Source organism: Chiloscyllium punctatum, chromosome 6 (genome assembly GCF_047496795.1).
Source record: "Chiloscyllium punctatum isolate Juve2018m chromosome 6, sChiPun1.3, whole genome shotgun sequence".
Taxonomy (NCBI): Eukaryota; Metazoa; Chordata; class Chondrichthyes; order Orectolobiformes; family Hemiscylliidae; genus Chiloscyllium; species Chiloscyllium punctatum.
In genome coordinates this window covers 22,083,695-22,227,873 of record NC_092744.1, presented here as the reverse complement: position 1 = coordinate 22,227,873, position 144,179 = coordinate 22,083,695, and the positions used below count along the sequence as shown (strand labels likewise).

The window sequence follows — 144,179 nt, the reverse complement described above, 5'->3', positions numbered from 1 at the left end:
TGCTGGAAAGGTTATCCAATAGGCAGTGATTGTCCGGGTTTTTGAATCCCTGCCTGGCCTCTCTCCGCACTATCCCAGCAATCTCTTACAGCCCCACAATCCACGGAGATCTTGGGAATTCTCCAATCCTGGTCTCTTGCACATCTCTCCTTTTTTTATCTCTCCAACATTGGTGGCCATGCTTTCAACTGCCTGGACTCTAATTCTTTTCTTGAACCTCTCTGACCTCGTCCCCTCTCTCTTCCCCTTTAAGACACCATTTAAGCTCTACCTCTTTGGCCAAGCTTTTAACGTATGGTCTGAATATCACCTTATCCAGTTCCCTGTAAAATATTGTTTGATAATTGATCCTGTGACACATGTTTCATTCCATTTTTGCCCTACTACTGTAAAAGTTGAATCATAGAATCCCTATAGTGTGGAGGCAGGCCATTTGTCCCATTGCGTCCAGACTAACCCTCTGAAAAGCATGCCATCTAGATCTATCTCCTCTACCCTTTACCTATAACCCTACATCTTCCATGGCTAACCCACCTAGTTTGCACATCCCTGCACACTATGGGCAATTTAGCATTGCCAATTGACCCAACCTGCACATCTTGGACAATGGGAGGAAATTAGAGCACCAGGAGGAAACCCATGCAGACACAGGGAGAATGTACAAACTCCACACAAACAGTCACTTGAGAGTGGATTCGAACCCAGGTCCTTGGTGCTGTAAGGCAGCAGTGCTAAAATATGATGATAAAGTATGTTCTCAATGCCTCCACCAAGACTGGATGTCAGACAATTGGGTTGGCTAGTCTGAGGGTGGTGGAAGGTTTGGGAAAATGATTGAGTCAAACATCATCAATATAGCTGGGGAAGTTGTGTGCAGATAATATGGCATTGTCTGGATGTGCAAGAGATCTGCTCCAAGGACAGGTCCTCCCAGGACATGGGAAGAGAGGAATGGGAAATGAAAGAAATAAAGAGTTTCATTTCTATGGAGTTTTTCACATCTTCATGACATCCCAAAGCCAGAAGTGAACTCCCAGTTTAGAGAAGCCACTGCTGGACAATCTGGAGGATATATTCACAGGCCAGAGCAAACCTAGTAAAGGCTGTCCCAATGAATGGTGTGATAGATGAGAGGAGTTTGGAACAGAACAATGTAGTCATTTCTGATGAATGTGACTGAGACATTTTGCAAGTTGAGTATTGTGTGCAGTTTTGGTTTCTTTACATCAGGAAGGATATACTTTCCATCGAGGGTTTGCAGTGGAGGCAAACCAGATTCATACCTCAGGTAACAGCACTGCCCCCTGAGGAGAAATTGAGGACATCACACCTGTGTTCTCAAGACTTTCAAAGAATGAGCAGTCATTTTATTAAAATGTTCAAAATTCTTAAAGGACTCAACAGGGTAGATGTAGGAAGGATGCTTCCCTCCATTTGGGGCTTCAGAACTGGAGACATGATCTCAGAAATAAGAGGACAGGCCCCTCAGGACTGAAATGAGGAGGAATTCACTCAGAGGGTGATCAATCCTTGGAATTCTCTATACCAGAGACCAAGGGAAACTCAGTCATTGAGTGTGTTTATGATAGAGATTGATAGATTTCTGATTATGGATGAAATCAGGGATCTGGGATAATTCTGGCATCAATGATTAGCCTTGATCTAGATTGGTTGAGTAAGCATAGAACATAGAACATAGAAATGTACAGCACAGAACAGGCCCTTCAGCCTACGGTGTTGTGCTGAGGATTATTCCTAATCTGAAATAAAGTAACCTAACCTACGCACCCCTCAATTCACTGCTATCCATGTGTATGTCCAGCAGTCGCTTAAATGTCCCCAATGACTCTGCTTCCACCACCACCACTGGCAATGCATTCCATGCATTCACAACTCTCTGTGTAAAGAACCTACCTCTGACGTCTCCTCTATACCCTTCTCCTAATATCTTAAAACTATGACCCCTCATGCCAGTCAATCCTGCCCTGGGGTAAAGGCTATTGACTCTATCCATGCCTCCCAATACCTCGATCAGGTCACCTCTCTTCCTCCTTCTCTCCAGAGAGAAAAGTCCAAGCTTAGTCAACCTCTCTTCATAAGACATGCCCTCCAGTCCAGGTAGCATCCTGGTAAACCTTCTTTGCACCCTCTCCAAAGCCTCTGTATCTTTCCTATAGTAGGGCGACCAGAACTGGACAGAATATTCCAAGTATGGTCTCACCAGAGTCTTGAGAGCTGCAGCAAAACCTCGCGGCTTTTAAACTCGATCCCCCTGTTAATGAAAGCCAAAACAGTGTATACTTTCTTAACAACCCTATCCACTTGGGTGGCAACTTTGAGGGATCTATGCATTTGAACACTAAGAACCTTCTGTTCCTCCATACTACCAAGATTCTTGTCTTTAATCCTATATTCAGCTTTCAAGTTTAACCTTCCAAAATGTATCACTTCACATTTATCCAGGTTGAACTCCATCTGCCATTTCTCAGCCCAGCTCTGCATCCTGTCTGTGTCGCGCTGCAGCCTGCAATAGTCCTCAATACTATCAACGGCACCTCCAACCTTTGTGTCATGGCAAATTTACTAACCCACCCCTCAACCTCCTCATCGAAGTCATTTTGAAAAACTACAAAGAGCAGAGGCCCAAGAACAGAGCCCTGCAGGACCCCACTCAACACTGACCTCCAGGCAGAATACTTTCCATCTACAACCACTCTCTGCCTTCTGTCAGCCAACCAATTCTGAATCCAGATTGCCAAATCTCCCTGTGAGACAGTTGTGACCACTGTCACCAAAGTGTTCTCCCACCGTGAGATCTGATACCTGTCCTGGTTCATTGTCAAGCACCAAATCCTAAATGGCCTCTCCCCTTGTTGGCCTGTTCTACATATTGAGTAAGGAAACCCTCCTGAACACACCTGACAAAAATTGCTCCATCCAAACTGGCTCCATTAGTGGGTGGCATGGCGGCACTGCTACCTCACAGCGCCAGAGACCCGGGTTCAATTCCCGCCTCAGGCGACTGACTGTGTGGAGTTTGCACGTTCTCCCCGTGTCTGCGTGGGTTTCCTCCGGGTGCTCCGGTTTCCTCCCACAATCCAAAGACGTGTAGGTCAGGTGAATTGGCCATGCTAAATTGCCCATAGTGTTAGGTAAGGGGTAAATGTAGGGGTATGGGTGGGTTACACTTTGGCGGTTCGTGTGGACTTGTTGGGCCGAAGGGCCTGTTTCCACACTGTAATGTAATCTAATCTAAACCATCTGCAGTAAGGAGGTTTCAGTCAATAGGAAAGGTGAAGTCACCCATAACAACCACCATGCTACATCTGCATTTTTCCAAAATCTGCAGACCTATGATTTCTTCACTCTCCCTACTGCTATTATGGGGTCTGTAGAAAACCCCCAATGACATGGCTGCTTCCTTGCTGCTCCTAACTTCTACCCATACTGACTCATAGACAAACCTTTCTCAACAACCTTTGCCTCTGTAGCTGTGAAGCACTCTCTGATTAGCAATGCTACGCCCCCTCCTCTTTTTCCACCCTCCCTGTTCTTTTTAAACGTTCTAAACCCTGGAACATCCAGCAACCATTCCTGCCCCTGTGAAACCCACATCTCCTTATGGCCACAACATCGTATCCCCAAGTACTGATGCATGCTCTAAGTTCATCACTCTTAACTCGGACACTCCTTGTGTGAAAGCAAACACACTTTAACTGATCCCTTTGTTCCATCACATGAAAAACCTTCCCAATAGATTCACTCCATCCTGTCACTTCCCCATATCTAACTACCCCCCTCTCAGATATGTAGCTCTGATTCCCACCCCACCCCCAGCCAAACTAGTTTAAACCCTCCTGAATCACACAAACAAATCTCCCACCCAGGACATTTGTGCCCCTCCAATTCAGGTCCAACCCGTCCTTCATGTACAGGTCCCACCTTCCCCAGAAGGCATCCCAATGGTCTAGGTATCTGAAGCCCTCCGTCCTGCACCAGCCTCGCAGCCACGTGTTAAGCTGCGCTCGCTGCCTGTTCCTCATCTCACTATCTCGTGGCCCCGGTAGCAAACCTGAGATCACCACTCCACTCGTCCTGCTCTTCAACTTCCAACCTAGCTCTCTGTTGTCACTTTTCAGATCCTCAATCCCTTTCCTGGCTATATCATTGGTGCCAATATGTACCACGATTTCTGACTGCTCACCCTCACCCTTCAGAATCTTGTAAACCCGATCAGCAACATCCCAGACCCTGGCACCAGGGAGGCAACATACCTTCCGGGAGTCCCGTTCCTGACCACAAAATCTCCTGTCAATCCATCTAACTATTGAGTCCCCTACCACTAGCGCTTTTCTATTCTCCCCCCCTCCCTTCTGAGCCTCAGTGCCAGGCTCAGTGCCAGAGACATGACAACTAAGGCTTTCCCCTTGAAGGCCATCACCACCAGCAGTATCCAAAATGGTATACTTATTGCTGAGGGGAACGGCCACAGGGGATTCCTGCTCTATCTGTTGTTTCCCTTTCCTCCCCCTGACTGTAACCCAGCTGTCCTTATCCTGTATCTGAGGAGTGACCACCTCCCTGTGCATCCTCTCAATTTCTTCCTCAGTATCCCAGATGATCCGCAGTTCATGCAGCTCCAGCTCCAGTTCCCTAACTTGGTTGACGAGGAGCTGGAGTTGGGTGCACTTCCCGCAGATGTGGTCGGCAGAGACATGTGTCATGTCTCTCACCTGCTATATTCTGCAGGAGGAACATGCATCTGCCTTATCAGCTATACCCCACTAATCTGAAAGCCCACACAGGAGTAAACAAGGAAGACTAAACAAGAAAGGAAAGAAAATGAGAAAACCTGAAATCTTACCGAGTTTTACAGACCCTGAGTAAGGTTAGAGGAGGTGGGTGGGAGGGAGGGAGGCCCTACAGTTTTGGCTTTCGGGTTTAGGTCTCCCCAACTTAAAAACTTCCCGACAGCCCTCGTTTCTCTCCACCCTCTCTCCTTGCCATTCTGTTCAAGCTTGGGGGACTCAAAGACCTATTCTGTCTCCTACCCTCCTTTGAGAAAGAAAACATTTCAGTCTGAACCAATTTGAGCGCATCCACTTTGGAGATAAAAGAGGGGCATTCTGAATTCATTGCTTAGATGAGAGAGTGACTAGGGACTCTTGTGGTGCAGTTTTAGTGCCTCTACCTCTAAGCTAGAAGGTTTAGGTTCAAGTCTCACCTGCTCCAGAGAAGCATCATCATATGGTTAAACATATCTGTGATTGTGACCGACAAGAGCAACAATTGTTGTCTCTCCTAAATTGCTTGAGAAATATAAAACTTTTGACCACAAAATGACAACTGGCACTAGATTAATTGTTTATTTTATCTCTGAGATTGATTGAATTTCCTTAACCAAGTGTATTAAAGGATATGGGGCAATTGTATATATATCGAATTAGCTTACAAATCAACCATGCTTTCGATGAAAGGCAGAACAGGTTTGAGGAGTGAAATGGCCTCCTCTTGTTCCAATGTACTTAATTTCACAGGATGTGGTTTGTGACGTTGGTCCTGCTAATAAAAGACATAGTGCCAACTGATAGGACCTTCAGTGAGGTTATTACACCGACCATACCAGAAGAGAGTAGAAGGGAGAAGACGATGAGGAAGGCAGAGAGGAGACCAGTGCAAGAGACTCCGGGGGGAGTACCTGTCAGGAACAGGTTGTATCTTTTGGAAACAGTAGAGGCAGATGACACTGCCAGTCTGTGAGGCGGTCAGATACGCCAATCAAAGGTTGGTGTGGAGGCAGAGCCGAGGAGTCAGACATCACACGGAGCCGTGGGAATAGGGGACTCCATAGTGAGAGGAACTGAACGGGGTTTCTGTGGCAACAGGCGGGATTTGAGGATGGCGTGTTGCCTTCCTGGTGCCAGGATTAAGGACATCGCAGATAGAGTGCAAGAAATCCTCAAGGCGAAGGTGAAGAGCCAGAGGTGGTGGTACAAATGATGTCGGGAAGAAGAGGAGGGACATTCTACAGCGGGACTTCGAAGAACTAGGAAGAAAACTGAAAAGCAGGACGTCTAGGGTGGTTATCTCCAGTTTGCTTCCAGTTCCTCAAGCTGGAGAGGCCAGGAACAAGGAGATAATGGACTTGAATGTGTGGCTGGAGAACTGGTGCAGGAAGCAAGGATTTAAAATTCTTGGATCACTGGGGTATGTTTTGCAGTAAGGTTAAATTATACAAGAGGGTCGGGTTGCACCTTAATAGGTGGGGGACCAGAATTCTGGCAGATAGGTTTGCCACTGCAACACAGCTGCGTTTAAACTAAATAGCGGGGGGAGGGGACAAACTGGAAGTTTAAGAAGGAAATTGAAGGGAAAGTTAGAACAAGAGAAGTCAAGAAAGACAACAGTATCAATGGAGCAGAAAACTCAAAAAGGGATCATGCTGTAAGGTTGAGTGAAATAGGGATTGATAGGAAGGGTGAGGGCAGTAACAAATTAAGAATATTATATATGAATGCACGAAGCATTAGAAATAAGATGGATGAGCTTGAGGCTCATTTAGAAATTGGCAGTTACGATGTTGTGGGTATAATGGAGCCGTGGCTTCAAATGGACAGGGCCTGGGAAATGAATATTCAAGGCTATACGTGCAATCGTAAGGACAGACTGATGGGCAGAGGGGGTGGGGTGGCCATGTTGGTAAGGAATGATATTCAGTCCCTTACACGGGAGGACCTAGAATCAGGGGATGTAGAGTTAGTATGGATAGAGCTGAGAAATTCTAAGGGTAGAAAGACCCTCATGGGAGTTATCTACAGGCCCCCAACCAGTAGTCTGGATGTAGGGTGTAAATTGAATAAGGAGCTGAAATTGGCCATTCACAAAGATATTACTACAGTTGTTATGGGGGATTTCAACATGCAGGTAGACTGGGAGAATCAGGAAGGTACTAGACCCCAAGAAAGAGACTTTGTGGAGTGCCTCTGAGATGGATTCTTAGAACAGCTGGTGCTGGAGCCTACCAGGGAGAAGGCAATTCTGGATCTGGGGTTGTGCAATGAACCGGATTTGATCAGGGACCTCGAAGTGAAGGAGCCATTAGGAGGTAGTGACCATAACACAATAAGCTTTAATCTGCAGTTTGAAAGGGAGAGGGTACAATCGGAAGTGACAATATTTCAGTTGAATAAAGGGAACTATGGAGCTATGAGGGAGGAGCTCGCCAAAGTTCATTGGTGCAATACCCTAGCAGGGATGGCAGTGGAGCAACAATGGCAGGTATTTCTGGGTATAATGCAGAAGATGCAGGAGCAGTTCATTCTAAAAAGGAAGAAAGATCCTAAGAGGAGGCAGGGGTGGCCATGGCTGACAAGGAAAGTTAAGAAACATATAAAGTCAAAAGAGAAAAAGTATAACATAGCAAAGATAAGTGGGAAAACGGAGGACTGGGAAGCTTTTAAAGAACAACAGAGGATTACTAAGAAGGAAATACACAGAGAAAAAATGAGGTACGAAGGTAAACTGGCCAAAAATATAAAGGAGAATAGTAAAAGCTTTTTTTAGGTATGTGAAAGGAAAAAAAATGGTTAAGACTAAAATTGGGCCCTTGAAGACAAAAACGGGTGAATATATTACAGGGAACAAAGAAATGGCAGAAGAGCTGAATTGGTACTTTAGATCTGTCTTCACCGGGGAAGACACAAGCAATCTCCCAGAGGTAACAGTGGCTGAAGGACCTGAACTGAAGGGAATTTATATTTGCCAGGAATTGGTGTTGGAGAGACTGTTAGGTCTGAAGGTTGATAAGTCCCCGGCGCCTGATGGTCTACATCCCAGGGAACTGAAGGAGGTGGCTTGGGAAATCGTGGATGCGTTGGTATTCATTTTCCAATGTTCTATCGATTCAGGATCAATTCCTGCAGATTGGAGGGTGGCTAATATTGTCCCACTTTTTAAGAAAGGAGGGAGAGAGAATGCAGGGAATTATAGACCAATTAGTCTGACCTCAGTGGTGAGAAAGATGCTGGAGTCTATTATAAAGGATGAAATTACGACACATCTGGATAGCAGTAACAGGATAGGTCAGAGTCAGCATGGATTTATGAAGGGGAATTCATGCTTGACTAATCTTCTGGAATTTTTTGAGGATGTAACTCTGAAGATGGACAAGGGAGATCCAGTGAATGTAGTGTACCTGGACTTTCAGAAAGCCTTTGATAAAGTCCCACATAGGAGGTTAGTGAGCAAAGTTAGGGCACATGATACTGGGGGCAAAATACTGACTTGGATTGAAAGTTGGTTGGCTGACAGGAAACTAAGAGTGATAAACGGCTCCCTTTCGGAATGGCAGGCGGTGACCAGTGGTATACCGCAGGGATCAGTGCTGGGACCGCTGCTTTTTACAATATACATTAATGATATAGATGATGGTATTAAAAGTAATATTAGCAAATTTGCCGATGATCCAAAGCTGGGTGACAGGGTGAAATGTGAGGAGGATGTTAGGAGATTACAGGGTAACCTGGACAGGCTAGGTGAGGGCACAGATGCATGGCAGATGCAGTTAAATGTGGATAAATGTGTGCTTTTCCACTTTGGTGGCAAGAACAGGAAGGCAGATTACTATCTAAATGGAGTCAAATTAGGTAAAGGGGCAGTACAATGAGATCTAGGTGTTCTTGTACATCAGTCAATGAAAGCAGGCATGCAGGTACAGCAGGCAGTGAAGAAAGCTAATAGCATGCTGGCCTTCATAACAAGAGGAATTGAGTATAGAAGCAAAGAGGTTCTTCTGCAGCTGTACAGGGCCCTGGTGAGACTGCACCTGGAATATTGTGTGCAGTTCTGGTCTCCAAATTTGAGGAAAGATATTCTGGCTATTGAGGGAGTGCAGCGTAGGTTCACAAGGTCAATTCCCGGAATGGCGGGACTATCTTACGTTGAAAGATTGGAGTGACTGGGCTTGTATACACTTGAGTTTAGAAGACTGAGAGGGGATCTGATTGAGACGTATAAGATTATTAAAGGATTGGACACTCTGGAGGCAGGAAGCATGTTTCCGCTGATGGGTGAGTCCTGAACCAGAGGACACAGCTTAAAAATAAGGGGTAGGCCATTTAGGACAGAAATGAGGAGAAACTTCTTCACCCAGAGAGTGGTGGCTGTGTGGAATGCTCTGCCCCAGAGGGCAGTGGAGGCCCAGTCTCTGGATTCATTTAAGAAAGAGTTGGATAGAGCTCTCAAGGATAGTGGAATCAAGGGTTATGGAGATAAGGCAGGAACAGGATACTGATTGAGGATGATCAGCCGTGATCATAATGAATGGTGGTGCTGGCTCGAAGGGCAGAATAGCCTATTCCTGCACCTATTGTCTATTGATCCTGAATGGGTTATCAGCATAATTCCTCACACACCCCAGTGCCAGTGTGATGCCAGGTATATGGGCTGTAAGTCCCAAAGACTGATGGATTGTATCAAACATATTCCTTCAGCTTTGTTTACATCAAGCAAAGTAGTGGCCATGCCCAACCAGCCTGCACTTGCAAAATGTACAACACAGTGTCCAACATTAATGTGATTCAACAAATTGGGCAACTCCTACAGAATGATCCTGTGTGCACAAGGGATTAAACTGACATCCAACTTAGTTTGGTTTGCAGTCTGATCACTGGTGTGAACTGGAAGCTACATATGTTAATGTACAGAGACCTGTTATTTGCAGACAGAAACAACATACACACTGCACGTGTTTCAGATGAAAACAGTGACAGTCATTTACTGGTTCACCTTTCTGTACAATTGACCAAAGTCAAACCATCTTGTTTAAAATTGAAATTAAACTTGGAGGTTAACTGCCGGTCTTCATTAATGGGTGCCTCATCCATGGTAACACTTCTAACCAATCAGAGCTCATTTACCAAACATACAGTACCAATGTTGGTTTTCCCTTATTTGAGTAGACATTTCCCTGAAAAAAGCAAGTAAAAATGTTTGAACAAACATGTTTTTTGTTCAGCAATGCTCAAGTTCTGCACGATTTAATGACAACTTGTTATGCCCATTCTTTAAGAAGGGTTGAAGCATAAATGGGTCACCTTTACAGGGCACACTTCAATTACATGGACTAAAAGGTGCAGCACCATAACAAAGTGCACTCAGGGAAATGAGGAATAGTGTATTATGATGTATATCACAGGACTTGCTCTCCTCATGGTCACTCCAGTGGAGGAAGAGAAAGGTGGGTGTGGGGTAGGACAGCTACAAAGGGCAATACTACAACACAGATGAGCAGCAACCCCTTGTTGGAAGAGGCTGAAGAGGAGAGGCCTTTACCACCTGGAAAAAACAACTTCATCATGAAATCCTTCTCATGAATCGAACACCTAACAATTGTGATAAAATGCCTGTCACCATAGTACCCTTTTCCCAAGCCAACAATCACTGATTTACAAAAATAAACAAGTGGCACATTCCTGATATGTTGTCCAAGGCTCGTGTTCACCTGGCCATAAGACCAATGCGTAAACTAACATTTAACTGAAGGAGGATTGCATAGCTCCCAACGGAAATCCATTTGTCCTGTTGGACCCAGTTACATTGCAGATTTGTTCACGGTACTACACAATGGACCAAATGGCCTCTTCCTATGCCTCAGCATTTCTCAATTTCTGTGGGAATTATTTAGAGATCCCACTCAGTTTGTCATCTCTAGTTTGATATATTTCTGGAGATTTCATTACATGTCCTTTCTGCTCCAAATTCTCCAAGTGACAAAATGGTATTTCTCCTCCCACCCCAGCCCCACTCTTAGTGCCTTGATAACTCAAAAATGAAAAGTGCTCAAACAAAGTGGGAGAAAAACCGAGTGTTTATTGAGTGTCTTGATGATTATACCCTCCTGGTTCATTTGCCACACTGTCCTTGAGCTTAAATTCAAACTCTTGTAAACTCCAGAACAATCCTGGATTGTTGGTACGTTACACACTTTTTGCAAAAACTAAATGTATCGTCCTCCAGTATAATATCAATCCAGTTCATATTTTCTAACAGATACTGGAACTTTAATCCAGTCCAGGTTTTGTACCCACACAATCCAGATTGATTAAGTAAAAGGTCTTCCTATGTTGCAGTTGGAGATTGTGACAATTACCTTACCTCTGTGAGCTCTGCTTACCAGTCTTTCTGTCAAAGGAAACAGTTATTATTAAGACCCTTCATGAATTGGGCCAGCGCTATTAAATCTCCAGTTAATTATCTCTGGATCAAAAGGAGCAGGAATAGATCATTCAGCCCATCGAGACTGGTCCACCATTCAATATCATCATGATTGGTCTTCAGTTTAAACTCCACTTTTCTGCCCACTCTTCTGGATTCCCCGGAGGTAAAAAATATCCATCTCAACCTTAATGATCACTCACTGATAAGCATTCACTGCCCTCTGGATTGGAGAATTCCATCGATTTACAAGCTTCTAAAATGAAGAAGAAATTTCTCCTCATCAGAGTCAAAGTCAGTTCCTAAATCCCCAAAGCCAGTGCACAAAGCACAAGTCAATAGTGTAATGGAATATTCCCCACTTCCCTGGATAGGTACATCTCTAACAACACTCAAGAAGCTTGACCCCATCCAGGATTGCTAGAATGGCACCACATCCACCACCTTCAACATTCATGCCCATCATCATTGATACACAGTGGCAGCTGTATGTACCATGTATAAAACACACTGCAGAAATTCATCAAGGGTCCTTCCAAGAAGGACAAGGACATCACCACATACAAATTCCTCCACACCCCTCCCTCAGCCACTCACCATCCTGACTTGGAAATATATCAGCATTCCTGGTGTATGACTGAGTCAACCTCCCACCCTACCAGACTACAGGTGTACCTACACCACATGGGCAGCAATCATTCAAAAAGGCAGCTCACCACCATCCTCTCAAGATGCATTAGGGATAGGTAATAAATGGTGACCCAGCAAAAAACATGAACCCCCTTATCCTGAGACTGCTCGAGGTTCCTCAAAGGAACCGATCTCTCATGTAAACGTTGGTTTTATTCCTTGATTTTGAATTGTTCTGATGAATGCAAGATGAAAATCTTTGACAAAGTGTGGCTTTTCTCGATAATGCACTGTTCCTTATATGAAGTCTCACCAACGCATTGAACAATGATAACCTCCTGTCCCCATTATCCAGCTCCTGACGGCCAGAGCTCAGCACCCAGAACCTGACCACCCACTCTTTTGGGTGATCCACTTCCCTCACTGGCCCTGCTAGCTGCTCCTCCAATCAGAGCTTGCCTATCTCTTGCATTTGTTGCTGATAGGCTCAATAGTGAGCCTATCAGCAACAAGCACCGGAGAGAACCAGTCTGAGACTGGAGGAACACCTCCTATTTCCTTCTATTTCTGGTAGTACTGTTTCTCTGGTGATTTGGGGACACAGGAGTGGATTTGTCCCCCCCCCCCCCCCGCGTAGCTTGACCACTGGTTTCACACATTACAACATTACAGTTCAAAAACACTTCCTCAGCTGAATTAGCCCTCCGGAATGTCGTGCAATCAGAAAAAAAAGGTGCTATGGAAATATAAGCTCTTTTTTTTCTTTCTAGTCTGCCTGGAGTGTTTTTTTCTTCTGAAACTGTGTCTCTCTTTCCGACATTTGGCACAGTCAGTTGGTCCAGATTCAACACTCAACTTTCTTCCTGGCCTAAACCTGACAGAACAAGATCAGTCACTTGTTATAGAAAGAGCCTGATTTAATCCTCCTTTCATAAGTGGCATATATTCACAGCTGCTTCTTTCAGTTTGTGCGCTGTTATTTGCACATCTGTTTTTGAATCTGTTTGTCGGCTTTGGTGAATGTTTCCGGGATTAACACGAATGAGTCAATGGATGTTCCGTTAATAAAAATGACCATCCTCGTGCTGACTGAGAGAGTTTGAGCATTGCCTGGTTTCACAATGGGCTGTTTCACGGTGGAAAGTTTAAACATCAGTTACGTTGGAATAAGGGGAGACCATTCCGTCCCTTGAACCTTTTCTCTCAATGTATTAGATCATGAAAGAACAGTAATTTAACGACTTACTTCCTTGGTTCTGTCTCCAACAGAACCCATTGGCTCACAAAAATCATCTCCCAATCTCAGTTGCCCATTTCATACCACTCCAGCCTCAATAGATTTTTCAGGGAGAGAGTACCAGATTCCCACATCCTTTTATGTGAAGAGGTATCTCCTGACGTCAGCCCCTGACGTCGATTCCCCTGCTCCTGGGATGCTGCCTGACCTGCTGTGCTTTTCCAGCAACACACTCTCAACTCTGATCTCCAGCATCTGCAGACCTCACTGTCTCCAATCTTGAAGTTATGTTCCTTTGTTCTAGATTTTGACATCAGAGAAAATTATTTATCTCAATCAATTTGATCAACCCCTGAATCAACCTGTTCAAAAATGTGATTACACACCTCAGGACTTGAATCCAGACCTCCTGGGCCACCACCAATACGTTGCTTATTTCTTGTTCTCATTTCAGTGTTTAGTGATTGAGAGAATATAAAGCCTAAATTACACAAACTGTTCTCTTACGTTAACCTTTCCAGCCCTGATATTATTCTGGTTCCCACGTTGTGCAAAGTTAACCAATGTGAACTGGAGCAGCAGTTGGCATTATTGGTCTGGCTTGTAGTGGGTGATGCTTTCGGCTCTTCATCCTGCCCATTATTGTGCATGATGGATGATGTGAATGTGTTTAGCTTCAGGTGTGTGAAGTACTGAACCTAACCTTTTTTTTTAACATTTGTTCATGGGATTTGGGCATCACTGGCTAGGCCAGCATCCATTACCCATCATTAATTCATTCTCTTTCAGATTGTGGGGATGAGCTGTTTTCTTCGGCTCCAGTCCATACGGACACCCACAATGTCAATAGGGAGGAAGTTCCAGGATTTTGAGCCAGTGGCAGTGAAGGAATAGCGGTAAATTTCGGAGTCAGGATGGTTAGTGGCTCGGAGGGGATCTTCCAGTTGGTGGTGCTACCCTTGTCCTTCTGCATGCAGGTTTAGAAGGTGCTTTTGAGGAGTTTTGGTGAATTTCTGCAGCGTACCTTGTAGATGGTGCAGTCTGCTGAGACTGAGTGTCAATGTTGGAGTGAGCGATGTTGATAGGGTGCTAGTCGAGTGGGATGCTTTGTTCTGGGTGGTGTCAAGCTTCTTGAATGATGTTGAAGCTGCACTCATCCAGGAAAATGGGAAGTATTCCATTACACTCCTGACTTTGCTTTGTGGACAGGCTTTGGGGAATCAGCAGGTGAGTTACTCGCTGCAGGATTCCTAAACTCTGACTCGCTCTTGTAGCTACAGTATTTATATTATGTTCTTAACATTCAAATTAAAATGTGGACCAAAGTTTCAAAACAAAAAATACTTGAAGCACAGATCAGATATGACTGACTGAACTATGAGATGGGCTGAAGGGCCTCCTGTTGTTCCTAATACCAGGATGGTTGGATACCATCAAGCTGTGTTCCTTTAAGGGGACAGCATTCCAGGAAGAACAATTCAGAAATGCTGTTAATCGATGAAACTTCAATCATTCTTTGGCTTAAACAGGATCAAACCTTTAGAGTGATGGCGCAAAGTTCTGCTCCCCATCTCCTAACTCACAGCACGTGTCAGTCACCCATCACTCAGGTGCCCACTCACCTCAATTTGCTTCTGATCCTCCAATATCTCAATGTTAACATTCTGCTTCATGTGTTCAGACTGTTCCATGGCCTCACTCCTTCCTGTCTGTATAACCTGCCCCAGTCCCACAGCCATCCAGAAACGTTATGTTTTTCCAATTCCTGATTTTCTCAGTTTTCATCACCATCCACAATCGCCCTCACTAAACCAACTGAGCCCTGTTGCCCACCTTATAGCCTACCTCATTGACTGAGAACATTGGTACCTACCCTAATTTCTCCAAGAGTTGGAATCAGATGCATTTGATAATACCACTGTGAAGCATTTTAAGATATTTTATCATGCTGAAGTATTTAGGCAAGTACAAAGCTATCACTCCTTGTATTGCCTCAACTATTTAAATTAGGGGTGACCTTATCGGGGTTTATAAAATCATGAGGATCATGAATAGAGTAAATTAGACATGGTCTTTTTCCCCGTGTGGGGGAGCCCAAAACTAGAGGGCATTGGTTTAAGATGGAAGGGGAAAGATTTAAAGGGGACATAAGGGGAAACATTTTCACACAGAGGGTGATGGGTGTATGGAATAAGCTGCCAGAGGAAGTGGTGGAGGCTGGTACAATTACAACATTTAAAAGGCATCTGCAAGGGTATATGAATAGGAAGGGTTTGAAGGTGTATGGGTCAAATGCTGGCAAATGGGACTAGATTAATTTAGGATATCGGGTTGGCATTGAGGAGTTGGTCCAAGGGGTCAATTTCCATGCTGCACATCTTTATGACTGTATGTTGGCTCACAGTGTAGTGCTGAGGAAGAGCTACACTGCCAGAAATGAGTATACAGTTAAAAATCACACAACACCAGGTTATAGTCCAACAGGTTTAATTGGAAGCACACTAGCTTTCGGAGCGACGCTCCTTCGTCAGGTGATTGCCTGATCGCTCCGAAAGCTAGTGCGCTTCCAATTAAACCTGCTGGACTATAACCTGGTGTTGTGTGATTTTTAACTTTGTGCACCCCAGTCCGACACCAGCATCTCTGAATCAGAAATGAATATGAAATTAAAATATAGAAACAATGTCAGAGATTGGCACCAAGTTAAAATGCTCATTTGGAGAGCTGGAGTAGACACTTCTAACACTGGACATGATTTAGAGGAGCCAGTGTTGGACTGGTGAGGACAAAGTTAAAAATCACACAACATCAGGTTATAGTCCAACAAGTTTATTTGGAAACACTAGCTTTCGGAGCACTGCTCCTTCATTAGGTGATTGTGGAGTGTAAGATGGTAAGGTCTTATGATTGGATACTCCACAACCACCTGATGAAGGAGCGTCGCTCCTAAAGCTAGTGCTTCCAAATAAACCTGTTGGACTATAACCTGGTGTTGTGTGATTTTTAACTCTAATACTGGAACAATTCTATAATTTGGGGACTTTCTCACAGACGACAGCAACCACACTCAATATTTTGAAGGGGAACTGCCATGGGATGTCCTAAAAGAAATGGTGTGGGAGTATATTTTTCTGACAGAGATAAAGGGGACTGACTGGGGATCCCAGTTACCAGTGAGTTCCCCTTTACCTTACACGTGTTCAGGTCATCACAGAGGCGATTGGATTAATGAGGTTTCTTGGACTTGTTCCTGGCTTTAAGCCATGGGGCCAGTCTGAGAGGAGGGGAGGGTGGGTGAGCCAGAACAATAAATATCAGTCACAGTGCGAGAGAAGTGGTGGGCGAGGGAGGGTGATGGATAAATTTGTTCATAAACCCAGCATCGACTGAAAGGAGACCCATCCCCTTTCTCTGGACGTTAGCCAAAGCCTGAAAGAAAGAGACCACTAGAGAGAAAGAGAGAAGGGGTTGGCTGAAAACTGAGTAACAGAGCGAGTGTGTGAAAACTAACATGAAAGCATAAACAGAGGGAGAGGTCGGAAGAATAGATGCACAGATCAGGTGAAATTAGTTGCCACGATATGAGAAACAGTACTTTCTCTTCCTTTTTTCTAACCACACACTGCAAGCTTTTTTGACTGGGATGGGGTTGGGGAATGGGGGGAGAGGGTGGGAGGTTTCCGTGACAACGGGGTCATTGGGCTGGAGTGGTCTGTAAAGCCTGGCATGGTCCTGGACCGGCTGTGGATGGAGAGCCGACAGCCAGTCCGTGCGGAGCTCACCCAGTGCCGCCAGGCTCAGGCAGCTGCCGGGTTTGGCCTCTGCTCCCCTCCCCTCTCCCCTCCCTTCCCCTCTCCCATCCCCCTCCCCTCTCCCCTCCCTTCCCCTCTCCCATCCCCCTCCCCTCCCAACCCCCCCTCCCAACCCTCTCCCAACCCCCGATTGCTGAGAGCGGCCGGGGGGAATCAAAGAAGCCACATTAATTTCTGTAGCGCCTATCGCGTCCCTCGTTAAGAGTCACTTTTGAAGCCCACTGCCGGAATCAGAGCACAGACACGGGGTGGGGAAAGTGGGCCATTCGGCCCGACGTGTCTCGTCCCGCCCCTCTCAGTCAGCTGTGGAGGACTCAGTGCCATTCTCCTGCCGCACTCCATAACATTAAGATAAAATTATCTGATGACTTAAGGAAATTGGGGCAGCCACCTGGTTCATACCAAGTGCCCACAGCTGGCAATGAAGAGCTCACCAGCAATGTTTGGAGGGAGTTGGTTCGCTTAGTTGACCGGACAGCTGGTTTGTAATGTAGAGTGATGCCAACAGTGCGGGTTCAATTCCCTCACCAGCTGAGGTTAACGTGAAGGACCCTCCTCAACATCGTCCCTCATCTGAGGCAGGGTGACCCTCAGGTTAAACTCACTATCAATCGTCTCTCCCTAATGGGTTGATAAGACTATGGTGGCTTTTTTTTTCCAAGCCCTGCTGGTCGATGGCGATATGTTGGCTTATTCCCAATAAATGCACAAAACATCTGCGGCTCTTTTCCAAAAGGTAGACGTGGGGCCAATTGGATCTACCTCATAGAGAAGACGGAGGATGGAGATGGGGTGGGAGGGCTCACTTTAACACATAGTCCTGAAGGGGTGCGTTTTCACTGCACTCCATCAGAACTGCATTGGCAGCACTCATTCTGAGACAAGGAGGAGGTACAACAAAAAAAACCGAATGGTAAAGTTACCACAGCCTTACCATACCACAGGGCTGCTGTCTGATTAGAGAGAGAGAGAGAGAGATAGCTGGTTCAACATGAGGGTCCACGTCCCTCAGCGGTGTGCGAATTGAACCCATATTGTTAGTATCACTGTGCACTGTAAACCAGATGACCGGGGAGGGGGTGTTGAGACCAGGCTCTCGAGTGGGTTTCTGTCAGAACTACTTTCCATTCAGCCACTGAGCTCAGAGCGCTAACCTCCATGGGTCCCATTATCAAAGTTGGTGAACGTGGCATCAATCACGGCTCCACAGTACAGCCCAGGCTGGTCCTGGCAATGCAGAAAGCCGTGGTCTTAGTTCCCTGCCCCCACCCCCCATCCAACCCCAGTGGTGTGATGTGTGATTGCTGCAACTGAATGGGAATCAGTTACAATAGTGTGTGTGTGAGAGAGAGAGAGAGGAAACAAAAATAACAGGGAAAAAGAAAGCTGGAAACACAACCTGTAAATGCAATGTGTCATTTTTATCAGCAGTATCAAGCAGGATAATACTCATCATATTCCAGCAGCCTCCTCAGGAATTCTCTTAGATTTATCCTTTAAAACAACATGGAGAAGATTGAAAGAGGTGCAATTTTCCTCAATGTTATCCAGCTGTTCTAACATAGACAGGTATAGCACAGAAAAAGGCCCTTTGGCCCATCGGGTCTGTGTTAGCAAAACAAAAGACACAACGATTCTAATTCCATTTTCCAGTATTGGTAGATAAGTGTCTAAACACCAGGACACCTACTTGGTTCTTTGCACATAACTTCCACTTAGCTATCTCTCTCAAGCAGCAAGTACATTCCCCACTGCATTGGGACGGCCTAGGGCCATCATCATCATGGGCAGTCCCTCGCAGACAAGGATAACTCTCTTCCTCTCTCAGGGTAAGCCTGTAGGTGGCTGTAAAGACCAATGTGACATCTGCACTCTCCGTTACACTTGGGGTCAGAAGGTAGTCAGGGGAAGGGTTGGGTTAGCGATGGTGGGGCAGCATGCCCCTTACACTGTTTTCTCCTGGCTTCTGCTTTTTCCCAACTGCACACCTTGAGGTGCCCAACACCTTCCTGGAAATTCTTCCTCCACTTTGGACGATCTTGGGCCAGGTGTCACTGGGAATGCTGCACTTCACCAATGCTTCCTCTGTCCACCTGGGGCTCACCTGCCATTTTGAAGCTGGGAGTAGAGCACCTGCTTGAGGAGTCTCATGTCCATCATGGGGACAATGTGCCCAAGTCCTCGTAGCCGATCAAGGACGGATGACAATCCAAAGTGAGTTCTCACTGCGCAAGGAACTGTAGGGTCAGAGGTTTGTGCTGGCAAATATTCCTTGATATTGAAGAAACTTAACAAAATGCCTTGACTGATTTCCCAGTGAACAAACTGTGGGAGGGGAACATTTCCCCCTGAACAGAGCCCAGCTATAAGCTTAGTTTGTAGAAAAGGGAATCTTGTCAGGTTTTTGCAACTGGACCCCCCTCGAAGCCATTGAAAATTCCTCAGGTTCAAACAAAACTATTTGAAGACATGGAGACAAGGGGCGGGATGTGGATATGGAGACAGTGGAAGTTGCACAAATAGCGTTTTTTTTAATTATTTCATCACCAACTAACACTGGTAGAATAGCACAAAGGGATAGAACACAGCAGGACAGTCTCTGAACCCTGACATTTGCAGTTTACGATTTAAGAACACAATCATTCTAAATTCCTCTTGCGACGTATTAACACAAGAAGTTGAAATAACATACGAGAAAAAAGAGGCATACATTTATATAGCACCTTTCACAACCTTAGGATGCCCCAACATGCTTTACTGCCAACAAATTAATCCTGAAATGGAGTCACTATTGTCAGAAATGCAGTCGCATCCAGTGTGCAGCATGCTCCCACTAATTGCAATACAATGCTGTTATATTCTTCCCTTTGACATAAGCATGTAAAGTATGCAAAACATTGTTGAACCAAAAATGTGGGCTCTTGGGGAGGCTAGGAATGTCACATGGGATCACTATGAAGGGTGCTTCAAAACTGAATATAAGTCATGGGACAAATACATAAAATTCTTGTGAGACAGGAGCAATTAACATCAGTTTAAGATATAGCCTCTGAAGGGTACATGTACCTCATATCACAAGATGTATAGCCAGATAATCCATTTTGGAGAGATTAATTAAATATTGGGCTAGGAAGAACTTTCCTGCTATTCTCCAAGTAGCGATTGTGAGATCCTCACACTCACCTGAGCGGACAGACTGAGCCTCAGTTTAACAACACATCCAAGCCAACTTTCCGTCACTGTGTTAACCTTGACTGTGTGCACAAGTTGCTGGAGCAGGACACAACCTCATAAATGTTTGGCTCAGATCATCAAATCCCTACACTGGAAACAGGTCCTTCGGCCCAGCAAGTCCACGCTGACTGTCCAAAGAGTATCCCCCCCAGACCCATTCCCCTATTACTCTACATTAACCCCTGACTAATGCACCTAACCTACACATCCCTGAACACTATAGCCAATTTAGCATGGCCAATTCACGTAACCTGCACATTTTTTTTGGATTGTGGAAGGAAACTGGAGCACCCGGAGGAAACCCACGCAGACACGGGGAGAATGTGCAAACTCCATACAGACAGTCGCCTGAGGTGGGAATTGAACCCGGGTCTCTGGCGCTGTGAGGCAGTAGTGCTAACCACTGTGCCACTGTGCCGCCCACACAATTAACATCACTCGGAGAAAAGGATGGGGGTCGGATCTTGACTGATCATGAAATACAGCAGATATGGCATGTTCTCGCCCTCCCTTAACATCCCACCAAGCACAGGGAAGATAAGGCACTGCAAGGGGGTGTTCATGATAATACCACTGGATCAGTAACCCAGAGGCCTGAGCTATTGCTGTGCGGACATGGTTTCAAATCCCATCATGGTAGAATTTAAAACTTTGATTCCTAAACCTGGAACTGAGAGTTAGCAACCATCGATTGCTGTCAAACCCCATCTGGAAATCTGCCATCATGATGGCTAGCACGAGGGGCCATAGCTTTAAATTAAGGGGTGATAAATATAAGACAAATGTCAGAGGTAGTTTCTTTACTCAGAGAGTAGCAGGGGCGTGGAACCCACTGCCTGCAACTGTAGTAGACTCGCCAGCTTTAAGGAAATTTAATTGGTCATTGGATAAACCTATGGATGGAAATGGAAGAGTGTAGGATAGATGGGCTTCAGATTGGTCCCACAGGTTTGGTGCAACATTGAGGGCCGAAGGGCCTGTACTGCGCTGTTATTAGATTAGGTTAGATTACCTACAGTGTGGAAACAGGCCCTTCTACCCAACCAGTCCACACCGACCCTCCAATTATGTTCTCAGATCTATGTTCTATACCTCATACTGTGGCTCCAGACTCCTAAAGTGCCCTCTGAAATCCTCCCAGCTGGACAGTTAAGGATGGGAAGGAAATGCAGGCCCTGCCAGTGACACCCAAATCCCATGAAGTAATTGATTTGAACAAGACTGGGCCTCCATTGGTTTCCAGTCTACTGTTGGTAACACATGGTTGGCGCCCTCGTGCCATTCAACCTCTCAGTGTGGCAGCATAAACCCATCATAATCAATCTGTCACTGTCTGAGGGACCATCTTTTCCAGGATAACGTTATACCCAGGGAAGATGCTGACATAACTGCAGCCACTCGATCAGTAATTCAGAGTAATGATCTGAGGATGATTTGTGATTACTTGTCTTTGTCCAGTTTGGCCAACATCTGACTCCAGACCCACAGCAACATGATTCACTCTTAATTGCTCTCTGTCCTCTGCCCTTTGGGCAGTATGGCGGCTCAGTGGTTAGCACTGCTGCCTCGCAGTGCCAGGGACCCGGGTCCAATTCACGCCTCAGGTGACTATTTGCACATTGTCCCTATGTCTGTGTGGGTTTCCTCCAGGTGCTCCAGTTTCCTCCCACAATCCAAAAGATGTGCAGGTCAGGTGAATAGGCCATGCTAAATTGCCCATAGTGTTAGATGCCTTTGTCAGGGATAAATATAGGGAATGGGTCTGGGTGGGTTACACTTTGGAGGGTTGTTAGGCTGAAAGGCCTGTTTCCACACTGTAGGGAATCTTAAAAAAAAAGCCATGCAAGCAGTTCAGTATGGACTAGGGATGGACAGCAAATGCTAGTCTTGCCCCCATGCCCTGAAAGAACAAAGGGAAAAAGAGTGCATCCTCTGCCCTGTCCAGTGTTAAAGATCCAAAAGCATTTTGGATTGAAAGGTAGGGGAGTTTTCCCAGTGCCTTTCAGTGGCCAACTGTCCTCCCACCGTGAATAGAAATAGGGAAAGTTAATAAGGATCAAATTTCGTCCTCATTGCTGATTGTGGGATCTTTACCTGATTAGAGTCACGCTGCTCATTGTGGGATCTTGCTGTGCATCGAGTTTCCCATATTACAATAGTGAGCACACTCAAAAAGCACTTCATTGACTGTTGGTCATGAAAAAATCATTGATAGGAAAGTCTTTGTTTCTTTCCTTAACTGGCTGCTTCAATTTGTTGGCAGCACTTTTGTTGTTTGGTTGAGGGACCATTGTCATTTAGAATCCCCTGGGGCCTGCACTGGGGACTTGGCAGTGCCCGTTAACATCCAGGGGCCTGTGGAATCTTGCTGTGCGTGCACATGGTCCGCTGTGCATCCCAACCCAACGGTAGTGCCTACACGTCAGTGGCAAACGTGTTGTATTGACTGTGAAGCACTTTGCACTGTCCGAGAGCCATGAAAGACGTTAAATAAATGGGAGTCCTTTCTTCCTGTAGTAACTGTGACATTTGTTATCAAGGGTCAATGATTGTGTGACAGGGATATTCAGTAAAACTGTCGACGGGAGATTAATGTCCTTGGGTTAAAACAAAACCATGAGCAGGCTGTGTCTTCAGCTCCCTGGACCCACTAATTAGGACTGGATCTTGTCATTGAGCCCATTATTAAAGCTGAATGACCCTCCCTCAAACAGAGAGAATCGTATTTAATGCTAATTACATGGATATTACATTAGGTAAAGCTCCCAATCATTGAAAATTCCTTCATCTCTTGAAGAGGCACGTAGGCTGTCTCCAATGGTGACTGTTACCTACACACCATTGAACTGAAACAGGCACCTGAACAACAACTAGCCTGCATTTATGTGGCACAATTAGAATCATCATGTCATCCCCAAAGCTCCGCACAGGGACACTGTTATCAAGTAAAGTTTGTCTCCAAGCCTTTGAAGGGGGTGTTAGCACAGCAAGAGCAATGCTTGGTTGGAAGGGTAGGTTTAAAGTAACATCAGAAGGATTAAAGCGATATAGAGATTTCTACTTCAGAGAGCTCGGGGTGGGGTGATGGCAGGTTTGGGGGGGGTGGGGGTGCAGGTTGATTAGTGGCAGTGATTATAATCAGGATGCTCAGGGACCAGGGTGACATGAACCCAGACATTGCGGGTGTACAGCCAAGGAGATTATAGAAGTACAGAGGGTCAGCGTGATGGAGAGGTTGTTACAGAGTTACAGAGTCATACAGTGTGGAAACAGGCCCCTCAGACCGACTCAACCGTACCAACCAGGTTTCCTAAACTCAACCAGTCCCATTTACCTGCATTTCGCCCATATCCCTTTAAACGTTTCTTAACCATGCACCTATCCAAATATCTTTTAAATGTTATAATTGTACCCACCTCTGCCACTTCCTCTGGCAGCTCATTCCATTAATGTGCTACCTTATGTGTAAAAAAGTTGCCCCTCAGGTCCCATTTAAATCTTTGTCCTCTTAACTTAAGCCTGTGCTTTCTAGTTTTGAACTCCCCTATCCTGTGGAAAAGATGTTGGCTATTCACCTTATCTATGCCCTCATGATTTTATGAACCTCGATAAAGTCACCCCTCAGCCTCCAGGCAAAAAAATCCCAGGCTGTCCAACCTCTTCTTATAACTCAAACCTTCCAGTCTCAGTAACGCCCTTATGAAACATTTTTTTACACCCTTTCCAGTTTAGTAACCTCCTTCCTACAGTAGAGCAACCAGAATTGTACTCAGTACTCCAAATGTGACTGTACAGCTGTAATATGACATCCCAACGCCTACACTCAGTACTCTGACTGATGAAAGCAAATGTGCCAAACACCTTCTTCACCACACTGTCTACATGTGACACTACTTTCAAGGAACTACATACCTGCACCCTCTCTGTTTGATAACACTCCCCAGGGCTCTACCATTAATTGTATAAGTCCTGCCTTTTACCAAGATGCAACACCTCACATTTATCTAAATTAAACTGCCATTTTAAACCACTAAAACATCTAGCCCACTGGCCCAGTTGATCAAAACCTCATTGTATTCTCCCATTGTACCCTGTTGATCGTTATTGCAAAGCAAATGGAATATAAAAGTTGGGAGGTTTTGCTGTTGTGGTTGGTGAGATCACATCCGAAATGCAGTGTTTCATTTAACTGACACCGGGGATGGCTGGGACTTGGTCATGTGGTGAAGAAAGGTTGGACAGGCCTTAATCCATTGGAGGATATGAGACATCATATTATTGAAATACGTAGGATCCTGAGAGGACTTGACAAATTAGATTCAGAAAAGATGGTTCCTCTTGTGGAAGAGACTTGTACTTGGGGACACAATTTAAAAATAAAGAGATGTAGAATAGGAACATAGAACAATACAGCATAGAACAGGCCTTTCAGCCCTTGATGTTGCGCCGACCTGTGAACTATTCTCAGCTCATCCTTCTACACTATCCTACACCTTGAGACGGAGGTGAGGTGAATTTCTATTCTGAGGGTTGTGAATCTTTGGAAACCTCTTTGGCAGAAGCGGGGATGGGGGGGTGTCATTGAATACATTTAAGGCAGAGGTAGACTGTCAAGAATCTATCTGGGGATCGGCAAGAATGTGGAATTAAGGCCATGATCTTGTTCAATGGCCGAGCCGGCTGGAGGGACTGAATGGCTTTCTCCTGCTGCAGGGATCATCTGAAATGAAGGGGGGTGGTGTGGAGATGAGAGTGTGGCACTGGAAAAGCTCAGCAGGTCAGGCAGCATCCGAGGAGCGGGAGAGTCGACGTTTTGGGCATAAGCCCTTCATCAGGATCAGAAGTGGAGTTTAATACAAATTAACACATGGTTGACCGAAGTTTGGGATGAGCTTTATGTTGCTGCAATAGAAAGATTTTCGGTCAGAAAGTAATCCAAAGGATTTGGAGAAAGGAATGAGAGTGGAGTTGAGGATTAGTCAGTGTATTGAGTATAGGAGTTGGGAGGTCATATTGTGGCTGTAGAGGACATTAGTTAGGCCACTTTTGGAATATTGCACTCTGTTCTGCTCTCCCTGCTCTAGCAAAGATGTTGTGAAACTTGGAAGGGCTCACAAAGATTTTCAAGCATGTTGCCAGGGTTGGAGGGTTTCAGCTATAGGGAGAGGTGGAATAGTCTGGGGCTGCTTTTCCTGGAGCATCAGAGGCTGAGGGGTGACCTCATTGCAATTTATAAAATCATGAGGGGCATGGATAGGATAAATAGACTAAGTCTTTCCCCCTGGGGTGGGGGAGTTCAAAACTAGAGGGCACAGGTTTAACGTGAGAGGGGAAAGATATAAAAGTGACCTGAGGGGCAACCTTTTCATGCAGAGAGTGGTGTGTGGGGGAATGAACTGCCAGAGGAAGTGGTGGAGGCTGGTACAATTGCAACATTTATAAGGCATTCGGATGGGTATATGAATAGGAAGGGTTTGAAGGGATATGTGCCGAGTGCTGGCAGGTGGGACTAGATTGGTTTGGGATATCTGGTTGGCATGGACAGGTTGGACCGAAGGGTCTGTTTCCATGCTGTACATCTCTATGACTCTATCAGAGCAGGCATGATCTTGTTGTATGAGGGAGCTGACCCGATGGGCTGAATGGCCTGCTTCTGCTCTTATGACTATGAAGAGTGGAAGATGGGAGGCCAATTAGGAGTGCAGTGTAATAACAGAGGATTCACTCCCATCTCACATGATACAGTCAGTGTGTGTCTCAGTGTCAGCCCCTACACATGTACGGTATGCGGTGGTGAAAAGGGAACAATTCATTCATGCTGTGTGTCTCAATCAGCAGCAGACAGAGAGAGGATTTTGATGCCATTAGTCCAGTCTGGATTGCAGATCACAGGGAAACAAGTTCATTTCACATTCAGTCCACTGGATATTTGTTAATCTGTTAGTGGAATCAAACTTTACAGGTAATTGCACAAATTCCAAAACTCTGTGAAAAGCTTCTACTGTTTTGAGACTTCTTTGAGGTTCGTCGCTAGTTGCCTGGTTGAAAAAGGCAATATCCCCATCAAGCCCGTAAATCCAGTTGGGAGAAATAGTTGAGACAAGGATTGCATTTTGCCAAATGAATGTTCTGAAGGTGCCTCTGCACAATCCTGAATTTTTCATTGTGTTCACAACCAATGGTAAACAGCTTGCCGAAATATACAAAAAGTGTTCTGTAACCACATTCTAGGCATGGGGGTGAATGTGCCAGAGAGGAGGTGCATGGGGAAGCACAAGATTCTAGATCAATACCACCACCTAGTGGGCACAAATCAAACTGACATTCAAGGAGGTCAGACCATTGATTGTGAAATCTTGCAACACAGAAGCAGCTTATCCCACCCATTATGCTCCTTTTTAAATTAATTATTCAATTAGTCTCAAAATACCAGACACTTGTGCATATAACAGAAACAAGGAAAGGTCCACAGCACAGGAGTAGGACATTCAGCCTATCATTTCTATGCTGGATGAGAAAGCATTATCCAGCCTAATCCGATCTCTGATCCAGGCTTGCACTGAAGGAGAGTTGTCATCATTTTACATGGGGTTATTGAACCAAGTCCATATCTATGCTGTCAAACTGACATTACCAATCCCATTATGACTATTCCAAAGAAGGAATGTTCTCCTCAATATATTTAACCCTCATTCAAACTCACTAATACAGGTTCTCCTGTCACCATCTCATTGGCAGCTATTGGACCTTGCTGTCTACAATTCAGCTCCTGCAGTTCCTGAATTACAAAATTATGGACTTCAAAGAATCTTCAATGTTGGAAAGATGTTGTGAAACTTGAAAGGGTTCAGAAAAGATTTACAAGGATGTTGCCAGGATTGGAGGAATTGAGCTACAGGGAGAGGTTGAATAGGCTAGGGCTGTTTTCCCTGGAGCATCGGAGACTGAAGGGTGACCTTATAGAGGTTTATAAAATCATGAGGGGTATGGATAGGGTTGGGAAGTCCAGAACTAGAGGGCATAGGTTTAGGGTGAGAGGGGAAAGTATAAAAGAGACCTAAAGGGCAACGTTTTCATGCAGAGGGTGGTATGTGTATGGAATGAGCTGCAAGAGGAAGTGATGGAGGTTGGTACAATTGCAACATTTAAAAGACATCTGGATGGGTATATGAATAGAAAGGGTTTGGAGGGATTTGGGCCTGGTGCTGGCAGGTGAGACTAGATTGGGTTGGGATATCTGGTCGGCATGGACCGAAGGGTCTGATACCCTGCTGTAACTCTAAAACACTTTGGAGCCTCTTATTGTGAATGGTACTGCAATAATGCAATCCTTTCCATTTTAAGGAGCCTCCCTCTTAAGGTGAAGTGAATTTTTTTCTCTCAGAGGTTAGTAAATCTGGAATTCTTTACCAGAGAGAGCTAACAAGACTGAGTCATTAAGAATACTGAAGCCTGAGATAGACCATTTTTAATTGGTAAATGGATCAAAGGTTATGGGGAAATGGTAATAAGCGAAGGATTGTCAGATCAGCCTTGATCCCATTGAATAATGAAGCAGACCTGATAGGAGCTGAAGTAGGCTATTCAGCCCATCTCTTATGATCTAATTCAATTTCCTTTTTAAAAGTTACCATTGGATTTGCTTCCGATAGCTTTTCACAGCAATGTACTCAGAACAATCAAACTTAGTGTAATTTTTAAAAAAGTGTTTCTCCTCAGTAAAAACCAAAAAAACTGCAGAGGCTGGAAATCAGTAACAAAAACAGAATTACTGAAAAAACGGGTTCTGATGAAGGCTCACTGGATCCGAAATGCTGACTTGATTTCTTCCCACGGTTGCTCCCAGACCTGCTGAGCTTTTCTAGTAATCTCTGTTTTTGTCCCTCCTCAGTCCTCATCTCACCTATCAAACTAACTCCCCCCCACTCCCACCCACTCTCCCTGTTCACTGGTGTGTGTGGGTCCAGCTGAACAGAAGGTCACATCAGCCAAGTCACAGCGAGAGTTAATAAGAAAGCTGTGAAGAATATGCAATACACAGAGTGAAGGACACAGTCGAGGATGTGACCAATCTGCAGCCACTCGTCCTCCAGCTCCCGCTCTTGGTCATGTCGTTCCAGGCCCTGTTTGATTTCCTCCACTCCCTCAGCGATCCTATTCAGCAATGCCTGAAGAGCATCAATCTCCTCTGACAAGGAACTCCTCATTTCACAATCTGCAGGGAGAAAGGATTCAGTTGGGTCAAGGCGCTGTACATGCTCCTAACGCTGGGAACAATGTTATGGCAAATGTGTACGTCAGAAGTGGGAAGGGTTTGAAAGGGCTAAGGTGTCAGCTTGGAGAGTAAGGCTTTCTTAAATTTCCTTTACCTCACAATTGATGGCTGTGCGAGTTTTGAGCTCGAGAATTCCATCTTTTAACCTCTGTGCCTCTCTCTCCTGCCTTAAGACATTCAGTAAACTAAATTAATAAACTAAACATTTGTTCACCTTGACCTTACAGGGTCACACAGTACAGAAGAGGGTCTTCAGCTTGGTGAGTCTGTACTGACTAAAACTACTCTAAAGCTACACTTGTTCCATTTTCCAATATTTGTCCCCTTGAATGTTATGACATTTCATGTGCTCATCCAAGTACTCTTTGCCACCTCAAACAGTGCACTCCAGCCTTATGCCACCCCCGAGTGAAAAAAATCCTCTTCAAGTCCTCTCTAAAGCTCCTGTCTTTCACTTTAAAATTATGCTCCCTTGTCATTGATCCATCAGCTAAGGAGAACAGTTGCTATCTCCCCACCCTATCCATGCCCTTGTTGCTCCTTGTATAGTTCTGTGCCAAATCCTGTTGATTAAAATTTCCCCCTAAAGTCCTTAGGACATGTTATAATGTTAAAGTTGCTATAAAAATGTAAATTGTTGTTCTTGCTGCAATAATCTTATTTCTATAAACACATTTCAGAAGAAATATCACTCTGCTTTTCCCTTCATTTTCTCCTGAGTGCCTGTTATGTTTCAGGACTTTGTGGGAAGCATGGCCAGGTGATGTGAAATGATAAGCTTTTTGACGCGGGAAGGCACCCCAGTTGGGACTGATGCCACTCCTGCACTCTCCAGCAGGGGTCAGCAAGAGGAAGTAGGAACGCTGGTTGGCTCCAGCCTGGCGCTGGTGAGGGTTCAGGAAAATTTGGCTTTGCAAGCTGGCCAATAAATGGCTGATGCCAATGATAAACTGAAAGTGACAGAAACAGCTAAATGATGAGGCTAGTTTGTCTAGACTGCAAGTGTACTCTCTTAAATTTTAGATTAATGGGTGATATATTGCTGAAGTTTAAGATGATTCAAAGAGATGTTAGTGAGCGTAAAGAGAAACTACATCCTCTGGCAATGGGATGGAGGAATTGGAGAATTCAAAAGAAGAGGGCAGATCCTTCAACCTCAAGCCAGGCCATTCAGGGGCAATTTGTGCAGCTATGCTTCCTGTCTCGAAGATATGGACTGCTCCACTGAAACACTGTTAAGGTTGAGAATGAAAAAAATTTAAGAACTGAGATTGATAGACTTGTGTTAGTCGAGATTACAGAGGGTCACGGAACCCTTTGTTATTGGGATTTTTTAAAAAAAAACTCAACCTAGTCAATCTTATTGAATAGGGGAGCAAGCTAGAAGGGTCAATAGTCTTCCCTACCATAGAAAATAACAGGTGCAGTAGGCCATTCAGCCCTTTGAACCTGCTCAGCCATCCAGTATGATCATGGCTGCTTCTATGTACCAATGCTCTAATTTCAATGTATCTAACCCTCTACTGTACCTGTCTTGGGAGTTTTTGGTAGACACAGTGTCGAGGAAACTTTACTTTCAGCTTAAAAGAGTAGAGGGGGCTTTACTCCACACCTAACCCTGTGCTGTCCTTGCCCTGGGAGCGTTGGTTGGGACAGTGCAGGATAGATTGGCAACTTGCATTTGAGAATAACACTGTACACAATGGATTTTTTTTTTGTGATGGGCAGCTTACTAGCAACGTCAATTGGATGTCCAATTTTGGGAGGGGCAATTTGAAAACTCAGGGGGCATAGAATCCCTACAGTGCGGAAAGAGGCTACTTGGCCCATTATGTCTGCACTGACCCTCCAAAGAGCATCCCACTCAGAAGCACCACATCCCTCATAACTCCATGTTTACCATAACTAATCCACCTAGAATATCCCTGGACACTACAGGATAATTTAGCATGGCCAATCCACTTAACCTGCATATCTTTGGACTGTGGGAGGAAACCCACTCAGACGGGGTGTGTGGTGGGGGGGTGGTGGGGGGGGGGGGGGGGGGGGGGGGGGGGGATGTGGGGGAAGAATGTGTAAACTCCACACAGACAGTCACCCAAGGTTGGAATTGAACCCAGGTTCTTGGCATTGTAAGGTAGCAGTGCCAACTACAGAACCACCGTGCCATCCCTAGTCTCTGGAGTGAAGGTTTCCATTTGCATCCTGAATACCCCCGAACCCAGGTGAACTGGCAAAGAGCCTGAGAAAAGAGTGATGTTACCTTGGACTGTGATTTTGGTGGCCAGTGGGACACGGGAAATCTGATGGTAAACAGGTGGCTTCCCTCTCCGCCAGAACAGTTTCGCCCCATAGTTCAAAACGATGGTTCGCATCCAAGCTGGGATTGGCTTCCTCTGTTTCGCATTCTGGTGGATGATGTTTATAATGATGATAGTCTCAAACAAGCTGCTGACCATGAAGGTCAGAGACACCAGGAAGAAAATGGCTGCCAGGAGATCAGCAAAAGCAATAGTGTCAGACTGGCATGGGGAGCATTCCTACTGCTGCCTTCAATCATTTGGACAAAACAGGCATTCAGCAGAGAGTCTGCATGTTGCCAAACACTATCCGATGTGTTTGCCATCATAGCTTCTTGCAAATCAATTATGACAAGTTACATTCGTCGCTAAATAAAATGAGGAAAATACACTGCATTCAGGCCAGTGATCCCAATATTCACATTCTCAAAGCATGTAAACGCTTATAGATTTTCTTGTGCATTTGATCATTAAACAGTAAAAGAATACACAGAAATTCCAAGTGCACTTTAGTCACAATGTTTGTTTTACTTCCTTGGTTACTAAACGGTAGCAGATCTTTGTTCAAAAAATATGGACCCGCTGAAATATTGTGTCGTTTTATAAACAAACACACAAAGTGCTGGAGAAACCCAACAAATGGGCAGCATCTGTGGAGAGAGAAACAGATGTTAACAGTTAGAGTCCGTTATGACCTCTTTTCAGAGAAATAGGAGTTAACATTTCGAGCCCAATATGACCACTTTTCAGAGAAACAGGTTCTGAAGAAGAGTCATATTGGAATTGAAACCTTAACTCTGTTTTTCTCTCCACAGGTGCTGGCTGAGCTGCTGAGTTTCTCCAGCATTTGGTTCAGATATTCAGCATCCACAGTATTTTTCTTTTATTTATTATGTGGTTGTGTGTTTTGCACGAATATAAGGCTTACTACTGATACCTGGTGGTGCACTCAGAAATACAGCTGCACAAGCAGTTACACAAACCTCACATTGAAAGTGCAGGATACGCATGCGTGCACACACAGACACACACACACACACACACACACACACACAGACACAAACACACGTTTAGAAGTTCAACAATGTAACTGACCGTCCCTAGTCAGCAGTTTGTGTGCACAGTGGATAATGATGTACTATGTTGTACTATGGCAACAAAGAGTATTACAGCCCTTTTATTCATTCATGAGTCATGGGCATCATTGGCAAGATTAATGTTTGTTGCCCAACACATGCCCATGAGAGCAGTTGTGAGTCAACCACATTGCTGTGGATCTGGAGTCACACATAGGCCAGACCAGGTAAAGGTGACCAATTTCTTTCCCAGAAGGGCATAAATTGATGATAGTTTCATCTACTTCAAGTTCAGATCAAAACACAAACTCTACCAGCTTTCCTGGTGGGGCCTGAACTCACGTCCAAGTGATGAGTCTGGGCCTCTTGATATTTAGCCCATTGACATTACCACTGTGCCAGCTGGGAACATATTACGAGTAAGCACAATGGAACTCCAAGTCTTACCTATCAATGGAGTGTGGGATGAGTTACTGGGTAGCAAGTCCTTCACAATGATGAGGAAAACTGAATAGCCTAACATGAGGGTCATCTTAAAGGAGGCTCGGTCAAAACTATGAGCAGGCAGATAAAAGCTCACAATGTCCGTCAGCATGAGGAAGGCACTCGGGATGAGTATGTTCACAATGTAAAACATTGGCCTTCGCTTCATTGTCACCTGCATGATGAGAGACGATGGATTGTGAGGGCTTGGTCCAGTCACTGAACTAGAGCAACAGCTGAAAGCCAGAAATGAACGTTAACAAATACACAAGAATAACATCACATTCGGAATTCCTTGTTTCAGAATCACAAAGTAGTTTAATCATGTTGACATGGCGAAGGTTATCTTAATTTGTGAGAAATACCAGAAAGAGGGGCCAGAAATAAAAGACAGTTGCTGATAAATTAAGTAAGGAATTCAGGAGAAACACCTCTACACAGAGAGTGATGAGAATGAGGAACTCTCTACCACCAGGACTGGTTGAGACAAATAGAATAGGTGCATTTAAGGTGAAACTAGAGAAACATACTACAGAGGGGAAAGAAGAGAAGCAATTAAGTGATGGACTGAAATGAAGTTTGGTTGAAGGAGAATCTAATGAAGTAGAAATGAGAGCAAAGAGGAGTTGGGCCAAATGGTCTGTTTTTGGAGATTATCCATAACAGTAGTTAGTATTCAATGGTATGCACTTGCATGCCTCCCAATAAAGATTGCAAAAAAGAATTAATTACCAAGATAGGAATTTTCAGCTCATGGAGAGAGAGGCTGGCATTGTTCTCCTTCAGGCAGGACTGGTTGGGGGAGATATCACAGAGGAGTTTAAAAATATAAAATTTGGTCAAGTAAATGAGGAGAAACTGTTTCCACTGGCAGGTGGACGGTGGTTGAACCAAAGACCCTGGCTAAGTAAATGGGAACTGATCATTTGTACAAACCAGGAATATTGCTGACAAAAGACACTTTGTCAAAGCTTTTCAACTTGCAATCATCGGGTCAATTTGCAGAAAGTGCCAATGCAAATAGAAAGTCATACTTTGAGAAACCATGATTTTGCTTATGCATTCTCCATGGCAATGTATCCACCAATCAGAGTTCACTTGCCAACCAATCAGAACTGTCCTCTCATACGGTATAAATATTGGTTCTCCCCTTTAAGAAGATATTCTTGTGAATTGTCTGATGAGTTCAAGATGTAACGCTTCAACAAAATATGTCTTTTCAGCAGTAATTGGGAAGAGAGTGAGGGGCAGATGAGGAGAGATTGTGTGGGTACACCTTTGGAAGGAATTGACTGGCTGGAAGGAAGAAGACTCAATGGCAACGTTCACACAGGAATTGGTAAGAAGAGCAGTGTGAATAGGATTAACTGGATAGCCCTTTCAAAGGGCCACTACTGAAATGATGAGCTGAATGACTTCCTTCTGCAGGGTCCCATTGAAGAACACCAGCCCCAAACTCCTTGTGGCAGCATGGTAGCTCAGTGGTAAGCACTGCAGCCTCACAGCGCCAGGGACCCAGGTTAGATTTGCACCTCAGACGACTCTCTGTATTGAGTTTGCACATTCTCCCCGTGTCTGCATGGGTTTCCACTGGATGCTCCCGTTTCCTCCCACAATCCAAAGATGTGCACGTCAGGTGAATTGGCCATGCTAATTTGCCCATTGCGTTAGGTGCAATAGTCAGGGGTAAATATAGGGTCTGGGTGGGTTACTCTACGGAGGGTCAGTGTGGACTTGTTGGGCTGAAGGGCCTGTTTTCACACTTTAGGGAATCTAAACAACTCCAATTTTGACGGAGATCAGGCCAATCATGGACATGAACGTCGATTACTCATTACCATCTCAAATTGAGCTACGTGAGGCGAGGAGACAAACATGGTACTTACTTCCATGGATATAAAATCATAGCTTCCCCAGTCCTCCAGAACACTCTTCTCAGAAGCTGTGATCTGGAGGAGTTCCCACTCTCCTTTGCTTGCAAAAACTTTCTTGGATTTGGACGTTATCTCCTCAGAAGTCTCTTTGATGTGCAGTTTCATATCTTTGTCTACAAAGAAAGAGGTTTGGTTAGGAGACAGAAAGAATTACATTTGTGTCATTACTTTCACAGGGTTATAAAGAAAGGCTAGATAGGCTGAGACTTTTTTCACTGGAACATAGGAGGTTGAGATGTGATCTTATAGTAGTTTATACAATAGTGAGGGGTATAGATAGAGTTAAAGGCAGTGTCTTTTCCTTGGGACAGGGGATTTCAAGACTAGGGGACGAATGTTTAAGGTGAGAGGAGAGAGATTTTAAAAAAGACATGAGAGGCATTTTTTTTTATATCCGGAGGGAGATTCGTGTGTAGAATGAACTTCCTGAGGAAGTGGTGGATGTGGGTACACTTACAACTTTTAAAAGACGTTTGGATAAGTACATGGAGAGGAAAGGTTTGGAGGGATATGGGCCAGAAGCAGGCAGGTGGGACCAGTTAGTTTGGGATTGTGTTTGGAATGGTCTGTTTCACTGCTGTATGACTATGACTCTGTCAGGACAGGCTAAAGCACTTTACAGTCAATTATTTAATTTTGAAAACTGGACACTGCAGTGAAAACAGAAACATGTAGCCAATTTGAACATTGCAAACTCTCACAAACAACAAACCAGTTATATGATGCCAGAAAACCCATTGTGTATCAAACATTCCAGGAAACGTACAGCAAAGGGTTATACACAGAGTAAATCTCCCTGAATATTGTCCTTATCAAACACTCACAGCGTGGGTGTAGCATGGACTTAGGTGCTTTAAGCAAAGTTTACTGCAAGATGTGAAATGTGAGAGCAGGAAGTTCAATGGAGGGTGAGCAACTGGTGATTTTTCCATCTATTCTCTTTCAGTTCATTCATTGATTTGTAGGAAGGTGCAATGAGGGCCTGTCTTCCAATTGTTAAAAATTTGAAAACTGTTATCTTTTTAAAAAGCAGCTATATTTGTATTTAACTGAAAAACAGTAGAAATAAGAGGTCAGGGTCAACATTAAAAAAGTAATCCAAAATAAAATAAGGTTAACGGAAGGGAAGTAAACTGGTAGCGCAGCTTGATTGAGTGGAATGTGTGGCCGATAACATGTGGGAAGTCACACATCTTACCAGTGCCTCAGAAGACCACATGTGCAGGAAATGCTGCCAGCTGTAGAAACCTGTGCTGTACATTTCAGAGCTGGAGTGGTGGCTACAGTCTCTGTGCCACGTCTGTGAACCTGAGAGTTCTATGAGAAACACATCCAGAGAAGTGTGGCAGATTGACTTTAATTTGCATAAATGCGAGGCATTGCATTTTGGTCAAACAAATAAGAACAGGACTTATACAATTAAAAGAAGGGCATTGGGTAATGTTGTAGCACAGATAGACCTAAGTATTCAGGTATATCATTCTTTTAAGTTTGCATCACATATAGATAGGGTGGTTGAGAAGGCACTTAGCACACTTGTATTCATTGCTTAGACCTTTGAGTACAGAAGTTGGAATGTTATGTTGAGATTGTACAAGATGTGGGTGAGGCCTCTTCTGGATTACTGTGCTCAGTTCTGGTCGCTCTGTTGTAGAAAGGCTATTATCAAGCTGGAGTGGATTCAGAAGAGATTTACCAGAATGTTGCTGGGAATGGACAGTTTGAGTTATAAGGTGAGGCTGGATAGGCTAGGCCTTTTTTCACTGGAGCGTAGGAAGCTGAGAGGCGATCTTATAGAGGTTTATAAAATCATCAGGACCATAGATTAGGTGAATAGCAGATGTCTTTTCCATAGGGTGGGGGATTTCATGACTAGGGGGCATATTGTTAAAGTGAGAAGAGAAAGATTTTAAAAAGACATGAGGGGAAACTTTTTTTATACAGTGAGTGGAATGAACTTCCAGAGAAAGTGAGGGATACGGGCACAGTTGCAATGTTTAAAAGAGATTTGGATAAGTACATGAATAAGAAATGTTTGGAGGTACATAAATGCAGGCGGGTGGCACTGGTTTAGTTTGGGATTATGATCGGCATAGACTGTTTGCACCATAGGGGCTGTTTCTGTGCTCTGTGACTCCATGACTGTAAGTGGTCACACCACGGCAAAAGGGCCTTGAGGCAGAAAGAGAATGGACACCACCAGACAGTGCCAGAGAAATGAGCAGGCAATACAGGTGTCCCCTCAGCGCTCACTCAAATCAGCTTACTACCTTGGAAGTTTATGAGGGCACTGGTTCCTCAAGGGGGTGCAATCAGAGACAGTTTTGTAGCTCCAAAGTACCTTGAAGAACACAAAAAAGGAAGTGCAAGAGTGAAAAGGATTCATTAGTTGGGAGGTGTTCCTATGGCCACAGATGTGATTTTACAGTGGTCTCCCTGGTAACAGAATTAAGGATGTCATAGAATAGCTGAAGGACATTCTATAGTGGAGGGTGAACAGCTTGATGTCATGGCCCACGTTGGTACCAATGACTTTGGACTGGCAGAGGATGTGATCTTGGCAATCAAAATTTAGGGAGCTGGGGAAAAAGTTAGCCATAAAAAGTAGTAATCTCTGGATAGCTCCCAGTGTCACTTACAGTTGAGCACAGAAATACAGGTTAACGCAGATGAATGTATGACTGAAAAGATGGTGCGGGGGGTAGGCCTTTAAATTCCTGGGACTGGCTCTGTACAAGCCGGACAGGTTGCATCTGAATGGAGCTGGGACTGAGTTCCTAGCAGCGTGTTTTATGAGTGCTGTTAGAAGGACTTTAAACTAACTTGGCAGAGGTGTGCAAACCAACAGAGAATATTCAAGAAAAATGTCAGGACCTGCAAAATACCTGGAGAGACAGACAACAACAGCATCGAGAATAGTAACTTAATAGATGAAGTCAGGGTAAGGGAGAAAGTAATGAAGTCTAACTCAGGGTTACTGTGTATGTATGTGAAATCACAGAGTACAGTTAACAAGATTGGGGATTACAGGTGTGGATTGCAATGTGGAAATATCATGTCGTGGCAAATGGCTCGAGGAAGGGTAGAAGTGGGTATGAAATATTCTTGGATATGAAGTGTTCAAAAAAGATAGAAAAGGAAGGAAAGAGGAAGGGGTGGTGGCATTTGTTTGGAAGAGCATTACCGGAGAAAGAGGGGGTAACAGAGGATTCAAAGATACAATCAATTTAGCTGGAGTGAAGGAACAAAAAGTGTGCAGTTGCATTGCATAGGCACTACAAAAATATAGGCCCGAATTCTGAGGAGAACAGTGGTGCAGGCTAGAATTCCATAGTCTCAGGTTAATGATTTGGGAGAGTAGATTCAACCCCACCATGGCAGATGGTGAAATTTGAATTCTTTAAAAATCTGGAATTAAAATCTTGCCGAATGGTGACCAGAGAACAATTTGGTTCACAAATGTCCTTTAGAGAAGGAAATCTGCCATCCTTACCTGGTCTGAAAGTGACTCCAACCTCACAACAATGAGGTTGACTCTAATGACGTTCTGAAATGACAGAAGCAAGCCATTGAAGGAGCAATAAATGGTGGCCCAGATGGCAATGCCCACATCCCATGAAAGAATTAAACAAAAGCAAATTGAGGGAAGGAGGCAAAAGAACAAAACTGCTGGGAATTTACAGAGAAATGCCAACATCACCAAGTGATCCAAATCAAGACTGGATACTGGTGGTGTCAGGCTACTGGTCACAAGATTGGCCAAGGGGATCAAATGTCAATGGCAGGGTGGGGGCTGATCTATAAGTCAGTGATTGTTGGTAAGGTTTAAGGTGATGATGGAGAATGGTTATGATCAATCTAGAATAGGAATAAAATCAATTGGCAGATAATCAATTTTGAGTTAGAACTAAACTGGGCTGGATAGACTGTAAAGTAAGATTAATGGTAGAATCTATAACTGAATCATGCCGAAGAGGAGATAGTTCAGGTACAGTCAAGGTACATTCCTTCAAACGGGGAAAGGTCAAACAAACAAATCTAGAGCTCCCAGAATGCCCAAACAGATAGGAATCAAGAAGAAATAAAATTTATGCTTCTGGTGTAAGGTGGAAAATGCAAATGAGAAGCAAAAGATGTACAGAAGGTTCAGAGAGGTGGTGAAAAACCATATTAGAGAAGCAAAGAGGAATTGTGAGAAAAGACTGGCTGCCAACATAAGGGGCAATTCACAAAGTCTTCTAGAGAATGTAAAAAGAGTGGTAAAAGGAGGAGTAGGGCTGAATGAAGATCAAAATGAGGATTTACAGCTGGAGGCAGGTATTAATTGAATACCTTGCAACATCTTTTTTAAATAAATGGATAATGCCAAAGATTAGATTACTTACAGTGTGGAAACAGGCCCTTCAGCCCAACAAGTCCACACCGCCCCGCCAAAGCGTAACCCACCCATACCCCTACATCTACCCCTTACCTAACACTATGGGCAATTTAGCATGGCCAATTCACCTGACCTGCACATCTTTGTGACTGTGGGAGGAAACCGGAACACCCGGAGGAAACCCACGCAGACACGGGGAGAACGTGCAAACTCCACACAGTCAGTCGCCTGAGGCGGGAATTGAACCCGGGTCTCTGGCGCTGTGAGGCAGCAGTGCTAACCACTGTGCCACCGTGCCGCCCACGTGGTGGCAGAGGAAGAAACTGTGTCACCAGAAATACTCAAAATTGATAAGAAAGCAGCATTGGATAGACTGATGGTAATTAAAGCTGACAAGGCACTGTCAAGACGAGACACATCCAAGGATATAGAATGAAGAGACAGTGGAAATTTCAGGGGTACAGACCAGTTATGAGGATAGATTGGAGAGCATGAAACTGTTCTCTTTGGAGAGAAGGCTAAGAGCAGATCTGATTGAAATCACAACGAGGCTGAATAAAGTAGATAGGGAGAAACTGTTCCCACTTTTCAAAGTAAGAAGAAGGAGCGGGCATAGATTTAAAGCGATTTGCAAAACCGGCACAAATAATATGAGAAAGAAATCTTTCCACGCAGTGAGTGGTTTGGATCTAGTGTGTTGGAAGCAGGTACAATTGAACCGTTCAAGAGGGCATGACAGTTATTGAAAGGGAAACAATGTACAAGGGAATGGAGAAAAGGGAGCAGTATGCTACTGAGTCATGACTCTCATTTGGAGAGCTAGTGCAGTCATGATGGACTGAATGGTCTCTTTCTGTACCATAACATCTCTATGATTTAGTGTAAAGCTCCACCTATACCTTGCCAATAATAGATCTCAAAGTCAGTATGAAATTAATAGCAACAATTCCAGAAACATAGCTATTATCCTTCCCACACACTAACCACCTCAGATACCAGTTCTGAATTCATTCAGTCTTCCAATCCTGAACAAGAGCTGAGATTGCCCACACAATCCATTATGTTTTCACTAGAATATTGCCTGCCGGGTTTGTACACTTCCTCCAACTTCTTGCTGTTGCCTTTAAATTACATTTCTCACATTAAATTGTGTCTGTGTTACTACACAACTCAGAATTACTCTGATTAGTCATTACCAGAAAAGGTGATGGATGAAACGGTAAGTGGACATTTCTGAACGTCGAATGGAAAGTACAAGATATTGAGATTACACGAACTGACGATCCTCAGCGGTTTCCCATAGATGACCAACCCTGTGTGATGTACATACAGATATGGGGTCTCAGCAGATTTATCTTCATCTACCCTGTTTCAAACACAAACAAATTCGACATGTTAATAACTCCCTTTTCCTTGGTACTATCAGTTTTATTTTAATAAACGACATCAGGCAGGTAGAAAATGGAGCTTCTCTTTCTAATCTTGGAGTAGAGGGTTTGGTGTTTGTCGTGGCTCAGTGAGTTATACCTTCTTGACCTTAAAGTAGAAGGTCAGATTTCGAACGCCACCCTGTGGACTTGAACACACAGTCCAGACTGATGTTCAGGTGGTGCTGTCTTTCAGAACAAACCATGAGTGAAAGTCATTTTAGTCTGGATGGAATGTTTGTTCCCCCCGATCTGACTTCCCATTAGGCGGGTTTGGTTAAACGCCTGTAGTGTGAATATGCCAGAATGTGACAGTGTCCATGTGTTTGTGAAAGCATGTATGCACATGTACAGGAATGTAAGTGGTTAGGCCTATATGTACATTCCCATTTGAGTGGGGAGATGACATGGTTAGTCTGTGTGTGCGTGTGTGCATATGTTTCTGTAGTGGGCTGAATTATAAATGATTCTGGAGAAAATTGGGAAAGCTGGGGAAGCAGGGACCACATCGAAGGGAACAAAGATCGTCCCACATTCATTTAACAGCCATTTGGTCTTACAGTAGAATAAAGGGGGAATTCCACTCCAGAGGGACACAAGAACATAGACAAAGTGATAGACCATTTGGCCCATTGAACCTGCTCCACAATTTAACAAGATTATTGCTGATCCTTTAGATAAATGCCATTTTCCCTTATTATCCTCATATCCCTCGATACCTTGAATATCTGGATGTCTATCAATCTTGGTCTCAAACATGTTCAAGGCTGAGCTTCTACAGACCTCTGGGTAGAGAGTTTCAAAGTTTCTCAGTCCACCCCTTATTCTGCAACTAGGACCCTCCGTTCTAGACACCGCCATCCTTCCTTCCTTATCTGCAAGAATTTTAATATTTGAATGAGATTATCCAGTGTCCTTAATCTCTCCTAACAGGAGGATTCTACCATCTCACAGAGTCAAATTGTGTAATCACAGGGGGCACTAATTAAAGCCTAGCAGCGCTCAATGTCCTGTACCAACAGTGACCATTGCTGGTACTGCATTCCAGTCACAAGACAATCTTCGAAGGATCATAGCTTTGTAAATGCTACATCATCATGAGAGGGGTGTATAATGTGATGGGGATGGTGGCAGACATTTAGAGACCATGAGCAAAGCACTTGGGGTATCCTTCCACAGAATCCAAAATCCAAATTAAGGATGGCCTGTCCGTGCCCATCACCAGACTGTGAAGGGAAATCTGTTGGGCTGGCTGCCTTTTGTGCGTTATTACTGCTTAGGCTTCAATCAGCCCAATAGTGAGTAGGCCACTGCAGCTGGGAGAGACATGAATGCGTAGGCAGTGAGCAGACCACCAAATGGATTTAACAAAGACCTGTCTTTAGACCCATCAGTGAGGGAGTATTAAATCTAAACCAGTGTGTGCTCTCACACAGACGATGTATATAAATGTTTTTGCGTGTTATGACCACAGCTGATTGAACTACTGGAAATATTACTTCCCAGAATGAAATCCAGTTTAATAGATCATATTTTTTGTTTTAGTTAATGTGGTGGTCATTCACAAAAATAGTCACATGAGGCTGAAGAGCTTCCTTAACAGAACAGACATTAATTATACAAAAGATAGAAACAAAATGAACTTGCTACCTAAATATAGAAGAGTTAGATAATTCTTAAAATCACACAATGAAACTAAGTTCCATCCTGTTTTTCAACACTATATATTACAAGGATTCAAAACTGGAGAAACTGATCCTCTATATCAGATCATTAAATTCGACTTCTTTCCTTTGTTCTCTGAAGTCTTCTTACATAAATACTTACACTGAGAACTTAGATTTTCATAGGTTCTAATAGCCTGCAGCTTTCTAACCAAACACTCCTGGATTGGAAGGTAGACAAAGCATACTTTTCCACTGAGGTAATTGTACTTTCCTCGAACTGTCCTATAATTCTTTCTGGAAAGAGATTGTACTTGCTTCTACTGCAATCAAGTCTCCTCTGAGTTGCCCTAAACAATTTTAGTTTGTTTCATAAACTAAAAATCAATCCTGAACCAAAACTAAACTAATGGCATTCAGTGTTTCCTCACCTGTCATAAACCAGCACAGTAAAAACAATTTTGCTTTAACATTCCAAGCATCCTTGCTGTCTGACACCTACTGGATTAAGCCACTGTTCTGGAGGGACTATGTGACTGAATGACTGTTTGTTTAAAACTTCAGAAAAATAAAACCTTATAAAGCTCTATTTTAAAATCAAAACTTTTAAACATATATAAATCAGATACATATTATCACAGCATATTGATGTGACTACAGTGGTAGCAACCTATACGCTACATTCACTGAAAATTGTGTGAAAGTTTCTGACAAGTGAACAATTCTGAGAAGATAAATCTTCAGAGTAAGGCACTGAGCAAACACCTTGTGCTGAGACTCAGCATGTGCATCCTGGTTGAGAAATTTCAACCTGACAAGAAGGTAATGCACTCAAGACTACTCACATCTCAAGGATGAGGACATCAGGAAGCCAGAGCTTCTCCTTAGGCAGAGCGACCAAGTCTTTCCCGCTGAAGTCTGATGGGTCCCACACCAGGAAGTCATGAAACCACCTCTGCAAGGCAAGATATACATCTTTGTACAAACTTTAATAGGGGGAGAGCAGCCTTAGAACAAACCCTCCATCCATCCAACAGCCTCCTCATCTCCCTACACCCTTCCCACATGCTGCTGTCTGGTACTGCCCTGCCCTACCCATCACAGCCAGTTCCACCACCACTACCCCTACCCCGCTGATAATTCTCAGCATTTATTGACTCTATCATTTACCTGTTCCATCCAGAGATATGTTGTTAGAATTTCTTGCTTCTCATCCTTGAAGAGAAAAGCAAAATGAGTGGCATGAAAATCTAGCATCTGAAAAGTTTTGACAAAGCATAAGAGCATGAGTGTGGAGTTTCTCCATACCAGACCCAATATCGCGTGGAGTTGGATGGTGAGGTTGATTTCCAATGGCTGAGTGAAGTTCTTCACGGGGCGAATTGCTGTATTTTCAAAGACATCAGCAAATGTCTTTATGAACCGGGCTCCATCTGAGTCAGAGAGACTGAGCAGGGAAAAGTTACCTGTGAATGAAAAGAAGTTATAGAGTCACAGAAAAGGCCCTTTGGCCCATCAGGTTGGTGCTGGTCAGAAACAACCACCTAACTATTCCAATCGCATTTGTCAGCACTTGGTCAATAGCCTTGTATGCCTTGGCATCCAACAGTACATCTAAATTATTTTTAAATATTACAAGGATTTCCACCTTTACCACCCTTACAGGCTGTGAGTTCCAGATTTCTTCCTTATTAATGTAGATATAAAAAATTTATTCACACTGTCTCTAAATCTCCTGCCCTTTACTTAAAATCCATGACCCTTGGTCATTGATCCCTCCACCAAGGGGAAATGTTCCTTCCATCTCAATAATATTCACCTTCAGTCTACTCTACTCCAAACAAAAAACAACCCCCGTCTATCCAATCTCTCTTTATGACTAAGAATCTCTAGCCCAGGCAACATTTATGGCTAACTAAATTCACCAAGCAAACAATCAGTCTGTTAGCGAACTAGTCAAATATTTATAATGCAATAAATATCTATATAAGCATACACTTTGGGTGCTATGTGCAAGTCTGAGAAGTCATATATTTAAGTGGATGTATTTAACTGTAATAAACATCCAAATATCTGACCCAGTAAAAGCCTGACTCTTGGTTACAGATATTACTTGGGCTAATATATAAAAACCATGAAATACGTAGTGTTGTCAGCAAGTGATTACATCCTGGTGGCAGAGCAAATGTGCTAGAAAATGGTATGAGAAACTGAGGGTGTGGGAAAATGACAAGTCAGGATTGAAGGGACAGTTGTGAAAAATATTATTTTCCTTATAGTCACCCACCACTTATGTATTCAGAGTAAATTTCTTCTTTGCAAACACGCATGAAGACTACAGAGCTGTAGAGAAGCAGGAAACATTTGTAAGCACTTTTCCTTTCAAAGAAAAGAGGAATCAACAGCTGTACCATTCTTTTTCAATACTGGGGCTATTAGAGATAGATGAAAAGATGGTTTCAAAGAACTAATGCAATTCCGAGCAAAATGCAAAAGAAAAATACTTAGAAATAAAACAGTTTTCAACATTAAAAAAGGCTACTCTGTACTAGGGGATCAGTTAGTTCCACATTTGGACTCCTCTGATTCCACATGAAAATATGAAAGGGAATATGATGTCACCATCCTTCTTTTAGCATGAATGCCATCAACAGGCACCAGCCTGCAACTTCCACAAAGTGAAAGAATGAAAACAATTACTTTTCAAGCTACAACAAAGAGAGAGGCAAGAAAACAGTAGACAAGCCAACGGAGAAGGAAGAAGGTTTCATGCTGCAATACAACTTTTCACTTGCAATTTTTAAACACCAAAATGCAAAACAGAAAGGATGGAAGGTGAAGATCTGAGCATGGAATGACATTCAAACAACATTCTGTCCAAACTCCAGTTGCTTATGGAGAATGAATGAAACTTCACGTTGCAGACCAATACTTTGCGAACAAAGAGAGACAGCCTGTCAAACCTCTTATTGCCTTGAGAAACAAAAGGGGTGTAAAGAATTAAAATCCTCTGGTATTTTGAGTGATGCCCACAACAATCCAGACAAAATTTTCCATGTAATAGAAGATAAACTTAAGTTCATAGGTTTGAATTTGTGTCATACTGGCAACACCCAGAGGAAAATATTGTCTCTTTTGGAGACTGGCATCAATCGCAATGTATGATCAATAAAGCTAACCTCAGCAGAAAGACTAATGGAACAGTTATTATCTCTGTCTTACTGCTGGACAAAAATTACACCATTGGTGTGTTGCTAAATATGGTGCAAATTTGAAGCAGTTGTAACAGGTAAGCAACATTTACACAGTCTTGATTCTATAATGACTATTGGAACTGTCAACAGAGTAAACAAAACATCCAGGTCTTATACAATGTGAATGGTCTCATCCACAAAACAGTGCCCAGCACATTGCAACATATGTCAACTACTTTTTACAAGAGGTATTCAGATAAAATGTGCAAGAAGTGTTCAAAGAAATCCAAAACGCTCCACAGTTCTCCACAGTAGCACATGAAGAATAGTCAAACAAAATGCATTGCAAACTCCTACTATGGGATGCAAACCGTTTGATAAAGTCCAAGCGATAACTGAAATGTTACTGTTTCTAGGCTTCTGTCAGACAGGACCATGGTCAGTTTAACACCACATGAACACTGCTAGAAAAGCTGAAGCATTTATCTGTATCTTGGTGATAGATGTCAACCTTGACACTGGTGCAAATGCAAATACTGTCCTTTAACCAAATCTTGCATGCAATGAAATGTAGTACAGTTGGATTAAAGGTTTATATTGGGTCTGACATCCCATGCAATGGCATTCTAAGTCCTAAACATCAATACAATGTCTTAGGATGGATGCCTGAGCCTTTTCTATATCATTGCTGTACCAGTATGCACACATTTACATGACATTTTGATCACAAGTTAACCAATATATAAATTCCAACACCAAGATTCCAGACGATAACATCAAGTCGATCCATGATCTGATGGGTCTCTTCCCAGACCAGTTTGATTTTACAGATAATTTTAATGACATTGCAGTATTAATATAAAAGATGATCTACTCTTAGCAAATAAGGCAGGACAAGTGACTGAGGTGTCAGTGGGAGAGCACTTTTGGGGCCAACGACCGTAATTCTATTAGTTTTAAAATAGTGACAGAAAAGGATACACAGGATCTGAAAGTTAAAGTTCTAATTTGGAGGAAGGGCAATTTTGACAGTATTAGGCAAGAACTTTCAAACATTATGATTTGGAGATGCCGGTGTTGGACTGGGGTGTACAAAGTTAAAAATCACACAACACCAGGTTATAGTCCAACAGCTTTCGATTGCTGCTCCTTCACCTGAGGAGCAGTGCTCTGAAAGCTAGTGCTTCCAATTAAAACTGTTGGACTATAACCTGGTGTTGTGTAATTTTTAATTTTCAAACGTTGATTGGGTGCAGATATTCGTAAGTAAAGGGATGGCTGGAAAATGGGAAGCCTTCACAAATAAGATAACCAGAGTCCAGAGGCAGTGTCTTCCTGTTAGGGTGAAAGGCAAGCCTGGTAGGTGTAGGGAATGCTGGATGACTAGAAAAATTGAGATTTTAGTCAAGAAAAAGAAGGAAGCATATGTCAGGTATCGACTGCAGGGATTGAGTGAATCCTTAGAAGAGTATAAAGGCAGTGAGAGTATACTTAAGAAAAAAACCAAGATGGCATGAGATAGCTTTGGCAAATGTGGTTAAGGAGAATCTAATGGGATCTTATAGAGACAGTAAAGACAAAAGGGTAACTAGGGAGAGAACAGGGCCCGTCAAAGATCATCAAGGCAGCCGATGTGTGGAACCGCAAGAGAAGGGAGAGATACTAAACAATTTTGCATCAGTGTTTACTGTGGAGAAGGACATGGAAGATACAGAATGTGGGGAAGTAGATGGTGACATCTTGAAAAATGTCCATATTACAGACGAGGAGATGTTGGATGTCTTAAAACACATAAACATGGATAAATCCCCAGGACCTGATCGGGGTGTACTCTAGAACTCTGTGGGAAGCTAAGGATGTGATCGCTGGGCCCCTTGCTGAGATATTTGTATCATCAATAGTCACAGGTGAGGTACTGAAAGACTGGTAGTCAGCTAATGTGGTGCCAGTATTTAAGAAAGGTGGTAAGCACAAGCCAGGGAACTGTAAGCCGGTGAGCCTGACATTGGTACTGGGCAAGTTGTTGGAGGGAATCCTGATGGACAGGATTTACATGTATTTGGAAAAGCAAGGACTGGTTAGGGATAGTTAACATAGCTTTGTGCATGGGAAGTCATATCTCACAAACTTGATTGAGTTTTTTGAAGAAGTAACAAAAAGCATTGATGAGGGCAGTGTGGTGGATGTGATCTACATGGACTTCAGTAAGGCGTTCGACAAGGTTCCTCATGGTCGACTGGTTAGCAAGGTTAGATCACATGGAATACAGGGAGATGGAGCCATTTGGTTACAAAACTGGCTCAAAGGTAGAAGACAGAGGGTTGTGGTGGAAGGTTGTTTTTCGGTGCTGGGTCCACTGCTTTTCATCATTAATGATTTGGATGTGAATGTAGGAGGTATAGTTAGTAAGTTTGCAGATGACACCAAAAGTGGAGGTGTAGCGGACAGCGAAGAAGGTTACCTCAGAGTACAATGGGATCTTGGTCAGATGGGTCAATAGGCCGAGGAGTGGCAGATGGAGTTTAATTTACATAAATGTGAGGTGCTGCCTTTTTGAAAGGTAAAACAGAACCGGACTTATGTACTTAAAGGCAAGGTCCGAGGGAATGTATTTTCCAAGCAACATATGTTCCAAGCTTGATGCCAATAATATTGGTTTGTAGTTTACGTGGGAACTAAAAACTTTTAGGAACACATTTCATGAATGCTGTTTTCTTAGAACAGCATTTGGATTATCCGTAAGACACAATATACTCCAGCAACATAAGTTGTCTCAGTGCATGCAGTTTTAGATTTTGGATTACATTACAATGTGGAAACAGGCCCTTCGGCCCAACAAGTCCACACCAACCCACCCATACCCCTTACCTAACACTACAAGCATTTTAGCATGGCCAATTCACCTGGCCTGCACATCTTTGGACTGTGGGAGGAAACTGGAGCACCCGGAGGAAACCCACGCAGACACGGGGAGAACGTGCAAACTCCACAGTCAGTCGCCTGAGGCGGGAATTGAACCCGGATCTCCGGCGCTGTGAGGCAGCAGTGCTAACCACTGTGCCACCGTGCCACCCACAGTTCTGAAGAAAATAAGACATGATCATGGCATAAACCTTCACAGTACATGAAGACAGAAAGAAAATAATATTTCATTTTCAGCAGCAGAAAATATCAAATCAACATGAACTATATTAACTTTATTTGAATAAACCTACCCTTCAAATAATTTCAGACCAATCTCTATCAAAAATGGATGTACAAAAGATGCAAACACCACAAAACAAAAAGGTAGCTCGTAAAGGTATTGCCAATTCTTTCAATTTTGTTCCCTGTATACCTGTATTCTAGTTTTGTGACCAAAATTTCTCCACCTTGAGATTTGCCTTGCAAAGATATAAGTCCAACAGGAAAATCAAATATTTTTAAATTCCTCAAAAAATGCTTAATCTTATAGCGAGTATATTCTTCAGTACTATGATCCCTGTATGGTGGTACGTGTATGGAATGAGCTGCCAGAGGAAGTGGTGGAGGCTGGTACAATTGCAACATTTAAGAGGCATTTGGGTGGGTATATGAATAGGAAGGGTTTGGAGGGATATGGGCCGGGTGCTGACAGGTGGGACTAGATTGGGTTGGGATATCTGGTCGGCATGGGCGGGTTGGACCGAAGGGTCTGTTTCCATGCTGTACATCTCTATGACTCTATGACTCTATGACCTTGTTGGATCTAGCTGCATCCCAAAAAGGCTTCTGAGTGTGTCTATTCCAACATGACTAGTCTGTTAAATTCCATTCTAAAGTCCTTATGTCAGGTCAGGCAAACTATTCCAACACAGAAGGGATACTCTCATTTTAGTTTTCCAAATGCAAGTGTCCTACCCCTCTCTATTCACAGCATCTTATTGTTCGCACTGACCACTAACCATTGGAAATGATTTGTCACAACTTCTCACAAGCACACCTCCAATACCACAACAATGCAAAGATCCAAGGATATGATGTAGAAGTACAATTTAAATCAACCTCTCTGATGACTATTCCCAATGCACTTAGCACATTTCCATATCCAAATAAGAATAAAGGTACACTTCTAAACTTTGAAGTGGATATTATTGAACCCAAGTTGGAGCCAGTCTCCTCTTTGATCTCATTCATTTTGGTCATAGTCACACAGGGTAGGCAAGGACCAGAGGATGGCCTGAAACATTCGACAGGTTCCTGAGCTGGTACATTCTTTATGATCATTCAGAGATAAGCTGGGACTCTCTAGGAATGTAACAAATGATTATTCCACAATATCTATATTAAGGTGTGCTTGACCATATACACATCAGTCACATTACACCGAAAAACCCAAGGGATTGGCACATAAATCTACCTATTGGCCCGCATCAAAAAATGACATCAGAAAATTCATTAAATCATGTGAAAACAGCCCCAGTCTGTTCAGCCTCTCCCTATAGCTCAAATTCTCCAACCCTGGCAACATCCTTGTAAATCTTTTCTGAACCCCTTCAAGTTTCACAACATCTTTCCGATAGGAAGGAGAACAAAATTGCACACAATATTCCAACAGTAGCCTAACCAATGTCCTGTACAGCTGTAACATGACCTCCCAACTCCTGTACTCAATACTCTGACCAATAAAGGAAAGCATACCAAATGCCTTCTTCACTATTCTATCTACCTGCAACTCCACTTTTAAGGAGCTATGAACCTGCACTACAAGGTCTCTTTGTTCAGCAACACTCCCTAGGACCTTACCATTAAGTGTATAAGACCTACTAAGATTTGCTTTCCCAAAATGCAGCACCTCGCATTTATCTGAATTAAACTCCATCTGCCACTTCTCAGCCCATTGGCCCATCTGGTCAAGATCCTGTTGTAATCTGAGGTAACCATCTTTGCTGTCCACTACACCTCCAGTTTTGATGTCATCTGCAAACTTACTAACTGTACCTCTTATGCTCGCATCCAAATCATTTATGTAAATGACAAAAAGCAGTGGACCCAGCACCGATCCTTGTGGCACTCCACTGGTCACAGGCCTCCAGTCTGAAAAACAACCCTCCACCATCACCCTCTGTCCTCTACCTTTGAGCCAGCTCTGTATCCAAATGGCTAGTTTTCCCTGTATTCCATGAGATCTAATCTTGCTAATCAGTCTCCCATAGGGAATCTTGTCGAACGCCTTACTGAAGCCCATTTAGATCACATCTACCACTCTGCCCTCATCAAGCTTCTTTGTTACTTCTTCAAAAAACTCAATCAAGTTCGTGTGACATGATTTCCCACACACAAAGCCATGTTGACTATCCCTAATCAGTCCTTGTCTTTCCAAATACATGTACATCCTGTCCCTCAGGATTCCCTCCAACAGCTTTCCCACCACCGACATCAGGCTCACTGGTCTATAGTTCCCTGGCTTGTCCTTACCACCCTTCCTAAACAGTGGCACCACATTAGCCAACCTCCAGTCTTCCAGCACCTCACCTGTGACTATTGATGATACAAATATCTCAGCAAGGGGCCCATCAATCACTTCCCTAGCTTCCTACAGAGTTCTAGGGTAAACCTAATCAGGTCCTGGGGATTATTCCATCTTTATGCATTTCAAGACATCCAGCACTTCCTCCTTTGTAATATGGACATTTTTCAAGGTGTCACCATCTATTCCCCTACATTTTTTATCTTCCATATCCTTTTCCATAGTAAATACTGGTGCAAAATACTCATTTAGTATCTACCCCATTTCCTGCTGACCAACTTTCTCAATGTCCCTTGAGAAGCTAGTGGTGAATGGTTATCTTAAACCATTGGAATCCTTGTGTGGGGATGGAGGGATAATGGTGTGGCTGATAGACACACTGTATCATTAGGCTGAAAGTAATTATCAGCTTCTTTAAAGTCTGATCAAATATTAATACAAAGAGACACATGAACTTTAACATGAAGCAAATTTATATGGTTAATCTACTTAGTACCTATTAAAGACATATGCAAATCTATTAGCTTAAACTGCAGAACATAAACACATACATATATACAAAACTTATGCACATACACGCACACACACACACACAAAAACAAGTGAGTCTCAGATTGCCCACTATCCTCTGGGGACTGAGTGCAAGCGTGGCACTCAGAGCTCTTTCTCAGATTCCACGGCATCAGTCTTATGAACCCCAGCTTGATGATGTGAAGTCCAATGAGCTGGACAAAGTTCCTGATACTAATACTCTTCTGAATCTAAGGTTATGTGCTAAATCCTCTTTTTGTAATAACTTCAATACTTTTCCAGCCCTCAAAAATAGGTGGAAAAAAAGTCCAGGCGGCCCCATACAGACCACACAAGCAGATAGTTCCCACTGTTCTGCAAGGTCGGCCAGTTTTCCACCAGTTAAAACACCTGTTTTTGCATTAGGCCTGTTTTTCATGCCCTTTTCCACTTAACTTCAACTGCTTGTTGCTATGTCCAATTAATCTTTAATGGTCTGGTCTGAATATATCATTTTTAAGCTGAACACCACACACATCCACTGTGCTGTCAGCAAGGAAGATCCAGGAATTTGACCTAGTGACAGTAAGGCAGAAACAGTATTGTTCTAAGTCCAAATGTTGTGTGACTTGGAAGGGAATTTGCAGGTGGTGCTGTTCCCATGTATCTCAGCAAGGTGGGTGGCACAGTAGCTCACTGGTGAGCACTGTTGCCTCATAGCACCAGGACCTGGGTTCAATTCCTGTCTCAAGTGACTGTCTGTATGGAACTTGCACATTCTCCCCGTGTCTGCGTGGGTTTCCTTCAGGTGCTCCGATTTCCTCCCACAGTCCAAAGATGTGCAGGTCAGGCGAATTGGCCATGCTAAATTGCCCGTAGTGTTAGCTGCATTAGTCAGAGGAAAATGGGTCAGTGTGGGTTACTCTTTGGAGGGTTGGTGTGGACCTGTTTGGCTGAAGGGCCTGTTTCCACACTGTAGGAAATCTAATCTAATCTCCTGCCCTTGGGTTTTAAAATGTCAGAGATTTAGAAGGGTCTACTGCAGTGCATTTTGTAGATGGTATACTCTGCTATTGATGGAGGGAGTGAATGTTAAAGATGATGAATGTGGTGCCAATCAAGTAGGGCTGCTTTTGTTCTGTTTGGTATCAAGCTCCATGAGTATTATCAGTGCTGCATTCATCCAGGCAAATAGGGAACTTTCTATCACATTCCTGACTTGTGTTTTGCAGATGGAGGACAGACATTGGGTAGACAGGTGGTCTGTTGTCACTGCAGAATTCTCAGTTTATGACCTAGCCTTGTAACTACAGTATTTATATGACTGGTGCAGTTCAGTTCCTTGTCTATGGCAATCTCCAGATGCTGATAGTGGGGTATTCAATGATGTGATACAATTTAACATCAAACAGCGATGATTAGATTCTCTCATGTTGGAGATGAGATTGACACTTATATGGTGTGACTGTCACTTACCGCTTAATAGTCCATATTGTCCAGGTCTTGCTGGAAATGGCTTAATCTGCTTCAATATTTGAGGGATCATGAATGGTGCTGAATAGTCTACAACCATCATCAAACACCTCACTTCTGACTTTAAGGAAGGTTATTGATGTGTCTTTTCAAAAATAAAATCCAGGAATCTACAGGTTACTTCAAATAACTTTTCCACAATCCTTCAAAATTCAAATCTTCATTAAAATATTAAATCTTAAGACTTCATAACAGACTACACGACAAACCATTGTTGATTGTAAAGCATTTTGGAATGATATGAGGTTAGGAATAGTGCTATAGAAATGCAGGTGTTTTGTTCTCTCGCACAGGTTTAGTGATTCAGAAACCTAGAAGCAGTTGTGATTTTCCTCCTATGTTTGTGAAATTATTAGTTTGATAGAGCAATCATCTTCACCAACATTGGATTACAGCACTAGCCCTGGATCAATTCAGGCTAATATTACTTCCACATTCTTACTCCATTAGCTTGTATTAAATCCAAATTCATCTCTCTCCATAGCATGAATAAATCCCACAATAATCCTGCTGTCCCACTCTCTCACTATACCCTTACACCAAACCCAAACTCCCATAACCCATCTGAATTCCAAACTAACCCATTGCCCTGCTCATTCCCTATCGCCTTTTATCAATCCAAAATTAATCTTACTGCCCCATTCTCTCCCCATATCTAATCCCACTATCTTGCTGTCGCTATAAACTTTCTCTTTCTAAATGGTTAAAACAATTAATCTCTGATTCCAATCCGAAGAGGAAATTGTCTTTCCTTATTTAGACCACTGAAATCCCTTCATTTTATTTTGTAAATTTCATTTTAGCCTTTCCTGTGCCAGCCAGAAACATTTTGTTTTTCACAAGACTTGGGTTCTTACCCTGAAACAGACAAATGAGCCACATGGAGAGCAAGAAAGGGCTCCGATGAATCCTGAAGATGTCGAGAGCCATTCGTTCAAGCTGTGTCAACAATTCAAAGTCACAATTTATAGCGCCACCCTTGACATTGCCATAGTTACTGGACCATCCCTGTCCAATTAACTGCTCGATCTTTAACTCTTACATTCCTATTTTTCTGGTGAGAGAATTCCTGTGTTTCTCTTCAGTCTTGATTGCAATGTTACAAGTGGTATCATTAGTAATTTGTTGCAGAGATTGGAAATGTGTAATGGAAACATTGGGTAGTACAGTTCGATCTTTTATGGGTGTTTTCTTTGGTTCAGTTTGATATTAGTTTGTATGTTTAAATTAGAGCTTTCAGAATCATTTGTGACTTCAAGTGAATTCAACATGACACTGCAATGTGGTACTAAGGTAGTGCTGCATTGTCAGTGATGCTGTCCTTTGGGTAAATCTATAAATCAAGGCTCATATCTGCCCTCTCAGGTGGCTGTCACTACTTGAGAGTGAGCAGGGGAATCCTTCTCAGTATAATGTTTAGTTCTCATTTGCCATCTGCTTATTTATCTCATTACTTCTGATAGGAGCTTCCGGTGTGGTAATTTCCTAATTTAATACAATGACTCAATCACATCTTCAAACAAAGTTCTGTTTATCGTTACCTCAGTCCTCCTTGATGCACCTTGTATCTTTATCAATCAGTGACTTACACCCAATCACAAAAATAATTAATTAACTGTGCTGTTGAGTGAGAAGCAGTTCTAGACTCAGCTCTTTGAGCATCAGTGAGCGCTCCTTTTCATTATATATACTCCCACCAATACCTTCTAGGGATATGCTTTTCAAGGGTTCGCATGGGCTCGTGTGCATGAGGATGGTCATTATCTACTCTAATTATACTGTCTTATGTCTTGCATTTAACACATCTTCAAACTAAGTTCTGCTCAAATTACCTCAGTCCTCATTGATGCATTTTGTGTCTTTATCAATCAGTGTCTTACACCTAGTATTCGGTCTCATCATCAAATCCCATTTGCTGTCTGTAATTAGCTTACTTCATCTGGGGACTTATACAGACAGGGTGAAAAGAGCTTCATCCCCAACCCGTGCCTGAGTAGGGGGAAGGAGAAACTCAGGTCAAACCTCAGTCCACATGGACATCCAGTGTCTCTCCCTCATGTCTGCAACCCAGCAAGACAATGGATCTTCATTATCCTGGACAGAAATGTAATGGGACATGAATCAGCCGTGCTCTGTAAAGGACAGAAATTTGTTCTAGATTGCAACCCATCCAAGGAAGACCCTTTCTAGCATAGTAGGGAGGAAGCCTCAAACCATCTGAGGTGTTCAATCTGGGCACTGCACCTCAGAAAAGATGTACAGAAACTGAACCTGGTGTAGCAAAGTTTCACCAGAATTATACAGGTGTATAAATAAAAAGTTATGAGGACAGATTGTATAAAGGGTCATTGTATTGCACATAATTTGGAAGATTATAGGGTGATCTAAGTGAAGTGTTCAAGATTTTTACCTAGATTATTAGGGTGGATCAAGAGAAGTTATGAGAAAATTCGAGCTAGTTCATTCAGAGATGATGACAGAAAGCACTCATGTAGAAAACAATCAGAAAGTATCTCTGCAAATGTTGTTCCGAATAGCGGTTAATTGAAAATTTCAAACCTGAGATAGTTTGTGTTAGACAAGCTTTTTCAGTCATATGGAACCATGCCAGATAAACGGTGTTAATGTACTAAACAGCCGTGACTGAATTAAGTGTGAAACATGCTTTAGAGTCTGACTAGACTTCCACAGTTGCCAAATTCCATATCAGTGCAGGTGTAAGTCATGGTACATGAACTGCAATTTATCATTTGAGCTATTGAGTGTTTAAGTATGGGCCAATGTTAGATAAAACTCTTCACATTGTACTGTGTGTGTTTGCTCCTTTGTAGACACAGCTGGTCACATGCAGCTTATCTAGACTTGATAATAATAACATGAAATGATAGCCATATTTTCTGTGATAGTCCAGCAGAGCACTTTGGGATTCTTTAGAATGTTAAAGACGTGACATAACACAAAGTGTTTTGTTGTAGAAAATTGAAATAATGATTTATTTTGTGGCAGCGTTTTACTCCATAAATCCATGATGCACCTCATCATGAGGAGCACATAGAGACAATTGGTATTTTTTACCATTATTTTCCGCTGTGGAATTATTTCAAAGACCAGCAGGGATGTTCTTCTGGATGCAATGTGTCCCATGCCCAACAAGCATAATCCCTGAAAACTGATTATCTGGTGGATTCTTGCTGTGTACAAATTGGCTGCTGTGTTTTCCTACATTGCAACATTGGTTACACTTGCTTCATTAGCTGTAAAGCAATTCAGGGTGTTCAAAGATGAGAGTCATAGAGATGTACAGCATGGAAACAGACCCTTCGGTCCAACCCGTCCATGCCGACCAGATATCCCAACCCAATCTAGTCCCACCTGCCAGCAGCCGGCCCATATCCCTTCAAACCCGTCCTATTCATATACCCATCCAAATGCCTTTTAAATGTTGCAATTGTACCAGCTTCCAGTACTTCCTCTGGCAGCTCATTCTATACACCTACCACCCTCTGTGTGAAAAAGTTGCTCCTTAGGTCTCTTTTATATCTTTTCCCCCCTCACCCTAAACCCTCTCATTCTGGACTCCCCCACACCAGGGAAAATACGTTGCCTATTTATCCTATCCATGCCCCTCATGATTTTGTACACCTCTGTAAGGTCACCCCTCAACTTCCAACGGTCTGGGGAAAACAACCCCAGCCTGTTCAGCCTCTCCCGATAACTCAAATCCTCCAACCCTGGCAATATCCACAAGGATCGATGCTGGGTCCATTAATTTTCGTCATTTACATAAATGATTTGGATGTGAGCATAAGAGGTACAGTTAGTAAGTTTGTATACTTTCTCTGGATTCGCATTATCTCATTCCTGAAGGCTTCCCATTTTTCAGCTGTCCCTTTACCCGCGAACATCTGTCCCCAATCAGCTTTTGAGAGTTGCTTTCAAAACGGAAGTCTTCTTTATCTCAGGCTTTCACATCTTCTCCTTAACAATGGAAAAACTTTTTTCCATGGCACTGCAACTCAGTCACTGCTCCTTAAGTCACTCCTTTGATAAAAAATATTAAAACTAGGAGCAAAATCAGGCCATTTGGCCCTTTCAGCCTGGTCTGCAAATCAGCAATTTGGAAGTGTTGCATTTGGTTCCCACATTCGTGTTATTTATGTATAGTATAAATATCCAGTGCCCAATCACTGATCCTTGTATTACCCCACTAGTCACTGCCTGCCACTCAGAAAAAGACCCATTTATTCCCACTCTCTGATCCCTGTCTGTCAGCCAATTCTTGATATACATTAACATATTAACCTCTATCCGATATGCTGTAATTTTGCCCATGAACCTTTTATGCGGAACTTTATCGAAAAGCATTCTGAAAATCCAAATGCGTCACATCCACCGATTTCCTCTTATCAGTTGTACTAGTTACATCCTCAGAAAAATCCAGTAACTTTGTTAAGCCTGATTTGCCTTTCATAAAATCTATGCTGGCTTTGTCCAATGTGTTCGTACTTTGCAAATGTTCTGTTATGAAGTCTTTTATAATACACGTTGGCATTTACTGCGATCTTGTTCAGTTAACTGTGATTCTAAATTCTGGTCTAAATAGTGAGAATACATTTGCAAGCTGCCAATCTGTAGGACGTACTCCAGAGTCTATAGCATTCTGGCAAGCAACACCAATGCATCCAGTACTCGGAGGGCCACTTCCGTCCTCTGGGATGTAGATTATCAGGCCTTTGTGATACATCATCCTTTAACCCCATTAACTTCCCCATTTTCTTACTGGTGCTGATTTCTTTAATTCCACCCTCTCACTAGAGACTTGGTTCCCTAACATTTCTGGAAGTTTATTTATGCCCTTTTTTTGTGATGAGACAACCAGAGTCTGTGTTTAATTCATATTTCATTTCTTTGTTCACCATTAAAATTTTCCCTGGCTTCTGGACTGTAAGAGAACTTCATTTGTCCTTCCTAACCTTTTTCTGTTCACATACTTATATAAGTCTTTATGGTCAGTTTCTATGTCCCCTGCAATTCTACTCACATGCTCCATTCTCCCCCTTCTGATCAAACGTTTTTTTCTCTTTCACTGAATCCTAAAATGGTCCCAGATCTCAAACGAGCTGCTTTATTTCCAGCAATTTTGATATGTCTCCACTTTGGATCTAATACTATCCCTAGTTTATTTTGTAAATGATGGGTGACCCCCGTTCCTTGGTCAGTTTTGTGGCAGGTAAAAAAGAACAATTAGAGTCATAGAGTTATAGAGATGTACAGCATGGAAACAGACCCTTCGGTCCAACCCCGTTCATGCCGACCAGATATCCTAACCCAATCTAGTCCCACCTGACAGCACCCGGCCCATATCCCTCCAAACCCTTCCTATTCGTATACCCATCCAAATGCCTCTTAAATGTTGCAATTGTACCAGCCTCCACCACTTCCTCTGGCAGCTCATTCCATACACATACCACCCTCTGCATGATTGTTGAAATTCATGTACATGTTCTTTACACATGACCATCTATGACTCTATCCCCTGTCCACTATGAACCCCTTTCATAAAGTTCCCTATTCCATCTTTACTCATATCCTCTTATTTCCCTTTATGTAGATTCAGAACCCTGGTTTCAGATTCAACTATTTCACTTTTCTGGTGTTACGGTCACTCATTCCCCAGGGAACCTGCACAATGAAATTGTTAATTAATCCTTTCTCATTGCACAGTATCCAGTCTTGAATAATTCCTCCTCTGGTTGGTTCCTCAATGTATTAGTCAAAAACACAAGATAGTTTTTATATTGTAGAAAAGGCAGGGAAAGAGGAGCAACTGGAACAGATGGTAAAAGTATCCCAAGCAAAAGACAAAGTGCTATTGGTAGTAAAGACGGTTAAGAGTAGGTGCTGATGGTAGGTTTTGTTAGCAGACAGTGGTTCAACTCTGAAAATTCATGCAACCAAGACAGTGGTGGGGTTGGAGGGTGTAGAGGTTGAAGAGTTCATAGTCTGAAATTATTGAACTCAATGTTGAGTCCTGAAGGTTGTCATGCCTCAGTGGAAAAATAAGGTTCTGTTCCTCCAGATTGTGTTGGGCTTTACTAGAAGACTGCAAAATGCCTCAGACAGGGACTCTTCCAGTTTTACCAAAAGGTGATTATCCTCTTGACACTAGACCATGTGTACCCTGGAAAATCATAGAGCTAGAACATATCAGTGGTAGCACATAGAACCCAAATGTATCCCTTCATTACTTGCCAAATTTTTAATGATGTTGCCCTCACACTTTAGGATGCCTGCTTTGTTTAAGGTGCAATGCAAAGGCAAGTTGCTTTTGGTTTTGGTTTTTCACAGATTGCTGGAGATCTGTTAGCTCAGGTACAGATGGTTAGTTTGTGATCCAGAATAGTGTCAATGAGGGTTCAGTCCCCAGACCAGGTATGGTAGTTCATGATGGCCTAGCCTCCTTACTTGCCTTATACCTGTAGAGTGATGCCCCTCAAGCAATATGTCGCTAACATATCTCTTGAATAGAGAGAGAGATCTGTTGCCTTCTGTTAACTGTAATTAGTTATTATTACATTATCCCTCTAATCAATAATAAATGTCCATTTTCTGAGGTGAATTCTTCCCAGTCACAGTCACTTTCCTGTTTTTCTCTAAAGCAGCTGAGAAATCTTTATGTTTCTCTTTATGTTTCATACTCTTTCTGTTTCAGTGGTCATACATGCTTTTCAGTTCTGGTGAACGAATGAAGTTCAAAAATGTTTAGTTTCTCTGTTATCTCCACGTTTTTCAACCTGCAATAGTATTAGGGTTAGGGCTAACCTTAACGCTAACCCTGTCACAACCTCTACCATCTAGAAGAACAAGGGCAGTAGATACAAGGCAATATCACCATCTGCAAGTTCTGCTCCAAGCTGTTCACGATCCTGACATGGAACCATATCATTGTTCCTTCTTTGGGGGAGGTGAGAGCTTTGTAGTATAATCGCTGGACTGTTAAGCCAGAGACCCAGGTAATATTCTGAGCACCTGGGTACGATTCCCACCATGACAGCTTGAATTCAATAATGATGACCATGAATCCATAATCAATTGTCTGAAAAACTCATCTGGTTCACAAATGTCCTTTAAGGAAGGAAACTGTCATCCTTACCTGTTCTGGCTGACATGTGACTCTGAAGGGCGTATGCCCAAAGCATTGACTCTCCTACTCTTTAGATGCTGCCTGACCTGCTGTGCTTTTCCAGCAGCACACTTTTCAACTCGAGACGTACAGTAATGTGGCTGACTCTGAAATGCCCTCTGGGCAAATAAGGATGGGTGATAAATGCTGGCCTAGCCAGTGATGCCCTCATCCCATGAGCAAATTAAAATGTGTAACTGGGTCAAAATCCTGGAACTGACTCTCTAATGGCACTGTGAATATCTGTACAACCGACAGACTCCAGTGATTCAAGGACTGGTTCACCACCATCTTTTCCATGGGAATTAGAGACGGGCAATAAATGCTGAGAGACAGAGACAAGGGTGTGACACTTCTGACAATGTGTGAGGTTACTGGTGCAGTGGGGAGGAGATAGGACTTGAAGATATATTCAACAATCTTAATCATTCATATGAGATCACTGAACCTTTTCAACACTGTAGTGAGGTCTCTGGGGCCAGACATCTGCTCCCATTCCTTTCACCATGTGTATTGTCTTGGGGTGTTTCCTGGCTCAGGGTGAACATCTGCCCCTTCTCTTCTCCTTCTGCTGCATTGGAGCCTTCAACATCATCACATAGAAGATGGGAGGCCTCTGGCCTACTTCTCCATTCTGAGGAACACTTTCACAGCTAGTTCCATCCCCTGCTGTTGCCAAATTGCACTTTCCCTTTAAGAGTTGTTATCTGGCTTTAAGAAACATAGGCTAATGTAAATACATCTTGAACTACCAGCAGTCATAGTGATGATAATGTAACACAAAGTTTGCACACTGCTGTAGTACCCATTTAAATGGGTACGATTATGTTCTCTCTATAGTTTTTCAGTGAAGACCACACCAGATCATCCATTAAAGTTCATATCTTTTCGACTTCCTGATAATTGTGCTAGAGAATTGACAATATATACAGTATCCCATAGCACTACAGAAAGGCCGAAGATACCTCTTTAAATTGAATCTTGGGAATGGAGAGGGAGAATAATGCAACTGAACAGTGCACAATCCCTCTGACGGATTAGTTTACATTCAATCTGATTCTTAATCAAAATCCATCAAGCTTAGTATTTGTCACAATTTAATTTCCTTTATGTGTTGACACAGGAAATTTAAAAAGTTGACATGTGGACTCCTTTTTTTAAATAAATTCACCCATGTGATGTACTTTCCCTAGCAAGATTAATATTTATTGCCCATCCCTAACTGTTCTTGAAAATGTGGTGATGTGTTGTCTTCTTGAACTGTTGCAGGCTATGGGGTGCTGGTACACCCACAGTAGTGTATCTTCCTCATTCCTCAATATTTTTCTAAGTTTTGAATCACCTGCAGTTTCTGCAATTATGCCCTTTGTCATCATCATAAAGTCATCAAGATGTACAGCATGGAAACAGACCCTTCGATCCAACCTGTCCATGCCAACCAAATGTCCCAACCCAATCTAGTGCCACATGTCAGCACCTGGCCCATATCCCTCTAAGCCCTTCCTATTCATATACCCATCCAGATGTCTCTTAAATGTTGCAATTGTACCAGCCTCCACCACTTCCTCTGGCAGCTCATTCCACACATGCACCACCCGCTGCGTGAAGATGTTGCCCCTTTGGTCTCTTTTATATCTTTATCCTCTCATCTTAAACCCATGCCCTCTAGTTCTGAACTCCCCCAACCCCAGGGAAAATACCTTGTCTATTTATCCTATCCATGACCCTCATAATTTTATAAACCTCTATAAGGTCACCACTCAGCGTCCGACACTCCAGGGAAAAAAGCCCTAGCCTATTAAACCTCTCCCTGTAGCTCAAATCCTCCAACCCCGGCAACATCCTTGTAAGTCTTTTCTGAACCCTTTCAAGTTTCACAACATCCTTCCGATAGGAAGGAGACCAGAATTGCATGCAGTCTTGAGGTCAGCAGTCGAAATACCATTGTTGATCACCATTACTCTTTTGCTGTATCCCTTACACAATGTAACATCCACGTAGCAACTGGTTCACTAATCTTGTGGGTTTCGATGTTGTTGAGCAATGAACAGTTCACTGAACAGTTTTTTCAGCGTGTAAACAAAGTGGTCAACATAAGCGGATTTTAAGTTACTACGGCAATGCAGTCCTGTTTGATGTGTACCTAACCCGCAGCTGCAATAATTAATTTGGAAAAGGTACCATATGTTCCAGTATAAGTCTAAGACCCTGTTGAGGTTGTTTCATATCTGATTGAATGTAAACTAATCCGTCAGAGGGATTGTGAACTGTTCAGTTGCATTATTCTCCCTCTCCATTCCCAAGATTCAATTTAAAGAGATATCTTCGGCCTTTCTGTGGTGCGATACATTTGAAAAAAATTGCATTGTTTTAACAATTGCTTCACAGCCAAGAAAGTACTTTTGTAGTGTAGTCATTGCTGTAATATTATAATCTGGTAACAAATTTTGTAGCCAGCACGTTCCCACAAACAGCAGTGTGATAATAACTGGGCGTACAGTATTGTTTGAAGTCGGAATAATGGGAACTGGATATTTATTCGATACGGTGCTATGGAATAGAAACATAGAAAACAGGTACAGGAGTAGGCCATTCAGCCCTTACAGCCTGCACCAAATTTTATAGTTCCTTTTCAAACAGCAGCAATCAGTTTCAATGTTTCATCTGAACGACTGTACATCTAACAGAGTATCACTCCCTCAGTAAAAAAAAACGCTAATAATCGTATCATCTTTTTACATCCACCGTATTCAAATAGTTGTTCAGCCAAATAAAAAAGTTTAAAAGTGCAGTCACTATTGTAATATAGGAAGTGCAGCAGCCCAATCTTCACACAGCAAGTTCCAACAGTCAACATTTTTATAGTGAGCAGATCGGTTTATGTGATGTTGACTGAGGGACAAATATTGAATTTGACACTGGGTACAACTGCCCTGTTCTTCTTAACAATAGTGCAATGGGATCTTTTGCAAGCATCTCAGAAGGCAGGTGGAACATTGGTTTAATGTCTCAGTGCCTCTGTTAGCGCAGTATTTCTTCAGTATTGCTTTGGAACTGCTTCACGTCCAGGTTTTAGAATGGGACCTGAATCAAGAATCTTGACTTTATATTTTGGAAAGGTGCAGAAGTAACAGGGTTGTTGTCATGGGTGACTTTAACTTCCCTAATATTGATTGGAACCTCCTTAATCCAAATAGTTTGGATGGAGCAGTTTTTGTCAGGTGTGTCCAGGAAGGATTCCTGACTCAATATGTATACTGACTGACTAGAGGGGAGGCCATATTGGATTTGGTGCTTGGCAAAAAACCAGGCCAGGTTTCAGATCTCTGAGTGGGAGAGCATTTCGGTGATAGCAATCACAACTCCCTCACCTTTACTATTGTCATGGAGAGGAATAGGAGCAGACAGTATGGGAAAGTATTTAATTGGGAGAGGGGGAATTCCAGTGTTATTAGCAGAAACTCGGGTGACTAAATTGGGAACATATGTTCTCAGGGAAATGGACGATGGAAATGTGGAGATTGTTTAGGGAGCACTTGCTAATAGTGTTGGATTGGTTTGTCCCACTGAGGCAAGGAAGGGATCATAGTGTGAAGGAACCTTGGGTAACAAGGGCTGTGAAACCTCTAGAAAAAGGAAGTTTACGTAAGGTTGAGGAAGCAAGGATCATACAGGGCTCTGGAGGCTTACAAGGTAGCCAGGTAGGAACTGAAGAGCGGACTTAGGACAGCTAGATGGGGGCATGAAAAAGCTTTCATGGGTGGGATTAAGGAAAACTCCACTTATGTGAGGAACAAGAGGATGGCCAGATTGAGGGTAGGGCCAATCAGGGATAGTGGGGGGATCTTGCACCAGGAGTTGGAGGAGATAGGGAGGTCCTTAATGGATACTTTGCTTCAGTATTCACTAGTAAGAGGGACCTTGTCATTGGTGAGGACAGCATGAAACAGGCTGATATGCTCAAATAGGTTGATGTTAGGGAGGAGGACGTGCTGAAAATTTTAAAAACATGAGGATAGATGAGTCCCCTGGACCAGATAGGATATGCCTAAGGAATGGGAAGTGAGGAAAGAGATTGCTGCGCCTTTGGCAATGATCTTTGTGTCCCCACTGTCCACTGGAGTAGTACCAGATGATTGAAGGGTGTTATTCCCTGTTCAGGAAAGGGAATAGTAAAAATCCTGGGAATTACAGACCCGTCAGTCTTACATCAGTGGTGGGCAAATTATTGAGAAAATTCTGAGAGACAGGATTTATGATTGCTTGGAAAGCCATAGTTTTATTATAGATATTTAGCATGGCTTTGTGAGGGGCAGATCACACCTCACAAACCCTATTGAATTCTTTGAAGATGAGACAAAACACATTGATGAAGATAAAGCAGTGGATGTAGCGTACATGGATTTTAGCAAGGCGTTCCCCATGGTAGGCTCATTCTGAAAGTAAGGAGGTATGGATACAGGGAAATTTGGTTGTCTGGATACAGAATTGGCTGGCACATAGAAGACAGAGGGTGATAGTAGATGGAAAGTATTCAGCTCTGAGCTTGGTGACAGGGATCGGTTCTGGGACCTCCAGTCTTTGTGATTTTTCTAAATGATTTGGATGGGGAAGTGGAAGGATGGGTTAGTAAGTTTGCTGATGACACGAAGGTTGGTGGAGTTGTGGATAGTGTGGAGGGCTTTTGTAGGTTGCAACAGGACAGTGACAGGATGCAGAACTGAGCTGATAAGTGGCAGATGGAGTTCAACCTGGAAAAGTGTGAAGTGATTCATTTGGAAGGTTGAAATTGAATGTAGAATACAGGGGTAAAGGCAGGATTCTTGGCAGTGTGGAGGAATAGAGGGATCTTGGGGTCTATGTCCATAGGTCCCTCAAAGTTGTTGCCCAAGTTGGCAGGAGAAAGTGAGGACTGCAGATGCTGAAGATCAGAGTCAAAAGTGTGGCGCTGGAAAAGCACAGCAGGTCAGGCAGCATCCAAGGAGCAGGAGAGTCAATGTTTTGGGCATAAGCTCTTCATCAGGAATAAGGTTGTATGGTGTTTTGGCTTGTATTAGCAAAGTGATTGAGTTTAAGATCCATGAGGTTGTGCTGCATCTCTCTTGAGCACTGATTAGACCGCAGTTGGAATATTGTGTTCAGTTCTGGTCGCCTTATTATAGGAAGGATGTGAAAGCTTTAGAGAGGGTGCAGACTAGATTTACCGGGATTTTGCCTGGACTGGAGGGCATGTCTTATGCAGAAAGTTTGAGTGAACTAAGGCTTTCCTCACTGGAGCAAAGAAGAGTGAGAGGTGACTTGATAGAGATTAGATTGCATTACAGTGTGGAAACAGGCCCTTCGGCCCAACAAGGTCCACACCAACCCGCCGAAGCACAACCACACATTCTCCTACATTTACCCCTTTACCTAACACTACGGGCAATTTAGCATGGCCAATTCACCTGACCTGCAAATCTTTGGACTGTGGGAGAAAACCAGAGCACCCGGAGGAAACCCACGCAGACACGGGGAGAATGTGCAAACTCCACACAGTCAGTTGCCTGAGTTGGGAATTGAACCCGGGTCTCTGGCACTGTGAGGCAGCAGTGCTAACCACTGTGTCACCGTGCCGCCCACTAATGTACAAGATGATGAGAGGCATATATAGAGTGGATAGTCAGAGACTTTTTCCCAGGATAGAAATGGCTATCACAAGGGGGCAAAATTTTCAGGTGATTGAAGGAAGGTTTTGGGAGATGTCAGAGATTGGTTCTTTACACAGAGAGTGGAGGGTGTATGGAATGCACTGCCAGTGGTGGTAGTAGAGTCAGATACAATAGGGACATTTAAGCGACTCTTGGATAGGCACACGGATGATAGTAAGATTAAGAGTATGTAAGTTGGTTTGATCTTAGAGTAGGATAATATGTCGGCACAACATCAAAGGCCTGTACTGTGATGTACTATTCTATGTTCTACTCAACTGAATCCAGTTCTCCACAGACTTTCTTTCAGTTCCGATAGGCTGAAGATTTTACAAACTCTAATAAACCTGGAGATTTTTACTAACAAAACTTCCACAAACTGACAATTTCAACAAAAAACTAGGGAACATTTCTTCTAAGTTCAACCTTCTTGGCCATCCTTTTTTTTTCTGTACGTCATAAAAGTTAAACCTTGTAAACACATCATCAGTTTACCTCCCAGGCAATTGGTTGAATTGTTTAACTTAAGTCACATGCATTCTTGGAAATTATAGAGTCATACAACGTGGAAGCAGACCCTTCGGTTCAACCGGTCTATGCCGACCATCATGTCAAACTAAACTAGTCCCACTTGCCTGCACTTGATCCTCTGAACATTTCTTATCCAAATGTCTTTTAAATGTTGTAACTGTACCCACATCCACCACTTTCAATGGAAGTTCATTCTACACATGAACTGCTCTCTGTGTAAAAACGTTGTCCCTCACGTCATTTCTAAATCTTTCTCTTCTCACCTTAAAAATATGCTCCCTGGTTTTGAAATTCCCCAGCCTAGAGAAAATTCACTTTACCTATATCCCTCATGATTTTAAAAACCTCTGTAAGGTCACCCCTTAACCTCCTAAGCTCGAGTGAAAAAAGCCCCATGCTATCCAACCTCTCCCTATAACTCAAATCTTTTTTCCCTACAACATTCTTGTAAATCTCTTCTGAATGCTCTCTGGCTTGATAATATCCTACCTATAACAAGGTGATCAGAACTGGACACATTATTCCAGAAGAGGCTTCACCTGTACAATCTCAACATGACTTCCCAGCTCAAAAGTCTGAGCAATGATGGTAAGTGTACTAAACAACTTCTTAACCACCCTGTATACATGTGATGCAAACTTCAATAAATTATATACCTGATCTCCTAGGTCTCTGCTCTACAACACTCGCCAATGCCCTACTTTTAATTGTACAAGTCCTCCCTTGTTTGTTTTACCAAACTGCAAATTTCTCCAAATTAAAGATATTAAAAATAAGATGGGTGCAGTCACTCTATAACAGTATTATACTAACAGCCAGCAAGACATTGAAGAATAAATATGTAGGAAGATTATGGAAAGATGCAATAAAAAGAATTGTCATAACTCTTGACTTTAACTTCCTCAATATTGACTGGGACTCCCTTAGAGCAAGAGGCTTAGATGGGACTGAATTTGTTAAGTGTACCCAAGAGGGTTTCTTGAAACAGGGTGTGGATAGTCCAATTATAGGAGGGCCATAGTGGATCTTGTACTGGCTTATAAGCCTGGACAGGTAACTGACCTTACAGTGGGAGAGCATTTTGGAAACAATGATTACAACTTCTTAACTTTTAAGATAGCTATGAATAAGGATAAGTCAGGGTCTTGTGACAAGGTACTAAATTGGGGGAGGTCAAATAACATGAGTATTAGGCAGGAGCTAGGGAGTGTTAATTGGGAGGAGCTGTTATCCACAAGTCCACATTTGACATGTGGGAATTGTTTAAAGACCTGCTAAAGAGAGTTCAGCACCCGTATGTTCCAATAAGGAAGAAGGACAAGGATGGCAAGGTAAGGGAGCCTTGGATAATGAGGGAGGTTGTGAATTTGGTTAAAAGGAAAAAAGAAGCATATGTAAGCCTTAAGAAGCTACAATCAGACAAGGTCCATGAGGAATATCAAGAAAGCAGGAAAGAACTCAAGTAGGTAATTAGGAGAGCAAGAAAGGGCCACAAAATGACTTTGGCAGGTAGGGTTAAAGAGAATCCCAAGACATTCTATACAGACATCAAAAGCAAGAGGATAACTAGGGAGAAGGTCAGACTACTCAAGGATAAAGGAGGGAACTTGTGCTTGGAGGCAGAGGATGTGGGAGAGATCCTAAATCAGTACTTTGCACCAGTATTCACCCAGAATAAGGATATGGTGAATAGTGGGAACTTTGTAGAGCTTGCTAATATGCTATGACATTTTGAGATTAAGAAAGAAGTGGTGTTGTATCCCTTGAAGAGCATTAAGGTGGATAAGTTCCCAGGGTCCAAATGTATCTAACCCAAGTTATTGAGAGAAGCAAGAGAGAAGATTGCTGAGGCTTTGACCAAGATTTTGTTATCCTCAGTTACCATTGGAGAGTTCCGGAGGACTGGCGAGTAGCTAATGTTGTTCATCTGTTCAAGAAGGGAAATAGGGACAATCCAGGAAACTATAGACTGGTGAGTCTCACATCATTGGTTGAGAAGTCAATGAGAGAATTCTTAGGAATAGGATTTACACACATTTGGAAAAGCATGGCCTAATGAGGTATAGTCAGCATGGCTTTGTCCATGGAGGGTCATGTCTTACTAACTTGATTGAATTTTTGAGGAGGTGACAAACGTGATTGATGAGGGTAGATCAGTAGCTGTTGTCTACATGAATGTTAGTAAGACTTTTGGCAAGGTCTCTCATGGTAGGAATATCCAGAAGATTAAGATGCATGGGATCCATGGTGACTTGGCCAAGTGGATTCAGAATTGGCTTGCCCATAGAAGGCAAAGGATAGTGGTGGAAGAGTGTTTTTCAGGCTGGAGGACCGTGACTGGTGGTGTTCTGCAGGGATCCATTTTGGTACCACTGTTGTCTGTGACATATATAAATGACTCGGATGAAAATGTGGATGGGTAGGTTAGCAAGTTTGCAGATGATACAAAGATCAGTCGAGTTGTGAATAGTGTAGAATGTTGTCAAAGGATACAGCAGGATATAGATCAGTCACAGATATGAGCAGAGATGTGGCAGATGGAGTTTAATCCGTGTAAGTGAGACGTGCTGCACTTTAGGAAATGAAAAAGTTAGAGAAAGAATACAGTTAATGGCGGGGCCCTCAACATAAGAATCTTGGGGTTCAAGTCCATAGCTCCCTGAAAGTGACCACGCAAGTCAATAGGGTGTATAGAAGGCATGTGGCATGCTTGCCTTTATGATTACTTCACCCAGAGAGTGGTGGCTGTGTGGAATGCTCTGCCCCAGAGGGCAGTGGAGGCCCAGTCTCTGGATTCTTTTAAGAAAGAATTGGATAGAGCTCTTAAAGATAGTGGAGTCAAGGGGTATGGAGATAAGGCTGGAACAGGATACTAATTAGGAATGATCAGCCATGATCATATTGAATGGCGGTGCAGGCTCGAAGGGCAGAATGGCCTACTCCTGCATCTATTGTCTATTGTCTATTAGATTCCCTACAGTGTGGAAACAGGCCCTTTGGCCCAACAAGTCCACACCCACCCTCCGAAGAGCAACCTATCCAGACCCATTCCCCTACATTTAACCTGTCTAATGCACCTAATACTGTGGGCAATTTAGCATGGCCAATTCACCTAACCTGCACATCTTTGGACTGTGGGAGGAAACCAGAGCACCTGGAGGAAACCCACGCAGACACAGGGAGAATGTGCAAACTCCACACAGTCAGTTACCCGAGACTGGAATCAAACCCAGGTCCCTGGCACTGTGAGGCTGCAGTGCTAACCACTGAGCCACCATACCGCCCTTAGTCGGGGAATTAAGTACAACGGTCAGGAGGTCATGTTGCAGCTTTATAAGACTTTGATGAGGCCACACTTAGAGTATTGCATTCAATTCTGATTGCCACATTATAGGAAGGATGCGGAGGCTTTGGAAAAGGTGCAAAAGAGGTTTACCACGATGTTCCCTGGATGAGAGAGTAAAGCAATAAGGAGAGGCTAAAAAAAACTCAAGTTGTTTTCTCTGGAGTGGCAGAGGTTGATGGGACACATAGAGTCATAGAGTCATAGAGATGTACAGCATGGAAACAGACCCTTCGATCGAACTTGTCCATGCAAACCAGATACCCCAACTCAATCTAGTCCCACCTGCCAGCACCCGGCCCATATCCCTCCAAACCCTTCCTATTCGTATACCCATCCAGGTGTCTTTTATATGTTGCAATTGTACCAGCCTCCACCACTTCCTCCAGCAGCTCATTCCATACAGGTACCACCCTCTGCGTGAAAGAGCTGCCCCTTAGGTTTCTTTTGTACCTTTCCCCTCTCACCCTAAACCTATGCCCTCTAGTTCTGGATTCTCCCACCCCAGGGAAGAGACTTTGTCTATTTATTCTATCCATGCCCCTCATAATTTTATAAACGTCTATAAGATCACCCCTCAGCCTCCAACGCTCCAGGGAAAACAACCCCAGCCCTCCAACCCTGGCAACATCCTTATAAATCTTTTCTGAACCCTTTCATGTTTCACAACATCTTTCCGATAGGATAGAGACCAGAATTGCACGCAATATTCCAACAGTGGTCTAACCAATGTCCTATACAGCTGCAACATGACCTCCCATTTCCTGTACTCAATACTATGACCAATAAAGGAAAGCATACCAAACGCCTTTTTCACTATCCTATCTACCTGCGACTCTACTTTCAAGGAGCTATGAACCTGCACTCCAAAGTCTCTTTGTTTGGCAACACTCCCTAGGACCTTACCATTAAGTGTATACGTCCTGTTAAGATTTGCTTTCACAAAATGCAGCACCTCACATTTATCTAAAATAAACTCCATCTGTCACTTCTCAATCCATTGGCTCATCTGATCAAGGTCCCATGTAATCTGAGGTAACCTCCTTCACTGTTCACTACACCTCCAATTTTAGTGTCATCTGCAAACTTACTAACTATACCTCTTATGCTCACATCCAAATCATTTATATAAGTGATGAAAGTAATAGATCCTTGTGGCACTCCACTGGTCACAGGCCTCCATTCCAAAAAACAACCTTCCACCACTACCCTCTGTCTTCTACCTTTGAGCCAGTTCTGTATCCAAATGGCTAGTTCTCCCAGTATTTCATGAGATAAAACCTTGCTAATCAGTCTCCCATGGGGAACCTTGTCGAACGCCTTTCTGAAGTCCATATAATCACATCTACCTCTCTGCCCTCATCAATCCTCTTTGTTACTTCCTCAAAAAAACTCAATCAATTTTGTGAGACATGATTTCCCACGCACAAAGCCGTGTTGACTATCCCTAACCAGTCCTTGCCTTTCCAAATACATGTAAATCCTGTCCCTCAGGATTCCCTCCAACAACTTGCCCACCATCGATGTCTGGCTCACTGGTCGATAGTTCCCTGGCTTGTCCCTACCACCTTTCTTAAACAGTGGCTGATCGAAGTCTATAAAATGATGAAATGCGTAGAGTTGAAATGTCTAAAATATGGGACATGCATTCATGTAAGAGGGGCAAGTTCAAAGGAGATGTGAGGTGCAAGTTTATTACACCAAGGGTGGTAGGATTCTGGAACATAGTGCCAAGGGTGGTAGTGGAGACAGATATGATGGGGGTGTTTAAGAGATTTTTAGGTAAGCAGATGAACATGCAAGAAATGAAGGGATAGAGAAAGGCATGCAGAAGGGATTAGTTAAATTTGGCATCATAATTGGTACAACATCATGGGCTTAAGGGCCTGTTCCTGCTATGCTGTACTGTTCTATGTGCTGTGTTCTAAACCCCATCTGCCGCTCCTCAGCCCATTGCCCAAATTGATGAAGATCTCTTTGTAATTTTAGAAAACCTTCCTCACTGTCGACTATACCACTAATTTACGTTATGTCCAAAATGGATTTTCTGACCTTTTTTAAAAAAGTGTTTCCTCCACAGATGGAAAAACTAAAATTTCTGCTGTCCAACTCCACTTTAAAATCCAAATTCACAAAGAATAACCACATACTGCAAATCTAATCACAAGCCGCTCATCACCATCTTTTCAAGAACAATTAGTGTTGAGGAGAAAATTGTCATTTTGATGAAGGGTCACTGGACCCAAAATGCTGACTCTGCTTTCTCCCCACAGATGCTGCCAGACCTATTGAGTTTCTCCAACAATTTCTGTTTTTGCTTCAGATATCCAACATCCATGTTTTTTTGTTCTTTGATTTTGAGTGACAAAATGCTGGTCTAGTCAGCAATGCCAAATTCCTGTGAATTGATTTAAAGAAAAGTAATATCAGTGCAGGAGAAACAAATGTTTTATAGAATATATATATATATATCCATCTTTGGCTGTGGCAAATTTCCGTCCTCACACCATATGCAATGCTTAGCATTGTTAGAAGGGATCAGGATTATCACAGGACATTCAAAAAGTTTGACTTAATTAAATTATGATATAATTTACTTCATTATTCAGTCAGTATGCAAACGTCCTGCTGGTTTATTTACTAATTTGTTTTGCTCAGAGAAGGTTGGATTCTGTGAGGATACATACAGAGTTACCTGTATGCAAATTCTTACATGTTCGTGCCCTTCCCTCTCTCATGCCAGCCAAACAAGATCCCTAACATCTCCAAATTTCTCCAATTCTGACCATTACTCCCCTCCCCCCCCAACCATTCCGACTGCATCTTTAGCAACCTTGACCCCAAATGCTGAAAATCCTTCCATAAATGTTAAAAATCATACAATACCAGGTCATAGTCCAACAGATTTAATTGGAAGCACTAGCTTTCGGAGCACTGCTCCTTCATCAGGTGGTTGCGGAGGATACAATGGTAAGACACAGAATTTATAGCAAAAGTTTACAGTGCGATATAACTGAAATTATACAGTGAAAAATACCTTGATTGTTTGTTAAGTCTCTTATCTGTTAGAATGACCATGTAAGTTTCACTTCTTTCATATGTAAATCATAAAACATGTTTTAAAAAGTTACATTCTCAGATTAACTTTAACAATTGGTGTCAGCCCAGATAATATGTTGAAGGTGTTAAGCCCCCTGTGTGCTGTTGTCTATGCCATAATGTTTAGACTGATTCTAATCTAAAAAATGCAGTTTTTGAACAAAGTACAATGTAACTCTGCAAGTACAAATTCACCCCACAAACGTATATGTGTATGGGTGCTTGTGGGTTGTTGTGTTTGTGTGTGTGTGTGTGTGTCTGGGGTGGGGGGGTTTCTGAGTGTCTGTGAGAGATTAGATTACATACAGTGTGGAAACAGGCCCTTCGGCCCAACAAGTCCACACCGACCTGCCGAAGCGTAACTCACCCAGACCCATTCCCCTACATTTACCCCTTAACCTAACACTACGGGCAATTTAGCATGGCCAATTCACCTAACCTGCACATTTTGGATTGTGGGAGGAAACCGGAGCACCCGGAGGAAACCCACGCAGACACGGGGAGAATGTGCAACTCCACACAGACAGCTAACTTAGGCTGGAATTGAACCTGAGTGCCTGGCGTTGTGAGGCAACATGGCTGGATTAGTGGTGCTGGAAGAGCACAGCAGTTCAGGCAGCATCCAACGAACAGCGAAATCGACGTTTCGGGCAAAAGCCCTTCATCAGGAATAAAGGCAGTGAGCCTGAAGCATGGAGAGATAAGCTAGAGGAGGGTGGGGGTGGGGAGAGAGTAGCATAGAGTACAATGGGTGAGTGGGGGAGGAGAGGAAGGTGATAGGTCAAGGAGGAGAGGGTGGAGTGGATAGGTGGAAAAGAAGATAGGCAGGTCGGACAAGTCAAGGAGACAGTAACTGAGCTGGAAGTTTGAAACTAGGATGAGGTGGGGGAAGGGGAAATGAGGAAACTGTTGAAGTCCACATTGATGCCCTGGGGTTGAAGGGTTCCGAGGCGGAAGATGAGGTGTTCTTCCTCCAGGCGTCTGGTGGTGAGGGAGCGGAGGTGAAGGAGGCCCAGGACCTCCATGTCCTCGGCAGAGTGGGAGGGGGAGTTGAAATGTTGGGCCACGGGGCGGTTTGGTTAATTGGTGCGGGTGTCTCGGAGATATTCCCTAAAGTGCTCTGCTAGGAGGCGCCCAGTCTCCCCAATGTAGAGGAGACCACATCGGGAGCAACGGATACAATAAATGATATTAGTGGATGTGCAGGTAAAACTTTGATGGATGTGGAAGGCTCCTTTAGGGCCTTGGATAGAGGCGAGGGAGGAGGTGTGGGTACAGGTTTTACAGTTCCTGCGGTGGCAGGGGAAAGTGCCAGAATGGGAGGGTGGGTCGTTGGGGGGTGTGGACCTGACCAGGTAGTCGCGGAGGGAACGGTCTTTGCGGAAGGCGGAAATGGGTGGGGAGGGAAATATATCCCTGGTGGTGGGGTCTTTTTGGAGGTGGCGGAAATGTCGGCGGATCATTTGGTTGATGCGAAGGTTTGTAGGGTGGAAGGTGAGCACCAGGGGTGTTCTGTCCTTGTTACGGTTGGAAGGGTGGGGTTTGAGGGCAGAGGTGCGGGATGTGGACGAGATGCGTTGGAGGGCATCTTTAACCACGTGGGAAGGGAAATTGCGGTCTCTAAAGAAGGAGGCTATCTGGTGTGTTCTGTGGTGGAACTGGTCCTCCTGGGAGCAGATACGGCGGAGGAGGAGAAATTGGGAATACGGGATGGCATTTTTGCAAGAGATAGGGTGGGAATAGGTGTAATCCAGGTAGCTATGGGAGTCGGTGGGTTTGTAAAAAATGTCAGTGTCAAGTCGGTCGTCACTAATGGAGATGGAGAGGTTCAGGAAGGGGAGCGAGGTGTCAGAGATGGTCCAGGTAAATTTAAGGTCAGGGTGGAATGTGTTGGTGAAGTTGATAAATTGCTCAACCTCCTCACGGGAGCACGAGGTGGTGCCAATGCAGTCATCAATGTAGCGGAGGAAGAGGTGGGGAGTGGTGCCGGTGTAATTACGGAAGATCAACTGTTCTACATAGCCAACAAAGAGACAGGCATAGCTAGGGCCCATACGTGTGCCCATGGCTACGCCTTTGGTCTGGAGGAAGTGGGAGGATTCAAAGGTGAAATTGTTAAGGGTGAGGACCAGTTCGGCCAAACGAATGAGAGTTGTCAGTGGAAGGGTACTGTTGGGGACATCTGGAGAGGAAAAAACGGAGGGCTTGGAGGCCCTGGTCATGGCGGATGGAGGTGTAGAGGGATTGGATATCCATGGTGAAGATGAGGCGTTGGGTCCGGGGAAACGGAAGTCTTGGAGGAGGTGGAGGGCGTGGGTGGTGTCTCGAACGTATGTGGGGAGCTTCTGGACTAGGGGGGAATAGGACAGTGTTGAGGTAGGTAGAGATGAGTTCAGTGGGGCAGGAGCATGCTGAGACAATGGGTCGGCCAGGGTGGTCAGGCTTGTGGATCTTGGGAAGGAGGTAGAACCGGGCAGTGCGGGGTTCCCGGACTATGAGGTTGGAAGCTGTGGGTGGGAGATCTCCTGAGGTGATGAGGTTCTGTATGGTCTGGGAGATGATGGTTTGGTGATGGGGGGTGGGGTCATGGTCGAGGGGGCAGTAGGAAGAGGTGTCCTCGAGTTGGCGTTTGGCTTCAGCGGTGTAGAGGTCAGTGCGCCAGACTACCACTGCGCCCCATTTATCCGCTGGCTTAATGGTGAGGTTGGGATTGGAGCAGAGGGATTGGAGGGCTGCGCGTTGTGAGGGTGAGAGGTTGGAGTGGGGGAGGGAGGTAGACAGGTTGAGGCGGTTAATGTCCCGGCGGCAGTTGGAAATGAAGAGGTCGAGGGCAGGTAATTGGCCAGCGCGGGGTGTCCAGGTGGATGCAGTGTGTTGGAGGTGGGCGAAGGGGTCCTCGGAAGGTGGGCAGGAGTCCTGATTCAGAAAGTAAGCTCGGAGGCGGAGGCGGAGGAAGAATTGTTTGACATCACGGCGTGTATTAAATTCATTGATGCGTGGATGGAGGGGGATGAAGGTGAGTCCTTTGCTGAGGACTGATCGTTCGTCCTCAGTGAGGGGGGAGGTCTGGGGGGATGGTGAAAACTCGGCAGGGCTGGGAGCTGGGATCTGGTGCGGGTGTGGAGCTGGCAGTGGGGTCGGAGCCAGTACCTGGAGTGGGTGTGATGGTGGGGGGAATGGGGGTGGAGGCATGAGCAGGGGTAATGTTCCCCTCGGGGTTCTGGGGTGTGGGGATAGTGACAGTGGGGTCTGTGGGGGGCATGTCAGCAAAATGCAGGTGGGTGGCGCTGGTGGGGGCGGAAGTGGTGGTGATCATGGCAGTAGGGGTGGCGGAAGTCACTGAGCGTGTGGCATCAGCGATGATGTGAGGGCCGGAAGTGGCTGTGGGAGTGGCCATGATGGGGCGGAAGTGACATCATCACTCAGCGTGGGGGTGGTAGCTGCGTCAGCCGCATGGCTAATGGCGTTTCCGAGACCAAGGGAAGCTTCTGGAATGTTTGAGGAGCGCTGGTTATGGAGGTGGGTGGATAAAAGCTTGTTGTACTTACAGTTTTTGATGTTTGAGATGGAATTGAAATACTGTTTGTTGAGAGTATGAATTCTCCTGAGGATGTAGTACAGAGTGGTCCTTTGCAATTCTGAGAGAGTGTGGCCCTCAGCTGAGGCAGGGATGACTGTAGAGAGGTCGCCTCCGCCTCCGAGCTTACTTTCACAATCAGGACTCCTGCCCACCTTCCGAGGACCCCTTCGCCCACCTCCAACACACTGCATCCACCTGGACACATCGCGCTGGCCAATTACCTGCCCTCGACCTCTTCATTTCCAACTGCCGCCGGGACATTAACCGCCTCAACCTGTCAACCCCCCTCCCCCACTCCAACCTCTCACCCTCACAATGCGCAGCCCTCCAATCCCTCTGCTCCAATCCCAACCTCACCATTAAGCCAGCGGATAAAGGGGGCGCAGTGGTAGTCTGGCACACTGACCTCTACACCGCTGAAGCCAAACGCCAACTCGAGGACACCTCTTCCGACTGCCCCCTCGACCATGACCCCACCCCCCATCACCAAACCATCATCTCCCAGACCATACAGAACCTCATCACCTCAGGAGATCTCCCACCCACAGCTTCCAACCTCATAGTCCGGGAACCCCGCACTGCCCGGTTCTACCTCCTTCCCAAGATCCACAAGCCTGACCACCCTGGCCAACCCATTGTCTCAGCATGCTCCTGCCCCACTGAACTCATCTCTACCTACCTCGACACTGTCCTATCCCCCCTAGTCCAGAAACTCCCCACATACGTTCGAGACACCACCCACGCCCTCCACCTCCTCCAAGACTTCCGTTTCCCCGGCCCCCAACGCCTCATCTTCACCATGGATATCCAATCCCTCTACACCTCCATCCGCCATGACCAGGGCCTCCAAGCCCTCCGTTTTTTCCTCTCCAGATGTCCCCAACAGTACCCTTCCACTGACACTCTCATTCGTTTGGCCGAACAGGTCCTCACCCTGAACAATTTCACCTTTGAATTCTCCCACTTCCTCCAGACCAAAGGCGTAGCCATGGGCACACGTATGGGCCCCAGCCATGCCTGTCTCTTTGTTGGCTATGTAGAACAGTTGATCTTCCGTAATTACACCGGCACCACTCCCCACCTCTTCCTCCGCTACATTGATGACTGCATTGGCGCCACCTCGTGCTCCCGCGAGGAGGTTGAGCAATTCATCAACTTTACCAACACATTCCACCCTGACCTTAAATTTACCTGGACCATCTCTGACACCTCGCTCCCCTTCCTGAACCTCTCCATCTCCATTAGTGACGACCGACTTGACACTGACATTTTTTACAAACCCACCGACTCCCACAGCTACCTGGATTACACCTCTTCCCACCCTATCTCTTGCAAAAATGCCATCCCGCATTCCCAATTTCTCCTCCTCCGCCGTATCTGCTCCCAGGAGGACCAGTTCCACCATAGAACACACCAGATGGCCTCCTTCTTTAGAGACCGCAATTTCCCTTCCCACGTGGTTAAAGATGCCCTCCAACGCATCTCGTCCACATCCCGCACCTCTGCCCTCAAACCCCACCCTTCCAACCGTAACAAGGACAGAACGCCCCTGGTGCTCACCTTCCACCCTACAAACCTTCGCATCAACCAAATGATCCGCCGACATTTCCGCCACCTCCAAAAAGACCCCACCACCAGGGATATATTTCCCTCCCCACCCATTTCCGCCTTCCGCAAAGACCGTTCCCTCCGCGACTACCTGGTCAGGTCCACACCCCCCAACGACCCACCCTCCCATTCTGGCACTTTCCCCTGCTACCGCAGGAACTGTAAAACCTGCGTCCACACCTCCTCCCTCATCTCTATCCAAGGCCCTAAAGGAGCCTTCCACATCCATCAAAGTTTTACCTGCACATCCACTAATATCATTTATTGTATCCGTTGCTCCCGATGTGGTCTCCTCTACATTGGGGAGACTGGGCGCCTCCTAGCAGAGCGCTTTAGGGAACATCTCCGAGACACCCGCACCAATTAACCAAACCGCCCCGTGGCCCAACATTTCAACTCCCCCTCCCACTCTGCCGAGGACATGGAGGTCCTGGGCCTCCTTCACCGCCGCTCCCTCACCACCAGACGCCTGGAGGAAGAACACCTCATCTTCCGCCTTGGAACACTTCAATCCCAGGGCATCAATGTGGACTTCAACAGCTTCCTCATTTCCCCTTCCCCCACCTCATCCTAGTTTCAAACTTCCAGCTCAGCACTTTCTCCTTGACTTGTCCGGACTTGTCGAACCTGCCTATCTCCTTTTCCACCTATCCAGTCCACCCTCTCCTCCTTGACCTATCACCTTCATCTCCTCCCCCACTCACCCATTGTACTCTATGCTACTGTCTCCCCACCCCCACCCTCCTCTAGCTTATCTCTCCATGCTTCAGGCTCACTGCCTTTATTCCTGATGAAGGGCTTTTGCCCGAAATGTCGATTTCGCTGCTCGTTGGATGCTGCCTGAACTGCTGTGCTCTTCCAGCACCACTAATCCAGTATTTGCTTTCCAGCATCTGCAGTCATTGTTTTTACCCCGTTGTGAGGCAGCAATGCTAACTACTGAGCCACCATGCCGCCCAAACAGAGAGAGAGTGTATATGTGTCTGTGTGTGTGTCTGTGAGTGTAAAGGGGTCTAAATCTGTGAGAAGGTGCATGTGTGAGTGTGGGAGTGTGTGTGTCTGCAGGAGTGTGTGTGTGTGTGCGTGCGTGTGTGCCTAGGGTAGGGGGGTTGCGAGTGTCTGTGAGAGAGAGTGTATATGTGTGTGTGAGTGTAAAGGGGTCTACGTCTGCGAGAGGGTGCATGCGTGACTGTGTGAGTGTGGACGTGGGGACACCTCCCACCATGTACATGGTAGGTACTCATGCAATTCAGCCAATGTTGTCTATCTCATACACTGCAAGCAAGGACGCCCTGAGGCACGGTACATTGGTGAAACCGAGCAGAGGCTACGGCAACGGATGAATGGGCACCGCCCAATAATAAACAGACAGGAGTGTTCCCTCCCAGTTGGAGAATACTTCAACGGTCCAGGACATTAGACCTCAGCTCTTCAGGTGACCATCCTCCAAGGCGGACTTCGAGACAGGCAGCAGCGAAAAGTGGCCGAGCAGAGGCTGATAGCTAAGTTCAGTATCCATAGGGAGGGCCTCAACCGGGACCTTGGGTTCATGTCACATTACAGGTGATCACCATTGCACTATACACATACATACAGACACTCCTACACACACTCACACACACTCCTACAGACACACACACTCACACATGCACCCTCTCATGGACTTAGAGCCCTTTACACTCACACATACACATATATACACTCTCTCTCTCACAGACAATCACAACTCTCCACACCAGGCACACACACGCAAACACACATGCCACATGTCTCAGATGCAAGGGAAAGTCAAAGTTGCATGATGGATACACAGCACAATGTTTATCGGCACCTTTAAGATAGGTAAAAACAATGACTGCAGATGCTGGAAACCAGATTCTGGATTAGTGGTGCTGGAAGAGCACAGCAGTTCAGGCAGCATCCGAGGAGCTTCGAAATCGACGTTTCGGGCAAAAGCCAGGAATACAGGCAGAGAGCCTGAAGCGTGGGGAGATAAGTGAGAGGAGGGTGGGGGTGGGGAGAAAGTAGCATAGAGTACAATAGGTGAGTGGGGGAGGGGATGAAGGTGATAGGTCGAGGGTGGGGGGAGGGTGGAGTGGATAGGTGGAAAAGAAGATAGGCAGGTAGGACAAGTCATGGAGACAGTGCTGAGCTGGAAGTTTGGAACGAGGGTGAGGTGGGGGAAGGGGAAATGAGGAAACTGTTGAAGTCCACATTGATGCCCTGGGGTTGAAGTGTTCCGAGGTGGAAGATGAAGTGTTCTTCCTCCAGGCGTCTGGTGGTGAGGGAGCAGCGGTGAAGGAGGCCCAGGACCTCCATGTCCTCGGCAGAGTGGGAGGGGGAGCTGAAATGTTGGGCCACGGGGCGGTGTGGTTGATTGGGGCGGGTGTCCCGGAGATGTTCCCTAAAGCGCTCTGCTGGGAGGTGTCCAGTCTCCCCAATGTAGAGGAGACCGCATCGGGAGCAACGGATACAATAAATGATAATAGTGGATGTGCAGGTGAAACTTTGATGGATGTGGAAGTCTCCTTTAGGGCCTTGGATGGAGGTAAGGGTGGAGGTGTGGGCACAGGTTTTGCAGTTCCAGTGGTGGCAGGGGAAAGTGACAGGATGTGGGGGTGAGTTGTAGTGGCGCGTAGCCTTTATTCCTGATGAAGGGCTTTTGCCCGAAACGTCGATTTTAAGGCACTTTTAAGATGTTGACCGATCTGCCCTGTACATCCAGCATTTTATCTTTTTTTCACAGATTTTTTTTAACATTCGACTCTGACCCTGTCACTGTAGGGAGCTTGACACGTTTTGAAGTAGAACGTGAAAGCGTGGTTTGCTCCCTTTGGCGATCCGTCACCTTCCCTTTACAAAGATGGCGTCAGTGCGCCGGGCCGTTTGAGCACACGGGCAGGACGGGGGGGCCCACAGTACCAAGATGGCAGGAGCGCGCTGAGCCAATGGGAGAGAGGGGCAAGACCGGAGACTCCACCCTCTTCAAAATGGCGGCGAAGCAGAGAGCGGGTCGGAGAGCGGCTCCTGGTCCGGGCCGCGGGGCTGAGGGGGAGGCCGAGCCGGTGCTGCCGCTCCAAGCGGTGCTGGTGGCAGACAGCTTCAATCGGAGGTTCTTCCCCATCACCAAGGACCTGCCCCGGGTGAGTGAGGAGTTGGAGGGGGCTCCAGCACGGGGCTGGCGATCAGAGGCTGAGGAGGAGTATTTCCCCCCCCCCCAAACATTAACATGTGGCTGCGGGTCTCACTACCTCTTTAATGGCCCACTCCCTACACCTCCTCCCAGTACACAGTAATAACATGGTTCACATTAGACAAGCGTTGTATTCCAGATTTCGCTTTTTTAAAAAAAAAAATCAGATTCCACCATCTACCGTGGTGGGGTTTGAACCCACATCCCCAGAACATTGGAATGGGTTTCTGAATTACCAACCCAAGTGACATCTTCACTATGTCACTGCCTCCCCAATTGCTTTCACCTTACAGCCCTCTTTCTTGCCTGTCAGTTCTTTTCCTGCCCCTACCTCACTGCCCATTCCTTTGCTGCCTCCAATTTTCCTATCTCTTTGTCCTTGATCACCGCCCCAGCCTTTGCAAAGTGAACCCAATTTTGATCTGACATGGAATCTCCATGGGTTAGGCAGCACCTTCCACCTCGGAACACTTCAACCCCAGGGCATCAGTGTGGACTTCGGCAGTTTCCTCATCTCCTCTTCCCCCCCCTTGTTCCGGACTTCCGGCTCAGCACTGTCCCCATGACTTGTCCTACCTGCCTCTCTTCTTTTCCACCTGCTCTGCCCTCCTCCCTGACCTGTCATCTTCATCCCCTCCCCCACTCACCTGTTGTACTCTATGCTACTTTCTCCCCAATCCCACCCTCCTCTAGCTTAACTCTCCACGCTTTAGGCTCTCTGCCTTTATTCCTGATGAGGGGCTTTTGCTCGGGATGTCAATTTTGCTGCTTCTCGGATGCTGCCTGAACTGCTGTGCTCTTCCAGCACCACTAATCCAGAATCTGGTTTTCAGCATCTGCAGTCATTGTTTTTACCCTGTTTTTACCTAGCATTATCATTAAGTCGATAGGGATGGAGGACAGAACAGCAGTTGGCCTGGTGTCTGGAGAATCAGCCAGAACTTTCCTCTTCAGTGATTTCTGATGAAAATCCAAGTTTGCAAACATAGCTTGAAGAAAGACCATAAGACCATAAGACCATAAGACATAGGAGTGGAAGTAAGGCCATTCGGCCCATCGAGTCCACTCCGCCATTCAATCATGGCTGATGCGCATTTCAGCTCCACTTGCCAGCATTCTCCCCGTAGCCCTTAATTCCTCTAGACAACAAGAACCTATCAATCTTGGCCTTGAAGACATTTAGCGTCCCGGCTTCCACTGCACTCCGTGGCAATGAATTCCACAGGCCCACCACTCTCTGGCTGAAGAAATGTCTCCGCATTTCCGTTCTGAAATGACCCCCTCTAATTCTAAGGCTGTGTCCACGGGTCCTAGTCTCCTCGCCTAACAGAAACAATTTTCTAGCATCCACCTTTTCAAAGCCATGTATTATTTTGTACGTCTCTATTAGATCTCCCCTTAATCTTCTAAACTCCAACGAATACAATCCCAGTATCCTCAGCCGTTCCTCATATGCTAGACCTGTCATTCCAGGGATCATCCGTGTGAATCTCCGCTGGACACGTTCCAGTGCCAGTATGTCCTTCCTGAGGTGTGGGGACCAAAACTGGACACAGTACTCCAAATGGGGCCTAACCAGAGCTTTATAAAGTCTTAGTAGTACATCTCTGCTTTTATATTCCAACCCTCTTGAGATAAGAGACAACATTGCATTCGCTTTCTTAATCACAGACTCAACCTGCATGTTTACCTTTAGAGAATCCTCGACTAGCACTCCCAGATCCCTTTGTGCTTTGGCTTTATTAAGTTTCTCACCATTTAGAAAGTAGTCCATTCCTATATTCTTTTTGCCAAAGTGCAAGACCTCGCACTTGCTCACGTTAAATTCCATCAGCCATTTCCTGGACCACTCTCCCAACCTGTCTAGATCCTTCTGTAGCCTCCCCACTTCCTCAGTACTACCTGCCTGTCTACCTAACTTTGTATCATCGGCAAACTTCGCTAGAATGCCCCCGGTTCCCTCATCCAAATCATTAATATATAATGCGAACAGCTGTGGCCCCAGCACCGAACCCTGCGGGACACCGCTCGTCACCGGCTGCCATTCTGAAAAAGAACCTTTTATCCCAACTCTCTGCCTTCTGTTAGATAGCCAATCCTCAATCCATCCCAGCAGCTCACCTCGAACACCATGGGCCCTCACCTTGCTCAGCAGTCTCCCGTGTGGCACCTTATCAAAGGCCTTTTGAAAGTCCAGATAGACCACATCCACTGGGTTCCCCTGGTCTAACCTACTTGTTACCTCTCCAAAAAATTCCAACAGGTTTGTCAGGCATGACCTCCCTTTACTAAATCCATGTTGACTTGTTCTAATCAGACTCTGCTCTTCCAAGAATTTAGAAACCTCATCCTTAATGATGGATTCTAGAATTTTACCAACAACCGAGGTTAAGCTGATTGGCCTATAATTTTCCATCTTTTGCCTTGATCCTTTCTTGAACAAGGGGGTTACTACAGCCATCTTCCAATCGTCCGGGACCTTTCCTGACTCCAGTGACTCTTGAAAGATCTCAACCAATGCCTCTGCTATTTCCTCAGCAACCTCTCTCAGAACTCTAGGGTGTATCCCATCGGGGCCAGGAGATTTATCAATTTTAAGACTTTTTAACTTTTCTAGCACTATCTCTTTCGTAATGGCAACCATACTCAACTCAGCCCCGTGACACCCTTTAATTTTTGGGATATTACTCCTGTCTTCCACTGTGAAAACTGACGCAAAGTACTTGTTAAGTTCTCCTGCTATTTCCTTATCTCCCATCACTAGGCTCCCTGCATCAGTTTGAAGTGGCCCAATGTCTACTTTTGCCTGTCGTTTGTTTCTTATGTACTGAAAGAAACTTTTACTATTATTTCTAATATTACTGGCTAGCCTACCTTCATATTTGATCCTCTCATTTCTTATTACACTCTTTGTTATCCTCTGTTTGCTTTTGTATCCTTCCCAATCTTCTGATTTCCCACTGTTCTTAGCCACTTTATAGGATCTCTCTTTTTCTTTAATACATTTCCTGACTTCCTTTGTCAGCCAAGGTTGTCTAATCCCTCCCCGGTTAATCTTTCTTTTCTTGGGAATGAACCTCTGTACAGTGTCCTCAATTATACCTACAAACTCCTGCCATTTTTGCTCTAGTGTCTTCCCGGTTAGCCTCTGCTTCCAGTCTATTTTAGTCAGTTCCTCTCTCATGCCCTCATAATTACCTTTATTCAACTGTAACACCATTACATCAGATTTCGCCTTCTCCCTTTCAAACTCCAGACTGAACTCTACCATATTATGGTCGCTACTTCCTAAGGGTTCCCTTACTTTAAGATCTTTTATAGAGTCTGGTTCATTGCAAAGCACTAGGTCCAGAATAGCCTGCTCTCTTGTGGGCTCCATGACTAGCTGTTCCAAAAAGCCATCCTGTAAGCATTCCATGAATTCCCTTTCTTTAGATCCACTAGCAACATTATTTACCCAGTCCACCTGCATATTGAAGTCACCCATGATCAATGTAACCTTGCCTTTCTGACATGCCTTCTCTATTTCCCGGTACATGTTGCGTCCCTGGTCCTGACCACTGTTAGGAGGTCTGTACACAACTCCAATTATGGTTTTTTTGCCTTTGTGGTTCCTCAATTCCACCCACACAGACTCCACATCATCCGACGCTATGTCATTCAATACCATAGATTTAATTTTGTTCTTAACTAACAAGGCAACTCCACCCCCTCTGCCCACCTCTCTGTCTTTTCGATAAGTCGAAAAACCATGGAGGTTTAACTGCCAGTCCTGACCCCCCTGTAACCAAGTCTCTGTGATGCCTACTACATCATAATCATTCACTATTATCTGTGCCATTAATTCATCGGCTTTGTTATGAATGCTACGAGCATTCAGGTAAAGTGCCTTAATGCTAACTTCCTTATTAGAGATGTTGTAAGTCATATGTCCTAAGTTATCCTTGCTTTTTTCTGCATTCTCAGTCTGCCTCAATTTTAAATCCGCCTGGAAACATGCTATCCTGCTGCTTATCTTTCCATTTACCTCCATACTCCCTGTTGCTTTCACTTTCCCTTCCCCCCAACTCAGAAGTTTAAAGTCCTACTGACCACCCTATTTATCCTCTTCGCCAGAACATTGGTACCTGATCGGTTCAGGTGGAGACTGTCCCAACGGTACAGATCCCCCCTGTTCCAAAACTGATGCCAGTGCCCCATGAAGTGGAATCCCTCTTTCCCACACCAATCCCTTAGCCACGTGTTTACTTGCCTAATTTTCTTGTCCCTATGCCAATTGGCACGTGGCTCGGGCAGTAATCCGGAGATTATGACCCTTGAGGACCTGTGCTTCAATTTCCTGCCTAGTGCTTCGTAATGCCCAAACAGGTCCTCCACCCTAGACTTGCCTATGTTGTTGGTACCAACGTGGACCACAACAACTGGATCCTCCCCCTCCCGCTCCAATATCCTTTCAAGCCGGTCAGAGATGTCTCGCACCCTGGCACCGGGCAGGCAACACACCATGCGAGACTCCCGATCCGGCTTGCAAAGGATACTATCTGTCCCCCTAATTATAGAATCCCCTATAACCACTACCTGTCTATTAGCTCCCCCCTCTTGAATGGCCTTCTGCACCATGGTGCCTTGGTCAGTTGGCTCATCCTGTCCAGAGCCCTTTTCCTCATCCGAACAGGGAGCAAGAATCTCGTACCTGTTGGACAAGGTCAAGGGCTGAGGCTCCTCCACTCCTGAACTCTGGGTCCCCCTACCTGCCTCACTTACAGTCACACTCTTTTGTGCCTGATCACTAGCTGAGTGGGAATTAATTAATCTCCCAGGTGTGACTGCCTCCTGAAACAAAGCGTCCAGGTAACTCTCCCCCTCCCGGATATGCCGCAGTGTTTGAAGCTCAGATTCCAGATCATCAACTCTGATCCGGAGTTCTTCCAGCAACCAACACTTGCTGCAGATGTGGTCACTGCCGTTCACAATGGGATCAGCCAGCTCCCACATCATACAGCAACAGCACATCACCTGCCCAGCCATACCAAGAAAGCTTGGTATGTAATGGCCATGTAGCTGAATAGTCTGTCAAGACTTCCAATTTAGGGTTATATGTGGAATTTGCTGCCTTGAATGAGTTATTGAAAGATGATGCTAGACTCTTTCCCTTGTCTTTAAAAAAGGGGAGTGTGTTTGGTAAAAATGAAAGGCCAACAGCAGATTATCAAGTTAGGAAAGCTTGAATATATAGCCTGGCACGCAACAGCTGCTTGAATTTCTGATGGCTTTTCCTGTTTCTTTGACAGATAAGTGTTTCCATAAAAGAGAACACCAGTTTACAGTCTAAGTTAATGTTATCTTGAGTTACATTAGACCAAGTCCCATTTTGCACAACAATTTACAAAAACTGTAAATGTAGTTGGTGTTGGAGGGATGATGGAAGCATTGTCTTTCTGTTGTGCTTTCCTTGTTTTGAAGACACTTGACTCTCTCTTAAATCTTAGAAATTTTTGATGAGATATTTAGTAATATTCAAGATGAATGATCCAAGTGAGAAAAAAAGACTTTGCCTGTGGCTAAATAAGAAAATTAAGGATGACACTATCAAATAGAAAGAAACACCATCCAAATCTGTAAAACATAGAAGTAAGATAGATTGTTTAACAGACTGTAATCCATGACTAAAAAGATAATGAAGAGACAGAAAGCAGAGCATGCAAGAAAGCTAGCTAGTGATATAAAAATAGTAATAAGAGTTTCTAGACGTATTTGAACAGGAAATTAGCAATGAAAGGTAGCATTTATCCTTGAGAGAGTGTCTGGGGAATTGATAATGGAAAACAGAGATGGCAGGTGTTTTGTGTCTGTCTTTTTGGTAGAAGATTTGAAATGCTTTCCCAAATATAATTTAAAGTCCATAAATTATAGACAGGATTGAATTAATCACAATCACCATGACTAGTGTTATGAAGTTGAAGACATGTATTTTACCTTTTAGAGAGAATGCTGTTCTGAACTAAGAGCTTACAAGCATCTGGGTTTATGACTAATTGGCAGTCCAAGAGTGAAAATTGAAAATATGTAACATTTGGCTGTGAAATGAATACCTGAGTTTTTGTTGCTGTTTTGACAGCAATTCAAATTTAACCAATCGGTTAAAATTATGCCTCATGATATTAAAACCCAACCAAGTTTGAATTTATTGTATAGCCAATATCAAACTAATGAGACGATCCAATGTTGAAGGGGGTTATAAAATGTGGACCTTTTGAAAATTGGTCAGCGAGCAATTGCCATCAAGACAGGAATGCCTGGAGATCTAACCTCTTGCTTTCCAAGAAATGAGGAAACGGTCTCTATTAAAGGTACCTTTTTTGTATGAAACATACTCGCAGTAAAAGGGAAGATGATGGCCCAGGGAATTCAGCAGCCGGAAGAGTGAAATCACAAAAGACAACAGTGGCTGTGTGGTTTTAAAATTAAGTTATGGAATTTTAATAAGTGTCTTATTGGAATAGCATATTGTTATAGAGTTGGAGGCAGATAGTAAGCAGTTAAGAGAAAGGTGGGCTTAGAGTTGTGAATAGTTGTTTACTGTTAGAGTTAAAAAATAAATTAATGTTATTTTCTTTAAATAGTGGAATTTGGGATTTTGTTGTCACTCATATTTTAACAGAGGTGAGCTTGTCTGGGTGTTAGGGTTTAAGTAACAGAAGGGTTCATCTCTGTGTCATAATACAAGGGAAAAGGTGAGAGGAAAACTAGGACAAGATGTCCTACATCCTCTGATCTTGAAATCATTGACTGTACTGATAATGGATGCATTGGTTATAATCTTCCAAAATTCTTCAGATTATGGAAGCGTTCTAGTGGATTGGGAAAAAGAAGGAAATTCAGGAAAGGATGCAGAATGAGCTGAAAGCATGAAACTCTAGATCAATTAAATGATTACCCATGTCAAAGGGTAGTGCTCAAATCCATTATTATAGCAGGATCACTGTGTGATCAAACAGTACCAACATGGCTTTGTGAAAAGGAAATAATGTTTAATTAATTTATTAAGAGTTTTTGACGGTTCATAGTGGATGGACAGGAACCTGTAGATGTGGTATACTTGGGTTTCCGGAAAGCATTTCATTAGGGCATTGTGTCTTTTTCATTTGTGATTTTTAAGATGTGGTCTGAAGTAAAAAGTGCTGTTTTAACCTCAGTGTTTGAAAGGATGGCTGCAGTTTTGAAAAGCAAGTAAGCTAACATGCATGCCAAGCATAACAAACAACTGTTTGAACAAGCAGTAAATGAAGTTTGATTTGCAGACGATTTGGAGCCGAGGGTCTGTACTGAAGCACTTTGCTGGCTACAGGAAGTTGATTGGTCTATAGACTAGTGACTAATTAACAACAGCTGTGATCTTTTTCCCTACCAACAATTCTAATTGGTTCTCTGGTAACTGAACAGCTTGGAGCAAGTTAGAGGTTACAGAGTTCTTACCCAGCTTGGAAGCAGTCCTCTGTTTCCTGCAGTCAAAGCTCACTGTAAACCTGCAGCAAACCAGTTTATCTTTCCTGCAATAATTGTTGTAAGCAGTGACTTTTAACTGATGAGTCACAACTATTTTTTAAGTGACTGGCCATCTTGTGTCTATCATTAACTCGTGGAAGTAAATGAAGGAGGACGACTGAAGCAACCTATTGGTCAGCAGAGAATTTGTGACTATCATTTTAACAACTATAACTGGGGAAAAAAACTCTAGAATTATAGAGTCATATCCTTCGCTCCAACAAGTCCATGCAGACCATAATCCCAAACTAAACTAGTCTCACGTGCTGCTTGATCCATAACCGTCCAGACATTCCTTATTCATGGACTTATTTAAATGTTGTAACTGTACCCACATCCACCACTTTCTCTGGAAGTTCATTCCACATATGAACCACTCTATGTAAAAAAAACAAATTGCCCCTTGAGTCTTTTTTTTAAATCTTTCTCCCCTCACCTTAAAAATATTCTATCGAGTCTTGAAATCTCCCACCCTAGGAAAAAGACACCTGCCATTCACCTTATCTATACCCCGCATGATTTTATAAACCTCGATAAGGTTACCCCCAATGTCTAATGCCAGAGTGAAAAAGTCCCAGCCTATCCAGCCTCTCCTTCTAACTCAAACTGTCTAGTCCTAGCAACATCATGGTAACCCTTTTCTGAACTCTCTCAAGCTTAATAATATCCTTCCTTGTAAAAAGAGATCAGAACTGGACACTTAGCTTCAGAGGAGGCCTCACCAACGTCATGTACTGCTTTAACATAATGTTCCAACTTCTATACTCAAAGGTCTGAGCAATGAAAGGAAGCACGCCAAATGCCACCCTTTCTGAATATGATTTAAACTTTAAAGAATTATGTACCCAAAACCCTAGGGCTCTCTCTACTATAACACTACCAAAGGACCTACTTTTAATTGTGTAAATTTTGTTTTACCAAAATGCAATATCTCTCATTTTATCCAAATGACACTCCACCTGTCACTCTTAAACCCATTGACCCAATTAATCAAGATCACTTTGTAATTTTAGATGACCACCTTCACTTTCCACTATACCACCAATCTTGGTGTCATCCACAACTTACTGAAGTGAGTGTGTGTTTGTGTGTGTGCGCGCGCATATGCATGTAGGAGTGTATAAAAGATATTAGAGTTTTAAATAATAGAGTTATACTTACCTGAAGTCCAAGTCTAATTAATAGTGATTCTTGTTCAGTACAGAACCTTCGTTTCTGCTTTCTGTCAACCAGGATCTGAAAGTCAGACAAATTGGGGAGCTTTCGGTACTTGATAAAATCTTTAACTTTTATGATTCGTCCAGAAGTAGTGAGGCTCCATTTCCAGCATGCCAGTGAGTTCTAGCAGTTTAAGAGCTGCATCAAAGGTAACTGCACAAGCTAAAGCCACGTTGTACAGGGGAACCTGGGGAAGGTTTACTGCAAATTTCAGAACATTGGTGAGACCATATCTGAAAAAAAACACGTTTGGTTTTGGTCTCCCTATTTAAAACAAATATCTTATTAATTCACAGCAGTTCCGAGAGCGTTCACTCAATTTAATTGTTCAAATTAGAAGTGGGAACAAGAATGAAAGATTTTAAAATGGTTTGCACAAGAATAATCATAATGTCTGAGGGTGGGTCCTCTACTTTTGTCATTTACATAAATGATTTGGATGCGAGCATAAGAGGTACAGTTAGTAAGTTTGCAGATGACACCAAAATTGGAGGTGTAGTGGACAGCAAAGAGAGTTACCTCAGATTACAACAGGATCTGGACCAGATGGGCCAATGGGCTAAGGAGCAGCAGATGGAGTTTAATTCAGATAACTGTGAGGTACTGCATTTTGGGAAAGTAAATCTTAGCAGGACTTATACACTTAATGGTAAGGTCCTAGGGAGTGTTGCTGAACAAAGAGACCTTGGAGTGCAGGTTCATAGCTCCTTGAAAGTGGAGTCGCAGGTAGATAGGATAGTGAAGAAGGCATTTGGTATGCTTTCCTTTATTGGTCAGAGTATTGAGTACAGGAGTTGGGAGGTCATGTTGCACTGTACAGGACATTGGTTAGGCCACTGTTGGAATATTGTGTGCAATTGTGGTCTCCTTCCTATCGGAAAGATGTTGTGAAACTTGAAAGGGTTCAGAAAAGATTTACAAGGACGTTGCCAGGTTGGAGGATTTGAGCTATAGAGACAGGCTGAACAGGCTGGGGCTGTTTTCCCTGGAGCGTCGGAGGCCAAGGGATGACCTTATAGAGGTTTACAAATTCATGAGGGGCATGAATAGGATAAGTAGACAAAGTCTTTTCCCTGGGATAGGGGAGTCCAGAACTAGAGGGCATAGGTTTAGGGTGAGAGGGGAAAGATATAAAAGGGACCTAAGGGGCAATTTTTTCACGCAGAGTATGGTACGTGTATGGAATGAGCTGCCAGAGGATGTGGTGGAGGCTGGTACAATTGCAACACTTAAAAGGCGTTTGGATGGGTATGTGAATAGGAAGGGTTTGGAGGGATATGGGCTGGGTGCTGGCAGGTGAGACTAGATTGGGTTGGGATATCTGTTCGGTGTGGGCAGGTTGGACGGAAGGGTCTGTTTCCATGCTGTACATCTCTATGACTCTATGTATGGGAAAAATCAGGAGATTGGCTCTCAGTAATTATGTTTATATGGCCAAATGAACTCTTCCTGCACCATAAAATGTCTGTGATCTCCCTCCTGGGATGAAATGTTTGTCCTATGAAGATGTGTTGAACAGTTGGGGTATATATGTATTGGTATTTAGAAGAATGAGAAAGAATCTTCTTGAATTGTACAGAATCTTGAAGGAATTGGATAGGCTGGATGGCAAGAGGACATTTTCTACAGTTGGAGAGAATAAAATTGAGACAGAGTTTAAGAAGAAGAGGTATCCCTTTTAACACCGATGAGAATTTGTTTTCTCTCTCAGGTTTGTTAGACAGTGAAACCATGAATTGCAATGATTCAAGAAGACTATCACCTCAAGAGCAACTAGGTACAGGCATCTGATGACACTCATTTCCCATGAGTAAATTAAAAAATGTTGTCCACAGGGTGCTGTCACCAGCCCCTCAGGAAATGGAGCCACTTTATCTGTAACCTGTTTCATGAAGGGCAGATCTTGTGTTCAGCTGTGTAGGTCTTTTGGAAAGGAGGATAGAATGAACCTGTCAATGGTAATCTGTTAGACTGAAGCATTGCATCTTAAGGGGCTTTGATACAGTGGATGCAGGGTCAGCTGCAATGTTCACAAATATAAAATAAAATTGTCTTATGTTTTGCTGCAGGCCTTGATCCCTCTTGCGAACGTGGCGATGATTGACTACAGCCTGGAGTTCCTTACAGCGACAGGTGTCCAGGAAACCTACATCTTCTGCTGTTGGATGGCCCAGAAAATCAAGGAACACATTCAGTAATGAAAACTTATAAAATTTGCAAATGGAACTTGTGCCATAAACTATGGCACACAGAAAACTAAACATCTGTAACCATTAGAGACCAGAATCTCACAGCACTTGTCTTTGAAAGAGCTATCCAATTGGTCCATAGCACTGCAAAGTTTTCCTTTTTATCCCATTTGAAAGTTTAATTGAATCTATTTCCAATCTTTTAAAGTAGTTTGTTCCAGGTTATAACTCACTGAATAAAACATTCTCCTCCTCCTCCCTCTCATTTACACACTGACTCTATCACCAATGATAACAGAATAAAATAAAACAAAGAACTGCAGATGTCGGAAATCTGAAACAAAAATAAAGTGCTGGAGAAACTCAGCAGATCTGGCAGCATCCGTAAGAGAGAGAAAGAGTTAATGCTTCGAGTCTCATGACTCATCTGTGATCTCATTAATTCATCACCTCAAATTGCTCCTGTATCCAGTGACAAATCTACATCTATCTTATTACACATTAGTCAGCTAGATGCTTGCAATGTGGAAATTCTCCAGTATCTTGGAGGTGCATTCAGGAAGATTCCAGAAATAGTAATAGAATACAGCAGCTGATAATGCTTTTCTAGAGTCAAGGGTGTGGTGCTGGAAAAGCACAGCAGGTCAGGCAGCATCCGAGGAGCAGAAGGATCGACATTTCTGGCATAAGCCCTTCATCAGGCTTTTCCAGCATCAAACTTTTTACTCTGATCTCCAGCATCTGCAGTCCTCACTTTCTCCAATGTTTTTCTCGAGGTTGATTGAGAAATAAGTATTGCGAGTTGTCTATTCTTCCCTCATAGGAGCTTTCCTATCTACCTGAGAGAGAAGATGGCACCTCTGAGAGTGCAGCATTCTCATATTGAAATGGAGTGTCAGCCTGAATCATACACTCTGATTTCTCCAGTGCGATTTGAATCCACAAACTTGAGAGGTGAATATGCCAGCTGAATCAAAGTTGACATTTGGTAAACTAGATGCACTGTCCTTTTCAGTGCTCTACATTATCAACACATGCCTGCTCCAAGATTTCTCACTCGTCCTTTTATTGTGGTCTCTCTTTAGTAATTCATTGACTGTGAAATATTTTGCTATTCCTTAAGGACAAGATAGTCTCTCTCTCTAGTGGTTTTTCTTTAAAAGACACTTTGTTGTAAGTAACAAAATAGAGATTTGATTTTATCAAAGTGTCCAGATATAAATAATGCTGTTGTGTTGCCTGGATCCATGTGCTGTGTGAAGGCTGAGTGGAATATGTAAGGATACAGAAAATGCAGGTAACATTTTGGAGCCAGCAACTCCTCTGTAGAACAATAATGAGTCTCTGCCAGCATGCATATTTGATTGAAACTAACTGCAGTCCTCAGCAACATTTCCTGTAATTTTCTTGCAGAGGTTACAGGCAATTTGCTTGGCCAGTTAATTTTTTTTCTGCGTGGCCTTGCATGGTAACTTTACAGGGGCAGTATTCTGTTACAAATGTGGAATGTTGGAATTTAGAATGGGAATGTGTAGAAATAAGTATGGTTTCCTTAACTTTAAAAAAGCAATTGAGTTACATCTACAAGATCTAATCCAAACCTCCTCCTGCATGTGCATGGCCTGCACATGATGTTTAGGTTGTTGCATAGTTGCAGAGTTTATAGGTAGCCTTGGTCATCTAGTGACATGAGACTTGATGCAGTGGGGTCTTTGGATTAGATCTTGCAGATGTAGCTCATCTCCGTTTTTAAGTTGTGTAAAACAAACCTTCCTTATAACCTTATTTCGAATTTCGTATTCAACTGATAAATGGCAAAGTTAATTTTGGCATACTGCATTTCCACTCTCCTGCCAGCAGACATGAAACCATTGGGCAAAAGGTGACTAAGGTGTGACATCTTTCAGAAAGGTAGAAATGTGGATATGGTAACTAATCAAAGAAAAGAGATGATCAGTAATTGTCGGCAGATGAAAAAAATTAACTAAACTAAATCAATGGAGGTAGTCTTAAAATGTTGGAATAAAGATAAATTCTCCACCTTTTTAATGGTCTGTTATGTATTCTTCCTCAGGAAATCGAAATGGAGTTGTTCCACATCACCAAACACCATCCACGTCATGAGCTCTGAGTCCTACCGATCATTAGGAGATGTCTTGAGGGATGTGGATGCAAAGTCACTACTTCGCTCAGACTTCATATTAATTTATGGAGATATTGTGTCAAATATCAATGTGTCTAAAGCATTGGAGGAACATAAGTGAGTGAAGTCTTTGGTATAGGTCTTGTTTCTTGGAATAATTAGGCTGTAGTCAACCAGTTATACTTGCCGGTAAAAACAATGACTGCAGATGCTGGAAACCAGATTCTGGATTATGGTGCTGGAAGAGCACAGCAGTTCAAGGAGCTTCGAAATCGAGTTTCGGGCAGAGAGGGCTTTTGCCCGAAACGTCGATTTCGAAGCTCCTTGGATGCTGCCTGAGCTGCTATGCTCTTCCAGCATCACTAATCCAGTTATACTTGCCATTGACTGTCTCTGGATTAATCTATTTCAGATGCATTATTTTTCTAATTACTTCTACATTGGTTTCTTCACTTTGCTCATTGTACAAAATACCTCCAATCTCCCCATTTGTGAACACACTAGTTAGGAGGAGATGGATGCCACTTGAACCCTTGAGCCTCTTCCACCATGTAGTAAGATCGTAGCTGAACTGAATACTCCAAACTGCTGCCAACTCCTAGACCTTCCATCCCTTTGCTTATCAAGAACCTGTTTATCTCTGCTTTAAAAATATTTATAAACTCTATTTTTACTGCCTTTTCAAGAAGAGAACTCCAAAGACTTATGACCCTCTGAGATAAGGCTTTTCTTCATCTCTGTCTTAAATTGGTCACCCATTATTTTGAAACAATGATCCATAGTTCTAGATAGTCACAGGTGAGGTGCCAGAGGACTGGAGGTTGGCAAACATGGTGCCACTGTTTAAGAAGGACGGTAAAGACAAGCCAGGAAACCGGTGAGCAGAGAATTTGTGACTATCATTTTAACAACTATAACTGGAAAAAAAACTCTAGAATTATAGAGTCATATCCTTCGCTCCAACAAGTCCATGCAGACCATAATCCCAAACTAAACTAGTCTCACGTGCCTGCTGCTTGATCCATAACCGTCCAGACATTCCTTATTCATGGACTTATCCAAATGTTGTAACTGTATCCACATCCACCACTTTCTCTGGAGTTTAATTCAGATAAATGTGAGGTACTGCATTTTGGGAAAGCAAATCTTAGCAGGACTTATACACTTAATGGTAAGGTCCTAGGGAGTGTTGCTGAACAAAGAGACCTTGGAGTGCAGGTTCATAGCTCCTTGAAAATAGAGTTGCAGGTAGATAGGATAGTGAAGAAGGCGTTTGGTCAGAGTATTGAGTACAGGAGTTGGGAGGTCATGTTGCGGCTGTACAGATTAGGCCACTGTTGGAATATTGTGTGCAATTCTGGTTTCCTTCCTATCGGAAAGATGTTGTGAAACTTGAAAGCGTTCAGAAAAGATTTACAAGGATGTTGCCAGGGTTGGAGGATTTGAGCTATAGAGACAGGCTGAACAGGCTGGGGCTGTTTTCCCTGGAGCGTCGGAGGCTGAGGGGGGACCTTATAGAGGTTTACAAAATTATGAGGATCATGGATATGATAAATAGACAAAGTCTTTTCCCTGGGGTCGGGGAGTCCAGAACTAGAGGGCATAGGTTTAGGGTGAGAGTGGAAAGATATAAAAGAGACCTAAGGGGCAACATATTTCATGCAGAGGGTGGTACGTGTATGGAATGAGCTGCCAGAGGATGTGGTGGAGGCTGGTACAATTGCAACATTTAAGAGACATTTGGATGGGTATATGAATAGGAAGGGTTTGGAGGGATATGGGGCAGGCGCTGGCAGGTGGGACTAGATTGGGTTGGGATATTGGGTCGGCATGGACAGGTTGGACCGAAGGGTCTGTTTCCATGCTGTACATCTTTATGATTCTGTCATGGAGGGCAATAATGTTTCCACATCCATTGTATAAAGGCCCCTTAAGATGTTAAGTTTCAGTCAAATTGATTATCACTGCTGGGTTCATTCTATCCTCCTTTCCAAAGGCCATTGTGTATTTCAAGGGAACCAGACCTACAGAACAGCATAGTAAAAGTGGTCACAAATTTCTGTTATCAGTATAATCAGAAAATCCAACACTGAGGCGCACAGGAGATATTAGAACTTTTGACCAAAAGCAGATTTTGACAAAAAAGTGAAATAAAGAGGTGAGGAAAGAGTCCCAGAACTAAGGACAAGGTGAAGAAAGAAGATGGATGCTTACTGTTTTAAAATGTTGACCCTGAAGCTGCATGTAAGCAGCATGTAGCTTCAGGGTCAACCTTTGATTGACTAACCCTAGATTGAAATTACCCAACACAGAAGGAGGCCATTTAGCTCATTGTGCCAAAGTCAGCTTTTTGAACGAACTATATTTGCAACTTTCTGGCAGCATTCACAGGGTAAATGGGGAAACAGAAATATGAGCTGACTTTCCTTTGTAGCTGTCCATCTCTAGCAGGTCTAACTGCCAGTAGTTATTAAGACATCTTGAATATTGGGAAAGAGTAGGGACCAAGGGAGGATCCTGTGTGTAAAGCCTCAGGATATTGGAAGGGTGTTGAATGAATACTTCTGTTCGGTCTCCTCTCTTGGAAAGGAATATGTAAGTACAGAACTTAGGAAAAGGGAGTGTGAGGACTTGCAGTTTGTCATAGGAAATGGGGATGTATTGGATGCTTTGTCGGGCTTGAAAACAGACAGATCTCCTGGATCAGATGAATTGCATTCCACGCTACTGTGGGAGATGAGGCAGGAAATTGCAGGGATTCTGACACAAATCTTGAATTCCTCTCTGGGCACGGGCATAGTGCCAGAGGACTGGAGGATGGCTAATGTGGATCCATTTTTTTTTAAGAGGGGTGCTAGAGATAAACAGAAAATTACAGACCGGTGAATCTCATGTCAATGGTGGGGAAACTATTGGAGAAAATTTTGAAGGAACAAATTAATACCCAATTGGAAAGGCATGAGTTAATTAGGGATAGTCAGCATGGCCTTGTCCCTGGCTCTTCCTTGTTGTAAGCACAGGAAAGAAATAGTGCAGACAGAGTGCCTAATAAAGGTGTTAGAATTATTTGAAATTGTGATCAAGTATGTGGATCAGGGAAGTTCACTTTATTTCATTTATGTGGATTTGAACCAAACTTTTGACAAGGTCCCACATGGGAGACTGGGAAAGTTGTAGTACATGGAATTGACGGACACTTGGCGAGGTGGATCAAAAACTGGCTTAGTATTGGACACAAAAGGGTACTGGTAGAAGGCTATTTGAGTGATCCGAGGCCAGTGTACCACAAGGATCAGTATTGGGACCTTTATTGTTTGTTATGTACATAAATGATATCGATGAAATGTGTGGGAAATGTTAAGCAAATTTGCAGGTGACATCAAGATTGGTAGAGTGGTTAATAGCAAAGAATATAGTTGTAGGTTAGAGGAAGATGTAGATACGTTGGTGAGATGGGCAGATGCTATTGAGTGTCAGTGGATAATGATCAGATTCTCTCTTATTGGCTATGGTAATTACCTGGCACTTAAGTGGCATGAAATCTGCATGCCACTTGTCAGCCCAAGCCTGGATATTGTCCAGGCCTTGCCACATTTGTGATGGATTATTTCATTTTCTGAGGAGTCATGAAATAGTGCTAAACATTCCACAATCATCAGTGAATCTCCCCATCTCTGACCTTATGAAGGGAAGGCCATTGATGAGTCAGCTATAGATGGCTGGGCCTAGGACATTACCCTGTTGAGCTCAGAGTCATTACTTCTGCAGTGATGTCCTGGAGCTAAGATGACAGGCTGCAAAAAGTCTTCCTTTTGTGCTAAATCTGACTCTAAAGTAGCAGAGCGCTTTCTCTTTGATTCCCATTAATTCAAATTTTGCTAGAGTTCCTTGATGCCATACTTGATCAAATGTGGTCTAGATGTCAAAAACAGTCATTGTCACCTCCGCTCTTGTTGAATTCAAAGTTCTTACTCTGGGGAGAAGACACAAACAATTATTACACAATAGACATCTCGCAGTGTCAGCCTTTCTTAGTTACAATGCCCCCTTCAAAGGGCTAACCTTACGTTGGCACAGCTTGTGTATCTGTAACACCAGTGTCGGCAAAGTTCCCCATCTGTCTGATACTTTAACATTGTCAAAGAAAGCAGGAGATTCATGTTAGATTTTTGTTTTGTGAAAAGAGCTGAGGAATGCAAATTAATTAAAATATAAATGTCTAAAATATAAATAATGTATCTTCCCTCATAATTGAATGCAATATTTAATTCAATAGAACATTTCAAGTAATTCATGTAACACCTTGTGCTCATTGATGAGAAGTTTCTACTCGTAGGTTGTGTTGTCTGACATAGATCTCTCTCCCTGGCTCTTCCTTGTTGTAAGCACAGGAAAGAAATAGTGCAGACAGAGTGAGTACGCCCTTAGATTTTTGAACAAAAAATACCAGGGCAGACTTTTTCTAGAGTCTGAAGTTTAGAATGAAAGAGAGTAGTTAGAGCATACTTTGTTGTAATTCAGTAAAAACCCCACTGAAAGATAGGGGCACTCTTGTGGTGTTTTCCAATATTCAGAAGTTGGTGAGGCAAGGTATTGTTACAGCTTGGGGTTGCATTTCCAGCCCCCCATATACAGTATAGGCACACTATATTCATGTACAGTGAGACCATTTGTCCAGTTGTGTATATAGCTCTTTGGAAGAACTCTCCAATTTCAATGCACACGCTAACAGTTTTCCCGTAAGCTGCAAGTCCTCATCAAATATATGCCATCTAGCCTTCAGAATGTTTCTATGGTACCTTGTTCTGCCACATTTTCAGATATTAGAAATTTTTGTCATTTACCCTCATTTTTTGCCAATTACTTCAAATCTTTGCCAGCTGCCAGAGGAAGGAGTGGAGGCTGGTACAATTACAAGAACTAGATATATGAATAGAAAGGGTTTAGAGGGATATGGGCCAATTGCTAGCAAATGGAACTAGATTTGTACAGGATGTCTGGTCAGCATGAACGAGTCGGAGCGAAGGGTCTCTTTCTGTGCAGTATATCTCTATGACTCTAAGACTGTAGCTGTTTAGGGAGCCACTTGTAATCAGGAACAGTTTCTCCCTGAAGTGTTCTGTTAAAATAACACAACTTTAATTCCTCTCCCTCCACCTCTTTTTGCTCTCTGAGAGCCATTTCAACCATTCCGCAGAATTGAAAGTTCTTTGTTCAAGATATCCTGGTGAACCTCTTTTACATCATCTCCGAGACTTTGACATTTTTTCTAAACTACAGTGCACAGAGTTGTATACAGAACTCCAAGTGAGATCTAACGATGGTTTTGAAATGGTTTTGCATAGCTTCTTTGATGTTTTATGTAGTTTTCCATTTTATAAAGCTAAATATTCCATGTCCTTAGTTGAAAATGTTATCAACTTGCTCGTCACCATCAAAGGTTTGTGGTTATGCAGCCTCAGATCCATCTGCTCATGCACTCCCCTCAAAATAGTATGATTCAGATTATACTATCTGTCCATCTTGATCCTCCCAAAGTGCACATCGAGCCCATTGCTTTGTATCTGCTACCTGTTTGCCTATTTCACTAGTCTGTTCCTTCCTGAACTGTTTACTACTAATTATTACATTAACCCCAAACTTTGAAAGTGCAGTGCCTATAACAAGTCCAGATCACATGTATAACAAAGACAATGCTACAAATGCAGCAGTTGACCATACTACTCATCGAGCCTACTCCACCATTCAGTATGATCATCACTGATCTTGGGCTTCAGCTGTATTTTCCTGCCCACTCCCATATCTTGTGCCTGATGGATACTTCCTTCCAGCCAGAAATAGCTTCTTAACATTCCTACTATCTGCCACCTTTTACAAACGTACAAATTAGGAGCAAGGTTAGGCCATTTGGTTTCTCAAGCAAGTGCGGCTTTCAATAAGATCTTGGCTGATCTGTTTATGCTTTGCATTCCACATTCCCATCTACCTCCGATAACGTTTGGTTACCTTGCCTAACGAGAATCCACCTTAAAAATGTTCAGTTGTCCCACTTGGTTCTGAGGCAGAGTGTGCCAAAGCCATTCAATGCCTTTGAGAGAAAATTCTCCTCATCTCTGTCCTAAAAGGGCAGTCCCTAATTTTTAAACAGCTTCCTTTAGTTCTGGACTTACCTGCAAGATCTTTTCCCTATTCACCTGATCCAAACCATACAAGAGCTGAGACACTTAAATCAGGTTATCCATCACTCTTCTAAACTTGAGTGGAAACAAGCTGAGCCTGTCCAATCTCTCCTCATTCCAGCTATCAACCGAGTAAATCTTTGAACTGCCTCCAATGCCTTAGTCTTTCCTTTAAATAAGGAGACTGAAACTGCATTGGTCTCATCAATGCACCGTATAAGTGAAGTATTACATTTCACGTTCAATTTTTCTAGTAATAAAATACTAATTTCTTGCTGCTCCTGAATGCTAATGTTTTGTGATTCATGCACTCGAATATCGGGATCCCTCTGCACCTCAAAATTCTGCAGTTCTATTCAAGTAGTTCTATCTTTTTATTCTTCCTGCCAAAATGAAGTAAGTCTACATTTTCCCACATTATGCTTCATCTGCTAGATTTTTGACCACTCACTTATTCTTCATCTGCAATCTTCTTAGAACCACGTCCTATTTTCTTTTAAGTATTTGAATACTAAATTGTCACTAATCCTTTAATCTCATGCTTCCAATTCCAAGTAAATCTGATACGTGTTGGTTTATAAAGTGTTCTGTTGTAGTCCATACATATGTAACATCTACGGTACTACCTTCCTCAACCGTCCCATTTCCACACTCATGATTAGATATTGGGAATGTCCTGAATCTGAATCACAGATAAGCATCTACATGTCTGAGACAACAAGAACAAAAAGCAGACCCAGATTTATTCACATATCTGCTCAGTTTGATAACTTAACCTCATGGAAGTGGAATCCACTAAAACTTCAGACCATTCTTGCAGCTCTTTATGACTCACTACTGCTTGTATTGTGTCCCCTTGTGTCTGGTTTTATGCAGGGCACGGCGAAAGCTGGAGAAGAATGTATCTGTTATGACAATGATTTTCAAAGAGTCATCGCCGGGGCACAGGACAAGGTGTCAAGAGGATGACATCATTGCAGTCATGGACAGCAAAACAAGCCGTGTGCTGCACTATCAGAAAGCCCATAATCTGAAGAAATTCCGATTTCCCATGGTACGTATCATTGAATAACCCAGCAATTAATCCCCTTTTGCTGAAATACTTCCTCATAGACCTTGTCCTAACAGTTGTTGCAAATGTAATTTGCCAAAACCACAAGGTCTCACTGCATGGAAGACTAACAACGTGGGACATGTGCAACTTGTTTTGATTCCTTCCTCACAATCAGGAAAACATGAGCAGCTGATGGTATCTTCAGGCAGTTTCAATTAGATATTCAAATTGTTAACAGTGGGCAGGCTGTGGAATGATTCAGGTGTATGGCAGTTGGTCGATGCAGTTTGAGAACCTGACACTGCCTGAAATCAATTGAGTTTTAAATTGCTAAACACTTAACTGAAATGCACAAATGCTGAGCTCAGTTAATGTATTTAAATGGTAGTTTTGTAATTGAAGTCTGCATTAACGTCAAACAGATGCGTGCCTCTAAAATACTGAGGCATAGGCCTATCGCTGTAAGGCAGGGGGTACAGGCCTTGATTAACTTACCTTTTTGCTACATCACTGAAGGACTGGGTATGCGTCTGAAAGTGTATAAATAACATGGACGTTATAAATATTGGGACTAAATTTCTTTGACCTTGGAATAGGTCTGAAGGGCTTTTGTTGTCTCTGCATTTTTTTTGGTCTATGATAGATCCATTTCACAGTGTTTTACAGCTTCCAAACTGCGGCCGCAACTAGTTGTACCCCAGCTGACCTTTTATGTAAAAGGTAGAAGCTGTGCCAGAGACATACAGAGCCCTGGCTGAAACACATCTGGAACATTGTGTTCAGTTCTGGGTGTCACATTTTAGGAAGAATGGACTGGCTTTGGAGGGGTTGCAGTGTAGCTTTACCAGAATGATGCATGGACACCAAGGGTTAAGTTATTTCTAATCCTTTGGAATTGAAAAGTTTGGGTGTGATTTGGCACCAAGTTTTCAAAGTACTAGACAGTTCAGGAATAGGGAATATAGCTTTAAAAATTAGAGCCAGACCTTTCCAGTGTGAATGTAGGAGACACTGCAATATGAAAAGGGTGCCAGTAGTTTGGAGCTGTTGATCACTAGTGGTAATTTGCAAATAAATCCAATTATTAATTGTAAATTTGCGATTGGTAATTTCTTGTAAACCAGCGGTATTAAGGGACATACAACAAAGCCAAATATTTTGAATATGGGTCACAGACCAGCCAGTTTCTCATTGAATTGTATAACATGCTAGAAGGATTGTATTATCCTGTTTGTTTGTTCAGTGACAGACCTACAACCTTCCCCACTGCTGTACTCCAATCCAATGAGTTCATTCTCTACGTGTCTGTGTTTGGAGGGACTGAATCAATAGATAAAATATTATGGAATTTACATGTTGAGGTGGTGGGGGGGCTCATATGCAGAATTTGGATGTGGAGATCAATCATTCTTGCACATTTCTAAAGATGTTAACTTACAATGGAAAGAACTAGCTGTTGAGTTCATTAATGGAATCCTGATGTGTGTGCTTAGTGAGTGAATTTTTTTGCTGAGGGAGCAAATTCATTACGTTTATCCTAATAATTGTTCTGCCTGTCTACCATCACACTTTCCTAAAGCTTTATTCACAAATTACTGTAATTTTCCATCTGACTGTTGCAGCTTTTCATTTTGGCATTCAGTCAAGTTATTATCTTTGACACAAGGTGTGTATGGGAGGACGCAATGTGGCGAGAGGGAGGTCACTGAAAGTTTAAAGCAAACTTTAATTTTCATCCACCTTTAAGTTTTGTCACTAATAGCTCAGAGTTTATCCACTAATGAGGCAGCCATTCTCAAGAACAGTCTGTGTAGGCCACTTGGCTTCTAATGTGAGAGGAAGATTTCATTCAATGCTGTTTGTATCTTGTTTTCTCCAGCACGTGTTCCACAGCAGCACGGATGAGATTGAAATCCGCCATGATCTTCTGGACTGTCATATAAGCATCTGTTCACCACAGGTCAGTGAAGATGTGTCCTGATTATTTCACAGGAAAGGGCTTGGGATGATCAGTATCTCCACTGCAGTAGCGATGGAACTTGTGCAATATGTGTGCAAAGCTAATTAAAGTAGAAATAAGGATTTCCATTTATATTATTTAGTATTTCCAGGACACAAACAGATCATTTGGCCCATCTGGTCTTTGTCTGTGTTTATACTCCACAAAAGCCTCCTCATGCCCTACTCCATCACACCCTATCTGAATGTCTTTCTATTTGTTTTGCCCTCAAGTATTCATCCAGCTTGTTCTTTAAATGTATCTGTACAATTCACCCAAAAGACAGCGTTTGGTAAGGATTCTACATTCTAACCATTCTCTGTATCAAGTAGATTCTCCTGAATTCCACATTAGATTTATTAGTAACTATCATTGTTTGTGGACTCTCGCTTTGGAATTCCTCACAAGTGGACAGATCTTCTTGGCTTCTCCCCTATCAATCCCATTCTCCATTAGTTCATCCCCCAACCTTCGCTTTCCTGGAGAAAACTCCTTCCTGGTAGGTAGGGCTTCTTAGTTCTGGTAAATTGAGCATGTGATCAGTCATTTTTGTAAAATAGGGAACAACCAAACCTTACACACCTGCGTTTAGATGCATAGAGACACTTAAATCTTTTTTAATCTTCTATTTGTATGCAAGGCAAGCTAAAATATTCACTTGCTGTGGAGAAGGGTGCCTGCAATTTAAAATGTTGCAGATTAGAAACCAAGGTGAATAGTGGAGAATCTGGCAATTCCAGCATTTTTCACTTCAATCAGGTCCATAAAGTCAGGAAGTGATAAGATCAGTGTTTGTTTGAAAGCTTGCTTCAGTCCTGAAGGCGATTGCTAATACGGCCACTATTTTCTACCTCTCCTAACTGTTGAAGGGATTCCCTTGAATTTCCAAAAGGCCGTGTTTATATTTCAGCGTTTTTGTAGTCTCTAATATTGAGTTTACTTCCCAGGTTGCAGAGCTGTTCACTGATAACTTTGACTACCAAACCAGGGATGACTTTGTTCGTGGGATACTTGTTAATGAAGAGGTGAGTCTTCAATATGATACTTGGCTGTATTTAAAATTTAGTAGTAGGTAGTGGATTTACAGTCATGTAAATCCAGCTTCAGTCTCTCTGTTCGCTCCTCCTTTGGCAGGTTTTAGATATCGTTCCATTAGATAACATTCTGCAGTTATCTTGGTTCTCTTCCCTCCCTCTTCATGTGTGTAGATTGATGCTTGACTATGTTATAGGTTGTTATACTAGCCAAGACTCTGGCAAAACATGGTGTCGATAACAAGTTGGAATAAGGCATCACAGGAGTGATAGTACTGTAGGATGGTGAAGCAACCCAGCAATGTGGAAAGTTTTCCAACTAGGTCCTGACTACAAAAAGTAGGCCAATTCCAATCCCATTGATTATCAGGTCATTAGTCTACTCTCAATTGCCAGCAAAGTGATGGAAGGTGTCATTGACAGTACTGTCAAAGTGCACTTGCGTCTAACCTGAATACCAATGCTTTGTTTGGGTTGATGCAGGGTCACTTGGCTTTTGATCTCATTATAGTCAAGGTAAGAGCTGTACTTCAGAGTTGAGATGAAAATAACTGACTTGACATCAAGGTAGCTTTTAGCAGAGTTTGGCATCTATAAGACTTAACAAAACTGAAATCAATGGGCATGATGAAGTAGGTGGTGTGGACGTTGGGGAGGACAGGGTCAATTTTCCAGTCGTTGGACTCCTATCTGGCACCAAGGAAGATGTTTGAGGTGCCAGATCATTTCGGTCCTAGAACATCTCTGCAGGAGTTCCTCAAGATATTGCCCTCAGCCCAACCATCTTCAGCTGCTTTGTCAATGACGTTCCCTCCGTCATAAGGTCAGAATTGGGTATATATTTGGTTATGATTGCACAATGTTCAGTGCTATTTGAAATTCCACAGCCAATAGAGCAGTCTGTTCCTCCATGTAACATTCAGGCTTGACAAGTAACATGCTATAGAAATGGCAAGCAGTGACCATCTCAAATGAGAGGATCTAACCATCTCTCCTTGATGTTCAACAGCATTACCATCCCTAAATGAGTCACTATTAACATCCTGGGAATTTACCATTGATTAAAAACTGAACTGGACTAGCCATGCAAATACTCTGGCTATAAGAGTCTCACAGAGGTTGGGAATTCTGTGGCAAATATCTCACGTACCATATTCCCAAAGCATGTTCACCATTACCTGCAAGACACAAGTTTGGAGTATGAAGAATGCCTTCCAGTTGCCGACATGAGTGTGGACTCAGCAACACAGGAAGTTAGACACCACATAGGACAAAGCAATTAACTTATTAGGCACATCACCCTACACTTGAACAATTCACCTTCTTTTACCACCGACACTCTGGTATTTTTGAAAGTACTTCCCAAAAGGTGACCTTTACTAGAAAAGCAAAGGGAGCAGATCCATGGGAGCACCACCATCTGCAAATTCTCAATCAAGTTATACACCATACTGACTTAGAACTGTATCACTGACCTATCAGTATCACCAAATTAAAATTCTGTACTCCATCCTTAACAGTACTTTGGGAATATCTACACAGCATGGTCTGCAATATGATGTGGAGATGCCAGTGTTGAACTGGGGTGGATTAAGTCTGAAGACTTATGGCACCAGGTTATAGTCCAGCAGGTTTATTTAAAATCACAAGCTTTCAGTGCGCTATTCTGTGCCTGTGCGTTTTCCTCCACTTCACCTGATGGAGGGAAGATCATTGACAAAGCAACTAAAGATGGTTGGACTGAGGGCAATATCTCAGGCGTTGTGAGATTCCTGACTTTGGCCTACAACAACTCAAGATGGTGATTCACCACTCTCTTCCACAGGAAATTGATATGATCAATTATTCACTGGCTATACCAGTGATGCTCATTAGATAAGCAACCAACTGAAGACCAGTTGGTCCACCATGCCTACACTTTGCATTATATACTAAATATGTACTAAACTTTATCTTCCATGTTGTCTGCCTGTTTTTCCAGTCTATGTCTTCCAGAAATGTCATCATTTAGAAGACTTCCAAGTTTCATAATATCTGCAGACTTTAAAATGATGCTGTCTAGTAGACCCAATTCATTAATATGATTAATGTCCATGAAAATACATTTTTATAAATACAATTATGCTAATACTGACTCTTGTGGACCATTAGTGTGTGCTTCTCCCAGCCCTGCTAATAGCAGGAGTCACAGGAAATAATATATTTACTTAGCAAAGAAAGTTTATTTAGAGCTCCAATGACCCCCAGTAAACAAACTCCTGATTGCAGTTCTCTCTTGAAAGTTCCTATTAGATTTGCTTTCAGCTGACGTTCGGGCAGAGTATTCTGAGTTGCAGCAGCTCGGGTTTTAGAAGAAACTTTCTGGTTTGATCTCTCAAATAACTAAAGATATTGAACTCCGTTTACTGCCTCACAATAATGAGGTTTAAACTCTCAACATCTGGTTTGCTGCTCCAGTGTCAGTTTGAAATATTGTCACTTTAAGTTGAAGTAATATTCTGGAACTACCTTTCCGATGGGACTTGTCCAATCTCACTGTACGTTGTAATGTGTTGATATCTTTGTGTTTTAGATTTTAGGTAATCAGATTCACATGCATGTGACGTCTGATGAATATGGAGTGCGGGTCTCCAATCTGCTCATGTATGAGGCTGTGTGTTCAGATATTATCCGTCGCTGGGTTTACCCTTTGACGCCGGAGATGAACTTCCCAGAAGATGAGAGAGGATTCAGTGTTCATCTGCGGCACAATGTCTATCGAGGGTCAGAGGTCAGCCTGGGCCAGGGAAGTGTGGTTGAAGAAAATGTAGTGATCGGCCGAGGCACCATAATTGGAACTAACTGCTTCATTTCCAACAGTGTGATTGGCTACAACTGTGTTATAGGTAGGCCATTATACAATTTTGAATTCAATTAGCAACAATTAGCCAAAATAGCTCTTTGCATTACAGTGATCTTAGTTTCTAACTGGCTACTTTTAAGTATTTTTCTGTGTAGTTTGTGATTTCTTAATATGTGGCCAGTACATATATGAATTTAAGTATCCAGGCGATTATACTTTTTTGAGTTTTTTCCATCATTCATCGAGATGTGGCTGACCTTCTACCTCAGCCCTAACTCCCTGCAGCATCTTCAAATCCCTTAATTCCCTTAGTACCTCAAAATCGATCAGTGTCTTGAATAAGCTCAATTACATAGCATCCATGGATTTCTGAGCTAGAGCATTGCAAAGATTCTTTGAGTAAAGAAATGTCTCCTAATCTCAGGTTTTGTTTGGAGCAGCTTATGGTACAACCCACCAAGAAATAGGCAGTTCTGGATTTGATGTCATGAGGCACACTTGATTAGGGAGCTCAAGGTGAAGGAATGCTAAAGAGGCAGAGAACTGATATGATAGAATTCACCTTGTAGTCTTGAGAGGGAGAAGCTTGAACCAGATGTAATTATATTACAATTGAATAAAGGTGACTTCAAAGATATGAAGGAGGACCTGGCAAGATTTGATTAGAAGGGGACCATAGCAGGGAAGATAATGGAGTAGCAATGGCAGAAGTTTCTGGCGATAATTTGGGAGGCACAGCAGAAATTAATCCCAAGAAACAAAAAACATATCAAGGGGAGAATGAGGCAACCTGTAGAAGGAATTGATGATTCGCCATCTGCTGTTGTTTTAGCCATGCTGTGTAGATATTCCCTAAGTACTATTAGGGAGGGAACACCGAATTTGAGTGAGGAGTGAAGATTTGTGTCTGAGGGGCAGAGGGAGAGAGGGTGAGGAGAATGTCCCACAATTCCAGCATCCCTGTTCTGACCCCCACTTACTGATACTGATGGAACATTGACACAGTTCTAAGTCGGTATGGTGTACAGCTTGGGCAGGAATTTACAGGTGGTGGTGTTCCAACTTAGTCCTTTCAAGCTCCATTGGCTTCTCTACAGGTTCATTTTAAAATTTTTGGCCTTGTCTTCAAATCTCCCACCAAAAATGAGTGTACCCATCTTGCCTTACATATCTGGGAATACCCTCAGATCCTTGAACATTGAGATTCATGATCCACTGTGTCCCCTCCCCAAATCGCTTTTTCCAGATCACCTCTCTTTTGACACCCATCTGACACTGCTTCTCCTCACCCCTCTGCCCCTCAGATACAAAGCTTTCACTCAAATCCTGTATTCCCTCCCTAACAGTACTTAGGGAATATCTACACAGCATGCCTCAAACAGCAGAAAATGGCTTCTCAGGGACAGACTCGCTCATCACTTCATCCTTAACTTGCTCTGATCTACCTCGTTCCTCATGCTTATTCAACCAGTTTGCTACTACTTTCAAGAATATTCCATCCAATTCAATTCACGTTCCTTGCTTTCTAAAATCATTTCAAAACTCCACTCTTTCATCTTGCCCAACTATTTTATCCCTCTATTTTCCTTCCGCTAGAATTGGTGTTCATTAGTCTGCCCTCCTTTTATAGAATAGTAGTCTTTACTGTGCTTCACATATGGACAAACACAGTTACAGTGTTACATGATTGCAAAATAACAGAACAAAGTTGATGCTGCTTATACATTCACGGGATAGGACAACAAATTCAATCAATTATTCCTGCACTTCCAGCAAGTACCAATAATTCAAATTCATCACAACTGCTCGCACGGACAAAAAAAATGCATACTATTCAATTGTAGTCATGTGCACACATATATTGACAATAGGGACAAAGACTGAAATTGCTGGAGAAACTCAGCAGGTCTGACAGCATCTGTGGAGAGAAAGCAGACTTAACGTTTCGAGTCCAATGACTCTTCAAGACTGATTGTAGCTCGGAAAATGTTGATATATATGACAGTGGGGGAGGGCGGAAAAGGAGCAAATGGTAGGTAGAGACGGATCCCAGAGAGAGAGAGAGAGAGAGAGAGAGAGAGAGAGAGAGAGAGAGAGAGAGAGAGAGAGAGAGAGAGAGAGAGAGAAAGCAGCAGTTGAGCAGACAAAGGGATGGATAATGTGGACCCGGAGAGAAAGAAAAGCTGATAATAGGATCCATTTGTGGGTGAAACTGGATTGTCTGATTTTTGGCAATAGCACCTCTGTCGCAGCTGACTGTCGTGAGGGTCATCTGCTCATGCATCTGGGTGGCCAACTTTGGCGTGAGGACATATACTCTTTGTAAAAACACATTCTGACATATCTTCTTTGTGTAAGTACAGGCTATTTCTGAATAAACTATGGCATTTAATATCCAAAATTATAAATGGCCTTTTGGTTCAACCATTCAATGTGTGCATCGAAATTGTAAGTGGGCCACAAAGCGAGATCCCACCAATGGTGTTAATAGGCACCAACAGTAATAAAATGTAGCCGGGAGACTGTAGATGCTATGTCGAGTGAACTCATCATTGGAGTAAATTGACAGTAAAAATAAGCGTACTCATCAGATGTATAATAGTTAAAATTTTCAAATCTCCGAAACTAACTTAAAATGGTATAAAATCTCATTTTGGACATTGGCCAATGTAGTAAATACTTAGAAACAGGAGGAGACTATTCAGCTTCGCAGAGCTGTTCTGCTTTCACCTGAATTCTGTCTCTCTGTATCTGCTCACAGGGGTCAAGTGGCACATTGGTAGTGTCCCTACACTGAACTGAGGCCAAGATTTGAGTCCACCCTGCTCCAGAGATAGGTCACAATGCCCATGGGCAGGTTATTTTTAAAAATATCTAATTCTCATAGCTAGGAAAGCTCTTGTGGCACAATGGTAATGTGCCTAGTTACAACCCCTAGTTACACCTCTACCAACACAACTTATTTTTAATTTCAACTAAATAATCTGCCTGTTTTGTGGCATCTTGCTGTGCACGATTTGGCAACTTATTTTCCTACACTGTAACACTGAATTGGCGGCTTTCATGTGCTTTGGGATGACCAGTGGGTCTGTGTACATGACCTGAAGCTCTACTATCATCCCATTGTTGATCTGCAATTTTGTTTTCTTGAAAGTCACAGTTCAGTTTCAGTCAGTATCTCGCTCTCACCGATGAGTAACAGCCTTTTGGCTACAGATTGTTTGCCAACTCCTCAGCAGTTAAACATGTTCAGTGCAGAGGAGAGGCGAAGTCAAAACCTGGAAAAGACTTTAAAATATAATTTAAGCATGAATAAACATTTCCTCTCCTCTCCACAGGAGACAACGTGAAACTGGATCAGGCGTACATCTGGAATAATGTCCACATTGGAGATGGGGTGGATATCTACAGATCAGTTGTGTGCAGTGATGTGGAGGTCAAACCTAAAGTCAGATTAAATGAGCGTTGTGTTTTGGCATTTAACGTAAGTATGATTTATTCTAATACAGAGAACTGCCTGTCCTCCAGGTGCATTCAATCTACATCCCTACTTTTGATATTTGTCCAAGTTTCAGCCGATACATAGGCATTCTTAGCTGTATATTCAATGAGTTCTTGGGAATTTTCCAGGGTCATGCCTGAAGCTTTTCAACTATCACAGCAGCATTACCAAAGCAAGCTGATATCTAGCTCCCCTTAAACAAACCTGTGCTAATCACCTGAGCCACTTATGCGGTAGCAAATTTCCCAAAGAATGATAGAATAGGACAACACAGAATGGAATCATTCAGCCCTCCAAGTCTGCTCTTTAAGTTCACAATTTTATGTAAAATTTCCTCTTTATTGCGAGGATTGCTTAGACATTAACGCGCTGCATTTATTGCAAAATGGAATTTTGTTCAATTGCCAAGTGACATAATAATTCAAGTGCAAATTCCCCAGAACATTCAGGTACTCCAAGAAAACCGTTATGTCATGTGTAGGAAGTTACAGTGGATGCACCATAATTGATGCAGTCACACCTCCTGCAGGTAGTTGTGGGGCCTGATGTGTCACTTCCAGAAGGTACTGTGATCTCCATGCATTTACCAGATGAGGAAGAAGATGACGATGAGTTCAGTGATGATGCAGGAATGAACCATACACCCATAAAAGCAAAGGTGAAAGGTGAGTCAGTTTTACTTAAAGTATCAGTCTGGCTCACTCTCCCCTCCAAGTCAAAGCTGTGTCAATGCCCCGTGGAAGCGCCATCCAGGGTGAAAAATGTAGTGAAATATTAATGGCATACTGCACTTTCAGAGGTTGCCATTTTTTAACTGAGCTGTTAAGTCAAAAGTTTAGATCAGAGTGGTGCTGGAAAAGCACAGCAGGTCGGTGGAGGGGTCGGGGGGGAAGAGTGGTCGGACTGGGGAGAGGTAGCAAAGAGTACAATAGGTGAATGGGGGTGGGGATGGAGGTGATAGGTCGGAGAGGAGGTTGGGGGAAGTTAGCAACCTTCCTCTCTGACCTATCATCTCCATCCCCAACCCCATTCACCTATTGTACTCTTAGCTATCTTCTCCCCAGCCCCACACCCCCGTTTATTTTGGGTGGCACGGTGGCTCAGTGGTTAGCACTGCTGCCTCACAGCACCAGAGACCCGGGTTCATTTCCCTCTTCAGGCGACTATGTGGAGTTTGCACCATTCTCCCCGTGTCTGCGTGGGTTTCCTCAGGCTGCTCCGGTTTCCTCCCACAGTCCAAAAATGTGCAGGTTAGGTGAATTGGCCATGCTAAATTGTCCGTAGTGTTAGGTGAAGGGGTAAATTTTGGGGAATAGGTCTGGGTGGGTTGCGCTTCGGCGGGTCGGTGTGGACTTGTTGGGCCGAAGGGCCTGTTTCCACACTGTAAGTAATCTAATCTAATGTTATCTCTCCACCCTGGAGGCTTCCTGCCTCTATTCCCGATGAAGGGCTTTTGCCCGAAACGTCAGTTTTCCTGCTCCTCGGATGCTGCCTGACCTGCTGTGCTTTTCCAGCACCACTCTGATCTAAACTCTGGTTTCCAGCATCAGCAGTCCTCACTTTTGCCTATATTGAGTCAAAACCCCTGTACTGTATATCTGTTCACATAGATACCAAATATCGCAGAGCGTTATTCTGGAGAGTTTGAGGGAGTTCTTCCTAGTTTTTTTTGACCAATATTCAATTGGAACTATTAAGAATCAATCAACTGGCTGTTCATCTCAATGCTGCAGCACCTAGAGCTACGCAAATTGGCTGTTATTTTGGAATGACTAGCAGTTCTTTCACTGTGAATTACTTTAAGATGCCCAGTGAACATATTTGGCACTGTTTCAATCCAAACGGTGAAATGGCTTGTTTAATGCTAGTGTTGAGCAGGTTGACTAGGAGTGGTTACTGAGCTGAGTGATCTCAGATAGGGCAGTGTCTACAAGCATACAAAGTACAAGCAGAAATAGATCATATAGCCCTTCAAGTCATTACTCCACCATGCAAATAGTTCATACCTGATCTGTTTTAAGTTTCGCTTCCACCTTCCATCTATCTCTGATAAATAGGTTTAAAGACCTTCCACTCTCTTCTGAGTCATAAAGCCCATGAGTTGGCGTCCGTGCCTTGGAGAAAGTAAGAACTGTAGATGCTGGAGAGTCAGTCAAAAAGTGTGGCGCTGGAAAAGCACTGGCAACATCAGAGGATCAAGAGAGTTGACATTTCAGGCATAAGCCATTCATCAGGACTGTCGAGCTGATGCCTGAAACGTCGACTCTCCTGCTCCTCGGATGCTGCCTGACCTGCTGTGTTTCTCTAGCATCACACATTTCGACTCCATGTCTTATGGAGGTAGAATGCTAAGCATGGTTTCATCTCTTGATCACTTTATGGCCCTCGCATGCCTGACAAAAATGTAATTGGGCACATGCAGTTGTGTAAGAAATCACACCTTAAAATAGTAGCAATCCAGATCTTTTCTCATTCCATCTGTTGTTGCACAGGCTACAACCAAGCTGAGGTGGGATCACAGGGTGTGGGATATATCTGGACGGCTGCTACCGAGAATGAGATTGAAGATGATGAGCTGGTGCAGAATATATGGGGTAAGGATTTTCAGGAAAAATGATAGAATTTAAAGGTTGCAAAGTTTGAGCTAATCCAACCAACTTCGCCTTTTGGTGAAATCACATGCCTTGCCAAACATCGTCTTTTCATGTTCTGGAGTCAGTCCTTTCTCCAGAAAGGTGCACAGTTACATCTTGTGCCCATTGATCTAATTCCATGTCCATTCTAGTTAATTATTCAGCAGTTGCATTCCTTTTTCAAAGGAGTGTCTTCGGGATGAGAGGATTAAATTTATTTGTTCCCTTAGCTGAATGCAAGACAGTTCAAAACACTACTTGGAAGAAAAACATGGGGTGCCCAATCCAATATTTATTCCTCAACAACTTCACTAAAACAGATGATCCTATTATCATTTTGCTGCTTTTGGAAGCTTATTGTGCACAAATTGGCTGCCAGATTTCTTACCTTCCAACAGTGGCCACACTTCATTGAGTATTTGATTGGCTGAAAAAAGTGCATTGGGAATTTTGTGGTTGTGACACATGCTGTCAAACACAGTGAAATGTATTTTGGTTTTCTTTCTCTTGGTGAAAATATGTAGAAATAGTTTGGAATCACACCATTTGGCCTAATTAGTTGGTGTTGACACTTCTCCTGTATGAGAATAAATGTTGCCACTAACTTTCTCGTTTTATAAGTTTAACTGATGAGTGAAACAAATCTAAGCTCTCCCACGTAGTCAAAGAGCCCTGAGCAGGTAGATAGCGATGAGAGGTACAATACTAACTGTTTCTTGAACAGTTTAACAAGAATATCCAATGTATTATGTGTTTGGCCTCTTTCTTTTCATTAGGACCTGATTGAAAAAAACAGAAAATGGCATCACTTGTTTTAAAGTAGCCAACTCAATGCTGAGAGCTTGATACTTAAATGCAGGACTCTCCATAATGACTGCTGATATCAGAACAGAGACTGTGGAAACCAGGTTTCATGGCAAGCTCGAGGAGATTCTTCCTTAGCTCCCCTAATCTGGAGTGCTAGAAAACCACAGTTACAATGGCAAATCAATAGTTGATTTTGATAATTCATCATGAAACATTAAATGAGATGGATTAAAGCTCCTTTGTGAGATATTGTTAGCTATTTGCTTTGCTGGAGTCACGTCTAGGTCATCAAACACAATGAAAATGTATTTTGGTTTTCTTTCTCTTGGTGAAAATGTAGAAATAGTCTAGTCTAGGCTGTTCCCCCAAGAAATCTCTCTAGATTGCCCAGGACCTCTTTGCTCTACCTGGGCTTCTTGTGTGATGTGTTCTGCTGCCAAGAACTTTAACTTTTAGTTTTCTGTTTTCTCATCATGGAATTTTTTTCTCCTTTGCAGGTCTCAGCTTAAAGTCTGAATCTGGGAGTGAGAGTGATAGTGAGATGAGTGTTAGCTCACAAGAGGTAGATAGTCGAAGTGTCTCGCCTCAGCTGGATGATGCAAAAGGTGAGATTCCATTGGCAATTTTGGACATGTAGAAATATTTGATTTTTTTGTTGGGCATCACAGTAGGACAGTTACGTCTAGTCAGGTTTGACTAATTGCTGAATGGATTTCCAGCTCGTGCAGATAGAGTCATAGAGATGTACGGCATGGAAACAGACCCTTCGGTCCAACTTGTCCACGCTGACCAGATATCCCAACCCAATCTAGTTCCACCTGCCAGCACCCGGCCCATATCCCTCCAAACCCTTCCTATTCATCTACCAATCCAGATGACACTTAAATGTTGCAATTGTATCAGCCTCCACCACTTCCTCTGGCAGCTCATTCCATACATGTATCACCCTCTGTGTGAAAAAGTTACCCCTTAGGTCTCTTTTATATCTTTCCTCTCTCACTCTAAACCTAAACGCTCTAGTTCTGGACTCCCCCATCCCAGAGATAAGACTTTGCCTATTTATCCTATCCATGCCCCTCATGATTTTATAAACCTCTGTAAGGTCACCCCTCAGCCTCCGACGCTCCACGGAAAACAGCCCTAGCCTGTTCAGCCTCTCCCGATAGCTCAAATCATCCAACCCTGGCAATATCCTTAATTCTTTTCTGAACCCTTTTTTAAGTTTCGCAACATCTTTCCGATAGGAAGGAGACCAGAATTGCACGCAATATTCCAACTGTGGCCTAACCAATGTCCTGTACAACTGCAACATCACCTCCCAACTGCTGTACTCAGTATTCTGACCAATAAAGGAAAGCATATCGAACGCCTTCTTCACTATCCTATCTACCTGTGACTCCACTTTCAAGGAGCTATGAACCTGCGCTCCAAGGTCTCTTTGTTCAGCAACACTCCCTAGGACCTTATCATTAAGTGTACAAGTCCTGCTGAGATTTACTATCCCAAACGGCAGCACTTCACATTTATCTAAATTAAACTCCATCTGCCACTTCTCAGCCCATTAGTCCATCTAGTCAAGATCCTGTTGTAATCTGAGGTAACCGTCTTCGCTGTCCTCTACACCTCCAATTTTGGTGTCATCTGCAAACTTACTAACTATACCTCTTACACTCACTTCGGAATCATTTATATAAAGGATGAAAAGTAATGGACCCAACACTGATCCTTGAGGCAATTCACTGGTCACAAGCCTCCAGTCTGAAAAATAACCCTCTACCACCACCCTCTGTTTTCTACCTTTGAGCCAGTTCTGTATCCAAACAGCGAGTTCTCCCTGTAGATCTAACCTTGCTCACCAGTCTTCCATGGGGAATCTTGTCGAATGCCTTACTGAAGTCCATATAGATCACATCTACTGCTCTGCCCTCATTCATCCTCTTTGTTACTACTTCAAAAAACTCAATCAAGTTTGAGGGACATGATATCCCACGCACAAAGCCATGTTGACTATCCCTAGTCAGTCCTTGCCCTTCCAAATACATGTACATCCTATTCCTCAGGATTCCCTCCAACAACTTGCCTACCACCGATGTCAGGCTCATTGGGCTATAGTTCCCTGGCTTGTCCTTTCCACCTTTCTAAAACAGTGGCACTACATTAGCCAACCTCCAGTCTTCCAGCACCTCACCTGTGACTATCGATGACACCAATATCTCAGTAAGAGGCCCAGCAATCACTTGTCTAGCTTCCCACAGAGTTCTAGGTTACACCTGATTAGGTCCTGGGGATTAATCCACTTCAATGCATTTCAAGACATCCAGCACTTCCTCCTCTGTAATATGGACATTTTTCAAGATGTCACCATCTATTTCCCTACATTCTATATCTTCCATGTCCTTTTCCATAGTAAATACTCATTTAGTATCTGCCTCCTCTCTTGCAGCTCCACACACAGGCCGCATTGCTGGTCTTTGAGGGGCCCTATTTTCTCCCTAGTTACCCTTTTGTCCTTAATGTATTTGTAAAAACCTTTTGGATTCTCCTTAACTCTAATTGCCAAAGCTATTTTGTGTCCCCTTTTTGCCCTCCTGACTTTTCTCTCTTAAGTATACTCCTACTGCCTTTATGCTCTTCTAAGGATTCACTCTATTTAGCCGGTTTAAACCTGACATATGCTTCCTTCTTTTTCTTAATCAAACCCTCAATTTGTTTAGTCATCCAGCATTCCCTATACCTACCAGCCTTTCCTTTCATCCTAACAGGAATATACTTTCTCTGGACTCTAGTCATCTCATTTCTGAAGGCTTCCCATTTTCCAGCTGTCCCTTTACCTACGAACACCTGTGCCCAATCAGTTTTTGAAAGATCTTGCCTAATACCGTCAAAATTGGCCTTCCTCTAGTTTAGAACTTCAGCTTTTAGATCTGGTCTATCCTTTTCCACCACTATTTTAAATCTAATAGAATTATGGTCGTTGGCCCCAAAGTGCTCCCCTACTGATACCTCAGTCACCTGTGCTGCCTTATTTCCCAAGAGTAGGTCAAGTTTTGCACCTTCTGTAGTAGATACATCCACATATTGAATCAGAACATTTTCATATATTAACTTTACAGATTCCTCTCCATCTAAACCCTGAACACTATGGCAGTCCCAGTTTGGAAAGTTAAAATCCCCTACCATAACCACCCTATTATTCTTACAGATAGCTGAGATCTCCTTACAAATTTGTTTCTCAATTTCCCTCTGACTATTAGGGGTGCTATAACACAATCCCAATAAAGTGATCATCCCTTTCTTGTTTCTCAGTTCCACCCAAATAACTTCCCTGGATGTATTTCCGGGAATATCCTCCCTAAGTACAGCAGTAATGCTGTCCCTTATCAGAAATGCCATTCCTACTCTCTTGCCTTCCTTTCTATCCTTCCTGTAGCATTTGTATCGTGGAACATTAAGCTGCCAGTCCTGTCCATCCCTGAACCATGTTTCTGTAATTGCTATGATATCCCAGTCCCATGTTCCTAACCATGCCCTGAGTTAATCTGCCTTCCCTGTTAGGCCCCTTGCATTGAAATAGATGCAGTTTAATTTATAAGTCCTACCTTGTTGTCTGTTTTGTCCCTGCCTGCCCTGACTGTTTGACTCACCTTTGTTCTCAGTTGTACCAGTCTCAGATTGATCTCTTTCCTCACTATCTCCCTGGGTTGCATCCTCCACCTCACTAGTTTAAATCCTCTCGAGCAGCTCTAGCAAATCTCCCTGCCAGTATATTAGTCCCCTTCCAATTTAGGTGCAATCCGTCCTCCTTGTATAGGTCACTTCTACCCCAAAACAGCTTCCAATGATCCAAAAATATGAATCCTTCTCCCATACACCTGCTCCTCAGCCATGCATTCATCTGCTCTATCCTCCTATTCCTGCCCTCACTAGCTTGTAGCACCAGGAGTAATCCAGATATTACTAATCTCAAGGACCTCCTTTTTAAATTCCTGCCTAACTCTCTGTAATCTCCCTTCAGAATCTCAACCTTTTCCCTTCCTATGTCGTTGGTTCTAACATGGACAATGGCGTCCTGCTGGCCCCTCTCCCCCATGAGAGCATTCTGCACCCTCTCTGAGATAGCCTTGATCCTGGCACCAGGGAAACAACACACCATTCTGCTTTTTCACTGCTGGCCACAGAAACATCTGTCTGTACTTTGGACTAGAGTTTCCCCAGAGTGTTGCCTCAGGCAACTGTCTGTGTGGAATTTGCACATTCTCCTTGTGTCTACATAGGTTTACTCCGGGTGCTCCGGTTTCCTCCCACAGTCCAAAAATGTGCAGTTTAGGTGAATTGGCCATGCTAAATTACCCGTCGTGTTTAGGTGAAGGGGTAAATGTAGGGGAATGGGTCTGGGTGAGTTGCTCTTCAGAGGATCGGTGTGGACTTGTTGGGCCAAATGGCCTGTTTCCACACTGTAAGTAATCTAATCTAATCTAACAATCAATTGTTTGGAACCCAGCGTATCTCTCATTACATTATCTTCACAAGGAAAAGGTTGAGAGGTATTACAGTCTACTTCAGCGTCCCTGGGATACATGGATGAAATAAATGCCAAACTGTACTTTTCAGATTGTATTCATTGCAAAACCACCTCAGGATATTATCCAAGACCAATGATAATGAGCTGCTGCTTCAGTGACCTTGCCTTATTGGAAAGTCAGACGTTGTGCAATTACAAGTGAAAATCCCTATGTTCATGACTCCTCGGATAATGAAGCAGTCTGGATGCATGTGCAGCAAGTCCTCGACAACATTCAGTCTTGGGCTGATAAGTGACAAGTAAAATCCATATGCACAAGTGTCAGGCAATAACCACCTCCAGCAATGGAGAATTTAGCCATCACCCCTTGTCACGTAATGGCATTACATTACCGACTCTCCCAGTATATACATCTCAGTGTCCTGGGGTTATTACTGACCTGAAACTGAACTGGACCAGCTTTATAACCATTGACGAGAAGAGTAGATCAGAGGCTGAAAATTCTGAGACTCATAACTTGCTTGACTCCCAAACACACACTACTATTTTCAAGACACCAATCAGAACTGTGATGAAATACTCTCCACTTGCCTGGATGATAGTAACTGTAAAAGAAAACGCAAGAAACTTAGCATTCTCCAGTATAAAGCAGTCCATCTGATTGGAAAGCCACCCATTGCCTTAAACATTCACTTTCTCCTCCACTTTCTGGCAGTGTCCCCCAGGATGCACTGCAGCAACTTTCCAGCAATCCTTCCAAGTCCATGACCTCTACCGCTTAGAAAGGCAAAGACAGCAGACGAGTGGGAACAACCCCAGCAAATTTCCCTCTGAACTACACACTGTTCTGAGATGGAATTATCCTGCATTCCTTTACTGCTGCTGGGACAAAATCCTGGAACCCCCCCCCCCCCCACAAAACCACAATGGTTCAAGAAGGCAGCTTACCACCACCTTCTTGAGCAGTTGAGGATGGGCAAAACTTTGTTGCCTTCCCACTGATGCTGATATTCTAACTGTAGCTGCACTGTTAATTTCACAACACCTTTGCCTTCAAGTCACGCAGCACCCTGGTATTGACAGAAGTTGGTCTGCCTTCAGTATTGTTGGCTCTGTATCTTACTAGTTTCTTCATTCTGGGAGCTTCATCATCGTAGGTCCCACAAAGGCAGGTTGGGGGTTCACGTGACAAAGAAAAGGCTTTTCACCTCAGGGCTGCTGGGGGCAGGTGATAAGCAGTACCTGTGTTGCTCACATCCCAGGAATTAAATACTTTAATTAAATTGCAAGAGTGGGACGAATGAGAACGGGTTCAAACTAGTAAAAGTCAGAAGTTCTTCTCTCAGGGAGTGATCAATGTGGGCTCCCAATTAAAGTCGTGAGGTGAAAAGGAATCCCTGGCATGATTTAAGAACCGATTAGATAACGCAGTAGAGGAATTCAACCTCTGGTTGGATGAATTATAATGTGATGAATGTTCATTGCATTTTTTGCAATTATTCTGTGACCTCAATTCACACAAAAATGTGAAAGATTGTGTTCCAAGAGATTCTAGATTACAGTCTGAACAAACCAGCTCAGACATGATATTAAATTATTTCAGACACTTGGATTGTAAGGGAAATGAAATTTTCTTCCTTATCTCCTCTCACCATGTATTCCTGGAGCCGATACAGAGTTTGTTTGCATTGGCTGTACAGGGAGATGTTAAACCTGTCGAATTAGTTGCATCTTGAACCCTGGAATCTCCCTGCTATGTTGTTGCCTTTGTTTCTCAAAACTCCTTTTAAAATCAAAGCTTTCTGTTTAGCAGATTTCCTTGAGGTGGGCTTGCTGTGGTTTGAGTAAGTTACAGTTATAACAGCACAGAAGCAGACCCTTTAGTCCAACCAGTCCATGCTGAACATAATCTCAAACTAAATTCATCCCACCTACCAGCTCCTTAGCCCTTATCCCTCTAAATCTGTGATGATGAGTAGAGATTTCAAGCCAATCATTGATGTATTTGTCATGACGATGGAGTGTTTCCTCTCGTGTCGATGTAGAATCATAGGAAAATACAGCTCACAACGAAGCCATTCAGTGTATTCTGTCTCTACCAGCTTATTAGTATCGTTATCCAATCAGTCCCACTCCCCTGCTCTTACCCTATAACCCTGCAAAGTGTTTGTTCAATTTTGCTTTTGGACATTTTGTATTGAATCTAGTTCTTCCACCTTTTCAGGCAGTGCAGAATTCAGTCTGTTTAAAAAAAAATTCTTATTTGTTTCTTTCTTTGCCAACTACTTAATCAGTGTCATCAAATCTGCAGATGTAGTTTCTTGGATTTACTCTTTCAAAACCATTTATAAATTTATACATCTTAAACACTAATCTTCTAACCTTCTCTAATTTAAGGGATACATTCAAGGTGCTCTTGTCTCAGTACGTGATTGAAGACCATCATCCAGCTACCATTCAAGTAAATCATTGGCAAACTTTTATTCTTTTAAAGAGAAGTCTGTGTTCTATTGGATTCCTTTTTCCTTTTAATTTGGTCTGTCGTACCAGTTCTTCCTTCCTAGCCTTTCGCCACCATCCCCTCTCACCTTGTCCAACTGCCCATTTCCTGGTATGGGAACTTCGGTATAATGCATACTCCTATAACTGAACAGTACACTGCCCCTTGAAAGTGGCAAAAGCATAGTTATGTAGATTTTAGAAACTTGAAGATGCAGGAGCAGAAGCAGGCCGCTCAGCCCATCAGATCTACCTTGTCATTCACTGAGGTCATTGCTGATAATCCTCAATTCCTGTTTCCTCTCTCTTTTTTTCCCCATAAACTTGATTCCTCCTTGAATATACTTAACTAGGCATCCTCTATAGCTCTCTACGATAAAAGATTCCACAAATTCAATGCTCTTGAGAGAAGAAATTCCTCCTCATCTCTGATCTAACTGGGTGACCCCTTATTCTGAGATTGTGCCCTCTGCTCTTAAGCTTGTTTCCCCTTGTGGTAGAGTCTTTCACATCTAACATGTCAAGTCTTCTAAGAAACTGGTATGTTTCAATAAAGTTACCTCTTATTATGCTAAACATTAATGAATATAGGCCCAGCCTACTCGACCTCTCCTCATAAGACAGTCTCTTCATACCCAGGATCAGCCTACTGAACTTCCCTTGAACTGCCTCCAATATCTTTTCTTGGATGACATGTCAAAACTGTTCACCAGTATTCCAACCGTAGTCTAACTGGTGACTTGTATAGCTTTAGCAAGACTTCCCTATTGTTATGCTCCATTCTTTTTGAAATAAAGGCTAACATTCCATTTACCTTCCTTGTAGCCTGCTTAATGAACTTGTATGCTAACTTTTTGATATTTTTGCACGAGGACTCCCAAATCCCCCTGTACTGCTATGTTCTACAAATAATATTCACCACCTCTATTCTTCCTACCAAAATTCAAAACACATCAACCCACATTATATTCCATCTGCCAAGTTTTTTATCCTGCCTATTATCCATCTGTAGAATATTTATGTCATCCTCACCACTTACCCTCCTACCTATTTTTGTGTCAGCTACAAATGCGGCTATAGTGTGTTCACTTTCCTCATAATAATTATTATAAATTATTAATGTATATTGTGGACCTGGTGCTGATCATTGTGGTACTTCACCAGTTACAGGTAACCATCCTGAAAATGCTCCACTCATCCCAAAATCTGTCTTCTATTAGTTAACAAATCTTCTGTCCAAGCTGATATGCAACCTCCAACACCATGAGTTCTTATTCTTAACTAGCCTAGCATGTGGCACCTTATCAAATGTCTTCAGAAAATCTAAGTATATCATACCCACTGCTTTCCTTTTATCCATCTTGTTTGTTACTTCCTCAAAGAATTCTAGTAAATTTATCAGGCATGAGTTCTCCTTCATAAAGCCAAATTGACTTTGCTTGTTCGTATCCTAAATTTCTAAATGCTTTGCTATTACATGCTTCTATAATAGACTAATATTTTCCCAATAACAGGCATTAAGCTAATTGGCCCATAGTTAGCTGTGTTTATTGTATCTTTCCCTTTTTAAATTGAAGTGTTATGTTGGCAGTTTTCCATCCTTTGAGGGACTTCTGCAGGATCTAAGGATTCTTGGAAGATTACTACTGATCCATTACCTTTGTAGCGACTTATTTTAATATCCTAAGATCCATCCAATCATGTCCAGGGGACTTATGAGTCTTCAGCACTGTACTTATTCTCTCGTGATAATTATCATATTTATTTCCTCTCCTTTTGGCCCTTGAATATTTGCTCATTTTGCAATGCTGTTACTGTCTTCTACTGTGAAGACTGATGCAAAATATTTATTGAACTCCTTCGGCCATTTCCTCATTTTACTATTGTTATTTCCCAGCATTGTTCTCTAAGGGATCTATATTAACTTTGGCCTCTTTTTCATATATTTAAAGAAGCTCTTTATGTGTTTCTTTGTTACTTCCTGTTTTATCTTCAAAGTTTCTCCTTTCCTCCTTTGTTTCAAACACTGTCCCCTCTGTCAAACTATTGTCCTACTATTTCTTTCTTCCTTTTTGCTCCCAGAATCCCCTTTCGTGCATCTGCTTAAATGGCCTCAAACATTCTGTGTAGCACATTCACAATTCTCACCACAAATAGGATAAAGACATTTCTCCTGAATTTTTGATGAGATTTATTCGTGGTTCTGTTAAATTTATGGCTGTTTATGTTAGATTTCAGCCAGACGTGGAAATGTTAAAAGCATGTTTCCTCTTATGGGACAATCTAGAACTAGGAGTCATTGTTTAAAAATAAGGGGCATCCATCTAAAGTAAATGAGTAAAGATTTTTTTGAGTCTTTGGAATTCCCCTCCTCAAAAAGCAGTTGATGCAGAATCGTTACATATTTTTAAGGCAGAGTTAGACTGATTCGTGATTACCAAAGGGATGAAAGATTACTCAGGATATGCAAGAATGTAGAGTTGTGGTTAAAACCAGATCAGCCATGATCTTATTGAATGGCAGAACTTCAAAGACTCGAGGGACCTACTCTTGTTTCTTTTCCATTTTTTTGTAAGTGAAAGTATTTTCTTCATGTCTATCCTTTGACACTCCTCCAAAATGTTTACCTATCAGGTCACTTCTTGGTCATCTTCTGTCAGAGATTAGATGGCTCAGTACAGACCAGATTTGAGTCTGGTACCTTTCTGGCCTTGGCAGTTTGATAACTCTCTAGGTAAGGTGAAAATGAGGACTGTTGATGAAGGGCCTATGCCTGAAACACTGATTCTCCTGCTCCTCAGATGCTGCCTGACCTGCTGTCCTTTTCCAGTGCTATACTCTTGACCTCCATAGATAAACTAGTTTAACTGTTTCATTCCAGCTTCCAAATGACGTATGGCTTAACAATTTTTGCTTTAAAATTCTCTTTATGTATGCACTTGCTAGGACCTGCATGTTATAATTATAGAACAAAAAGTAATTAGTCACAAATGTAATGTGTACAGAAGTTAACACTGAATATTGTTGCAGATTAAATGAAATAAAACAGACTAGGAGTCTGCATTATAAATGACATGTATGTACAAGTTAGCTGATCTTGACATGCGATGCAATTTCAGTCCTGGGTAAAGGTCAGGTTAAATTGACCAAATTCATCTTTCCTTCATCGCTATTCAGCAAACCCTGTCAGACTTGCCTTTGTATCTATGCACAGTCTTTATCACCTATAGCTGAGTCACCTGAGAGAGTGTGTTGTCAAAGTCCTACCAGTGAACAGTGACTATTTGGGTTAGGTAATAGCCGATGTGGAACTGTGCTTTGATGAGTGTTCAACAAAAGAAGGATGAAGATACATTTGCAAGAGGGGGAAATATCAGCAATATTTTGGGATCATTTTGTTTGCCATGGTTGCTGAAACTTTCATGTCGTTTCTTTTCATTGCTGCTTTCTAATACTAAACATTGTAGAGATCTGATCCTGCATTGCATTGTGTCTCAACATCACACTATTCCCATTCTCTTCCCTTCCAAAGTTTTTCAGAATGAAGTTCTAGGCACGCTGCAACGAGGCTTAGAAGAAAATATTTCATGTGACCATCTTGTACTTGAGATCAACTCTCTCAAGTAAGTACCTGTTTAGGTGTTTGAGCTCTGTTTTTTTTTCTGGAAGAATGTGCATTTGTGTAATGCCTTTTCGTACCATAGAATACCTCAATTATCCGAATTTCGGATTATCTGATCAAGATCTCAAGGTCCGTTAAAAACAGCATTAGGCAACTCAGCATTTCGTTATTAGTTAAACTGCATTCCGGCGTGTATTGCCGGATAATCAAGGCATGTTCGGATAACTGGCACACTCAAATTACTGCTTGTTTACAATCTGATCAGTTATCCAAACTATCTATTTTCTGAAAAAAAATACTCCTCGCCTATCTCGTTCAGTTAATCAAGGTTGTACTGTACTCAATAGGATCATGAAGTACCTCATGTAAGACTAATTATTGCACATTGTAGCAATTGTTATGTTCATGAATTGAGCACCCACAGTTATATATCCTGATTTCCCATAAATCACTGTGGCATGGGTACTATTAACTAAGGAATGCTGCACAAACTTTATTGTGTCTGGTAGCCTGGGTTCAGGCATATGGAGTCTTGGTTTGTTACAGGGGAACCCTGATATATGAATGTCCGACTAACAAACACAATCCCATACAGGGATGTAATTCTTAAAGTCTGAGATACAAACATTCCCTGTACTTCTAAATGGCTACATTGTCCTGCATTGTGTTCCACTTGTGTACAAATCGACTTGCAAGCAGACTCCAGAACAAAGCCCAATCACAACCTGGGACCTGCCTGGGCCTCATCTAAAGCATCTGTGGGCACAGATCTTTAACAATGTTGATGCTGTCCCAGAGTCTCCATTCTCCTTTTCCCACCTTCCGCTCTCCATAAATATAAGAGAGATTGAGTGATTAGCTCTAATTTATATGTTTGTGTCCAAATCTTTGCTGCTAACTCTCACCAAGCCCCACTCAGCCTTCAGCTCTGTGTTTGCTGGTCTCTGTTGACTTTCAGTCTGGCAGTGGCTTGATTTTAAAATTCTCATTGTGTTCAAGCACCTTCATCATCTTTTCCCCCCTACTTTGTAACTTCTCACGGCCTACAAGCCTTCAACACGTCAGCGCTGCCCAATTCTGATCTCTTGCAGATCTCTTTCAGTCATTCAGCCCTTGACAGCTATGCCTTATCTGGCTGAACTCTGAAATTCCTTTCTTTAATATCTTTCCACACTCTCTTAAAATATACCTCTTTTGTTAGTCCTAATATTCCTATACAGCTTGATTATGCTTTTGCAATGATCTTTGTTAGATTTTGCAATGTTAATGACAGTCTGTCAGTTCAAGCTGAATGATTTTTCTTTTCCCTAGGTATGCTTATAACATCTCCATGAAAGATGTGACACAGATCACCACTAAGGTGATCCTGGAAATACCCCTGCAACAGCATGGCTCTGAAATCTCAGCCAGCCAGTACAGCAACACACTAATATCTGTGAGTATTTGAACCAGATGGATAGTGGAGGCTTCAGTAGGTCCAAGTCAGCGGAACAGGAGAGTGCACCCTGGGGCTTAATGGTTCCCATTCCCAGTAGAATGAGGCCTTTGGATGGTTAGATACATAGGGGAGTTGGAACTTGGTTTCTCAAGACACACAGCTGTGAAACTTTGATTTGTGATTCACTGTGATGGGTATGCTGAAGTCTGCAGCTTTGGTCTCAAGGACCAGAGTTTCACATTCAGCTGAAATTCTTTCTTAATGTGGACCATGCAAGGTGCTATCTTCTAGCACAGTGGCAGCCATGACCTAACTCCCAGGAACACAATAGGAGCACTGGCACAGATGCATATCAGAGAGCTGTGCACATGACATCTTTATTTTAAATGAGCCACAAAGGATTTGGGTGCGCTGAGTGCTGCTTTACTGGGGGAGACGTATTCTAGATGTATGTCAACAGGAATAGGCTCATCAGCCCCTCAAACCGGTTCTTTATAATGGCTGATGTGTATGCCAACTACAGAATGTCCCTTAATACCCTTACCAAATAAAATTCTAGCAATCAAAGTCTTTAATATTACAAATGCTACCCAGTTTCCAGAGATTTGTAGGACAAAGACTTCTATTATCCTTTTGTATGAAAAGGTGCAGCATGATTTCAAACCTTATGGTGTAATTCTAATTTGAAGATTGGTTCTATATTTTCCCACCACAGCAAGTAGTTCCTCTGCATCTATCATATCATATAATTTTGGTCAGTTGTTTAGATCACCTTTTAATCTTCTAAATTCAAGGCAATAAAGACCAATTTTACGTCCTCATAAATTAGCCTTTTCAGTTCTGCTATCATGCTGTGTAAATCTGCACAGAACCCTTCTCCCAGAGAAGTGTAACCCTCTTGAGTTGCAGTGCCCAGAGCTGAATGCAGTACTTCATGTGTGATTGAACTACAGCTTTATGCAACAGTGGTGTTATTTCATTCCCTTTGTGATCCAGCCCACTTGAGATCAAGGCTGATATTCCACTGTCATTTCTCATTTACCTTTTGTACCAGTTTACTGGCCTTTATTAATTTCCGTACATACACACCTGAATCTCTGCTCCTTCACAGATCCACTTTCTCATTCTGAAGGTAATATCCAGATTTATCTATCTCTGATCCAAAAAAAAGCTGATGTCTCATGTGTCATAATGAATTCCAATTGATCATTTGTTTGTCTGACTGACTTTCTACTCCCATTGCCTAATGGACTCTGAAGTGTTGTAAGAAGTACATTAGTGCAAATGTTGAATATATCAACAGAAAGTGTTGCAGATTCTTGGCAGACTGTGGTAATTCTTTCTCACCCACTTACCCCCCTTTCCCTATCTCTACACATGCTTGAACACCTTTTATATCTCTCAACTTTGCCAGTTCTCTTGAGCGTTCGCAGACCTGAAACATTGACAATTTTCCTCTCTGTACAGATACTGCCAGTTCTGTTAAATATTTTCAGCACTTGTCTTCATTTCAGATTTGCACCATCTGATATATTGTGCAACAAGCCATGACAAGTCAGTGAAGCCAAATAGCAAGTGTTTTTACATGTTCTTGGGGTTTACGAAAATATGTGCAATCAGGAAAAGACCAGCTAGTCCTTCAGCCCATCTCAAGCTGTACGTCAAAGCATCTTGACCACTGAGTGCTTCTTCTGAACAATGCAAATGAGTTATTGGGGTCGGTGGAAATGTGGATTTGAGTTTGTCGTTAGATCAGTTGTGAACATTTGTATGTAGGCACAAGGTCAAGGGGCTGAATAGCCTACTCCAACTCTTTATTTGTATGTTAGAAAGTGGAGGCACTTTTTGTTAAGTGATTAAGCAAATCTGTGCAAGGTCCCAAAAAGCCTCAGTGAGATAGGTGACCAGTTAGTTTGATTGAGTGTGCCTGGCAGTTATCCATATCTTTGGAGGAACAAGAAGAAACGGTTCCAGTGAGCACACCAGGTGCAGCCATAAGGCATGACTGGGAATGGCTATATTGAGTTGCGAAACACTCTAATATGTGAAGAATGTTGGGACCATCCTCTGACTGCGGAGAAACCGATCAAAATGTATGTTTTACTATTATGAACATGATAAGCTTCACTGCAGATCCAAGTGTGTGCAGAGTGTTTCTCGGGCCTGTATCACCAGTTGTACCGTAGTTTTAAGTTGGTGATGCACTGTGCAAATGTCTTCCATGTAATGTTTCAGCTGCCTCTGATAGAGCAGCATTCTCTCAGAGTGTCACCCTACATAACATGGGTATCAAAATCAAAGCTTTCAGACAGAAGTGAGCTGATATCTGTCAGAGATATAGTGCAAGAATTGTCTTTTATTTCCTTATGGATATTATGGACAGTATTTACTCAGTGATGCAACAGTGTTACTTTGGAAAAACCCATTTTGGATAATAGAGCTGAACATACATTTAACAAGGCTGCGAGCATCTGAAGAGCCTCTGAGGTTGCCAGCTTCTTGACATGTTGTTGCAATGTCAGTGCTTTTCACTGTCACAGAATGTCGTTGGCTTTGTTTGGTGGTTTTGCTACTGATATTACAGTTGATTATATGGGGTCAAAGAAAATACGTGCTGGAAAATTGGTGTTAACAAATTGGAACAGAGAGTCTGAGTCCACGTTTCCGGAATACCATTTCCAAGGAACAGAACATGAACCAGTGCGAAAGCAATAAGCCATTTACCTTGCAAAATCAGAAATGAATTGACAGCGGAGCAGTAGCACGTGCTTCCATATCTGCAAGTTGGAGATTTTTGTGCTCAGCTCATCAAAGCCAGAAATGCGTAAGATGGAATGCTCTCCAGTTGTCTGGACATGCACAGCTGCAGCAGCTGTCAAAACTTCACATTATCAGAACAAAGTTTGTTTCAGCAGCAGTACATTCATCAATTTAAACATCCACTCACTACACATCTGGCGTAGAATGGTTACCATGCATCCCTTTTACAAGATGTATTGCAGCAAATCACCAAGCTCCTTTGACAGCCTCTTTCAAACCTGAGAATTCAATTGTCTAGAAAGAAAGGCAGCAGCTACGTGAGAACATCACATTTGCAGGTTTCCTTTAAGTCTCACAGCATCCTGACTTAGGAACGGTATCAGCTGCTCCTTCACTGTCATTCAATTAAATCAAAACCCTGGAATTTACTCCATGGACTTTATGGACTGCATTGGGTTCAAGAATGGTTTACTATCACTTCTCGAGAGTAACTAGAAATGTGCAATAAATGCTGGCTTTGCTCGTGGTGCAGACTGAATTATTTTGTTTTTACATTTTCAAGATGAATTTATGACCAGTGAAAATAACTTAGCTAATGCATGGGGTGAAGATAATATGGAAATTTCATCGTGATATTTTATCCATGTACAAATAGAGTACCTGTAAAAAGTGCACAGTATGGCATGATCATAAAGCAAGGTAAATCTATTCTCATGATACTTCATAAGCACCTGCTGGGGGAGGGGTAGGGATTAAACCTAATATTGACCTGAAACTAAGCCTCTATACAGTAATACTGCAGAGCCAAAATAGAGCCACAAACCTCAAATCAAAAGTGAGATGGAATGAGTGTTTGTTTTTGCCTATTTCAGCATCTGAAGAAGTGGGCTTTCGTTTTGAAGAATTATATCAAGCGGGCTACAGATCACCAGAACTGCTTAGCTGCTTTTGAGGAGTTTTTCACAGAACATGAAGTGCTCTGGCCTGCCCTTGTCAAGGTAAGGTCTATCTTCACTTCACCTTTTCTTGTTTACCTATTAACCTTTGTTTGTTTGTTTGTTTATTTATTTATTTATTTATTGAATGTGGTGGAAGTAGGCATATTAGCCATTAGTAATGTTTCAGGCGTACGGTCGTATCTGCTATAATGTATGTTTCTTGAACGTGAATTGGCTTTAACACGATTGAAGAATTTAGATGGTTGTTTGTAGAATGTAAACTTCCCTTACCTGTATTGGTAATAACGTGATTCCGGCCCCATTAGTTTAAATGGTGCGGCTATTGTGTGATTTTCTTATGATGCGAGATCGCATGAGAACTGAACTATCGCGTTATATCAGAACTGACTGCATCTTGATAGATACGTGAGCGGAAAGTGAACAGAGGGATAGAGACCACACATGGGCAATAAATAGTTTTAAATATGGGTTAGGAATCGGTGCAGGCTTGGTGCGCCAAAGGGCCTGTGGTTGTGCTGTATTGTGTAACCACGCCCTGTGCTCCCTCCTATCTCACTGTTTTAAGCTATTCCTTGAGAGGTGTTGGTCAGGGAGAGCTCCAGGACCACCTCATGATCGGCTGTCATTACAACTTCCAGGAGCCATGGGAAACCGGCCTTGCTGCTGCCCTTAAGCCACATTGAAAGCCAGTGTGATGCAAATGGGAAAAAAGAAGCAGGAAGAAAGAACTTCGAATGACATTGTGCCTTGCACAATCCTGGGGCACCCAAAAGGACTTAAGCCGATCATGTTGTTTTGAAACATGGTCCCATTTTACAAACTGTGAAATTCAGCAAGCTGTTTGTGTTGAGCATCATCCTGTAAACAGCAATGTGGTAATGAGTAGATTTCTTTTCAGTAATTTTAGTTGAGGGGATGTGCCCTGCTGTTCCTTGAAATTAGGGCGGCACGGTGGCACAGTGGTTAGCACTGCTGCCTCACAGCACCAGGGTCCCAGGTTCGATTCCAGCCACGGGTGACTGTCTGTGTGGAGTTTGCACATTCTCCCCGTGTCTGTGTGGATTTCCTCCGGGTGCTCCAGTTTCCTCCCACAGTCCAAAGATGTGCAGGTTAAAATGCAGTCCCTTTCTGTTGCTTCCCCTTCCCTATCATGAAAATAGTCATCGCTGGACCGTGTGCATTTGCACAGGATTTGACTGCGCTGAGGCACCTTCCATAATTTTCTCATGTGACCCTTTTCAGGGTGGGTGGAAAAATATTGCTTATACTTCATAGTTGGATATGTCCTTGCTGACCTCCATTGGCAAGACCTCTTCAGCAGATGTTAGTTAGTAACTGGGAGCAGGAGCACTGATTAATGGATCCCATTCTATCTAGCTCAAGGCAGTCACTACGCATAGTAAGCTATTCACTGTGTGAACTTAAGGAATGTCAAAAGCAATTTCTAAAGTTTTTATGAGATAGCGGATACCATGGAAACTACCAAAAGCCCTTCTTCCAGGCCTGTCAAAGGCTACCAGAACAAGTACAGCATGGAGTTACTCACTTGTTCATTTCTTTTGGCACTTCTAACTGTTGCCACTGGGTGGTGCTGTTAACCTCTTGGATACACTGTATCAATTGCAATGGAAAATGGGTCTGTTTAGTGTCAAAAGTGTTTTTCTCTCCTCCTTTAACTATTCTGCCGCAATATGTATTGCCAGTTGTGTGACCGTCCTGTAGTTGTCTGCAGTTAGTGGGTTCCATTTTCAGGCTGGTAATTATGTAGGTAACAAGCTCCCAAACCGCCTGCAGCCTGCTTTGAGAGACTGTCTGTGACTTCCTGGTGACTGACCCCGTCCCACTGTCACAGCTCCCAGCCAAAGTGATGACAGCTTGGGTAAAATGTCGGAAAGGTGTTGGGCTCATTACCCAGCCGAATGATTGCTGCTCTGGGGAGAGGAAGAGGGGCAAGTTGTTCAAGGGAAGAGAAAAGATTATTTCAAATGTAGTAATGAGTATGTGAAACACCCACGCTGTCTTCACCTACCCTGGGAAATGCCCAGCTGGACCATTTCACTTTGAACCCTTCCAAATCTGACTGTTGCCTGGTAAGAGTTATGTGGTCTGCATAACACTGGTGTCTTATTGTGGCTGGTGGCAGGAATGTGGAGATTGACACCACTTTAAAGGATATTAGGCTCAGTGTGGTTTCCATAAAATATATAAAATCAGCACTTAAAAGCATTGCAGCAAAAGCCCTTGGCTGTTTAATTCTTCATTTTATGCAATAGGATCGGTAATAATTCTAGGGATGTGATTTTAATTTGAGTTTCCCAGTATCCTGTGTCCAGCAAAATTTTTGATTGTGGTGTTTTTATTTCCCCTCTCCTCATTAGTACACAATTGTCAAATAAGCAAAAGGGAATCATTTGGAGAATTCTTTTTTTTTAAAAAAGTGTTTTTTGGCATCTCTGCCTAAAGGGTTCTTTTGACAGTAAGCAATAGTTTGCATTTATTTAGCACCTTGAAGTTGAAGTATCCCAAGTTTCACATGTATCGCCGTCAAAAGTCTCACAGAACCGCTTCAGGAGATTTTAGGATAAGTGACCAAAATCCTGGTTGAAGATTTAGGTTTTAAGGAGTGTCCTAAAGGAGGAAAGGAAGGCAGAAATGTTTATGGTGTCAGCTGCTGAAAATTTGAGCCAGCAATGGAGGAGTGGTTTAAATCAACAGGACAGGATTCAAGGAGCACAGATATCGTGATGGAATTGTGGAGCTAGAGGCACTTACAGAGAGAGGGTGTGGTGAGATCCGGAGGGATTGGAAAGCAAGGGTAATAATTTTCGGAATGTTGTTGAAATCAGGAGTCACTGGAGGTCAGTGAACAAGGATGAATGTGTGTCTGAATATGGGGACCAGAGTTCGATTTAGGCTTAAGGAGACAAAGTTGTAAATTGTTGTAAAGTGGAAGCTGATTCATTTCTTCTGCATCTGCTTCAGGCACTGATGACATTGTACCAGCTGGAAGTATTGGTCGAAGAAACCATCCTGGGTTGGTTCTCTCAGAATGTGCCTACAGAGAAAGGAAGAAAAATTAGAAAACATCAAGGGGTGAGTGCGCGGCTGTGAGTCCACCCTTTCTGTCACTGTGCTATGTATGTGCCAGTTGTGTTAATGAGTACTCTACAAGAGGTGTTGTCAAATCATACAGCACAGGAGGAGGCCATTTAGTCCATTGTGCCTGTACTGGTTCTTTCAAAGATCTATCCAATTAGTCGTATGCAACACTCTTTCTTCACTTTTTCCTTGTCATATATTTCTCCATATATTTATTGAAAGGTATAGTTGAAGCTGCCTTCACTGCTTTTGTAGGATTGAGGTCCAAACTATAAGACATGCTGCCATTCCTCAGATGTCACATGGATTTTCTTGCCAGTTATCTTATTGAATCATAGAAAATCACAATGTAGGAGGAGGCCATTCAGCCCATCACTCCTTTTTTTGGCTGTTTGAATGTGTAAGCATGTTCAGTTCCACACCCCTCCTTATTGTCCATGTTCATCACAGCCTACGTTCCTTTAAAACTTATTCACGGAATCTGGTCCAACTGCCTTTTCAGGTTCTGATTGCCCTTTGAAATAATTTCACCTTGTCCCTTGAGGTCTTTTGCCAATGTTTATAGATCTCTGACCTCTGACCTCTGGCCCACTCATCATGGAATTTGTTTTTTTTTTCTCCATCTACTCAATCAAAACACGCAAAACTTGATTTTGCTCGCATTTTAATTTTCTTTGTACAGGGAGAACAATTTTAACTTTTCCCGACCTGTACTGTGTCCTGTGATAATTGACTGTCTTGTCTCCCACACTCTCTGTTTTGTGTTAACAAGGTCTTCAAGCTGTGTGGTAAATTATGCTGTGCTTCAGTTTTTCTCTGTGCCCTGATTTAAGGAATGAGTTTGTTATTTCCTGAGTGCACTTATTTTTCTTATTTCTTTTTTATATTTTCAAGCATTTTGTCAAGGCACCACGTGACCATTAGTCCACTAACCAGAAGCTCACTGGAATCGTAGAGTTCCTATAGTGCAGTTAGAACAATACAGCACAGAACAGGCCCTTCGGCCCACGATGAGTTAGAGGCCATTCGGTCCATTGAGTCTGCAATGATCCTCCAAAGAGGATCCCACCTTATTCCCAAAACCCAATATTGACCATAGTTAACCCTACCTAGCCTTCACACCACAGGGTAATTTAGCATATCCAGTTAACCTGACCTATACATCTTTTGACTGTGGGAGGAAACCGAAGCCCGAGGGTGGAATCGAACCCGCGTCCCTGGCGTTGTGAGGCAGCAGTGCTAACCACTGAGCCACCGTGCTGCCAGCTCATTAAATTACTCTCAATTGGAGGCACCACCATTGGCCAGAAAAGGAGATCTGATCTTCTGGCTTTTCAATCCTGAGTGCTATCTCCTGAGCTTTGCAACAAATCCACACCTGTGTGTCGGGTGAGGGTAGAATTGAGTTTGGCTGAGAAGCTTTCGATGATTCAATAGATTGGTAATGCGGCTTGGGTTCATACATGAAGACTTTCCATTTGGATGAGTTCTTGGAGTGCTTGCAATATCCCTGCAGCTATCAACGTCATTGTTTACCTGCAGCAGCCGTCAAAGTAACTCCAGGCTGATACTACATAAAACATCTGTTTAGATTAGATTACTTAGTGTGGAAGCAGGCCCTTCCCGACCCGCCGAAGCACAACCCAGACCCATTCCCCTACATTTACCCCTCCACCTAACACAACGGACAATTTAGCACGGCCAATTCACCTAACCTGCATCTTTGGACTGTGGGAGGAAACCCACGCAGAGAATGTGCAAACTCCACACAGTCGGCTGAGGCAGGAATTGAACCTGGGTCTCTGACGCTGTGAGGCAGCAGTGCTAACCACGGTGCCGCTGGGATTTGATGTGCTTGCAATATTTCTACAGCTATTAGCTGAAAGTACTCATGGTCTTCCTGCAACCATTAGTCCGTAACTCAATAAATATTTCTGTAACCATTAGCTCAAAGTGTTCGTAATATCCTGGCAGCCATTAGCCAATCATGCTCACAGTTTCCCTGCAGCCACTAGCCCATATCAAATCAGCACCTTCAAGGTAGATGGGGACATGAGTTGGTGTTCAGTAGGTAGGGGGAACTGAGTCACCATATTCAAGGAGGAAAGGGCAATGAGTTAGCATCTTGACAAGGAGAAGGAAAGGTAAACAGGCCAGAAATAAAATGAACCTTCCTTCTGTTTTGATAATGGCAAGTGAAACCAGCCGTCAAAGTACCTATTAGTGTTTGAAATTCTTTGTGGCCTCGGGCAGATAATGAACCATCCGATCTTGAATATTAACTTTAGGCTGACTGTATGTAAAACAGGAGAGCTATCTCTGCTTTGCACAACAAACATTTTGTAAACAGCCTAGGATTGCTGCTGTGTAGGTTTTGCACATTCACAACGTTTTTCTAACTGATTCCTTTTATTCTTCAGCTCCTGAAATTCATCAAGTGGCTTGAAGAGGCTGAGGTGGAATCATCTGAGGATGAGAATTAATGCGTCGCACCAAATCACGGGGACCTTCCACAAATTTCAGCATCCCTGGTGTCTGAAGTGTTCAGTCAGGTCGACCACACTTGAAACTCGTTCTGTCTGTTGCGAGGAGTGAAAGAATTGAGAAGGGTGAAAGGCTGTGATCAGATGGGAATGGTCTCTGGCCGTTTGACAGCTCCTGCCAATTTTTGTGGTTTGAAAACATTTTAAAACTGACATGGTCTTTCACACTGGGAGACCTTTGTTTAAATTGCAAAACATGGGATCAAAGTCACCACACCCTGCTCAGTCCTCGGAACGGATTTGGATTACTCTTGTTCAGGCTGAGTACACAACACAAAACATCCTCTCATTCTCAACCAACTTCTCCAACTTGTTCTGAGAAGTCACAGCCTGGCTGGCGTAGAAAGAGGAAAATGTATGACCCTCATGAAGTAAAGGGATGCAACACATTATCACAGTGTAAAGGTTTACTTTGCATTTAACCTTGTGTTGTACCTGTCCTGTGAATAATGTAGAGGAAGCTTTATTCTGTACCTAACCCAGTGCTGTACCTCCCCTTGAAGCGTTTGATGGGAACAGTATAATTTTACTCTCAGCTGTGTCAAAAGTACTTGACAAGACTAAACTAAGTGAACTTACTGAACACATGCTGTACCAAGGTCAGATTGTTGTAGGGAACTATGTTGTGTATCTAAACTACAAAATACCTAATTTGAGTGGCTTGGCCACTGCTGATAATTACAAAAACAGTGTTCTGTTCCTAGTAGGATCATTCCTTGCTTTGAGGAGAGTAAAAATTTATTAAATTGAAAGAAAATGTGACCGGGTTTTTTCGTAGGGTGGACAGGGAATTTAAATCGAAAGCCCCTCACTGGTCCTCTTTTGGAAATATCTCACTGTACTCGTTACTGAGTGGAGAATAGAACACCATTGTTCAGGGAATCATTCGTCTTCCAACATCCCCTGGAGGAACTAGCTTTGTGATTAACTCTGTCTCCCTCTGCTCATGCTGCTGAGAGATTCGCAGCAGGCACAAGGCAAAGTTAACAGATTTTCCATGGTCCCAGTGTTACACCAGTCATCTTTAACAAGGAAGTGGAGCATGATCATTGCAAAGTTTCCATATATATGTGGTCAAACTAAACCATAGGTATATTCTCAAAGAATCGTAACAATGTGGAAGCAGAATATTCAGTCCAGTGAGTCCACAATGACCCTCAGAAGAGGATTCCACCTTAATTCCTGTAACCCTATATATCTCACCTAACCTACACATCCCTGAACACTATGGGCAATTTAGCATGGCTAATCCACCTAACCCATATATCCCTTGACTGTGGGAGGAAATCTGAGCACCTGGAGGGTACCCATGCACGTGCAGGGAGACTGTGCAAACTCCACAAAGTCGCCTAAGAGTGGAATCAAACCTGGGTCCCTGGTGCTGTGAGACAGCAGTGTTAACCACTGAGTCACTATATCACTGCTGACATGATTGTGGTATCTCCAAATATAACTATTTTCAGTGGAGAGCAACTTTTTCATTGGCTGAATGATTTTTTAAAAAACTATACTAGGTCAAAGACCCTGGGATGTTCTTCCAGTCTAGGCTGAGACTGTGGATCCTGGAACAGCATAAAGGCAGCTAAATGAACATCCATGCAGGGCTGAAAACATTTTTATTTGAGGTCTCCTCTTGAGATTTTTTTTGGAGGATTGTGTCTTGATTATAATTCTAACATTTTCTCGACCGATGTAAAGATTGTGTTGGATCATTGCTGTGTATGTTTGTGTCCTGTTGTCTTTGAAGTTTTTCTTCTTCAGGTAAATACAATAGCACCATTACCAAAGATTATACATCACAAGGTCCCAGTAGAGACTCTGGAAGGACACCAGCAGTCCTGTCCATCCCGCCCTTTTTGGTATCTGCCTATTGTTCCAATTTTGTCATCTGTGCAGCCAAATTTCTCACTGGGTCAAGAATGCTCTGAGTTCTGTGTGCTTCACATTCAACCAATAGTCTATTCAGAGAGACTTAATCGTATACCTTCTCAAAATCCATGTAAATAACATTCTTAGACATTCTCTGCAGACAATAGGGTGGTACAGTGGCTCAGTGGTTAGCATTGCTGCCTCACAGCACCAGGGTCCCAGGTTTAATTCCAGTCTTGGGTGGAGTTTGCACATTCTCCATGTGCTCTGGTTTCCTCCCACAGTCCAAAAATGTGCAGGTCAGATTAATTGGCCATACTAAATTGTCCATAGTGTTAGGTGCATTAGTCAGGAAAATAGGTCTGGGTGGGTTACTCTTCGGAGGGTCGGTGTGGACTTGTTGGGCCAAAGGGCCTGTTTCCGCACTGTAGGGAATCTAAAAAACTAATTGATTAACTGAGCTTTGTCAAATGATCTATCATTTACATATCCTGTCTAATCAGCTAAAAGACTTTTAAGGCTTTCAGTCATTCCACTGATCATGATAGATTCCCATAATTCCCTGTACCAAAATGCAAAGATGGGGTTTCAGCTGCTTAGCTGTAGTTACCCACTGCATGGAGTTGGGATCAGTGGAACCCATAGCCCAGGCTTGAGCCATGGGAAGTGGGACTCGTGTCATCAAGTATCCAGTATCTGTGGAACCTATAACCCCCACACAAACATGTAGCCCAATAAAGATCCAACTCCTGTGAGAGCTGTATCCTGACATCAAGGTGGTATGCATAACACACCTCAACTCCTGCCAGCTCTTGGAAATAAAAGCAAAGTAATATAGATGCTATAAATCTGAATTTAAAACAGTGCTGGAAATCGCCAACAGATCGAGCAGCATCTGCAGCAAGAAAGCATTAACTTAAAATTGATGACTTTGTCAAAACTAATGAAGGCTGCAACATGAAGGATTACGGAAATGGGGAGAATTGGTGCCAAAATATCAATGTGAAGAAACTGCAATATTTTGCTCAGAGTTGCCATCAACTGTTGGCAAAGGAATGGCAAACAGGATGTTCATGTTGGCAGAGCTGAGTTCCATGTCGAAGTTAAGTGTAGATGAGTAGTAATAAGTGATGCAGCCGTTTTACAGCAGAGTTAGGTCAGGGAAGAGCTGGCTCTCTCAATATCAATAAAAAGGTGCTTCTGCTTTAGAGGAATGCAGGTATTAGTGAGCATATGGCTAACTTTCAATCAACTGTGCAGAACAGCTGTCATCTTGGGGGTGTCTTTCAACCAGATTCATGAAACTCAACTCTGAAGTAGGGTGCTTGAAATGGGATAAAGTGGAACAGGGTTCTCGAAGCAGGCATTGGACTGTAGTTGAGACTTAAATTGCATTGAGTCTTTAGGAATTGAGTTCTGTTTCTGTCAGCCTGCGGGCAGCAACGAAACAAAACATTCGAATCTCAGAGGAGCAAATGTATGTAGAAATTGGCAACAACTCCCAAACGTGTCCAAAAAAAACCCACCATTTAAATGGTTTGAGATCCAGTTGGAACTTGCTCAGATTGCTTTCTTAATTCCTTTACCACCATCTCTCAGACCATATTTTGTTTGGCACATAAAACTGAAGTGTAGAAAACTTTTATATATGTAATCAGTGTGGCAGCCGTTGAGGACAGGGGAGATTAATCAATATACCAGGCTGATGCTGAAACTAATTTGGATTTTAATGTTAATTCATGGTGATGAGGGCGCATGTGGTCGTCCAGGCTGCTCCAGAAGTGTGTCATTGTTCCTGGATAGGTTAATTTTTTAAACATAAATTAATGGTCAAGGTGTGGCAGAGAATGGAGCGACTCTTAAATGTGTAACTCTTTGAAATTGTTTAGTCAGCTTTTTTTCAATACACTCAATTGGTACATGAAAACTATTGGGTGAGGTCCCACCTCCAAATCAGGTTTGACCATTTCATCACTTTCAGATATTCTGAGATCATGAAAGTTGGTAGATAAATAGAAGTCTTACCCTTTTAACATGACCTTATTAGCCCTCAGTTCACATTAGGAGGCGGCATCTTTGCAACTTGACATCTCTCACCATTGCAGGAATGACTCAGTGGTCTTGTTCCCTGAGCCTTATTAGAAAATTGTTCAGTTTGTGACTAAGCTGTTATCTCTCTGTCTTTGAAAACCTGAAGAATGTAAAATTATTTTTCTATGCATCAAAATTCTGACTTGGAATGGAGCTTTATGATTCTGCACTGTCTCTCAAGAAAGACATATAATGGGATCAAGCGACTTTTTTTCGCTCTGAATATAGTGACTTCCCATTTGAGGATTATGCTATCTTCTCTCAAAAAACTCATTCTCAGGCTCACTAAGGCTTGCAAAGGTTTCAAAGGGACCTAAGGGGCAACCTTTTCATGCAGAGTATGGTACGTGTATGGAATGAGCTGCCAGAGGAAGTGGTGGAGGCTGGTACAATTGCAACATTTAAAAGGCATCTGGATGGGTATATGAATAGGAAGGGTTTGGAGGGATATGGGCCGGGTGCTGGCAAGTGGGACTAGATTAGATTGGGATATTTGGTCAGCATGGATGAGTTGGACCAAAGGGTCTGTTTCTGTGCTGGACATCTCTACGACTCATTGAGTAAAGCCTGACTTACAAAATGTAATCCATGTCACAAACTCTATATATTAAATGCCTTGGTAAAGGGAGCTTTGTTTTATATTTGAAAGTTGATTATTCAGAGATTTAAGGATTATCCCAGTTATCAGTTAGTATGAAACATCTTTTGAAAGATTGTGTACATTAATTTCCCTTTCAGAAGCCTGACTGTTCCCCTTTCTAATTCCATTGTTGGATATCTCACTCTGGTTGCTAATGAATCCATTTTAAGACCTTAAATGTTGTGTTCTTAATTAAATTGGTGCAGCCACAAGACAGGAAGAGTTAGATGAAAAATGGAGCAATGTTTGTCTCGTTCACTGTCTGCCATCCTGGCTATTGCCTGATACAAAAATAATGAAGTCATTGATAGAAATTAATCACTATGATTAGTCAATGTGAGACAATAGATCCAGACATGAAATTAGCAACTCTCCATAATGGAATGAACCTTGGGAACAAGAGATCCAAAATCCTAGTCATTTCAAGCTACACTTTATCAGCACGTGTAATATTCCAAATTACTCAGATAATGGATCCCAATGTCTATCTACACTGCATTTAAATAAATCAGTAGGAACCATTTCCCAAGGGAGCTGGTTCCAAAGATGGAATACTTATTAATATTCTCCATCTCATTTGTTTTACTTCCATTCAAGTGCAGGTTATGTGCTCTGTCTCTACCTTTCACAGTGTTAATTTCCACATGCATATGGCAGACATCTTCACAACTACTGTAAAGCCCACCAAAATCAGCAGACGTTTTCCTGGAATCACAATGGAGAAGACGAAAACTGTTGTTTTTGGTTGTTGCCACAAACCCTATTACCTGTTGTTGACTGCATCCCTCTCCCAGGTACTTGTCTGAGATGGAATCAGACTGTTCACTAGGTGTTGTCATATTTGACCCTGTAATGAGCTTCCAATCACAGTCTTTGTCAGTCTGACTATCTTCATGACATAACATCACATAGTTTCACCTCTGCTGCTACTGAAATCCTCTATTTTTAAAATTTCCATCCCATTCCTGCTTGGCCTACATTTTCCTAAATTTGGGGTAAACATTTGTGCATATCATAACTCTCCCATCATTTGTGCTCATACCTGTATTGTCTCCCAGTCGAATAATGCCAGAATTTTTTAAATTCTTATTTTTATTTTCAGATCCCTCTGTGACCTTGTCCATCACTACCTCTGTAATCACCTCCAGCACAACCCAGAGAGATATCACCTTATTTAGGCATCTTGACATGCCATTTTTAATGGTTGCACCATGGATGGTTATGTTTTCAGCTGATTTGGCCCTAAGCTCTGAAATTCCCTTGCTAAGACTCAACCTCCTGTATTTAAAACCTGGCTATATAGTCAAGCTTTTGGCGATTGCACCTAATATTGCTTTGGGGCTTGATGTCAAATTTTGCTTAACTATGTTCCTATGAAGTGATTGGAAGTATGTGTTCAGTTACATACATGAATGTTATTCTGGACAAGGAGAAACAACTCAATGTTAACATTTTGGAATCCTGAAAGCTGGTTGCACACTATTGTCGTGATCAAATAAGAGCATGTTTCAAGTGCTGTGTCTGACACTCGAGTCATTCAGGATCTGAGTGTTGTAATCAGACAATTGCAGGCAGATTCCGAAATAACATCAGAGAAGTACTAAAGGGAGGAAGGGGCTATATCGTTGGAGAGGAGGGGCATGAATCTGAGAATTCGAATCCCTACCTACAGTGTGGAAACAGGCCCTTTGGCCCAACAAGTCCACATCAACACAGTGAAGAGTAAGCCACCCAGACCCAATTTCTTACCCCTATATTTATCCATGAGTAATGCACCTAGCGTACGCATCCCTGAGCACTAACACTAATTCACCTAAACCGGACATCTTTGGATTGTGGGAGGAAACCGGAGCAATCGGAGAAAACCCCTGCAGACACGGGGAGAACGTGCAAACTCAACACAGTCAGTCACCCGGGTCCGTGGCGCTGTGAGGCAGCAGTGTTACCCACTGAGCCACCATGCCACGCTCCCCTCCCTTCCCTCCTCCTCCCCCCTCCCCCCCCTTTTTTTAGAGAGAATCCTAAACTCGTTAGGATTTGAAGTGTTTATGGAGCACCCTGGATGAAACTTGCTGTAGTTGAAGGGCGACACGCATTATTGGAGGAACTCTGGGTGAATCATCTGTGTGTTGGGTGGACATCCTTTCACCTTGTTTGGAACATGTAGGCCTCTCTCGAATGTTTCCAGCTATCACCTTACTCATTCAGAGTCTTTTACAGCTTCTGGAATTACTCCAGTTTCTCTCCATCATTGATGTAGTTTCATGTTGCTTTAACGTCTGAGTAAATGTTCTGTTAGCGAAATTAGCAGATGTAAAATCATCGGCTGCAGATGCACATTTTCCCAATAGGTTTCCCTCCCATGCATTAGAAGTATAAAATGACTCTATTGTATACTTTTCCTATTTGACAGTATCTGGGCTTAATAAACCGAGGTTTCCATAAGCAAACTGATGTATCATCAATTGCCGAAAAGTTTCTCTATTATTTAGTTTGTCAAGTTGCAAACTTTCAGAAGGAAAAACCCTTCAGCTTCACAAACTGAGGACGATTGTTTTATCTGAATATGTACAAAGAATTAAATGGCTTTTAAAAAAGCAAAAGCAGTTTTTATTTTAAAGTAAAAACATACCAGATGCTACTTGTTTAGAAGTTGCTGGTAGGGAACGTCGTGTGTTCAATAAATTACCTGCAATAAAACGGAAATGTCCATGAGGCAAAAGTGAGGACTGCAGATGCTGGAAATCAGAATTTAGATCAGAGTGGCGCTGGAAAGGCACAACAGGTCATCAGAGGAGCAGGAAAATCGATGTTTCGGGCAAAAGTCCTTCATCAGGAATGTCGATGTCCATCTTTTTAATCTCGGGATAGGCAAATAAAGCTCTGAGGAAGTGTTAGGGATGAGAAGAGAGAAGTTGTACCGGCAGCATCTTTCCCAGCTGTGGGTGCACAGGCTTTATACACTGGAGAGGTTTGGAAACTACGCATGTTCAAATACAGCAATATAGTTAACGTCCTCATCTTTCTTGAGTTTAAAATGTATCCAGATGAAGGTTTGAAGTGAACAAAACATTTTCAAAATGTATTAAAAGATGCGTATAACTTGTGTTCTTGTGATATGCCTACGTTTTATATTCTATCCTGTTAACAAATCCATTTCCAATGTAGCCCAATATTTTACTGACAAACGTTATTCCTGGTCACATCCTCCAGTGCCACATTTTCTACCTCCATACCTAGCTCGTGCCGTGAGAACAGTGTTTCCACTTGCTTTAATCTTTGTTTTACCAAGTGCATTGTTACACTGCTTTAGTAATAGATTCCAGCACTTTTCCAATGTCTGATGTCAGACTAACAGACCTGTAGTTTAATGTGTTTTCTCTTCCCTCCTTTCTTGATTGGCAGTGTTAGATTTTCTATCTGCTGGGACTGATTAAGAATTTTGGAAACCCTCACCGGTGTATCCATTATCTGTTTTAGAATCCCGCGGTGCAGATCACCTGATCCTGAGGGTTTTACTCAGGTTTTACTCTTGAAGTTTCTCCAACACATTTGCTCTGCAGATATTAATCACTTTGATTTGCTTACTCTTTTCTCTGAGGTTATTGTGTATTTCTGTTGTGCAACTTCTCTTGGGTTGCCTTTCCCTGGTTTCGAAGATGCTCTTATATCCTCAGATTTATGAATTCTTTGCAACATTATAAGCTGCTAACCTATTAGACCATAAGACATAGGAGTGGAAGTAAGGCCATTCGGCCCATCGAGTCCACTCCGCCATTCAATCATGGCTGATGCGCATTTCAGCTCCACTTGCCAGCATTCTCCCCGTAGCCCTTAATTCCTCTAGACAACAAGAACCTATCAATCTCGGCCTTGAAGACATTTAGCGTCCCGGCTTCCACTGCACTCCGTGGCAATGAATTCCACAGGCCCACCACTCTCTGGCTGAAGAAATGTCTCCGCATTTCCGTTCTGAAATGACCCCCTCTAATTCTAAGGCTGTGTCCACGGGTCCTAGTCTCCTCGCCTAACAGAAACAATTTTCTAGCATCCACCTTTTCAAAGCCATGTATTATTTTGTACGTCTCTATTAGATCTCCCCTTAATCTTCTAAACTCCAACGAATACAATCCCAGTATCCTCAGCCGTTCCTCATATGCTAGACCTGTCATTCCAGGGATCATCCGTGTGAATCTCCGCTGGACACGTTCCAGTGCCAGTATGTCCTTCCTGAGGTGTGGGGACCAAAACTGGACACAGTACTCCAAATGGGGCCTAACCAGAGCTTTATAAAGTCTTAGTAGTACATCTCTGCTTTTATATTCCAACCCTCTTGAGATAAGACCCTATTATAATCCTTAACTTCCTTACTAAATCAC

General features: G+C 43.0%; 2 protein-coding genes across 2 annotated transcripts; one reads left to right on the top strand and one right to left on the bottom strand.

The window, feature by feature from the left end:
* Positions 1-30,714: 30,714 nt before the first annotated feature.
* Positions 30,715-53,339, bottom strand: LOC140478620 (5-hydroxytryptamine receptor 3A-like; the record flags this gene model as incomplete). The annotated part of the gene is made up of 8 exons (XM_072571837.1): positions 53,247-53,339; positions 42,973-43,130; positions 42,835-42,879; positions 42,510-42,619; positions 39,770-39,939; positions 34,148-34,308; positions 32,226-32,436; positions 30,715-30,890 (listed from the first exon to the last, which is right to left on the bottom strand). Coding segments are annotated over exons 1-8 (1,104 nt in total), but the record flags the coding sequence as incomplete, so codon positions are not given.
* A 27,053-nt stretch (positions 53,340-80,392) lies between these two features.
* On the top strand, positions 80,393-140,358 carry eif2b5 (eukaryotic translation initiation factor 2B, subunit 5 epsilon). The gene is made up of 16 exons (XM_072572125.1): positions 80,393-80,563; positions 91,446-91,570; positions 93,640-93,825; positions 100,764-100,941; positions 102,821-102,901; positions 103,888-103,965; positions 106,547-106,859; positions 110,155-110,300; positions 110,848-110,983; positions 112,811-112,912; positions 114,256-114,363; positions 124,312-124,402; positions 125,713-125,836; positions 129,472-129,597; positions 132,541-132,651; positions 135,078-140,358. Exons 1-16 carry the CDS (start codon positions 80,411-80,413, stop codon positions 135,138-135,140), a joined length of 2,121 nt encoding a protein of 706 aa, XP_072428226.1. The 5' UTR covers positions 80,393-80,410; the 3' UTR covers positions 135,141-140,358.
* Positions 140,359-144,179: the final 3,821 nt, after the last annotated feature.

Coding starts and splice junctions, on each gene's coding strand:
- eif2b5 (XM_072572125.1), top strand. CDS start 80,411: ATGGCGGCGAAGCAGAGAGCGGGTCGGAGAGCGGCTCCTGGTCCGGGC. Junction 80,564..91,445: donor TCACCAAGGACCTGCCCCGG/GTGAGTGAGGAG, acceptor GTTTTGCTGCAG/GCCTTGATCCCTCTTGCGAA. Junction 110,301..110,847: donor GTTGTGTTTTGGCATTTAAC/GTAAGTATGATT, acceptor CACCTCCTGCAG/GTAGTTGTGGGGCCTGATGT.